This window comes from Tamandua tetradactyla, chromosome 16, assembly GCF_023851605.1.
Source record: "Tamandua tetradactyla isolate mTamTet1 chromosome 16, mTamTet1.pri, whole genome shotgun sequence".
NCBI classification, from domain to species: Eukaryota; Metazoa; Chordata; class Mammalia; order Pilosa; family Myrmecophagidae; genus Tamandua; species Tamandua tetradactyla.
Genome location: NC_135342.1, coordinates 72,021,479 through 72,136,657, shown reverse-complemented (window position 1 = coordinate 72,136,657; position 115,179 = coordinate 72,021,479). Strand labels below are relative to the sequence as shown.

The 115,179-nt window shown below is 40.6% G+C and overlaps 2 protein-coding genes, 1 long non-coding RNA gene and 1 pseudogene across 16 annotated transcripts; 1 reads left to right on the top strand and 3 right to left on the bottom strand.

The window, feature by feature from the left end:
- Positions 1-11,088: 11,088 nt before the first annotated feature.
- Positions 11,089-25,797, bottom strand: SYCE1L (synaptonemal complex central element protein 1 like). Its single transcript, XM_077133095.1, has 12 exons — positions 25,686-25,797; positions 19,309-19,371; positions 17,722-17,781; positions 17,452-17,532; positions 16,917-16,964; positions 16,605-16,659; positions 15,405-15,482; positions 15,087-15,150; positions 14,140-14,209; positions 13,982-14,057; positions 13,577-13,661; positions 11,089-13,355 (listed from the first exon to the last, which is right to left on the bottom strand). Exons 1-12 carry the CDS (start codon positions 25,741-25,743, stop codon positions 13,293-13,295), a joined length of 801 nt encoding a protein of 266 aa, XP_076989210.1. The 5' UTR covers positions 25,744-25,797; the 3' UTR covers positions 11,089-13,292.
- MON1B (MON1 vesicular trafficking associated B) lies at positions 21,139-34,502 on the bottom strand. 4 transcript variants are annotated; one of them, XM_077133094.1, is made up of 6 exons: positions 34,128-34,502; positions 33,515-33,651; positions 31,402-31,731; positions 30,048-30,852; positions 29,558-29,705; positions 21,139-27,105 (listed from the first exon to the last, which is right to left on the bottom strand). In XM_077133094.1, the coding sequence occupies exons 2-6, from the start codon at positions 33,639-33,641 to the stop codon at positions 26,905-26,907; spliced, it is 1,611 nt and encodes a 536-aa protein (XP_076989209.1). In that variant the 5' UTR covers positions 33,642-33,651; positions 34,128-34,502; the 3' UTR covers positions 21,139-26,904. The 4 variants fall into 4 exon arrangements, with proteins under 4 accessions (XP_076989209.1, XP_076989208.1, XP_076989207.1 ...); XM_077133093.1 differs by having other exon boundaries at positions 33,515-33,675; positions 34,128-34,501; XM_077133092.1 differs by having other exon boundaries at positions 33,515-33,675; positions 33,877-34,500.
- Positions 33,882-86,204, top strand: LOC143659782 (uncharacterized). Of its 11 annotated transcripts, none has more exons than XR_013163728.1 (10): positions 33,882-34,412; positions 38,106-38,167; positions 60,637-60,766; positions 62,188-62,304; positions 63,762-63,838; positions 64,402-64,479; positions 68,951-69,088; positions 71,654-71,713; positions 79,245-79,353; positions 84,720-86,204. It is a non-coding gene; the product is annotated as an uncharacterized LOC143659782 (long non-coding RNA). The 11 variants fall into 11 exon arrangements; XR_013163729.1 differs by lacking the exon at positions 68,951-69,088 and adding an exon at positions 35,700-35,782 and having other exon boundaries at positions 33,882-34,941; XR_013163730.1 differs by lacking the exons at positions 33,882-34,412; positions 68,951-69,088 and adding exons at positions 34,953-35,069; positions 35,700-35,782.
- Positions 74,774-75,247, bottom strand: LOC143660377 (dynein regulatory complex protein 8 pseudogene; annotated as a pseudogene).
- Positions 86,205-115,179: the final 28,975 nt, after the last annotated feature.

Here is a 115,179-nt window from a genome sequence, read left to right as displayed (position 1 = left end):
CCAGCACTGACCAGATATGGGTATTGATATTTGGAACTTTGGAACACATAAATAGGAAAGCTAGTCTTAAGAGACTTAGTGCATGTTGGAGGCCCTCCTGGAAGAGAGTGAGTCCTCAGGCCTGACAGGATTCAGCTCTAGTTTGAAAGGTGTGTCCAATATTCATTGTGGTTAGCTATATTGCCAGCTGTAAAATGGTTAGAGGGCTGGCAGGAATGACAGTTGAGTGCAAGCAGTTCTTTCCTGAGCAGGGCAGGTAGGTAGGAATATTTGCAGGAAGTGCTCAGCATTAGGGCCTTGCTCCTGGCTATTCTTAACAATCTTCCAGCAGGGTGTGTGAAGCAGCCTGGGCAGTTTCTACTCTAGGAACGGCCATGGTTGGAATTTCACAGGGCCTCCAAGAAGTGTGCTTTAGCACCTATTTGCCCTTCAGACAGACTATATCTCTCAGTGTACGTGGAAGATGTGAGTTCCTTTAGCACTTACGCAGTCTAACTTCTGGGTTCTCATGGAAAAGATGGACTGGCAGGTGGTGAGAGGTAATATACATCTCTTCTTGAGTGTGCCCATATAACTTTAGGCTGACAAATGTAGAGCCCACAAATGAAGGGTTTAAGGTAAGCACAAATTTCTTAAGGGTCTTCAGATAATACAGTTTGAGAGACACAATCTCTAACAGTCAATCTCAGCAGAGTAGCTCCCTATAGGAGGCTGGCTTTGGCTGAATAAGCAAGGTGTCCCGGGGCTGCATGTAGTAAGTAGATTGTCAAAGGATTCACAGACTTATTTTTTTGTTTGTTAGTTGATTGGTGGTTAAGATGCTGACTTTGCCCATTCTCTGCTAGAAAGGTAGATTTCTTTTCATTGTGGGTTTCTTTCTCATTCCTTGCTTATTCCTTTATAAAAATGCCCACCAAGTGGACTGGAGCTGAATTCCATTGAATTGTTCCCTGTGCAAGGCCCCAGGTTTTTGCTGCATCCCTCCTACCATTTCTAGGTGGTTGGACAGAATCCCTTCCTCAAACCCAGCATTAGTTGATTTGTTGACTCATTTGTCAGGATTGAAAAGAGACAGTTTCTCAGAATGTGTTTATTTAGTCCAAAGCCAGAATCTGTCCCTATCTCTACTGCGCTGTGGTTTGTATAGTCAGCAGTTCTTCAGCCAATACCAACCCCTACCCCCGCCTCACATCTATATAGGCTTATAGGCAAATGTTATCTCCAATTAAGGGATCTTTAACCAGCAGCAGCTCTAGCAGCAACAGCAACAACTTTCTGATCACAGCTGCAGGAGTGATGAAACAGTAGGACAAGCGAGAAAATCCTCCAAATCCTAGTATTGGAGGATGAAGAGAATGACTTCAAGGGTATTTTCCTCTCCTACCCTAGGAGAGCCTGCAAGCTCTAGAGAAGAAAAGAAAGTAGACAAAATAAAGCCCAGCCATGCCCAGAGGGTAAACCCTGTGGAAACAGACCTAATATACTTAATGAAGTAAAAATTTCAGCCTTTGTAGTTATCAAGAGTGCAAATTTTGGGCAAAACTTTTGGGCAAAAATTTCTTTTGGCCAGAAGCCAAACTTCATTGAGCTTGCATTTAGGTGAGAGGACTTATATATGTAAAGAGTGTGGTTGAGGCTTTAGCATGGAGGCAAATCTCATCAGACATCAGAGGACACACTTGCATGCAAGGAGTGTAGGTGAGTCTTCAGCAGGCACCAGAAGGCCACACAACTAGATACTTTATCTATGTCTCTACTTCTAAAGATAAAGAGATACTATATCTCTGCTTCTAAATTACTAGACATCTTTCATTTCTCAGCACAAGCCAAACTTCTTTTGAGAGACTTTTTCTCAAATTACCCCCTCTTTCACCTGTCTCCATTATATTCCCAAGAGAATTTGGAGATCTCTTTGTCTTCACTCTATCACACAAAATAATAATACAATTTATTGAGCTTTTCTAATCCCTGGGAAAATGAGAGCTCAAGGTAAGGGACTGAATCACATAGCATAGATGCTAACCAGGATTTATTTAATGAATATATTTCCACTTTCTCTTACTCAGGCTTTAGAACCCAGTTTAAATATCACCAAGTGTAGGAATCTTTCTAGATAGCCCAGATTAAAGGTCCTTGTTTTCCCTATGTAGTTCTTAAAATAACTTTGAAAATTTTAGTTAAATATTTCTATAGATAACTATTTAATGCCTATTCCCAAAAAGGGTAGTTCACATGAGGCTGTGGATTGGATTGTCTGAGCTGTTTAAATAATAAATCACTAAGGTTGAGACTAGATCATAGAAGGTGCTTAATTAATGTTAATTAGATAAGTTAAAGTATGAATTCAGTGAAACTGAGCTCTTTGAGGTTTCTCTTGTGCCCCAATTTTGTCTAGCATAGAAGTTTATGTATATAAAGGCATATACTATATTTTTGTCTCCTTATTTCTAAGTGCCTCAAGATATGAAACAGTGTCTAATGGAGAAAAGGAGGTATAGAAGGATATAAAAACTATTGACGGATATATGATGGGAAAGAAAGGGCTCTCTCTGGGCTTTTGAGATCCTAATTTTCTCTCTGGAACCCGACCACTAGTTGTCCTTATCTCTACTGGAACAAGATTAAAACTTCTTTTTCTTTTTGCTCTTTCCATCCACATACTCATAGTAATTTTTCCCCTTGGAGATCTGAGTTTTGAAACACACACACATTAAAGACATGTTTTCCTCTGTAATGCTTAGAAGATTGTTTGACTCTACTATGCCTATTGTTCTCAAAGTTTGTGTGGATTCAACTGAAGTCTGCATGGACTTAAGAATGAGTCCATTTCTCATCACATCACATGCTCCTTATTAATTTTCTACAAGCCTGTGTTCATTTGTCAAATCAGACCAGAGTGCCCCCTACAAGATTAAAACTTCTTTTTCTTTCCTTCCATTTCTCCCTTGTCCATTTGATTATTAGAGAATTCTTAGTACATAGAGCTAAGAATGTTAGCCCTATCCATATCCAAGAATATATAAGGTAACATTTATCAAAGGCAGAAAAGGGACGTGGAAAGCCAGAAGACATGGAAATAGGTAAGTGCTTCTCACCACACAGGAGTGTCTGCCTCTGACTAATACTGCCTCTTTAACTCTGCCTCTTTATCTTCTGTTATCTGGCTTTCATAGCGGTCAAAAGGCAGGCCCAGTGGCAGTTCAGAGGTTTCATTTCATACTCCAAGCAGAGCTTCATGGATGCTTAATAGTCCAATTCTCAACCAAGGAGGCAGAATGAGGACTGAATGTTTGGGATGCCCCCGGTCCACTGCACTATCCTTGAACATCGCTGGAGGTCCGTGAACAGCACAGTTCTCAAAAAAGCAGCTCTGACTCTTCACTATCTGGAGGAGGAAAGCAGTAGGAATTGGGTTAATGAGCAGCCTACACATTAGGAGCCAAACTGTACAGTAGGTATTGAAGATCCCTGGACCCAGCAGGGAGTAGAAGTTGCACAGACAAGTCCATTATTTAGCTGCAAATCTGTACTCCAAGTCACTAGGGGAAGGAAATGGTTTAGGGACCCACATGACAAAATGAGATTGTTGTACCATAGTATATAATAGCACTTTCTTCATGAGTAGGGAGAGACAAGAGAGTAACTTATAGATGTAATCATCACCGTGGAGTTCACTGACCTCTTCATAAACTAGATCATTTCTTTCTCACAGGCTGTACTTTACTTCAATTTTCTTTCCTGTGTGTTCTAAGGTGGAGAAGAGTGGATAAGTAGGGATTTGTGGGGTATGGAGTATTAGTCCCTGTTTTGTCAAAAAGGAAACCACCTTCCATCAAATTACTAATAGTCCTTCTACATACTCTGTTTTTGTCCATAAAACTCCTGGTTATAACTCCTGGTTCAGAAAAGCTAAGACAACTTACCTACACCAGCTATAAAAGCTTAATTAAATTTTCATTTCTGGCTCCTCCCATTATCAGATTTAACGTCCCAACGTTTTTCACTTACGAAAGGATTTATTCACTTTTTCATTCATTCATTCAATCATTCATTCATACAGAACACATTTTTTTGAAGACATATTGGGAATCAGGAATTGCGTTAAGGGCTGGACATACCACACTGAAAAAGTAATGCTTCCTAATAACGTAAATTGAGTTGACTGAAAAACCATTCCTATGTCAGCAGCCCTTTCATATCTAATTTTTTTCAAACAATATATGAACTATGTATCTCTAGGCTCATTTTACATATTAGAAATCTGGTGCTCAGATACTTCTATAATTTAGAAATATTCCTAATTATAAGATTATCCCAAGGTCCCAGTGCATTTATATGAATTAGAACCCAGAACTGTGATTCCAAAGTTCATGTTCTTCATTATTGCATAAACCTGTGGTTTTACATGACCTGGGGTTTTGTCAACTTGAATCCAGCCCTTTCCAGCATCTATCCCACACACCTGGGCTACACAGGTGAAATCTTCCAGGGCAGCTAAAGGGATTAGTTCTCAAATTATTTTCTCTTACCCAGTTTTGGTCTAGAGTGTTGACCAGAGGTATTTGCTTTTTTGGGAGGACAAAACACTTCTGGGCCTTCTCTGAACCAGTTGTTTTCAAGAAGTTAGCTGTTCCTGTCAATCCCTTCAAACTCTACTCATTATTTGATGGTATCCTGGGCATTTCCTCTAACAGGAGACTCATCTATAAAAAGAAATCAATGGCATTCATCTAATGATTTAGGGCTTACAAAGTGGTTTTACATGCATGACCTTGGTTAATGTTTCAACAACCCTTGGAAGTAACTGAGAAACAACAATTAAAGAGAAAAGGAAGGGCCAGGACTAGAATCCATGTGTTTGGGCTGTTTCCATTCAACATTCTCTGAAATGTGTGGAAATGCAAGTGAGGAGGAAGAGGGTTTGGAAAGAATAAAGCTAGTAGATACTAAATGGGAGAGTAAATATAGAACAGTAAAGAGGGAACAAAACACCTGGAAAATGAAGGCAAAGGGGGAATGCGATTGAGGAGAAAAATTGTTGGCAGAAATATAGCTAGACAACAATGCAAGTGATGCTAAATATTTCAAATTGCCATCTCCAGGAGAGAGCATTTGATTGTTGGATTAGATTGACAGGTTCCTATAAAATTCTACTTGAATAAAGGTGCCCCATTATCTAACTCTTTTTTTTTCTTTTATTAGAGAAGTTATATGTTTTCAGAACAAACATGCGTAAAATACAGGATTCCCATGCCTTGCCTTGGTGTGGTACATTTGATGCAATTGATGAAAACACATTTTTATAATTGTGCTTGAGTCCATAGCCTTACTTAGGGTTCACTGTTGATGTTGTGCCATTCCATGGATTTAAAAAATTTATTCTAGTAACATATATACAACTTAAAATTTTCTCTTTTAACTACATTAACTCTCTTAATTTTTCTTCCCTTCATATTTCTCATCCATAAAATGAGTTCACATTCTAATTCCATAGCCATGAATGTTAACCATGAACATCAGTGTTTTGTCAGCTATTAGATACTGTATAAATGGAATCATTTCTCTCACAGACCTGCTACAAATTCACCTCTTCAACCATCTCTACGCTCGAAATCCAATTTACTGACAGTGTCTTCAGCCGTCTTCACTACCTTTCCTTTCACTTAATTTGCATGTATGGCATCGTTCATTCAGAAAATTCTCAGGATCGAAGTAGGAACTGGAGCTTGCAAGGTGAATCCGACGGGGACGAGGCCCTCCCGGAGCTCACGGTGCAGAGAGGCAGGCCGAGACCATCTCAAACAGCAGAGCTGCCATGGTGAGGTCAAAGGAGCGAGCCGTCACTTCCTCTCACAGGAATGAGCACTTGAAATCAGTCACAGAAGGATGATTTACTACTGAGAATGTACGGCCAGTAGGAAGTTCTTAGAATATTTTCTTACGGATCTGTTCTTAATGATCAAACCTGAGGAAATCAAGCGGCTTCCTCTGATTGGAAGGGGAGAGCTCAGGCCGGGGACCAGGCCTTCTGTCTCATCTGGGCCGCGGGGAGGCCCATCACGTGCATCTTCGGCCGTGATGGGACGGCTGAGGAAGCCAGGTGAGTGTCCTTCGCTGGACCGGTGGTCTCTCAGGCAGCGGGGCTGGGGATCTCTGAGACGGAGAGGATTTGGGGGATGTCAGGCTGAGAGGCTATTTGAGGGGATTAGGGAGTCGGGCTGAAATCAGGGATTCTCTTGGGCGGGGCGACGTTGGTCTCAGGCAAAGGCCATTAGGGAAAGAGCCTCTCGGCCAGGAGATATTTGGTATCATCTCTGGCTGAGGAGATGGGGCTGGGGTGGTGTCTCTCATCCAGAGTGTGGCAGTCTTCAGGGTGAAGAGGACTTGGAGTCTCCCAAGCTGAAATGTGGGAGTCTCTAGCTGAAGTGACCCAATGATGTGGCGAGGCAGAGCAAACGTGCGCCGTCTGGGTTGCTGGTCGTCTCTCTCGCACGTCCGCGCTCCTTACGCGAGCTTGGAGCCGGTCCCTAAGCAGCCCTGAGCCCTCGCTCTCTCGCGAGGCCTAGACGCGCTGAAAGGCTCCCGGGCGAGGGGCGGGGACACAATGCCCTTTTTAGGGAAAAGTCACCAATCATCGCGGGGCCAAAAGCCATTTGGCCAATCGGCGCCCTGCAAAGGTCAGAGGGGCGGGGAAAACTGGGCACCAGTTGGCTAGGGGCTAGGTGCGGCGCTTCGGCGAAGGGGCGGGACTCCTAGGTTCCCGCCTGTGCAGCAGATCCCGCCCCCGGCGGGGATTGGCTGGTTGTGAGTTCCGAGGGCCTTTTAAATCAAGATGCTTCCTAGCTTGCAGGCCAAATTTTGTCCCCTTCCCACCTTTTGTAAGTGCTTTTGTAAATTTGTTGCTTAAACGGCAGAGCGGCACTTTCTATCCTCCTCTGAGTTTCTGAAAGTCACCTTTTCAAGGTACCATTTTGCTAATCAAAGGGGTTTTATCTGGGATGATGCAATTTTTTTTAAAATTGTCAGAATCAAACATTGGGGGCGGAGGGTAGGAAATTAGGTTTTCATTGACAATTGCTTTTCTCTGAGGCTTGTGAAATTTAAATTTTTCTCACTTCAGCCTTCTCCGTGAGTTAGGGGCTGTTATAAATCCCATGTAATAGTTGAGGAAACCGAGGCAAGGGGGCGTTTCAGGGACTGGCCCGAGGTCACCCAGTGTGAAGGCCAGAGACAGGATTGGACCCCGAAGGTTGGGGTGGGGGGAAGGGAACTGACCCCAGTGTTGATGCCTTGAATAATAACAAATTGATAGTCCTGAAAATGACAAAATAGCCCACACGGTCTGTACAGTCATTCAATCCAAAGCTTGAGTAATTGAGGTCTTGCTTAATAAATGATTCTTGGTGCATGGGTTGCTGTTTTCAACTAACTGGAATAGAAGGGAATTTCATAGCTTACATCAGACTGAATGGTGAAACACAGGAAACTTTCCCCTTAAGATCAGAAACAAGACAAGGATGACCACTGTTCTAGTTTGCTAGCTGTCAGAATGCAACACACCAGAGATGAACTGGCTTTCAGTTAAAGGGGATTTATTTAGTAAGTGTATAGTTCATCAGAGGAAAGGCAGCTAACTTTCAACTGAGGTTCTTTCTTGCATGTGAAGGCACAGGGTGATCTCTGCTGGCCTTCTCTCCAAGCCTCTGGGTTCCAACAACTTTCCCCAGGGTGATTTCTTTCTGTATCTCCAAAGGTCTAGGCCAAGCTGTGAGTGCTGAGATGAGGTATGCTGAGCTGCTTGGGCTGTGCTACGTCGAGCTCTCCCATTTAAGCTTCCTGCCAATTAAATCAAACGTCGTTCATTGTAGCAGGCACACCTCCTAGCTGACTGCAGATGTAATCAGCAACAGATGAAGTTCACATGCCATTGGCTCATGTCCACAGCAATAGAACAAGGCACCTTCACCTGGCCAAGTTGACACGTTAATCTAACTACCACATCCACCCTTTCTTCTTATATTCAACATTGTACTGGAATTTTGGGCCAGGAAAGTGAGAGGTAAAAAAGAAATAAGAGGAATTCAGTTTGGGAAAGGAGAAGTAAAACAATTTCTATTTTCAGATGGCATGATCTTGTATATAAAAAATCCTAAATAATCCAAACAAATTACAACTAATATTTCAGCAATATTATTGTATTTCAGGATACAAGATTAATATACAAGTTCAAATATATTTCCATACAATAGCAATGAACAATCAATGAATTTAAGAAAACAATTTCATTTGTAAGAGCATTGAAAGGAACAAAGTACGTAGTAAACAATTAACAAAGTACAAGATTTATATGCTTAAAACTACAAAAAAAATAAAGAATATTTAAATAAATATAAATATATCCCGTGTTCATGGAACAAGATTCTTAATATTGTCAAGGTGACAAATTCCCTAACTAATTTACAGACTCAACACAATTCATATCAAAATCCTGTCTGGCTATTTTTGCAGAAATGGATAAGCTGATCCTAAATTTTATATGGAAATACAAGTGACCCAGAAAAGCCATAAGTAATCTTGACAAAGAACAAAGTTGGAGGACTCACACTTACCAATACCAAAACTTAATACAAACCTACAGTAGTCAAAGCAGTGTGGGGGTACTGGCATAAATATAGATAAATAGAATAGAATTGAGAGTCAAGAAATAACTTTTATGTTTGTAATCAACTGATTTTCAGCAAGAGTACGAACAGAATTCAAAAAAGAGAGAATAGTCTTTTCTGTAAATGGTGCTGGGACAACTGGACATCCACAAGCAAAACAGTGATGTTTGACCCCCAATCTCAACACTGTACACACACACAAACACAAAATGGGTTAATTCTCACCTAAAAGTGAGAATGAAATTCTAAAACCCTTAGAATAAAATATAAGAGTAAAAGTTTGTGAGCTTGTCTTAGGCATTGGATTCTTGGATAGGACATTTAAATCACAAGCATAAAAAAAAAAAGAATAACAATAAACCACAAGCAATAAAAAAACACAAAAAACAACAGGGTGGGCCACGGTGGCATAGCAGGTAGAGTTCTCGCCTACCATGCCAGAGACCCAGGTTTGATTCCTGGTGCCAGAGAGAGAGAGAAAATATTTGCAAATTATGTATGTTATGAGAGACTTGTATCCAAAATAAAATACTCTAATACCTCACTAATAAAAAGACAACCTAATTTAAAAATGGACAAAGGTTTGAACAGACACTTTTTTCAAAGAAGATATACCAATCACCAATAATGAAAAGATGCCCAATGTTACTAGACATGTAAAATTAAAATACAATTTTTGCCTTGATCCTGGGTATTAGTAATAATATGTAAAAACAAACAGATACATTGAGCTACTCCATGTCCATTCATATTTGAATCTTAGACAAAAGCAAAGTTCTAAGGACAAATTATGGGAACCGAATGCAAGCCCTATGGACACAGGAGGTGAGGTAGGGAGAGGGAGACACCAATGGAAGAAATAAGGGAAGCCATCCAAGGCATCCATGAGTTATTTCAGTGAAAGAAAGGTAGCCCAGCGATGGTCAATTGAGCCAGGATTACAAACTTTCCTTACTCATTTATTAGCTGTCATTCTTCTGTAAAGAAGAGCTTTCCCCTTTTCCTCTCTTTCTTTTTGTTTTTTGGAGAATAATTATGACCTCATTTTTCTGTTCAATGTAGTATTTTGCTGTTATATCTACTTAGTCTCCCCCAAACTAAAACAGTCCCCTGCTGCTCCCATTACTATCACTTTATTAATGACAATTAAGTATTCATGATTTATTAAAGCCTGTCCATTTTTAATATATTCACTGCAGCATGAGATATGATTGATTGCAGTAAGGTAGACACTTGCCTCTACCAGGGACTGGCTACAGCATCATGGATAAGTTATATCAGTTACATTCTTCTTAATATAATGAAGCTTAATAAATGGGTACCCTTCAGTAATACAAGCGAAGTGACATATTATAGATTTCACAACATGAAAATGTATATTGGAGTTCTTTGTCTGTAGGTCTTATCCACTAGCTCTGGATGGCACAAAAGTAATATTTACTCAGATGAGGCGAACTGGGAAGGGTATGCCAGATAGAGGGAATGACATGAGCCAAGGTAAGGTCATGAGAAAGAGATGCTGGGTGTCACCAGCCCTCTAGTGGGAGAGGTCAGAAGCAAAGACAAGGCAGGAAAGGGAGATAAGGGCCAGCTCATGAATGGCCTTGCATCCAGGCTGGGGCATTTAATAAGCTCTGTGACATTTTGAGCCCTAAGAAACCATGCTAGACTTTGGCCTGCAATCCTGCTCCAAAGCGCAATGTTGCATAATTGGTGGGTTTCTATCAGACAATAACTACAGCCTCCATAATGAAGAACATTAAAGAAGGAAGTAGGTAAGTAGAATTAGCAGTTTTGATGTGTGACATTTGTGTAAAATGCATTCTTAAAAGGCTGATGATTTTGTAGTTTTGCAAATTTTGAACCTCTTTCTAATGGCATTAAAAGAAACTTTATACTAATTTAGGTGTTCAGAGGATAAAACAAAGTGGTTTGGGCTGAGCTGCCAAGGGAATCTGATTACACTGAGATCATCCAAATAGTGCCCTTCAAACCCACTAAAATGTCTTCTGAAATTCAAGACTATGCAACTTGTTCATCCAAAGTTGAGAAATGTACAGAAAGAAGTGATCATGTCACTTCTTATGTAGGTGCCCTGAACATGTCCACCCATCCCGGAGTCACCACCCATTTTAAAACTTGTGCTCCATTGTTTCAGTTTTGAGCTTGTGGCATCAAAGATACCATGCTGGATCAGGACAGTGGGTGGACCAGGAACTATGTGGCTGGCAGATAATGACAACAAAGGAGCCAGAGAGCAGGTGGCTGAAGTTCCCACCACACCCTCTAAATCAGAGCTGTCTAGTAGATATATAATATGAGCCACATATAAAATTTAAAATTTTCTGCTAGTCACATTAAAAAATTCAAAGAGAAATGGGTAAAATTAACTCTAATATATCTTATTTTAGCCAATATGGTCATTAAATATTATAATTATCTGTAAAATGTTATTTAAACATGAAATAATATAAAATTATTGAGGTATTTTATATACTTTTTTCTCGTACCAACTCTTTGAAATATGGTGTGTATTTTTCACTCAAAATACAACTTAATCTGGACCAGCCCCCTTTCAAGTTCTCAGTAGCCACAGGTGGCTGGTGGCCGCCATATTAGACAGCCTGGGTCTAACCTACCAGAATCCAGGGAGCCAAAGTGGGCCAGGATAGTCTCTACTTGGAGAATTCAGTCTGAGAGAGACAATCTTGTGCACCCATTGCTCCGATGAACTGAACTACATTCACAGGAGGGGCAATTCAGCCTGCCCAGGGGGCTGCTGGAAGCTTTCCGGGGGGAATAAGGAGTTGGTCAAGTTTATAATGAATTCTATAAATTTGATAATTGAAGTTTAGAGACTTTGCCTGCGTTACCCAGTCAGTGAGTAAGGAAGGCAGGATTTGAATCCCTAGAAGTAAAGAGATGTCAGCAGAATATCCAGGCTGTCCCCATTTGTGTAACACAGGGGGGATGACAAAAAATACACTAAAATTCCTTAAAGATCCCTGGAGGCTGGCCTAAGGCAGGCAGGAGGCGTCAAGGGGGCACAGGATAGGAGCTCAAGCCTGGAGTCAGTTAGACCAGCTGCAACTGGTGGCAGAAGGGATTCAAGCTCTGGGCATCATCTGTGGTCTGGGGATTATAAGCGCAACAGTGGCAGACACCCCATTTATTGAGGACTTGCTGTATACAGGGCCTGGTTCTAAGAGATTCACTGCCTCAGTTTTCATCATCTCTAAATTGGGGATAACAAGAATAATAAGGAGAATAATCAACAATAGGAACCATTTTCTGAGCATTTACTGTATAAGAAACTCTGTTCTAAGAGATACCCTTGGTTTTCCTCATTTGTAGTCTGAGAATCATAATAATAATTTTTGGTATGGACCATTTGTTGAGCAGTTAATGGATAAAAACTCCTGTTCTAAGTGATTAGCACACCTTGGTTTCTCTCATTCATGGATTTCAAGTAATAATCATAATAATAATACAAAATAGCTACAATTTACCGGGCTCTGTTTCCAGATTTGTTATGTGGACTGGACAAGGTTCGACTTGACTGGGTCCCCAATAACTCTCTGGTATTATCTCCCTTCCCTCTACTCCCCACTTCCCTGGCCTACTGATCCTCAAATACACTGTTCCTCAAATACTACCAACCTCAACCTTTGCATGAGCCCTTCCCTCTGCCAGGTGTGCCTTCTCCTCAAATCTCAGTTCCTCACTCCCCTCTCCCTTGACCCCTGCTCATACACCACTTCCTCAGTGACACCTTCCCTGACCACAATCTTTAAAACCGGGACCTACAATAGTGACTGGTACACAGTGGTCAGCTAATCCTAGTTTAATCAATAAATACTTAGCCAGTGGCAACACCAGGTGCAAGTTGCCCTTTTCCTTCGGGGTCCTCCCAGCCAGCCTCCCTGAGCAGCTGACAGATTTAACAGGCGCGCAGTAGGTGAGAGCAGAAGCACAGAGATGACCCTGGGGGAGAGCACCCCAGATGAAAACACAGCAGGCAAAGGCCCTGAGATGGAAACGTGGTTGGAATATTTGAGAAGGGTGGAAAGTCAGTGCAGGGGTTTTGGGAGACTGGGAGAAGGATTTTTCTCTGGACCAGAGGAGATGAACAGGACCTGGCCTCAGGTTTTTTTTTTTTTGTTGCTGTTGTTTTTTCTCATGGGCAGGCACCGAGAAACAAACCCGGGTCTCCGGCATGGCAGGCGAGAACTCTGCCACTGAGCCACTGTGGCCCACCCTGGTCACAGGTTTTAAACAGTTTCCCCCCAGCTCATGCTGGGTGAATAGATGGTTCAGGAGCCTGGGATGAGGCCGCAGAGATGGAGAGGCCCAGCCGTGCTGTTAGAGGAGTCTTAGCCATTTGTTCTCAAGGCTGTTCTCAGAGTTGGGTATTGAGCACCTGTAATGTGCCTGCAGCGGGGCCAGTGGGAAGAGCCCCCCGACTCCCTCCACCTTCCCCGCGTCTTGGGCTGAACCGCGCATCCCCACTGACTCCTGAAACACACTCAGCCAAGGAGATGGAGGGCAATCCAAACTCATCGCCTTTATTACTTGGCTGGCCTTGAAGGAAAGTCGAGAAGAGCAGATCATATTAGCCTAGATGAGGAGTCAGGGCAGCTCTACCGGTGCTCCAGGTCCTTCTTGCTGGCGCCCGGGGGGCTCCGAACCAGTCTGTGGGGAAGCAGGGGTCTCCGAGTGTGCCTGCGCCGGCCCGTAGTACCCTGCAACCCCCTGCCACCTCAGGTCACGCCTCAGTGCCTTTGCCTGGCAGTGTCCGCACCAGGAATGCCATTCTCCCCACAGACCTTCCCCAGAGGGACCTCCAGGGACATCCCCACCACTGTCTTTCGACTCACTCCACTCGCCTTGCCCCGATGCCCCAGGCTCCCTACCTCTCCTTCGCCAGCCCCTTCCTCTGGGACACTCTGGGTCTCAGTGACGACCTGCTCTCCAAATTTCTCCAGCTCCGACTTCAGTCTGAGGACAGGGGCAGAGGAGGGAGGACAAAAGAGAGAGAGAGTTCGGGTGGAGGGGCCAAGAAATGAAATCCCTCTGCCTAGACAGCCCTTGGGCCACAAAGATGTGGAGAAGCAGAGAGACCCAGGCAGAGAAGGTGGGGGAGTGGGTGGGGGTTGGGGGGGTGGTAGGAGACAGGAGAATAGCCCTGCTCCTGGGGACCCAGAGCCAGCCCTTCTGAGGAGCAGTTGAGGGCTACACTGGGGTGAGGGTGGGGGCGGGGCACACCAGTCCCTTCTTGCCCCTTTGTCTTGTACCCAGGCCTCCCTGTCCCCTCTCACCTGTCACTCACTACCTGGGGACCCTTGAAGCGCAGCCGCCTCTCTACCTCCTGCAGCTTGGTCCGCACCAGCCTCTCTACAGGTAGGCACACTGTCAGGGGCTGAGCCCGGGGATCTGCCAGATCTGCAAGAGCTGTGCCCCTGCCCCGAATTCTCACCCTCAGCAAGCAGCTGTTCCTTGCTGCTCTCCAGGGTGCGGATCTCCCGAGTTAGTCGCTGCTCCAGCATCTGAGAGGAGAAAGAGGAAGCCCAGCCTGTCCCTTCATTCTTTTGTCTGCCTAGCCACACCACTCACCCCTGTCCCCTCTGCACCTCTGGGAAAGTCCTTATCAGAATTAGGTAGTTAATTCACTCATTCCACATTTATTACTCAATGTGCATTTTCTTCTGTGGTCGTCCCCTGATGGAGATATGTTTCCCCCAGCCACTCCCGGTGTCCTGTGTACCTCTCTTAACTTCATCTGTCCCCACATGTTGCACCTCCCTGTTTGTTATTCCTCACACAGATAAGTCACAGTTCAACTAAAGGCCTTTGCATTGGCCTTTCCCTTTGCCAGGAACACTTGCACCAAGATACCTGCATGTCTCATTCCCTTACTTCTGTCATGTCTATGCACATAAATCACCTGCTCTGTAAGGTATTCTTCCCTTACATTACATGGTTCTTGTTCTCAAGCCTGTTCTCAGAGTCTCCCCCTGCCCCAACCAGCCTGGGCAGAGCAAAGTCTTGGTGCTGCCTGGCATAGTGCAGGGATGTATCCACTGCCATTAGCTGAATCAAGGAATGAACTGACCATGGCTTTTTCAGGGTTTACATTTGCCACTGAAAAATAAAAAGATTCCAGGTGAGCAAGAGGGACACTGGGTCAGCAATGGCTACTACAATAGTGTGGGCAAGTGATGTAGTGGGCAGTGGGGGACTATGAGAAGTGACGAGGTTTGAGATAACAGTTTGGGCTTGAGCAGGTGTACGAAAGGAAGAAAGGAATCAAGGACTATCCCATGGAGTTGGGCCTGAGCGGTATGTGGACACTAGTGCAGTTAATGGAGACAATGAAGTCAGAGGAGGGAATGTTTTTGGGTGGAAGCGATGAAGATGGCTCACGTGGAACTTCCAGAGGTCTTTGTGCTGGCCCATCAGATTCTTCAGCAGTTCTTCGAGATCCAACCTGGGGGCCGACCACCCAGGAATGAGAGGCCACATACTGGACTGCCACCAGCTTGGCCTGGCCTGGGGGCTCCTCATGCACTGGACTTCAGGGATTTGCCCAGTTTGTGCTTTTTGCTGGGAGAACCTTCACAGGCTTTACTCTCTAAGCCTTGGTTCCAATTGTACCTCTTTCAAAGGAACAACTCCCTGATACACCCCTATCCATACCTAGCCAGTGGCTCACCAAGTTACAGACCTAGGGGTTACCCCAACTTCCTCTGTTTGCTCCTCTCTGCTATCTGAGAGTTATGGGCAGAAATACGCTCCACACATTCCTGCAACATGTGCTTCCTGGAAAGGGAAAAGCAATCCTCAGTCATAGTCTCAAAATGATCCCCACTTTCCCCACGTTTCCCCAACATTCACCCTTTGGCTTTCTTCTGTTGATTGAATGTGAACATTTATGGGGCCCTACTGAAATCATCCCCCTATCCTGTCTCCCATCCAACTGTGCCTTCTCAAGAAAGCATTGTGAGGGATGCAGTGATTTAGTGTCATGGATTCTAAGGTGCTGGCTTGCAGCCTGGATACTCCTCTGCTCTGACCCTGGATGAGTTACCTAATCTCTCTGGGTCTCAGTTTCCATATCTGTAAAATGGTGGTGATGGTGGGAGAATGACATTGTGAGGATAATTGAGCATGAATTACTCAGCAGAGCCATGTGTGGTATGGTTAGCATACACACAAACTATCATCGGTTTTCCCCACATAGTTAAAATCATGGTGAAGCAGAATGTGAAGCCTCAAATCATAGGCATGGACTAAGTTAAGGTTCAAAGGAAGGAGAGATGGATGGATAGATGATTGGATGGATGGTTAACTGGGTGGATGAGTGGCCGGATGGAGAGATGCTGGATGAATGGAGAATGAAAGGAAGGGCTGTTGGAAGGAGATGCCTGGATGGATGTTTTGGTAAAGAAATGAATGGCTATATGAATGAATGATGGGCAGGATGAAGAAAGGATGAATGAATTGTTGGATGGATAGAAAATAGTTGGATGGTTGTAGATCTGACAGCTTTCTGTGAAGCTGCTTCAATAGATGTATGTATAGATGCATTGGTAGGTGGGTGCATGAATGAGTGGGTGGATGAATGGGGTGGATGATGGGCAAATGAATGACTGGAGGCCACCATGAGCAGAGATAGACAAATAAATGGATGGTGTAGAAGCTGGAAAGATTTAGAATAACGTTAATGGAAGGAATTTATTTGATGAATTAGCCATGAATAATTAACTCTGTGAGTTAACCTTAACACCACCACCTAATATTGGAGCTTAAAGTTTCCTGTCTAGCCTCTACAGAAAGGGAAAATGAGGAGTCCATGCTCAAGGTGTATGTATTTCCCTAGCTCTGTCTCCCTCCTTCAGGCTAGAAAATGAGGTGGGAAAAAGCTGGGGCAGGACCACTTACCTCTGAGCCTCACTTTCCTTCTCTTGGCAGTGCAGCTGGAGGATCCTCAGTGTCTCTGTGGGGAGAGGAACCAACAAGTCCTATGAGAGCTCTTGGGGAGTAGACAATGGGGTGCAGTTCAGGTGAGGCATTGTAGGGCACTCAGGGGACTATGATGTTTACTCCAAGTGGGGTGGCAGCCAAAGGAGAGATCTGAGCAGAGAGGAAAGCATCCTGACTCAGGCTTCACTGGGATCCCTCTGGCTGCTCTGGAGAGTGTGGGCTTTTGGAGGTGGAGGGTAGAATTAGGAAGATGGAGCAGCTGGTAAATACCTTGCTTTTTGCTTAGGACCTCCTCTAGGTGAATTTTCTCTCCATTCACTGAAAAACACAGTGATATTTTCAACCCTCCAAAAGGTTGCATTCTGTGCCCCAACTTTTGCAACTTCATGCCAGGGGTCTGCCCAACTGCCCAAGGTCACACAGAAGGTATGGTGCAGCCCCTGGGGTGGTAGATGCCTTCTTGCCACCCCTACACCCAACTCCCACTAATGAGCATCCTAATTCAATTTCTCTCCTCTGTGCTGAAAAGCCTGCCAGGGTGAAAGAAGACATGTGATATAGCAAGAGATCATCTAGATTATGTGGATTACAAACACTGCAGGTGGAGGGAACAGCATGTGCAAAGACCCTGATGTGCATGTGTGCACGGTTAGCGGTGGAGGGGGAGGCAGAGTGGGGTAGGAGTTGAATCAGAGGAGGTAGCAGGGGACCCATTGGGCCTTGTGTTCTGGAGCACAGGGGTATGGTGAGGGCATGGAGGATGGGACATCATGAGATCTGTGTCTTCTTTTTTGGCCGCACTTACATGAGTCTAATTCCCTATGCAAGGCCTCACAGAGAGCCTGAGCCTCTCCCAGCTCCTCGGTGGCTTTTTTTTTTGCTGGGCCTAAGAAGGGAAGAAGAAAACTTGTCAGTATTGCCTCTAACCTTGCTGTTTTCTCAGACTATGGCATTTCACATTTATTTTCAACAACTCTGGAGGGGGCCTAGATTTTACAGATGAGGTAATAAAAAACTTTCACTGTCCAGGCCTTTCCTGTTGGCTTCAGCTGGCCAGCTGAAGTCCTCAGTTTACCTTGCTGAATCTCACTAATCCGGTTAATCAGGTCCTTTATCTGTGGCTCGAGGCTTCCCTCTGCAAAAAGAAAGAAAGATGGAGGCAGAGATGACAGATGCCTGGCTGTCCAAGGCAGATGGAGGAGGGGTGGATGCTATCAATCAACATGTATTTATTGAGCATCTGCTATACTGGTATCTGTGATAGGCCCTAGTAGAGCTTGCATTCTGCATGGGGGGAGATGGACATTGAATAAAGATATATGATATCAAGTCAGGTGGTGGTAATTCCTGATAAAGTGAGGCAAAGGGTTGAAGAGTGAAAGGGTAAAGATGCATCTTGAGTTATAGAAAGGGGTCCTGAAACAACTAAAGGGAACAAGTCCTGAGGTTCTTTGGGGAAAGGATTGCACTGAGTGGGAACCATATTCAGTCTAGGGAGCAAGTGGAGAGTGGCAGGTAGGGAGGTCAGGTGAAGTGGGGGCAACGCCACTCCTGAGCCACCATTGAGGCTTCTAGATTTAGTTCTGAGGATAGTGGGGGCCATTAGAGACCTCCCACCTGCCCCACTATTAAAAGCCCAATGGGGTTGGTTGTCACTTTTTGTTTATCTGGACTCTGGCATTGGTCTCATTAGAAAAATGGGTAAAAAGCTGCTTTCATGTTGTGAGTGGCAGCATGGAAGTTACCCAATGATAGGGAGATCACTGTCTCTTTAGGGAATCATCTCTAACTCCTCAAGATTCCAGTTTCAGTTCTCTGTATGGAGAACCCTTCCTTTGGTCCATTTCCTGCTTCAAGATTGGCAGTGCAGAGCTGGGTCTCACAGCCAACTCTTAAAATACTCTGGCCTTAAGCTCAGGTCCTGGGTTATCTGAGGCCACCTACTCCAGCTCTTCTGACTTCTAGAAGGGTAAACATTCTCCAAGATGCTAATTATGACTGACAGAAATCCCTGGGAATCATTTAGAGGAGATGATCAGGGGCTCTCTGCCTTTCCAGTCCTGCAATTTCTCTACTTAATTTTAGCCTAGGCAGCAGCCCCAGTGCACTTCTTCTACATGTGGCTTCACAGTGGGGAAGGGTTTAAACCTTTGGAACAGATGAAAGGAATATAGCATTTTAAGCTGAAGATGATCTGGGGGTCCAGCCTCAAACTTGGCTAGCAGTATGCCCCAGTCCTGACAAGAGTTCTGGGTGCAGGGTGGCTTCCTGTTCCCATTCAGCAGGCAAAGCATGCTGCAAAGCTGTCTGCTTTATCTTTTGTCATTAGTATAAAAAAAGGGTGGGCAAAGAGAACGCAGGCACAAAAGTTTTAAAACACCCTCTGGAAAGATACCTAAAAATTTAAAAGCAATTGCTGCTGGCCACACATGGGTTGCTGGCATGTGTGTGTGTTGGGGGGATGGGTTTTCTATCCCTTATGCTTCTTGACTTTTTTTTAACTGTGGGCCATCTTTTGGGTTTAAATAATTAAATTGTACAAGAGGGAGAAAGTGCAATGGGATAATTCCCCAAGGTTGTGAGTTGTGGGATCTTAAGGTTTGAGTCATGTCTGCCTGACTCCAAACCCCAGGCTGAGCCTCAGACACAGGCAACACATAACCTTTCTGCAGCTTTTTCACCATTGCCAACAAGTCTTCAGTCTTCTTCAAGGACTTGGTCTGCCCTGTAGGGATGAAAACCAGAATTACCGGATCTAGTGAAAGTGGGAGGGGAATGAGGAAAGGACCTGGGATATCTGGGAGGGAAGGGAAGAAAGTCCCAGTGGGTTTCAAAAACACTGCTGGACTGCAGCCAAGGATGGGCAGATCTCCAGCTAGCACAGGGCCCCTGTGGGACACCTGTGCCTTATCCCTGAAGTTGTTGGAATATGCTGAATGAATCAGGGCCCCTAATGGTCAATTTCTCTCTGAAGGGTCAAAGGACACCACAGATGTCCCCTTAATAAAACTCCCCTCACAAGGGGATATATTCTTGCTGCTGCTGCTGTTCAAGGTCATTCTGAAGTACTAGCTAATGTAACAGGGCAGAAAGAGTTTTTGTGATGTCTTTAAGATCTTCTTAGGCCACAACTATAAACTCTTAATGAATTGATGGATCTAGTGCAGTGGATATTAATGGTTGCTTCATAAAATAAAAGACAACCAACTATTAAGAGCCCCCTGATGGAGGAGACACCATCTAAGAAGAATTCTTGCCAAAATAAAAAATAAGTAATAATAAGCTGAATCTCATCAGCCTTCCATAACTAAATACTAATACGGAGGAAATACAGGGGACAGAGGAATATTTAAATGACACCACGAGAAACTGCACAGGACAAAAATTTAGTTTCTTCAACAAATAAGTTGCAAGAAAGAAAAGGAAGGAGAAAGGAAGCCCTATAGATTGAGACTGCAATCAATTGCAATGTATGGACCTTATTTGGATCCTAACACAAACAAATACATTGAAAACAAACAAAACATTGTACATTCAGGGAAATATGAATATTATTTGCTAATTATTATTATCAGTATATCTTTGGTGTAATGATGGTAGCATTGTTTCTTTTGGGTCCTTATTTTTACAGAAATACTGGTGGACAAAATGATACAATGTCTGCAGTTTGCATCAGCGAGGTGGGTGATAGGAAGTGACTGGGAATAGAGAGGAAACAAGGCTGGCCAAGAATTGAAAACTACTGAAGTTAGAAAACAGATTCACAAGAGTGATTAAAGTATTTATCTACTTTGTGGATGTGCGACATCTTAACTTTTTAAAGTCTAGTAATCAATTTAGAGAAGGGAAAAGATCTTTTCTACAGAAGGGTGTGAAAGGATAAGAAAAAGACACACAAGTGGCCAATAAACATTTAAGAAGATAACCTCTGGGATAATTAAAGGGACAAATTAAATCAGGAAAATACTTTGCACCTAGTAAATTGGAAAATGTCAAAAGCCTAATGATGTCCAGTGTTGGTAAGGACCTGGAAAAACAAGCACTCAAAAACATTTGATAATGACCATGGAAACGGACACTACCAATATTTGGAAGACAATCTGGTATCACGGTCAACATTTTAAAGAAAGAATTCTACTTCAAGGAATTTATCCTTCAGGTGTACTTGCTTAAGGGTACACAGAGTTATGTTCAATGATATTCTTGAACCAATGTTTATCATAACAAAGAGGGAGAAATAACTTCGAAGTCTATCAGTGGGAGAAATAAATTATGACTCCACCATTCCACGGGATTCTATACTGCCAATAAAAAGGAGATATATTCATTTCTACTGATATGGAAAGACATTCTAGCTATTGCTAAAGAGAAAGAAGAACTAAATACAGAACTGTGTATATCATATGATCTCATTTGACTAAAATAAGAGGAATAAAGTATATAATTGGTGATCAAATATATATATATTATGAATACAAAGAATTCTGGCAAAATATATATTTTTAATGTCAACATGTTAACAGCAGTTATCCTTGTAGTCTAAGATTGGATGGTTGGGGAATAAGAAGGATATTTATTTTTCACTGTGTATATTATGATTTTTTTAAAAACATGAGTCCATTATTTTTAAGTTTAAAACAAAAAATATCACAAGAAAAAATATTTGCAACATCTTAAATTCTTGAAATCAGTGATGAAAGGTCAAACACCAGTGCCTCACTCCTCTCTAAAGAAAAACAGGCAGAGATGAAAGGGAGCTCACAAAAAACATACGAAGGCCAAAAAGTACATTCTTATCCACAGTTATATACAGTGAAAAGCCCCTTCCCCTTAGAATTTAAGTTCTCCAATTGTTCTTCCCAGAGGTCACCAGTTTTATGGGCTAGTTGTGCATCCTTCTGGAAGAAATTCAATTCTCATACAACTATATGCCCACTTTTTCTAAATAAATGGTAGTATGTCATACATGGTGTTCTTAGTTTGCCAGCTGCCAGAATGCAATATACCAGAAATGGAACAGCTTTTTAAAAAGGGAATTTAATAAGTTGCTAGTTTACAGTTCTAAGGTCGAGAAAGTGTCCCAATTAAAACAAGTCTATAGAAATATCCAATCGAAGGCATCCAGGGAAAGATACCTTGATTCAAGAAGGTTGATGAAGTTCAGGGTTTCTCTCTCAAGTGGAAAGGAACATGGTGAACACAGTCAGGGTTCTTTCTCAACTGAAAAAGCATGTGGCGAACTCGGCGTCATCTGTTAGCTTTCTCTCCTGGCTTGCTGTTTCATGAAGCTCCCCCAGAAGTGTATTCCTTCTTCATCTCTAAAGGTCGCTGGCTGGTGGACTCTACTTCTCATGGCTATGTCATTCTCTGTTCTCACTGAATTTCCCATTTTCTCTGAAATGTTTCCTCTTCTATAGGATTCCAGTGAACTAATCAAAACCCATCCAATCTAATTTCTATCTAATCAAGTTTAATACCTGCATTGAGTCACATTTCCATGGAGATAACCCAATCAAGTTTCCAACCTATAGTGATGAATAGGGATTAAGATTAACGGGTGCTCCCATAAAATTGTTTAGGATTAAATCATTGCTTTTCTAGGGTAAATTAATTCTTTCAAACCGGTACACATGGTATTTCATTTGACAATGCTACTAGTGATCTTTTTATTCTGTTCTATGGCTACGTAATGGTCCACTGAACGGAGCAGTCCCCTACAAATGTATATTTGGGTTGTTTCCCTTCTTTGTCTGTTACAGACAATGCCACAGTGACCATCCTGTCCAATCATATTTGTGCATACATGGAATTGTATCTACTGGATAAACTACCAGAAGGCTACCTGCTGGATCAAAGGGTATACATGTTAAATTTGATTGATATTATGAAATTACCTTTCACCTGTTTGGAGCCTACAAAGGACCCATTACTTATATCCTTCTCAGCCAAGTATGTTTTCAGCTTTTTTCATCTTTGCCAATCTGATAGGCAAAAACAATATCTCATTTCAAACTTTCTGGTAGTAAATATAAAAAGACAAATTTTTGTATCTCCTTTAGATTAGAAATTACACTTCTAGGAATGTACCTAATGGAAATAACTAAAGATGGTGCACAAGATGTTTACTGGTTTATTGTTCATAACATTGAAAAATGGAAGCCACCTAGATACCTTAGGGGATTAGTTAATTATAGCGTGTCCATAGGATTAAATTATTTGCAGCTATTAAAAATCATGTTGTAATTCAGGGATGTTTGGTGGTATGTTCCCTTTCTTGACATCTTTTTGTCCTGCCTAAAGTTGTTGACATAGTATTATTCATTTAATGTTTTCATTTTTTTAGTTTCTCAAGTAATAAACAAATGTACAATATGGAGTAAAAAGTGAATCTCTTATCCAAGGTACTCCACTTCCTAGAAATAATTGTTGCCAACAGTTTGGTGATGAGTTTTAGATATTTTAGTAAAATGTTTCATGTATTATTTTGATTTTAATTTTCTTACCCATTCCAAGGACATTCAAACTCTACAGAAATATTTGAGGTTAAAATGGAAATTCTCCTTCTCTCCTTGGCCCTAAATTTCACTGCCTTCCCCAATATTCACCTCTAAGACTTTTAAATGTTTTAAATACTTTTAATATTTTGCAATAAAACAAAAAAAGTAAAGCTACTTTAACAACAAGGGAAGGTGGTTGCGATTTTAAATATTTTATTAGGGAAGTTTTCAAGTACATGGGAAAGTGAGAAGATACTATGATGAATTCTCATTTACTCATCTCCTAGGCTTAACAATTAATGACATTTGCCCATATTTGCTTCAGTTATGTTTTTTCTGTGCTGAAGTATTTCAAACAAGTCCCAGGCTTCATGACATTTCATCCCAGATACTTCTTTAAGAGTCTCAACTACTTAAGGACATTTTCTTAGATGACCTCAATCCTATTCATAACCCAAAAGATAATTCCTTAATATCCAATACCCAGACCATACATAGATTTCCCCACTGCACCCTAAATGTCTTTTACAGAAGGCTTTTGCAATTATTTCTCCAAAATGCTCCACGTGGCATTTCTAGTGCCTTATCATGACTTAAGGCAGAGAGCAGGAAGGTGACAATATTTAGAATAATCCAACTAACATCTTGATAACTTTTTTAAATTCCAGGTTACAAAACAGCATTTCTGAAACATAAGTTGCAGACATGATGCTCTACTGCCCCTTAATACTCAGATGTATCTTTCCTATACATAAGATACCCTTCTAGGTAACTGCAGTTTATAACCTTTAAAACCAGGAGAACATGGATCTAATACTAACATTTGATCCTCAAGTGCCATTTCAAATTTTTCCCTATTTCTTTATATTTTGAAATATTTATAGTTCCACTTATCTTCCTAAAAGAAAAATCTGACAATAAATCGCCTCTGCATCATCCCCAAAATCCAAGTTCTAGGCCTAAAGTCATTAGTTAGGCCTTCAGCCTTCAGTTATTTTATTTATCCACCCCTACCCCAAACACACTTTTTTAAAAATAAAAACTTGCTTTTTGCTCATGAAAATATGATCTTTTTGGTGATCACTGTGTTAATAATAATCTTGCTCTTTTTTTACATGAATTTTTAATTAATTTTTCTTATGCCTTTTAAGGAGAAGTCCGCTGCACAACCATTCTACAGTACAGAATATACCTAGCCATTTCCTTGATTATTCCACATTTTGCCTCCACCAACACTGATGACCACCCTAGCTAATGCATCTGTGTATTCACCTTTGATCTTCTTCCAATGTGACGGATGGGGAATAGTGTTTAGATGCTCAAGACATCCTGCCAAATTGTCTCTAGCACAGAACTCAGTTTTTCTCCCAGTGCTGCAAGAGAAGGCATTTCCCCACAGGGCCTTCAATACTAGTAATTTACCCTCTCTTTACAAAGTCAATTTGATGGTAAACCCATATGCTTTTGTTTTCTCCATTGCTGAAGTTAACTATACCCTCAATTTTGAGGAATTTGAAAGAATGATATTAAAATAGTTATTTAGCACAGTGGCAGCCACAGTTAAGTGCGTCATAAACGGGATCTATTTACATCCATCTTGATAGTTTCTCTGTCCTTTGCTGAAGGCTTGCACTCAATATGTGGTCCTATGCTATGACAGCAATTTGTTAGTTATTTCATTATTTATATATTTATTTTTAAAAAGTACTGAGTAGCTTCCATGTGCCAAGCAAGCATTGTTTTAGGTGCTGGGGAAACACCAGTAAACAATCTCTGTTCTCATGAAGCTCACATCGTAGCACAGAAATTAAACAAGTACATATTCTTGAGGTCTGCACGGGTGGGTCTTGCAGGACATACTCTATTTAATAGTGGTTAAAAGATGTGCAGAAGAGAGGAGCGATAGGTGAAAGGAGGGTTGAAATTTGAGAACCATTGAAGCAGACCGATGGGTACATGGGCATTCATCATGCTATCTTCTCTACTTAAATACGTTCTGAAATTTTCTGTAACTAAAAAAAATATGCAAGTTGCACTACTAGTGGATTGGTGCCTATGAAGATTTTCTTCTCTTTGCCTGACTGTATCTTCAAATTGTCCCTGGGATGAAAAGTTTTTTTCTCCCACTAGTGGGTGGAGGGGCCATTTCTCAACAAGTCAAGGCCCTAGGAAAAGAAGTCTGTGGGGGAAGCTATTTTATTCAGACTTTGAAGAATGCATGGGTGTGAGACTGTGATAAAGGGAATTAGGTGTGGCTGCAGCAAGGTGATTTTCTTTAGAACACTCCCCTCCCCCTTATTTTAAAGAGATGCGTAAAGTATTTAGTCTTTCGTACCCTTTCTAATACTTAAGGAATATCTCCAATAGCACGAAACTGACAAAGTCTAGGCTACGAGAATGTGCCGTTTCCACTTGAACTTTTTTTTTAAATGCTAAAAATATTACCTTTTTCTCTTAAAGCACCGTTATCATCATTGTAATGGAAAGAAGTCTCACACCCTTCTGCCCCACCTGAGGAAGAGAGGCAGACTGTCCTCCATACCTTCAGATTCCGCAGCCTCGTCCCTGGCTCCCACTGGATCCACTTCCAAAGGCTCCATGCTCCCCGCCGTTTACCGACCTGAGGCTTGCGCATGCGCTTTGGCCAATGATTGGTCGAAACTCATGCCAAGGCAGAAATGCTCCGTGGGACGCACGCGTACGGCTCACATGTACGCGGCCCCCATCAGTTGACCCTGGTGGAGGAGGTGTTGGCAGCAAGGGCATAACATTGGCACCCCTGAGTGGCGGGTACGCATGCGTGGGACTCAGGTTAGAGAGGACAAGAAAAGAACCAGCGTACTAGGTGGGTGAGAAATCGGTGGTAAACACGTGTTCAACCTCCGGGGAGGCCTCTCATCCTTTAGGTCGTTTATATTGTTAAAGTCTGGCAAGTGTGCACGGATGGGGTACATAAGACTTCCAGGCCCTTTTTGTTCACAAATCCTCATCTAACAGTCTATGACAGTTATTTAGCAGTTTCACGAGTAAAATGAAGCTTAGAAGTTAAGCATACCTCTTATGTAAAAATTCTGGATCTCAGCACCAGGTCCAAGTCAGGAGGTAAAAGCTACATAAACAAGTAAATGCTGGAGACCCCTTCTCATTAATATTAGCAGCAGCCAACATTGATGGGGGTCATTTTTGGAAGGGGAATGATGAAGAAAAGACCAGAAGGTAAAAGGAGTTGTGGTGCTTAGTTTTAGGCTGTACATAAAATGTAGAGTTTTTTTCCACAGAATATCCTTAAGCTGGCTCCAGGCATAGGCTGGCCCTGCATTCCCAATTCTAGAACCCTTGTGGTCTGCTTCAGGGACGTGGGTCAGCTTTAGACTTTCAGAGCTGAAATATCCAGGAAGCAGATCCCTGATGCAGATACAGAAGGTGTGGTACCCAGGTCTGGAGGAGACAGCCCCAGACAGATGCTGGAACACCATCCAGGTGCAGGTGAGGCAAAGGAAGGGAAGGGGGAAGCCTAAGCATTCCACAAAGGTGGAGGTGCATGCTGGGGGCAGGGACAGTCTGCTCACCTGGTACACAGCTATTCTGCCACTCATCCTGCTGTGTGTAGGCAGGCCCTCAGATCTTGCCCCATTCCCCAGGGAGAAGGGAGAAAGGAACCAGGCACAGACAGCCCCCTACCCCCAATCCGAGGGTTGAGAAAGGAGGTATAAGCCAAAGTTGGTTGCTCCCAGAACTGCCCCGTCTGGGAGCTCCCTCTCTCAGAGTCCAGTGAAAGAGCCATTATGGGGAGCTTGGTCCATTGAGGCAGCTGGGGGTGTTGAGTACTTGGGTGGATAACGAATGAAGAGCCGGTCTTCTTCTTTCCTCACCCAGCGGAGGAGTTTGGTTACTACCAAGATGGCACCAGCCTTGGTCACCAAAGGACTGAGGCAGGTATAGAGCTCGAATTTTGAGGTCACCTGGGAGCAAGGGGAAAAGAGAGTCAGATGGGTTGGGACTGGCCAATCTTGTCCACTCCAACCTTGTGCCAAACCTGCCTCTGGCAGCTTGGAAAATATACATGGCAGCAGCTCCCATGTATATGGAAGCATGTGTTGCCTGGACAATGGACTAAGGCAGGTAAGCGTCATGGCCAAGGCAGGGGGTCTCAGTTGGGCCTACGGGTCCGCTGGACTTAACAGCTTCAACGGGGTGATGCAGGGTATGCGTGAGGTGTGTAATCTCTAGGCTTCATTTGCTTATGTGTGAACTGGGGATAGGAACAACAGCAACAGTGCTTAACATTTAGCAGGCAATTCTTGTATACAAAGTCACACTGTAAGTTTCACAAATCAAAGTTGTCATCATTGGTAGTACTGGCATAATATAAGGATAAACATAAGACACAGGTAATCTGACTAGGTTATCAGCACCTTTCCCATGCCACCTCCCACTGTTCTTTCCCTTGCCCTCGCTGTTCCAGCCACACTAGGTTCTCCTTGCTGCTACTCAAACATACCTGGTTTCAGTCCTACAACACAGCCTTTATATAGTCCTTTTCCTCTGTCAGGTATACTCTTCCTCTGGATATCCAAATGGCCCACTAACTCCCCTCCTCATTCACATGCCATTTCCTCAGTGAGGCCTCCTCTGACCATCTGATTTAAAAACTGGAGCCTACCAATCTTGTTTTTTGTTTTTTTTTTCGCTGCCTGGTCTGGGAATCGAACCCGAGTCTCCTGCATGAAAGGTGAGCATTCTACCAATATCTTAGTTTTTAAATACCCTTCTCCACTAGGAAGTACAAGGGTTCCTTGGAAAAATGGCTGATTTCAGGACTGACTGCAAAGAGTAAGTATAAGATGAGCCTGGAACATCTTGTACCAGAAAGTAGAAAGTGCTCAAAGAACGATGGGGATATGTTAAAAGGATGCAAAAGCTAGCCCGGCTAAAACATAGCTATTGCCAAGTAAGTCAGCGACTTAAGCATCAAATAAATATCGGAAAAGGAATTTAGAGTGCTAAGACAAAAAAAATCTGAGTCCATACTGATGTAAATTTAAAAGCTGAATAAATAAATTGGTGAATAAAAAGTTCTTTTTTAATAAAATTCCAACCACTAAATATAGAAGGAATGATGAAGTTAGAAAAATTACTGTTTGTCAAACTCCAGAGAAATAATATTGCAGGCAAGATTAATGAATGCTAGAATCAGTGGGTGAAAATATGATGAAATACAGGGCTTCTACATAATCACCATGAGATACTTGCTAATTGCAAAGGAAAAAACACTAACTTTACAGTGGAGAAACTAGGTGGACACCACCTTGACCCAGTAATCACAGTTAACAACATCAGCACTGGGACCCGATATGATGAAGGGCACATTATTTCTGTGGTATTCTTGAGAAAAATGGAAGATTGCAATCATGAGAAAACAGACAAAGTAGAGGGGCATTCTACAATGTAACTGGCTGATACTCTTTGAAAGGGTCAATGTCATGAGAGACAAAAAGGATGAAACAATGGAGATTGGGGAGAGACAATAAATAAATCTAAGGTGTTCCTCTATTGGACCATGGACCAGTAAAAGGCAATCAGTGGTAACTGGTGAGCTCTGTGAAGTCTGTGGACTACATGTTATTGTTGCAATGAAAATTTCCTGACTTTGATAAATCACAGTGGTTATTTATTAACAACTAGGGAAACTAGGTGAAGATTTTACAGGAATTCTTCGTACTATTTTTGCAATTTATTTGTAAATCTAAAATCCCTTGAAAATAGACAGTTATACGTAATTAAAAATAAAATTATATATGTAATAGGTGCAGAATAAATGCTTTAGTATATAAACGTACACAGAGTGGCAGAGCCAGAGGGAAGGCACCATCTCTGGTGGAGTTGCCTTAACTGGCCTCCCCGAATGACCTTTAACAGGCCCACAGAAAGTAAGAGGGGCAACCCTGGGAAGATGCCAGGGAAGGATACTCTAGGCAGGGGGTGCAGCAGAGAACCAAACCTGCTATTCAAGGAGGCTAGGGCACTCATGGAGACAAAACTGAACTGGTGGCTAATGGGATCCTGCAGACACATGTGGGGCTAATGGGAAACAGCAGACACAGCATAGTTGTTAGTGGGACCTCTTGAAAGTCAAAGACACTGTACTGATTGCTAATGGAGCAGTGAAAGAATGATGGGGCTAATATAGGGCTAGTAGACACTATATTATATGATGGGGCGAATATAGGGCTAGTAGACACTGTGATTGTCCTTATGATTTCAAAGGTGTGTGCGCAATGGTGGGACAGTGTTGCAGGCAAGGGCACAGACCAGGCAAAGGTTCCATGTGCTTGGTGGAAGCTGTTATGGCCGGAGACAATGTAATAGAGGGAGAAGTGGTAAATTAACTCACTGAAAGCCCTATCAACTCACCCAGGCCAGCAGTGTCTCCTTCTCAGCCACGTGGTAAATGAGGCGTAGGGGCCGGGAGTTGCTGTGGAGGCGTGCATGCAGGCGGTGGTACAGGTCTGACAGTCGCTGCCGTTCCTCCTCTCTGCTGTATGGGGCCTCTAGCTCAGGGCTGCCATGGTGAAGGGAGGCAGGGGACCAGTCAGTCCAGGCTTTTTTGGTTAGCCCATCTTCCCTCTCAGTCTAGGGATTTCAATTAAATTAGGGATCTTAGCCTCCCCCATTAGACTTGAGGAGTCTCAGTGGTTGGAGGCCTTAGACTACGGGAGTCCCTGAGGACGGGGCCCACTTCCTTAAGAACGGGGAATTCCTTGAGGGTGGAAGATGAGCCTCCATCTTCAGAGACCAATTCTATTCCATCTTTCCAGAGAGTCTGTTCTATGAGATGCTGAGCCTTCCCTGTCAAACAAGCCTTCCTCCCACCCAGCCATTTGCCTATGGGGTTAGGGCCCACCTGGTAAACTGGGGCAGCTGGCGGTGGTGGTCAGGGATGTCCAGAGGTTTATAGAGGAAGTGCCGGAGGCCAGGTGCCCCCACAGCCTGCACACTGTAGGGTGGGGCATTAGAGAAGCCGACAGCCTCCCCGAGGGCACGCATTGCACCAAGGGTACGCATTCCATCTTCAACCTGGCGCCGACAGGTGGCCATGGCATGGAAGGCCTCACGGTCAGTGCCAAGCAGCAGCAGGCAGATGGGCATGACATCCAGGCGGGCCACATAAGCGTAGAAGAAACAATCGGGGTTGAAGCGGGGTAGGCATACAGGTGCCCATGCCTCACCCGCTGCAAATGCCGGTGCACCCATCCACTCGAGCAGCAACTGCAGGTCAGCTGGGTCCAGCCGACACTCAGCCAGCACCGTCCGCTCCTGGGCTGCAGTTACCAATCGACTACTGACTGCCAGCACTGACAGTGCCAGGCCGGGTACTGTGCAGCGTCGCAGCAGTGCGCCCAGTGCATCTCGCAGTGGGCGTGCGAGGGGCACACAGCGCACAGCACCCAAGAGCAGTGAACCTGGGTCCCGCTCCACACTGTCTAGAAGTCGGTCCAGTGTGCGCTCTGAGCCAGCTAGCAGGCGGCGTAGGTCATAGTTCTGCTTGTGTGCGAAGATGCGGGCCACACTTGCACGTGTCAGTGTGCTCACAATCTGTGCATGTACAGCTAAGAGCTCCTCCCGCAGCTGGGCTGCCGACTGAGGAGTGCGTGACACAGCCACCAGCAGCAGTGGGCCCTGCTGTAGGAACACCAGCTTGTGGTCCTCTGGGGGGAGGGAAGGGGCAGGGCAGGGGATGAAGAGGTGTCAGGGGTTGGTTGGGGGGTATCAGGCAGGGTTCTTCTACCCCCTTTCCCTAATACAAACATACCAGCCTGAGCCCACATGGTCACTCTAGGGGCACCCTGACTGGGGTAAGGGCAAGCTGGGGTAGTCTAGATGTTTGGAGAGACATAATGGGATGGTCCAAGGATCAGGTATGTTAGACATAGCACGGAGTTGGGGGAGATGGAACAAGGACTGAGACAGAACCACAAAGACATCCAAGTCAGCTAAACACATGGTCAGCCCAACCCAGCCCCTGCCGTCACACTCTCAGGCAACAAGGAAGCATCCAGCCAGTCCTTTAGATCCAAGGAGTCAGTTAGTCACTCAGAATCCAGCTGGCCAAACAAATGGACTCCCAGAGAGAAAGCTATACCCTTGGCTTCCTGGCTCCACACAGTGACTACCCCTGGCTGGGTGGACAGACCTCCATTCACTCAGCCATATCCCCAATCACTGCCCCCAAACAGCCTCCCTTCCCGTTTGCTCACCAGCATAGATGGCACGGATGGCATTGCCTGCACTCTGCACGAAGGATACCAGAGCTGTCATCACACCCATGGTAGCTGACAGCGCCTCCACACTCCCATATCGTGAGTAGATGGGCTTGCCGGCCTCACTCAGCACAAACACGTGCTTCCGCTGGCTGCGCCAGTCCTCATCACTGGGGTCCCCGCCCTGACCTCCAGGGCCACTCTCAGGGCCACCCATGGGACTACTCTCAGGGGCTGCAGGATGCCAGAGCTCACAGGTGCCTGATGGGGCCTCTGACTGAGTCGGTGATGACAGCAAGCTGGATGACTGGTCTTTGTCCCCGGATCCTAAAAGGAAGTCCCTGGTGGGTAATCTGCCTGTGGAACCCTACTCCCCAAATCCCATGTTCCAAAGGACCCCCCAAATCCCTGCAAGCCCCCAAATCTTTACATGTTGACACAGACCTCCAGATATCTCCCCTCTCCACCAATAACCACTGATTGCCCTAGGAACCCCAGTGATATCCACTAACACACTCAGGTTTCAGTGATTCCCCCAATACCTCAATAATCCTGTATTCTCTCATTGTCATTCACTACATACTCCATGTTCTCCCAAACCAATTTGATTGCCTTCAACCACCACTAATTCTCGAGTCCTCAAACCACATTGCCTCTGAATGAACATCATTAATATCCTTGTTTTCAACAATCTTCCATGAACTCCTCTGACCCCTTATTTATTCTCACTATATCTAATCATCCCTTAATAAGCATTAATATCCAATAATATCTGGATTTTTAGTGCTCCCTGAATGACCCCAACCCCTCATTTATTCTTACTGATACCTATTGATTCTTGATGACCTCCACTGACTTCCTTGATCTTCCATTTGTAGTCTCAGTCATGTCCACTAATTCTCCCAATGACTGCCGTTAATATTCACTAATACAGGGATCTTCAGTAATTCTTTAATCACTCCTCTAATCCACCATTTACTCCCTCTGATGTCCACTAACACCCAATGACCCTACATTAACATCACTAACACCTGGGTCTTCAAAAACTTTCAGTGACCTCCCTGACAGTTTATTCTACTTCATGTCCACTGACCCTTCCCCAACAGTGACCACCATGAACCTCCACCACTCCAAGGATTTCAGTGATCTCCATGGACTCCTCTGATCCCACTTTAATTCTCACTGACATCTCCCACCCCATGACCATTATTAATCTCCCTCACACCCAGGAGTTCAGTGACCTCCACTGACTTCCCTAATTTATTCCCATTGATGGCCATCTGATTCCCCCAATGACAACCATTGTTATCCATCCACTTGCATCTGTGTCAACAGTTTTCCCCTAAAATCACAATCACCTTTTTTCTCACTGACATTCACTGACCCACCCACCCCCAGTTGTCCCCACCTAATGAGTGCCATTAACTGAAAATAATTCCCAAGTCCTCAAAGAACTATCCTCCCCATTTATTCTAAGGATGTTCACTGATTCCTCCCAATTATCCCATTAGCATCCATTAATTCTAAAGTGATCAATGACTCCCCAGTGAACACCTTTATACATCCACTAACACCTGGGTCACTGATTCCAGCGTTCCACATAATCTCATAGATGTCCACTGTCTCCTCTCCCACTGATCATCATTTACATCCACTAAATCTGGTTCCTTAAAATACCCCACAAGCTCCATCTATCCCCCAAATCCACCACTGACTGTTCAATAATGTAAGTACTTTAAGTGCCCGGTGACCCTCTTTCCCATCTTACCACTGAATAGTTTTCCTTTGGCCTTCTTGATTCTTGATCCCTCACTGAAGTAAACATCCTAAATCACCAATGACCCTCTCTGACACCACCTGATCCCTTTTTGATTCCTCAGTGATCTAAACTCACATGAAGTCCCCAATGAACATCCACTGACATACACTGAATCACCTTCCATTAGTGATAAGCTATACCATGAGTTCTCAATAACCTCCTACTAAACCTACCAGCTATGGTTTAAGCTACTGCGCTGGATCCCAAGAGATTCCTCACTGCTCTAAGACCGCTCCAACAAAGACAACCCCTCGGGATTTATTCCAAGATGCCCGTGAGGGGAGGTCTTACCTGTTTCCTCCACGTGCCTGTCGCTGGGATCCAGGTGGTCCCTCTGAATCTCACTGGGGAACCGCGGGGCTTCCAAGTCCTCGGTACCCCCGGGGGCTGGGGCAGCAGCATCTCCTCCGACCTCCATCTGCACATCCCTGAGTTGTAGGACGGGAAGGGGACTGGGAGTGACTGGCAGCAAAAGAAACTTCTTAAATGCCTTTAACGAGCCCCGCCCCCGTAGACACCATCCTAGCGCCCGTTTCACCATGGGTTTCAACAGAATGAGACATTCAAAAGCATGACCAAATACTAGCACCTCCCCACACTCTCCGGATAAAAGAGGTTCTACTTGGCCTCTAGAAATAAAGATACATAAACACCTGTTTTAACCGGACACCATTACTTCCCGTAGGGGCAGCAGCATCACATTTCCGGATGGGGCAGCTGTCTCGCCACACTTCCGGGTGCGACGCCGCTCTAGCACATTTCCGGTTCCGGCGCTTCATTCAGTTCCCGCGGTATCCCCATTCTCTCTCTCCGCCCCTACAGGTGCTCCCTCACGTGGAGATGGCGCGCGCCACTCCAGAGCCTACATCAGATCTGGTCGGGAATCCAGTGAGCCCTGCCTGACCTCCTCTCCTCGGGTTTGGCTGGAGCTCCTACCGAGGAGCCCGCACGCCTCTGATGACGGTCGGCAGGAGGTGGACGCGACTCTCACTTAGCCAATCCCGGAGTAGAGAGGGCGGAACCGCCTCCGTCCTGGCCCAATCGAAAGAACCCGGCTACCCGCCTGCCGCTCCGCCCCCGCAACGCCTGACCAGTCCGGAGCGCTGGATTGCATCTGCTGCCGCCAATCACTTGACTGACACCTCCCCCGACGGACCAAGAGAAGCTCAAGCCGCTTCTCTTCACTCCAGTGCGTACGCTGCCCGAGTCCTGACAGATACCCAAGTCCTAGCAATAGTCCTGCTTCCCCATAACCGAGGCTAGGTCACTCTCCCTTATCCGCCGTGTAAAGCGGAGGTGTCGGGTGAGGAGGAGTGAGATCTGGGCAGAGGGAATGCTTGAGAGACAGTCGACGCTTCCAATCGGAGTGCTGTGCTTTACCTGGCCAACCTATAGGAAACGCAACCTAAAGTAGAAGGCGGTCCTCTCAGAAGTAGGAAGTATTCTAGATCTCTCTGGATCCAGCCAAAGGGCTCGGCGGCCTTTGGAAAAAGGGCAGCGCGACGCGTGGATAACCTTGTGGTACCGGAACGTGGGGTTGTGAAGGAACAGACCAGGCTAACCAGTGCCCAGACCGGCCACTGGCCCGGGCGCGTGCATTGCTCTGTGGGTGGAGCTATGAAGATTAGGGCCTCCCACCAAACCCCGGTTGGCTGAGGAAAGCGTGTGGCCTGCGTGCGCCGCCATTGGCTGGACGAGGGTCAGGCGCGGCGATTCGGGTGCGTGGACTGTCCCGCTGGAGGGTGTCGGCGCTGGCTTAGCGGGAGGAACCCTGCGCCCGGGCTCGGCCTTCCTATCCCGGGGGTCGCCCCTGGATGCCGCAGCCGTCCTGGCGGGCACTTCTAGTGTGAGGGCGCGCGGGTGCGAACGCGCTGGGTGTGGACTCGCCACCGCCTCTGCCCTGGATGACTCTGAATATGTCTCTTCCCGCGACTCCCCCTCAGTCCTCGAGTCTCTCTTTGGGTGTCTCTGTTTTCCGGTGTCTCTGCCGTCTCCTTCCTTACCGCTTCATTTGTTATCTCGGTCACTTTCTCTGGTAGGTCTCTGCCTGTCTTGGTGTCTCTCCGTCTGTCTTTATTTTCTTTCTTCCGTGTGTCGCTTTCTTCCTCGGCCTCTTTTTTCTGACTGCACTCCTGCGCGCCTGCCGCCCGCCCGGAGCCCCAGCGGCAAAGCCCCTGAGGAGGGGCCTAGTGGAGCCCGCCGTTCCATCTCTGGCCGGAGTTCTGTGCCCTCCGGGGGTGGCGGGGTAGGGGGCACGGGGGGACGTGGAGAGAAGCTTGCAGCCCTGGGCGGGGCTGGAGGGGCCGGAGGGGCGGCCGCGCGCCCCTCGCTGGACTCTCCGCCGCGGGCGACCTCGAGCGCCTTGGGTGCGGGGAGGTGGGAGGATGCCGCGTGGGAGCGAGGGCACGAGGACCTGCCGCGGGGGCGCGGGGGAGGCCAGCGGGACTGAAGGCCTCCTGGGTGCGTTTCCCCACAGGTGAAAGAACCAGTTGAAGTTGTAGACCCCTTCCCCTCTGAGAATGACAGGAGAGTGCTTAGCGTACTCTGAGCGATTGCTAGGTATGATAATTAATTACACTATAATTAGGGTAATAAATACCGAATGCTAATATAGTATCACATGCCTAATATTAATAAATAGATAAATGATGAAATATACAAAATATAGTTTATATACAATAGTAACAATATGTTTATGTGCATACAAAATATATTTACCTTATAAGCTTAGAAACACGATATATGATAAACGTAAAAATAAGTGCAATAAATATAATTAAAACATATGCATATGAAACAAATATAACACGTAAAAGAAAACAATCTATGTAATTCTGTTAAGTGTGTATGTGGGATAATATTTAATATTTTCTATACAATATGGATACTACATAATAAATGTGAAGTATAGCAAACAATATATATTTTAATTATGATTATATAATAAAATGGACATAAATATAACATAAAACATAATGGTAAGCATAGCATGGTTATTATGACAGCAAAGTTGAATTAGTGTGCTGAGGGCTGTGGCCTCCGGAGCTGGGTAAGGCACCCTCCCCCTTTCCCAACACTCTACTTGTTCTCTTTGGTGGACTGAATTGTGCACTCCAGCTTAGAGCCATTCTTGGTCTTGATCCCTGTTCCTGCCAGTGTGAAAACACTGTAAAAGCTCTTTGAAGGTGTCTTCTTGGGTGAAGATGTGGCCCAAGTGAAACATTCAGAAACAGACACAGCAAGCCAAGAGGAGCCAGAAGTCACAAACTGAAAGAGAACAGAGGATCTTGTCACATGACAGAGGGGGCCACGTGAGCCAAGGAACCCCAACGATCTTGGCAGCCAACGCTGAAATGTTACACACTTTAGGGAGAAAGCATCAATTACTGACACCTCGATTTTCAACTTCTAGCTTTTAGCATCACAACTGTGAGCCAATAAATTCTTATTGTTCAATCCAGTGCATTGTAGCTGCCTGGCAGACCGAGAAACCTCGTCTGAGTTTCTTTCCTCACCTGTGCTGTGGGGATGTTGGTAGGGGTACTACATCACTGAAATGAGCCTGAGAGATTAAATGACTCAATGTGCATAAAAAAGTACTACAACAGTGCGTGACAAATGGTAGCTTTCAGTAAGTGTTAGATGTTATTTTTGTTAGATATTATTATGGCTATTATAATTACTTGTTAATTATGCTATGTAGGGTAGGCACTAATTAGAACATTATGAAATTAATATACCATGAACAGAATCTTGTACATTATAGTACACATTCATTATAAATTATTGTATCTTATATTTACTATAAGGTATTTATAGTATTTAATTTACATTAAACAATACCTAATATTATATACCTTAAAACTGTCATTTCAGAACATTGAGTGCTCGATATGTGGAAGACATAATGTGGTATAAATTTCTACTCAGCCATATGTACCCTTAGGAAGCCAGCCAGACAACTCTCCAGGCAAATAGACAGACCTCCAGCTGAACATATAAAGACTTAGACAGATAAATGGAGATAGATTGCCCCTTTGCCAGCCAGTCAGGTGTCATGTCTCTGTGACTTGATTGGTATTATTATATGTTAAAAGTTTTAGATTATATATAGATATTTATAGATGTTGTCTTTTCATATAATTTATTGAATGTCTGTCCTGTGTTTCAACAAAACCATACTGGACACACACAAGCAAGCACACACACACACAAAAAAAAACCATATCAAAATTAGACTCTTAGAATTCTTGCTGACTTGGTCTGTGAACTTTGATGTTTGTTTTTCATGGAAAACGGTAGGGCTACGAAACAGTTATGCAGTTTCTTATCTGAAATCATTGCTGTCAAATATGTTCTAACTTCACACTTTTTCTGTCTTTAAAAATGGAATTAGGTGTATATGCCATATGTTATATAACACTCCAGCACGGTCCAGGCAATACCCTGCAATTAAACTCATAATTTCTGAGCGAAATATTTGGTTATTTCCACTAAGGGAGATGAACACTAAGCCACCTTGTGTTCATTCAGTTCAGGTTTTGTTGCCAAGTGGGTTCTTAAAAAAAATTTTTAGAGCTTTTTTGGATTTTAGAACTATAGTTATAAAATTATGGCCGATATTAGTGTTTAATATTTGATAGTTCTCTGTTTTAGACATAATTTCTGCACTGAAATAAGAGAAATGGGAGAAGATATAAGGGGCATAGAAACATCCCTGGCATGTCTGCATGTCTGCCTTTTTTTTTGGTCAGAAAAGCAAAAATATCTCTAGAAACCTCCCCAACAGATTCCTGGTTATGGCCCGAATGTATGTATTATGTACAAAGGACCTACAACGTCTGGAGAAACAGAAAATATTTTTTTATTTCGTTTTTTGCAGATTGAAGATATCATTGACATGTATATTCACCTGTATTTCTCAACTTTGTGGATACCATAAAGGTAGGTCCCAAGCAGACCCCAGCTGCAAGTGAGTCTGGGAATCGGGAGTAGTATTCCTGATTATATTGGACCTATCTGAATCTGTCACCTAGGGCTGGTATGTTGCCAACCCAACCAAATCATTGTTCCACCGTCAAGGACAGTGATGATGTAGATGTTGGATGGGTGACAGTTTCTGAGCCAGATACCTACCATGGACCAGTGGTAGATGCTGTGAGGGTTACAAAATAGCATAGTGGTGGGACTTACAATGTAGCAGACGTTTTATTAAAGTTATCAGAAATTATGCAGTCCAGAATTCTCTTTAAAGGGCTGACTGTGGGATATTGTACAATTATTTCAAACATAGTTTGGTTTCTAAAAAACTTTTGAGAGTGCCTTATCCACAAAACAACATCATCTTTATGGTATTTTTTCCTTGTTGAGTGAAAAAAATATCTATTGAGAAGTAATTATTGTTGCATGGCAAATCACCCCCAAAATTTATTGGATTAAAGCAATAATATTCATTTTATTATCTCTTACAGAGTCAGGAGTTTGAGACAGGCTCCTAGTTTATGTTAAATAGTTTGTTTAAGGTATACTTATAAATGAAATATCTGGGTCAAAGTGTATATACATCTATTACTGTACTAAGTGTATATACATTTATTTCTGTACTAAATAGTGGTAAACTATTTTACCAAAGAATTTGTATTAATTTACACTCCCATCAGTAGTATCTAAAGGTTCACATTACTTCAAAATCTAGCCTAATTTGGTAATAGACTTTTTTATTTTTAACAGATTGGGCTGTTGTATATTGTATTGTGATTTTGTGTTTCCTTTTTATTATTGAAGGTCGACACATTTTCATATGTTATCAGTTATTTGTATTTCCTGTTTTGTGAATTGCTTGACTCTTTTACTCATTATTAGTTTCGGATCATTGTCTTTATCATGTTAATCATAGGATTTGTCTAATATATTATAGATACTAGGCCTTAATTATTTTTCTGCTCTGTGGATTGGTTTTTATCTTTTCCTTATTATATTGTGAAATATAAAATGCATATTGAAAAGGTCATAAAATACAGATGTACAGTAAAACACAGTTATATGGGGGACACACATGTAAGGAGACAACTAAATTGTGAAAAACATTGCAGCTCCACAAGGAGCCCTCTTTGAGTTATTCCAATTATCTATCTCCCTTCTCCCTAGATTTATATTTAGGTTAGATTTAGGGAGGAGGTAAGGATATGGGTAAGGACTAATTTTAGTGTGAAGTTTAGGATTGTACTAAAGATTAGTAATATATTTAGAATGAATGTATGGGTTAGAATAAAGATAATTCTAGTGAGATTATGTTTCTGGTCAAAAGTAAGTGAAAATGGTAGAAAAAATTTCTGTCATTCTAAAAGAGTACATGTATCACCATGAACTGAATGTTTGTACAAATGTTGACATTAAAGATTTTTCTGGTGAGGTCATAGACGGAAATGATGAACGTGTTATAAAGTGGCAGAGAACTTGGTGAAATTGTGTTCCAGTGTCAGATGAAAAGCAGAATGTTAGATTTCCCAGCTAAGTGTAGAAGGTGAAGTTTGGTTTCTCCTTGCTGCATATAGTAAAGATGAAGTAGGAAAGGGGTAACTGAGGACTGAAATCTTAAGCACAGAGAAATCAGCAATTGATGATTTAGAAAATTATCCACCTCCCCAGATAGCAGGCTCTGAGACTAGGGCCAGAAATAGCTCTCGCAGGGCCCTCCCTGAGCTTCCAGAAAATGAGGCCCCAGAGAGCAAGACCCCATGCCAGGTTATAGCTGAACTACCCTTTGCTATGGAGATTAGGCATTTAACTCATCAATCCAGTCAGCCATCTCGGAGGAAGTCAGGATTGGAAAAACATGTATCCAGGAAGAATCTGTGGAAGATCCATTTGTCTGATGATTCAGATCCCCTTGTACTGCACTCAAAATCAACAAGATTTTTGACAATTTTGTTTGAACACAAGTTCTGTAGCCTTGATTGAAAAGGATGGAGATGGAAAAAAAATTAAAGAAATGCAATGTCAAGGGCAGAACCATGGAAGCAGAGGTCTAGATTGAAGAAGTCTCCTCAGCCAAGAGAAAGGGAAAGTCTATTGACTGAATGTCTGTTGGCAGTTATTTTAGAGCAGTTCTGCTTGTAACTTATTCCCTTAGCTTGTCCTTCTAAGATGCCTTTTTTTTCACATTCATTTCTGAAGAATACTCTTGCTTCATAAAGAATTTGGCACTGATAGTTCTTATACGTGCCTTCTGCCCTGGTGCTTGGAGTAACTGGCCCTTCTGCTCTGATGTTTGAAGAGAGTTTGCTGCCACATCAGTGCTCAGATTGGGTGGGGTACATGCCCCAGCATTCAGGGAGAATGTGGCTGCCAACCTGGTGCTTGAAGAGGGCGGGATCTACAGCCCAATGTTTGAAGAGAGCATGATGCTGCCCCAGTGGTTGGAAAGGATGGGGCTGCCACTCCCACAGGTCTGGAGGATAAAGCATTGATCCGTAGATGACTGTCAGTCCTTGGAGTCTAGTGGAGTTTGCCTTGTTGGGTTTTGGACTTGCTTGGATCCTGTGGAATGGGAAAGTCTGTTCTATGCCTATCCCACAGTTTTATTTTGGGGGATGGAGAGGAATTTTGCCCCAGGATGGAATACCCTATAATGGTTTTGAATGGGGCTTTTGACATAGAGTTGATACTGATATGTTTTAAGACTTTTAGAATGTTGTAATGAGGTGACTATATTTTACAAATAGGAAGAGCTTGTCCTTTTGGGATCCAGATGTATTGAATTATGTTCCTGTGCTGGTTTGAAATGATGTCTGTACCCTAGAAAAGCCATGTTTTAATCCTAATCCCATGTTGTAAAGGCAGCTGTTTCTTCTAATCCCTGTTCAGTATTGTATGCTTGAAACTGTAATTAGATTATCTCCCCGGAGATGTAATTTAATCAAGAGTGGTTGTTAAACTGGATTAGGTAGAGGCATGTCTCCACCCATTTGGGTGGGTCTTGATTAGTTTCTGAAGTCCTGTAAAAGAGGAAACATTCTGGAGAATGAGCGATTCAGAGAGAGCAGAGCAGAACAATATGGCCATGAAAAGCAGAGTTCACCAGCCAGTGACCTTTGGAGATGAAGAAGTAAAATGCCTCTCGGGGTGCTTCATGAAACAGGGAGCCAGGAGAAGAAGCATGACGCGTGCTCGTCATGTGCCCTTCCAGATGAGAGAGGAACCCTGACTGTGTTCATCATGTGCTTTTCCAGATGAAAGAGAAACTGTGACTGTGTTCGTCATGTGCCCTTCCACTTGAGAGAGAAACCCTGAACTTCATCAGCCTTCTTGAACCAAGGTGTCTTTCCCTGGATGCCTTAGATTGGACATTTCTGAAGACTTGTTTAATTGGGACATTTTCTCGGCCTTAGAACTGTAAACTAGCAATTTATTAAATCCCCCTTTTAAAAGCCATTCCGTTTCTGGTATATTGCATTCTGGCAGTTAGCAAACTAGAACAGTTCCCCATAGAGACATGTTCTTTTCTTAATCTTTGTTCCTGTGGATGTGAACCTATTTGTACATAAGACCTTTGAAGATGTATTATTAGTTAAGATATGGTCAAATTGAATCAGGGTGAGTCTTAATCTAAGTAACTGGGGACCATTTAAAGAGGAAATTCAGATCCAATTAGAGAAAGCCACAGGAAAAAGCCAGAGTCAGAAGAAGCCAAAGAGTAGAGTGATATTGTCATGTCTGCCATACGAGGACTGCCATACAAGAATGTTGGTACCCCTGAGAGAAAACACAACCTTGCCAACATCTTAATTTTGGACTTCTGGTCTTCAAAACCTTGAGACAAATTCCTGTTGTGAAGCCAGCCAGTATGTGGTACTTATTGTAACAGCAATGGCAAAGTGAGGCAAATCTCTTGCCTCGCCTATTCAACCCTCCTTATTATGCCAGAATCTCTGGCAACCATTGATCTAGTTTTGCCTTTCCATAATGTCTTATGGTTGGAGTCATAGAGTATGTAACCCTTTTGCTGACTTCTTTCACTTAGCAGTGTTCACTTTTGGTTCATTCAGACCTTTTCTTGGCTTGATAACTCATTATATTTTATTGCTGAATAATATTCCATTGTATTGATGTATCACAGTTTGTTTCCAGTTCTTGGCAATAATGAATAATGCTACTATAAACACTCAGCAGTAGGTTTTTGTGAGAATATAATTTTTCAGATCAGGTAAACTAGGAATAAGATTGCTGGGTAATGTAAGACAGTGTTTCATTTTGTAAAAAAGAGACAAACTGCCTTCCAAAGTAGCAGTACCATTTTGCATTTCTACCAGTAATGAATGAGAAATCTAGTTGCTCTGTATGCTAACCAACATTTGGTATTGTCTGTGTTTGGATTTTCACCATTCTTTTTTTTTTTTTTTTTCATGGGCAGGCACCAAGAATTGAACCCAGGTCTCCGTGATGGCAGGCAACAACTCTACCTGCTGAGCCACCTTGGCCCGCCCTCTTCTTTTTTTTTTTAACACGGGCAGGCACGGGAATCTAACCCGGGTCCTCAGGCATGGCAGGCAAGCACTCTTACCTGCTGAGTCACCGTGGCCTGCCCTTCTTTTTTTTTTTAATGCAATTTTATTCAGAGATAAATAACATATAATCATCCAAAATATACAATCAGTGGTTCAAAGCGTGATCACACAGCTGTGTATTCATCACCACACCACAATCAATTTTCATTACTTCAAGAAAAAAAAGAAAATCCAAATCTCCATTTTTTTCTTAACTTTTTTTTATTGTATAATATAACACATACACAAGCAAAGAAAGAAAAAAGCAATGGTTTTCAAAGCACTTTTCAACAAGGAATTATAGGATAGATTCCAGAGTTTGTCATTGGCTACCATACCATCCTCTCAGATTTTTCCTTCTAGCTGCTCGGGAATATAGGAGGCTAGAAGAAATAAATATTTTTTTTATCATCACAATTGGCTTTTTTTTTGTGAAAAATAACATATATACAAAAAAGCAACAAATTTCAAAGCATAGTACAACAATTAGTTGTCAAACAGATAGATTACAATTCTGCAATTTTAGGTTTTTACTTCTAGCTGCCCTAAGATATGGGAGACTAAAAGAAATATCAAATTTAATGACTCAGCAATCATATTCATTTGTTAAATCCTACCTTCTCTGTATAACTCCACCATTTCCTTTGAACTTTCTATCTCTATCTTTAGGTGTATTTGGGCTATGGCCATTCTAACTTTTACATGTTCGAAGGGGCTGTCAATAACACAGGGTAGGGAGATGGAACTAGCTGATGTTCTGGAGAAGCCAGGTCCTTATTTTGTCCAGAGGCCTATCTGGAGGTTGTAAGTTTCTGGAAAGTTACCCTAGTGCATGGAAACTTTGTAGAATCTTATGTATTGCCCTAGGTGTTCTTCAGGATTGGCAGGAATGGTTTTGGTTGGAGTTTGGTAAGTTATGATAGGTAGCAATGTCTTAACTAAAGCTTGCATAAGCATGACTCCCAGAGTAACCTCTTGACTCTGTTTTAACTCTCCCAGTCACTGTTACTTCATTAGTTATACTTCTTTCCCCTCTTTTAGTCAGTATGGAATTGTTGATCCCACAGTGCCAGGGCCAGATTCATCCATGGGAGTCATCTCCCATGCTGCCAGGGAGACTTTCACCCCTGGATGTCATGTCCCATGTAGGGGAGAGGGCAGTTATTTCCCTTGCAGAGTTGGGCTTACAAAGAGTGAGGCCACATCTGGACAACAAAAGAGGTCTTCCAGAAATAACCCTTAGGCATACCTAAAGGTAGATTAAGCTTCTCCGTTACCTACATAAGCTTTCCCAAGAGTAAGTCTCAAGATCAAGGGCTGAGCCTATTGATTTGGTGTCCCTAATGTTTAACACAGTATCAGGGGATTCCCTGATTTAAAGTTTAGTAGTTCCATATTTTTTTCCCTATTCCTCAAGGGACTTTGCCAATACTTTTTGAATATCTGCTTAGTATACTCTAGAATGTATCCAGGCATTACATTAAGCTATACAGGATTAAAGGCCCTCATTCTTATTCTGGGCTCCCTGTATTTCGGTTGTTCAAATGAGCTATACAGACAGGTTGAGTTAGATTATGTGCTACAGAAAATGTAGATTCCAGAAAAAATAAACCTTTCTTCCTTTGGTCTCAGAGTAGGTGCAGTTCTAAAATGTAGATGTATCCCTTACCCCTGGGTTCTGAATTACTTTTTTCCCGACCTGATTGGCTTTGTTCTTATCTCCAAATGCCGTGTTACAGATCTATGAAACAGCCTCTCAAAATCCAGAACTAATAATTACCACTCCAGACTTAATGTGTCTGCTATAAGGGTTAACAATCTAGGCCCCTATTTTCTTATAGGCATTTTCTAAAAGAGAACATAGAATAATTGTTCTTTTATTTCTGGCTTTTTATTTTGCATCACCAAATGTCCCACAGATTCATTCACATCGTTGCATGCCTCATGACTTTGTTCCTTTTTGTAGTAGCACGATATTAGATCATATGGATCCACCATTGTTCACCAGTCTACTTCTCAGTTAGTGCATCCTTCAGCCACCTGCATTCATTAGGCATTAAATATAATGCCCAATGTCCACAGTCCATCCACAGTCTCAATTTTGGGTAATTTCATTATTCCCAAGAGAAAGAACCAGTAAACACACACTCACCAAATAGGAAATCTAAGCCTCTCCTTAACTTTTGTCCCTCCCCTCATTATTTACCTCTGTGGTTGCTGAGGTACTGCTGATGTTTTCCTGTTAAACATAGCCCATAACATGTAATAGCAGTTCCATAACATGCAATAGCAGTTTCCTCCTTGTACCCTAGACATAAACATTCTTTGTACATGAATCATACCTTTGAAGTAATTCTTGCAATAACTAATTTATATTTCTAGTGTTAATCAGTGGGACACATAGATGTATAAAACCCTTTCAATTTTGTTCATCTTCAATATGGTAATATTATGTGTAGACCCATTAGAGAACCACCTTCACTTCTATCCCCTTACGTTGGAGTTGAACTGCATTAGCTAATCATTCACCCATCTCTAACCTCTATGTATCTCTAAATCCCATATATTCTGTATTATAAGCCTCTGATTTTACCTTTACCATGGTCATAAAAATGGATTCATACAGTATCTATCCTTTTGTGTCTGGCTTATTTCGCTCAGCATTATGTCCTCAAGGCTTATCCATCTTATCATGTGCTTCAGGATATCGTTTTGTTTTACTGCTGCATAATATGCCATTGTATGTATATACCGCATTTGTTGATCCACTCATCTGTTGATGGGCGTTTGGATTGTTTCCATCTTTAGGTGATTGTGAATAATGCTGCTATGAACATGGGTGTGGCAAATGTCTGTTTATGTCACCGCTTTCAGCTCTCCTGGGTATATATCAAGTAGTGTTATTGCTGGGTCAGAGGGCAACTCGATGTTTAATTTCCTCAGGAATTGCCAAACTGTCCTCTATTACGGCTGTACCATTATACATTCCCATCAGCAGTGCGTAAGTGTCCCGATTTCTCCACATCATCTTCAACATTTATAGTTTCCTGTTTTATAGCAGCTATTCTTATAGGTGTGAGGTGGTACCTCATTGTAATCTTGATCTGTATTTCCCTTATAGCTAATGAAAATGGGCATCTCTTCATGTGCTTTTGAGCCATCTTCAGAAAAAATTCCTATTCATACCTTTAGCCCATTTTATAATTGGGTTGTTTGTCCTTTTGTTGTTGAGTTGTATGATTTCTTTATTTTAAAGGATATCAAACCTTTGTCCGATATGTGATTTCCAAATATTTTCTCCCATTGAGTTGACTCCTCTTCATATCTTTTACAAAGTCTTCTGAGGTGCAGAAGCGTTTGATTTTGAGGAGTTCCCATTTATCTATTTTTTCTTTTGTTGCTTGTGCTTTGGGTGTAAAGTTTAGGAAGCTACCTCCTCTTACTAGGTCTTGAAGATGTTTCCCTACATCTTCTTGTAGCAACTTTATGGTGCTACTTCTTATATTTAGGTGTTAATCCACTTTGAGTTAATTTTGTATAGGGTGTAAGATAGGGGTGCTCTTTTATTCTTTTGGTTGTTGATATCCAGTTCTCCCAAGCCCATTTATTGAAAAGACTGTTTTTTCCTAGTTCAGTGTATTTGGGGGCCTTGTCAAAAATCAGTTGACCATAGAATTATTGGTCTACTTATACACTCTTGATTCAATTCCATTGGTCCATATTTCTTTTGTTGTGCCAGTACCATGCTGTTTTGATCACTATGGCTTCATAAAGTTTTAAAGCCAGGATGTGTTAATCCTCTCACTTTGTCCATTCTTTTTTGGATGCTTTTAGCTATTCGGGGTCTCTTTCCCTTCCAGATGAGTTTTGTAACTAGTTGTTGGAATTTTAATTGGTACTGCATTGAATCTGTAGATCAATTTTGGTAGAATTGACATCTTAGCTATATTTAACCTTCCTATCCATGAACAGGGAATGTCCTTCCACCTGTTTAGATCTTTGATTTCTTTTTGCAATGTTATGTAGTTTTCTGTGTACAAGTCCTTTACATCCCTAGTTAAGGTCATTTCTAAGTACTTGACTCTTTTAGTTGCTATTTTGAATAGAATTTTTTCCTTAACTGACTCCTCAGTTAGGTCATTGCTTGTGTATAGAAATGTTACTGATTTTTGCACATTAATTTTATGCGTGCTGCCTTGCTGAATTTGTTTTATTCGCTCAAGTAACTTTGCTGTAGATTTTTCAGGATTTTCTAAGTAAAGCATCATATATATCATCTGCAAATAGCAAAAGTTTTATTATTTCCTTTCCAATTTGGATGCTTTTTATTTCTTTGTCCTGCCTGATTGCTGTAGCTGGAACTTCTAGCACAATGTTGAATAATAGTGGTGACAGTGGGCATCCTCGTCTCATTCCTGATCTTAGGGGGAAAGCTTTCAGTTTCTCTTCATTCAGTACAATGCTGGCTATCACTTTTTCATTTATGCCCTTTATCATATTGAGAAAATTACCTTTGATTCCTGTCTTTTGGAGTGTTTTTATCAGAAAAGAATGTTGAATTTTGTCAAATGCTTTTTTCAGCATCAACTGAGATAATCATGTGATTTTTCCCTTTCGATTTGTTAATGTGCTATATTACATTGATTTTCTTGTGTTGAACCTTCCTTGCATTCCTGGTATAAACTCTACTTGGTTGTGGTGTATAATTCTTTTAATGTGTTGTTGGATTTGATTTGCTAGTATTTTGTTGAGAATTTTTTCATCTGTGTTCATTAGGGAGATTGGCCTTTAGTTTTCCTTTCCTCTAGCATCATTACCCAGCTTTAGTATTAAAACGATATTAGCTTCATAAAATGAGTTAGGTAGTATTCCTTTTTCCTCAGTTTTTTTGGAAAAGTTTGAGCAGGATTGGTGTTAGTTCTTTTTGCAATTTTTGATAATAAAATTCCCCTGTGAAGCCATCTGGCCCTGGGCTTTTCTTTGTAGGAAAATTTTTGATGACTGACTGAATCTGTACTTGTGATTGGTTTGTGGAGATTTCCTATTTCTTCCTGAATCAGTGTAGCTTATTTGTGTGTTTCTAGGCATTAGTCCATTTCATCTAAGTTGTCTAGCTTTTGGCATATAGTTGTTCATAGTATATGTTTATGATTTCTTTTATTTCTTCATGGTCTGTGGTAATGCACCAATTCTCATTTCTTATTTTGTTTATTTGCATCCTCTCTCTGTTTTTCTTTGTCAGTCTTGCTAGTGGCCCATCAATTTTATTGATTTTCTCAAAGAACCAACTTTTATTTTATTGATTCTTTCTATTACTCTTTTCTTCTCCTATTTGTTTAGCTCTGGTTTAATCTTTGTTATTTCTCTTCTTTTATTTACTTTCATGTTAGATTGCTGTTATTTTTCAAGTTCCTCCAGATGAGCAGTTAAGTCCTTGATTTTTGTTCTTTCTTGTTTTTTAATGTAGGCATTTAAGGCAATAAATTTCCTTTTCAGCACAGCCTTTGCTGCATCCCATAAGTTCTGATATGTTAATCTCCAGATAGCTACTGATTTCTCTAGCAATTTCTTCTTTAACCCATTGGTTGTTTAAGTGTGTTATTCAAACTCCATATATTTGTGAATGTTCTTATTCTTTGGTGATTATTGAGATCCAGCTTCATTCCATTGTGATCAGAAAAAGTGCTGTGAATAATTTCAGTGTTTTAAAATTTATGAAGGCCAGTTTTGTGCCCCAGCTCATGGAGAATGTTCCATGAGCACTAGAGAAGAATGTGTATCCTGGTGTTTTTGGGTGTAATGACCTAATATGTCTGTTAGGTCTAATTCATTTATCAAGTTGTTTAACTTCTCTATTTCCTTGTTGATCTTCTGTCTGGTTGTTGTATCTATAGAAGAGAATGGTATATTGAAGTCTCCTACTATTATTGTTGAAACATCTATAGCTCCCTTCAGTTTGCCAATGTCTATCTCATGTACTTTGGAGCTTCTTGATTGGGATCATAAACATTTATGATTGTTATTTCTGCTTGGTGAATTGTCTCTTTAACTAATATATAGTGTCCTTCTTTGTCTCTTATGATGTCTTTACATTTAAAGTCTATTTTGTCTTATATTAATATAGCTATTCCTGTTTTCTTTTGGCTACAACTTGCATGACAAATTTTTTTCCATCCTTTCACTTTCAGTCTATTTGCATCCTTGTGTCTAAGATGAGTCTCTTGTAAGCAGCATATAGCTGGATTATATTTCTTAATCTATTCTGCTGATCTGTATCTTTTAATTAGTAAGTTTAGTCTGTTAACATTCGAAGTTATTACTGAAAAGGCATTTTTTGAATCTACCATCTTATGTTTGGGATTTTATTTGTCAGATCTATATATTCTTTTCTTTCTTTCTCTTTTTATTCTTTAAATTACCCTAACAGGTATTCTTCATTTCTCTGTCCTCCTCCAGACCTCCCTCTCCTGTCTTTTTTTTCAGCTGGCAGAACTCCCTTTAGTATTTCTTTTAGGGTGGTCTCTTGTTGACACATTCTTTCAGGATTTGTTTTTGGTGAAAATTTTAATCTCTCCCTCAGTTTTGAAGGACAGTTTGGTTGGGTACAGCGTTCTTGACTGGAAGTCTTTCTCATTCACGATCTTGAATATATCATACCACTGCCTACCCACCTCCATGGTGCTAGTTGAGTAGTCTGAACTCAATCTTATTTGGTTTCCCTTGTATGTAGTAGATTGTTTTTCTTCTGCCTCTATCAGGATTTTCTGCTTCTCTTCAGCATTTGCAGACCTATTAGTATGTGTCTTGGGGAAGGCCTGTTTGGATTTATTCTGTTTGGAGTTTGTTGGGCTTCTTTGATTTGTATATTTATGTCCTTTATGAGGCTTGGGAAATTTTCCTCCATTATATCCTCGACTGATCTTCCTAGCCCTTTACACTTCTCTTCTCCTTCTGGGACACCAGTGATTCTTATATTTGTGTACTTTGTTTTGTCTGTCATTTCCCTGAGTTCCAGTTGAATTTTTTCCATCTTTTTTTTTGCCATTTGTTCTTTTGAGTCTTTAAAGTCAGTTGTCCCATTCTCTATATCACTTACTCTTTCTTCTGTCTCTTCAGATCTGGTGTTGTGTGCCTCTAGTATGTTTTTTATGTGGTCAACAGAATCTTTTATCTCTGTGGTATCTCCTATTTTTCTATTTATTCTTTCAAATTCCTCTTTATGCTTTTCTGCTTTCTTCTTGATCTCTTTATGTCATTTGCTGTCCCACTTATTTTATTAAGTAGAGTTGTATGAACATCTTTGATTAATTGTTCCAACATTTGTGTCTCCTCTGGTGTTTTAATTTGGTCATTAGGCAGGGCTATATATGTCTGCATTGTAATATGCTTAGTGATCTTCTGCTGTCTTTGTGGCATGTAAATATGTTGATTGATTTACTTTGGGAGTTGATTTCCTTCAGTAGCCTAAGGCCTTGTGTTTGTGGAATGGTTATATAGCAAGGAGCAAGGCATGGGGTGGCGCACTCAGTTTGTTTCAGGGCACGTATAGGCACAGGTTGGGGATATTATGCTGATGCTTGTGAATATGGGTGCCCAGCGGCCAGGGATGATGTAGCTGTATGGATGCATCGGTCTGGGGGGCAGAACCCATTGTGTGTGCTGTTCTGAGGGATGGGGCCCTTTGTGCACATGCATAGAGCTGTGACAACAGATTGGCATTATGCCTTCATGGACTCGGGGCAGATGTGACCCGACTGTGCAGGTCAGCACTTCTTCAGAGCTGGGAAGTGAGGCTGAGGGCTGTGCACATGCACAGTTCTAAGATTGCTATAAAGTGTGGTTCCCAGGGCTGAATGACATGATTGGGGCCTGTGTGCATGCATAGGCCTGGGAGTGCCGTAAATGGATGCAGATGTGCAGAGCTTAGGGAGGGGCGGAGTGAGGCTATGTGACAGTATGGGCAGGGGGCAAGGGGTAGCCAAGGTATGGATGTTAGTGCCCATTGCCTTAATGCACTGGCAACAGCCTGCAGGGAACAGAGAAGAGGTGGTAGTGCTCAGGAGGGGTGCAGGAGAGGTGGGTTGGGCTGCACTTGGGGTGAGGGTGGGGGGCTGTGTTGATGAGGGTAGTGTGCCCAAGGAATGCAGCCTGGCTTACTTCTTAGTCCCTGGCTCCTGTCTGTGTACTCCTGCTGGCTCTGTGCCTCTGCACCAGGCTCCGGATTTCTACCTCTCAGTTCTTCGGCCTCTGCAACCAGAGTTGCCCCATGTGGTGCAGAAGGCTCTTCCAGGTCAGCCATACTCCCAAATCGCTGCCTCAGTTGCCTTCCTCTCCCTTCTCTAACTTTTGCATGGAACAGAGCTAATCTCGAGCTACTCTATTCGGCCGCCTTCCAGGAAGTCCCTCCTTCCTTTAGTTTTTTTTGTCCATGTTTTCCTTTAACTCTTTGAGCATATTTAGGACAATTTTTAAAGAAGTCTTGGTCTAGTGTGTCCCAGGTCTGGTCCTTCTCATTGACGGTTGCTAATGCTTCAGTTTTCTACTTTGCCTTGGCTATCACCCCTGGTTGTTTTTTTTTGTTTTGTTTTGTTTTTAATATTTGTACTTTTCATTGAAACCTGGACATTTTGATATTTGGTATGGTTTTTTAACTGGAATTTAGAGTCTGAGGCATCTGTTCCTTAAGTTTGTATACAACTATTGTTACAATAGAGCTTTCCTAGAATACCAGAAGCTAAGAAAACAAACAAAACACTTCTCCCACTCTTTGCAGATTGATCTGTGCCAGATTGCCATTCTTGATGTATTATCTCATGTTGTTTGAGATGCCGTTTCTTAATAATAAATGATGAGCATATTTTCAGAGGCTTATTGATATCTATTTATCTTCTCTGTTGGGAAATATATTTAGATCTTTTTCTCATATTGCAATATTCATACGTATCTTGCAATTCCACGTGAAATGTGGAAGTGTTACCACCATTTATGTCCTTTTGCCCTTTGTTTGTATATATATATATAATAAATATGTTATATATATATTATATTTATATTTAACAAATACATTTTCTTAAAATATATTTATTAAATATTTCCCCAAAAATAATTAATATGCACATCAATGTTATACATTTTTAATTTCAACTGTGTAACATAATTTTTAAAGTTAAGAGAAGAATCAACTATTATGTATTTACTTTTCCCATTGCTCCGTCTTTATTCCTGTGTTCCAACTTTCCTTCTGGTTTTATGGTAAAGAATGTCTATTGGTAGTTATTTTAGAGCAGGTCTAGTAGGAACTTATTCCTTTAGCTGTCCTTTTTCTGAAATGTCTTTTTTCATGTTCATTTCTGAAGATTATTTTTGCTTCGTACAGAATTTGGGTTGATAGTTCTTTCATGTGTACACCTGAAATATTTTGTGTGAAGTCCTACTGGCTTTCATCATTTCTTTTTTTTTTTTAACTTTTTTTTTTATTAATTAAAAATTAACAAACAAAACATTAAGATATCTTTCCATTCTACATATACAATCAGTAATTCTTAATATCATCACATAGTTGCATATTCATCATTTCTTAGAACATTTGCATCGATTTAGAAAAAGAAATAAAAAGACAACAGAAAAAGAAATAAAACGATAATAGAGAAAAAAAGATTATACATACCATACCCCTTACCCCTCGCTTTCATTTACCACTAGTATTTCAAACTAAATTTATTTTAACATTTGTTCCCCCTATTATTTATTTTTATTCCATATGTTCTACTCTTCTGTTGATATGGTAGCTAAAAGGAACATCAGACACAAGGTTTTCACATTCACAGAGTCTCATTGTGAAAGCTATATCATTGTTCAATCATCATCAAGAAACATGGCTACTGGAACACAGCTCTACACTTTCAGGTGGTTCCCTCCAGTCTCTATACTACATCTTGAACAACAAGGTGATATCTACTTAATGCATAAGAATAACCTCCAGGATAACCTCTTGACTCTGTTTGGAATCTCTCAGCCATTGACACTTCGTCTCATTTCACTCTTCCCCCTTTTGGTCGAGAAGGTTTTCTCAATCCCTTGATGCTGGGTCTCAGCTCATTCTAGAGTTTTTCTCAATCCTTTGATGCTGAATCTTAGCTCATTCTGGGATTTCTGTCCCACATTGCCAGGAAGGTCCACACCCCTGGGAGTCACGTCCCACGTAGATGGGGAGGGTGGTGAGTTTGCTTGCTGTGTTGGCTAGAGAGAGAGGCCACATCTGAGCAACAAAAGAGGCTCTCTTGGGGGTGACTCTTAGGCCTAAATTTTAAGTAGACTTGACCTATCCTTTGTGGGGTTAAGTTTCATATGAACAAACCCCAAGACTGGGGCCTTAGCCTATAGCTTTGGTTGTCCACGCTGCTTGTGAGAATATCAAGAATTCAACTTGGGGAAGTTGAGTTTTCCCCCATTCTCACCATTCCCCGAAGGGGGCTTGCAAATACTTTTCCACTGACTGATCAAATCACTGTGGGATTCATCAGGGCATCACTCTGGACAAACTAACAAAATTTCATGTCCTACCTGAGACTCCAAGTACTTATGACATTCAATCAAACTATCTACATGAGTTATACTAGGAAATGCTCTAGTCAAAATATAAATTTTGTAACAAATAAACATTTTTTTTGCTTTAGTCTCACATATAAGGTGACATTTTAAAGTATTATCATCTATTTTCAGCACCCTGCAATAATGACATTCTTTGTTCTTCCTCATGCAAAAACATTTTTAAAGTTTGTACATTATACATTTCACTATTATTATACATTCTAGGCATTCCTAGATTATACCATCTCGATCTTTAACATCTATCTTTCTTTCTGATTTCATTTATCATTCTCCCATGCAGCTTCATTCAGTGTTTTAACATAATTATATTACAGTTAGGTAGTATTGTGCTGTCCATTTCTGAGTTTTTGTATCCAGTCCTGTTGCACAGTCTGTATCCCTTCAGCTCCAGTTACCCAAGATCTCACCCTATTTCTATCTCCTGATGGTCTCTGTTACCAAGGAAATACTCCAAGTTTATTCACTAATGTCAGTTCATATCAGTGAGACCATACAGTATTTGTCCTTTAGTTTTGGCTAATCACACTCAGCATAATGTCCTTAAGGTCCATCCATGTTGTTACATACTTCATAAGTTTATTCTCTCTTAGAGCTGCATAATATTCCATCATATGTATATACCACAGTTTGTTTAGCCACTCGTCTGTGATGGACATTTTGGCTGTTTCCATCTCCTTGCAATTGTAAATAATGCTGCTATAAACATTGGTGTGCGTATGTCCGTTTGTGTCTTTGCCCTTAAGTCCTCTGAGTGGCTTTCATCATTTCTGATAAGACATTCAGTGTTGTTGAAATCATTATTTCTATAGAAATAATATTCCATTTCTCGTCAGCTGACTTTACATTTTCCTCTTTGTTTTTCTCAAGAATTTGGCTGTGATATATTTGGACATGAATATTTTTGGGTCTGTCCTACCTGGGGTTCACTATCTTCTTAAATATTTAGGTGATGTCTTTTTCCGAATTTGGAAAGTTTTCAGCAATTATTTCTTCAAATATATTTTAGCTCGCATTACTTGTTCTCTCTCTCTAGGACTCCAGTGATGCAAATAGTAGGTTTTTGATAATTATCCCACAGCTCCATGGGACTCATTTAATATTTTTTCAGTCTATTATCTCTTTGTTCAGATTTGTTAATTTATATTGATTAATCTTCAATTTTACTGATTTATACCTGTGTCCTCTTTCTGGTGCTGTTGAACTCACCCATTGAGATATTTGTTTAATTTTGTTCAATTTCTGTATTTTTCACTTCTAAAATTTGTATTTGATTTTTCTTTCTATTTCTGTTCCTTTGCTGAAATTTCTTTTCATTTGTTTCAAGAGTATTCATAATTGCTTTTTGGGATAAATTTATGACTGCTGCCTTACAGTCCTTGTTCAGTATTTCCAACATCATTTACATATCAGTCTTGGATCAGTTGATTATCTTTCTGTTGGTTTGATATTTTCTTGGTTTTTGGTATAATGACTAACTTTGGACTGTATCCTGGAACATTTGAGTATTTAAGACATGGTTCCCTTTAAATTTTTCTCTTTTAGTAAGTGTTTTATTTAGAAGTAAGCTGTTTTGGTTTGGAACGATTGTCCTGGACCACTTTTGTTTAGCTATGGCTCAACTGTGAATTTAGTTTTCAAAGCCTTTGTAGTGCTCTTCTGTTTTGCATCATTTGTGTAAAACCCAGAGGCCAATCAGAAACCTGGTTGGGACTCTATTTCCACATTGATTTTGGTCAGTTTCAGACATGCATCCCTCTCAGTTTGCCAGGACATCATATAAAAATTTAATGAATTCCTTTCTCTCATTACTGTCCTCACTGTTCTCTCTCGTTGGAATTGAGAAAAGTTTTATCTTGTTACTGCAGGATGGAGATGGAATTCCTAGCTCCAGGTCACAGTGTAGCAGAGCAATTGGGACTGCTACACTGTGTAGGGGAAATAGACTCCATAGACTTAGTTCAAGCTCATTTCTATGGGGGTCTGTGCTTTAGGACCCCTAGCTGGCAGAACCTGGAAAGTGTAAGTATATATACTTATGCTAGTATATATACTAGTACTTGTATATGCATGTACTTATATTTGTTTCTGTATCTGTCTACCTGAAGATATATTAAAATAAATATGAGATCACTCTGATTTCTCTAACTCTAGCCAGCATGCAGAGTCCAAACTAGCCTTTTCCCCCTTTGTTTATGGGGGCCTTCGGATGAGTTCATTTGTGGCACTGAGAGGAAATTAAATACGGCAGAGGACAAGAAACTGGTCCTTGATTTTTTTTTTTTTTGGCATGGGCAGGCACCGGGACTCGAACCCAGGTCTCTAGTACAGAAGGCAAGAACTCTGGTGCTTGATTTTTAATGATCATCTTCCCTTTGAGGAGAAAGTGTGAGAGTATGGTTAAAGCTAGGGCATATGGCTTAGAAAAGTTGCATGTTAGGAGTATGGCTCTATTTTCTGACCTGCAAGTGAGTCCTGCTACATGTCTGTCTGGACCTGGGCATTCTCAGATGAAGTGCACAGGGAGAGACCAGGGTCATGGTTTCTCCCTAGTGAGTGGTCAACCTTGGAGTGAAAGTTGGGGAAAGAGTAGGTCCAAGGAACCAGACCAAATTTGGGAGGTAGGATGAGTGATGATTGTAGTGACTAGTTTCTGAAATATTTCTGACGTACTACTGAGTTCTTTCCTATCTCAGAGCTCACCCAGGGCCAATTGAGTAGCTCTAATTATACTGGAATACTTTGTGAAATAGGGATACATCCTTAATTTGCATTAACATAACAATATAAGCACAGTTAATAACACTCTGGAGAATCTTCTTGTTACCTCTAATCAGCGGTGTTATTGAGATCATTGTGCTGCATCTTTACTATAACCCTTATTTGCATTTATATTAATATTATAATTTAAATTAATGCTACAATTCAGAATTAAGATGTACTTGTAAAACAGAGGGAGAAAATCTGTGTTTTTTATGTATACTGTGAAGCTTAGAAGAGGTACATTCTCATTTGTTAAAGCGGTATTAATTATTGCCCAAGTGTTAGTACTAATAAATATTAACAAAGGAATAATAATAGTAAATATAACAATATGAACAGCAAAATTTATTGAGTGCTTGCTGTATTTCAGGTACTACCTTAAGTGTGTTATATGTATTAAGTATTTAATCTTGGCAATAATCCTGTAGGAGAGGTTCTGTAATTATTCACATTTCACAGTTGAGAAATCTGAGGCACAGCTCTCAAATGACCTGCCCTGAAGAAGTACAGCCAGGAATTAATTTAGCTTTGATTTTAACCCACACAATTTGAGTTCAGGCTTCATTTAGTTAACCTCTATGTTTCTCATGATGATTAACAGAATAGGTATCATGAGTCAATAATAGTTATCTGTCCATGTACTGTCATTATTATAATGTTATATCAGTGTAGGTAGAGGAACTTCAGGAAAGTCTTTCCTTAGCCAACCCCCACCCCTCCCCCGCCAACTTTGTCCCCCACTCTCCTACTGGCTCACCTTCCTGCTGGTCTCTGCATCCTCCTGTGTCTCTGTTACCATGCCTGGGCTGGCCCAATCTTGTGACAGTAGAATTTGAATGCCTAAATGTGGGAGATCCTGTGAGTCACATTTTCATCCCCTCAGTCATTATTGCTTTATTCAGTGCCTGGCTTCCTCAGTTGGGAAATGAAGCTCTATAAGATCAAACTGAGATCACATTACCAGGGTGATTACCACCAACACTCCCCACCCCATACATTTCTCCTCTCCAAAACTGAAGATCTCAATCCTGCTGTGGCTGAGAGAATTTTGGGGTGTGTGGAGTCCAACAGGATATTGTTAAATGCCGAGACTGCAGCCACCTACCCCACAAATACTCCTGAATACCAGATCATTTTTACTCTTTGCTTCCTAGATGGTCAAGGGCCCTGATGACAAATTTGAATTTATCAACACAATTTACAAAATTATTGTGGTTACTTTTATGAGTGACTATTTCCCAGGAAAAAATACCTTATCTATAATGAGCTCTTCCACCCTAATCACTTTGCCTTCTCTGACCCCACCGCACAGAACCCTAATTTTCACCAATAGACCAGAAACACAGGCATTCTCTCAACTGCCTACCTGAGAATACTGTGCTCCCAGGACTGCTCAACCATGGCTGATTATATGCTCTGCTCAGAGCGTCCTGAGGCCCTGGGGCTGGATACACATGAACCGTAGAAGAGACAAAGTATGCTTACCCTCAGGATATCATTCTTGAAGCAGTTCTGAATAATACAAATTTAAAATTCAATAGGTATGACCCTAAATAATAAAGAATACAACTGGGAGAATAAAAAGGGCAACTTGGGATCTACAGACCTAAGATATTCTATCATGAGGGACCCACCAGGGGTCCTTGCAGCCCCGGGTCTGTTGCTTATTCTCTTCTCCTGATATCTGTTCCCTTTCCCTGTTCCCTGCTTGTCCCCCAGCCCCCTTCTCCTGTTTCCTCCCCATTTTCCCTTTTTTCTCACTGTCCCTTGTAGGACTAGGCACTAGTAACTGATTATGTAGAATTATTGTTGAAGTCTGCATCCAGACTCAGTTGCGGGTTCACGACAGAGTCATTCCCAGAGGTGAAATGGGACGGGGACCCTGCAAGACAAAGTATGGGGTTAAGATAAGGTAAAAATCATATGTAAGAGCCACTATGTGTCAATCTAAAGGCAAAATAGAAACAAAGCACAAAAGGGAAAGAAAATTAAATGGTACCACAAGTGAGAGAGAAGGGGTAGTTTGGGGTATTGTGAGGTGATTCCAACTTCTTTACGATTTTCCTGTCATTTACTTAAATAAATCTTTGCAGATCCTAAACTCAGGCCAGCATGAATGAAAGCTGGGCCTCAGCCTCAGTCCCACTGTGAACCTGGATGAGGCGTTTTAACCTCATGGGTCTTTAGTCCACTACGTTGGAATTCTTGACACCTGGAAGGGGACATCTTGGTTGATGTCCGCAGAAGTCTTAAGTCCACAGTATCCTATTTACTTTATGAGCAACAGAATTGGACCACTCCTTATTATGGATATACATTATCTCCTTTCTTGAAGATGATTTAGGAGCCTCACATCTGCCTCCCAAAGGAACTTCCCTTACTTTCCCTTCTGACCAGTAAGCCAGTAACTGGGACAGAGTCATAGCCCAACCAGGGGCGTGCTGAGTTTGCTAAGGACACAAAAATGCAATAGCAGTATCTAGATGTCATTTACTGGCAAGTCAGGAAGTGGACATGGGACTAGAATCTGAAGGTACAGGCAAATTGTATGGAAGACTAAATTTGGATGGAAGGTCCAAGGATACAGGCATTAACACCATTGCAGGAACTGTACGAGATGGTATGAACCTGTTACTAGGATGGCTCCTAGAAACATGGGATGATTAAAGAATATGAGATAGAAATGCCAGAATTGCTATGCCAGACAGTAAAAGAAGAAAGCATGGACCCATAAAAATGGGCATATAAAAATGAATATACTGTATAAGACTGGAAAATCTACCAAACACTTATTTTCTTAGGAGGATCCATGAGATAACCATTTACAACATGAGTCAAAGTAATGCATTGAGGAGAGGCATTAGAGTCATAACATGTTCCTAGGTGGCTGCTCTCTGTAGGCCAGGGTTGAGAATAGGAAATTCCATTTCAGAAGTGGGATTCCTGATGGTACTGGGAATCGTAGGTCCCCAAGAAAATAGATACTTGGTGGCAGGACTTAACTTCAAAAGTCTGGAGGCACAATTATTTTCATGTGCCGTAAAGTGTGACTGGCAATCAAGGGGGTCTGAGTGGCTGAAAGTAATAGATGGGTAACAAAATTGCACTCTTTAAACACTGCAGGTGGGTAGTCAACATAGTACTCAATTTATACAATCACTGGTAATCATGGATACATAATAAGGAGACTAGGGGAAGTTGGCACAACTCCCTCTCTAGTCCTGAACAAGTGTCTATACCTGGCATCTGTTGAATAAAGGAGGGGATTAGAGCACAGCAGGGAGGACCCTACAACACCACAGTAAATTTATATGGTAACAATTCCAACAGTCTTTCCCCACTCGGACTTACGACCTTTGTGGTAACTACACGGGCAAAGAGAATAACAAGGCATTTTAAAGAGTATAGGATATGGGTCAGAATTAGCATTGATATAGTGGTGATGTCAGCAGGCTCACTTAAGGTTGATGAGGACCAAAGAACTGAGCATTGCAGGGCACTACAGGGTGCACATTAAAAGTTCCTCAAAGATTGATTAATCCCGCAAGCTGCACTTGAGTCTCCTATGCTCAGAGTAAGAGTGAACAAAATTAAATGAGAAAAAAGTTAGAAAAACACCAATCCTGGGGCTGAATATGTGCCTGATGACTGCCTCTATTCTTTCGGAACCTGATTCTCTGATCCCCACCTGCCTTAAGTTCTCTGTCTTTACTAAGACCTGTAAGATCTAAACATGTTGTACATTGATCCATGTGGTGGCCAGGATTTGGAGTTTATCACCAGCCATACTAGTTTGAAGGTTTATAGATTGTCAAGCATTTGCATGTGGCCAACATGGGATGTGACATTTTTCACTTACCAAATGGGCTTAATATGTGACTCCAAGTCAGGAATGGTGCGCACTATCCATAGAATGAAGGGAAAAATGATCACATGTATCTAGGAAATGAGAAATTGGGAGAAGCAGCATTGGATATGTAGCAATATGTTGTGAATTTGTTTTCCTCTAAAGAAAGGAATTCAAGGCATGAGTTCTCTTGGAAGTAAAGGTAAATTTGATACTAAGAAAGAAGATAGTTTGAAAGTCTACTTAAGAAATTATTAGATCCCTAGTTACTATCACCCATTGCCATATTTTGCTCTGGTGATGATCAGAGGCTAGATGTCTAGAAGGGCTGAGAGTGTTTATGTGGCTTACAGTTGTTTGACTGCCCAGGCCACACTTTTTGGTGATAGCGATCCTCTCTAGATCACTGGTTTCCTGAGAATCCTCAGAGTGTCATATCCCAGGCTGGAAGGAAAAGGCTGTTTGTAAAAGGGATTCAATGACTTTCCTCCTTGAGTTAGTCCTTGGAGAAAAAAAATCCACCTTCCCCAGTGCCACAGAAGTCAAGGAAGGGGAATGCTTTCACAGAATCAGGTCTTTCTTAGATACTAGTAGTTGGAATAAGCTTTGTGGTAGAGAGTGTAATCCCTCTCTGCCCCTGTGTTCTCCAGGTCTTCACCGTGGAACCATCTCTCCTGCAGACTTTTGCTATGTTCCTGTCTATGTTTGTCACCCCTGATATATATGATTCCTGTTGTGTCATGCATCATCCACAGACGATTTACTGTGAATCTGATGTTGGTAAGTCTGGATGGACTTAAAGAGGGGTCCTTCCACTGGTATTCTTAACCTAGGTGAAATACCATCCTTCTCACCCTCAAAGGTGGCTGGACAGAGAAACTAAGAGGTTTCCATTAACTATGTCATTTGAGGTATGAATATAGGTTAATAAGTAGAATATTAAATCCATAATCATGTGGAGGGGCAATCCTTCTCCAGAATTTTTCCATTTGTTAGCAAATATATGAATTTCAGTGATGGTATTAGAGACATGATCATCCCCCCTGCCCCCAATAAAACCCAGTTAGACTCTTCTGTGTTTGAGAAGGATATCCAAAGTGCAGTAGTTCCTGATAAAATAGTGAGACCCTGGTCCCCCAACTCGTAGAAGCTTTGCAATCCCATATCACTCTTCTTCCTTCTCATACATGTTCAGAAGCACCGCACCCTCTGAAATCTATGAAAATAAAGCAGTGCATAATTGTCACGACATCCATAAAGTTAGGATCCCTGGTGAAGAATACTTCTTATGGGGTGAATTGACCTAACTCAAAACCCTTATCTTCCTCTCAATGGATCCCTCCTACTTGGGCCTCATTCATGAACCTGTTAACAGAGGATCTCCAACCCCAGACCTTCTCCCCATTGAGTTTCACCAGTACACTGTATTCTTAGACCTGACAGTCCTGGCTGGTTCTGTACCTGCCTCAAGATGTCCTCAGCATGGTCTGACCTGGAGTGAGGCTACTGTATGATCATCTCTGGGGGTGTGATGGAATGGTGTATATAGTGACAAGTCACTGAGCTTTGCATCATCTCCTCTATCTAGACCTAATATATACACTGGCAATAGTAATGACCTGAGTGCCTGCCCAGCTGTGGGCATGAGGAGCTGGTTCAGAAAACAGGCTTTTTCCTGTGTGTAAGTGCCACAGAGAACTTGTCCATTCATGGGCTTGTGCCTAGTCATGTGCATCTCTTACAGCACACCACCTTTCCTTGTTCCCATGTGAAAGGGGGGTACTCTCTTTTCATTGCATTATATTACTTTTATAGCAATCATTAGTATAGTACCACTTTTGTAAATAAATCCTTCTATGCAGTGCTTTCACCTTGAAATAGGCATATATATTATGCTTTATTGAAATTATAATTGTGTTTAACACTATGTTAAATTAAACATGCATGTATTTATAGAATGTTGGTTTGTACCTTACATATATTACAGGATTTATTTGTTGAGACTTCAATTTTTAATTTCATTTATAAAGCAGTGTTAATGACTGCTGTAAATCATTCCTAATAAATAATAATGGTGGTTATGCTTATAAAAGAACTAATAAAAAATAATGACAACATTATGTATTGAGTGATTACTGTGTGCTAACCCATAGACCATGTCCTTTATTTGTTTTAATTATTTGACACCATATTCTTTACAGTGTTGAAAGGCAAAATGTTTCTATTTTATATCAAAGAACCTAAGGGATACAGGAGAAGAATGTCCTGCTCTGAAGTACCATAGCTTGGAAGGAACCGATTTTGAGTTCATCCCTCAGGTAGTTTGTGACTAGCTTTATAACTTCACTGCTGTTCCTTTCACGGTGATTAAAGGAAAACTTTATGAAGTTGCTACAGTGTATATCCATATTCTATCAATATTATACTGATTCCTTGGTGGTGATGGTGTCTGCAGCCTCATATAAGGTGGGATCCAAAAACAGCATGTTGGATGTACCCATTAAATGCTCACAGATGATCCACTAATACTGCAACCTTTATCTGATTTTTCTGCACTTCAAGTGAAATGTGTAAACAAGATTAAACAGAGTAAATTTAGTAAACCACAATTCCTGGGGCTGAAGAGGTGAACAATGGCTGCATCTGTTCTTCCTAGGCCTGATGGCCTGGTGCTCCACTCCCCACCTGGCCACCTCCTTCCAATTCTCTGTCTTTACTAAGCCACAAAGCATCTACCCTTGCTGCATATTCATCCATAACAATGCCAGGGTATCCTAATCACTCAGAGGTTGAAGGTTTTGAACCTGTTCCACAATTTTCATGTGGCTACATGGAATTTGACATTTTTCCACTTACTAAAAGGTCCTGGATGATTGCTTAGTGCATGCTCAGGCATATGTGCCTCCTGTCCCAGGAGTGCTACCAACCACCAAATGAATGAGGCAGGACTATGATGTAAGTCTGGAGAATGAGAAATTGGTAGAAGAACCACCGGATATCTAATAGTGAGTTGTGGGTGTTGTCCCCCCAAATAAATAACTGAGGTATGAATTTCTCTTTTGAAGTAAGGGTTCATGCAAAGCTAAGAAAAGATGGTTTGAACATTTGGTTAAGAAACAGAGCACCATCTCCTGTTACCCTTTGCCTGTTTTCCACTCTGATGGATGCAGAGAAGCTTGACCTCTAGAGGGCTTGACCAGAGAGATGTGGTTTACAATCCCTTGACTGCCTAGGCCACACCTCCTATTATGAATATTCATCTACCCTGAAACCTGGGTTCCTATAGACCCAGGCCGGCAGAGGAAGGCCGTTTGTAAAAGATACCTGGTGTCTTTTCTGCCAGGAGAAAAGCTCCATCCTTCTGAGTGCCACAGAGGTCAAGGAAGGTAGTATATGTTTTCTCAAAATCGGAGCATCTCAGACACTACTATGTGGAATATGTTTTGCTGTCAGGAGGTGTGAATCTGTCCTTCACCATGGAACCAACCTTCCCACTGAACTGTTTGTCACCCCTGGCTTGCATGCTTGTTGTAGTTGTGTGGATTATCTCCCCATATGTTACTGTGAAGCAGATGGTACTAAGTCTGGATAGACCAGAGGTATTGCCTTAGGAGAAAATCATACAATCCCCCCAGAGGTGGCTGGACAGGGAAGCTCAAGGTTTTCAAAAAACTAAGTTATTTTGAGACTTGGATATAGGTTAATATATAGAATCTTGAATCGATATTACATGGAAAGGCAGTGTTTCTCCTGACTATTTTATTCTTACCCACAGTATTTCTTGAGGAGTACTTGAAAATCAGCAAGAACACTGATGAAATGAAAAGGTTTTATGACTTCAATATCATCAAGGTAAATTCATCCACTCCTTTCTATTCTCATTTCCACTACAAAAAACACTGTCTTGACCCTGTTGTGGCTGAGGGAGTGAGGAGAGCCAGCCATTCAAGTGGTCATGGTGAAATAAAAAGACCGTTTCCTAATCTACAGCAGTGCTACAGCACCATATTCCTCCTCTGCTTTCTTCTCATAGATGTTCAGAGGCAATGCATGCTATCTAATCAAGGTTTATAGAACAAAATATCTGTGTGATGACATCCATAAGATTATGACCCCCGGTGAAAAATACCTCTTATGGCATGAATTGACGTAACTCAGTACCCTTATCCTCTTACCCTTTCATATACCCCTCCAACTTGGGCCTTATTAGGACCCAGTTAACAGGAATTACCAACCCCAGACCCTCTCTCCATTGCGTTTCACCAGGACACTATATTTTTAGACCTGGCAGTCCTGGCTAATTCTGTACATGCCTAAGGGTTTCTTGAACCTAAACACCCATGGATTAAGATGTGTCATTGTGGACAGAGGACAAACTGTCCTGACCCTTTTGCTTTTGTATCTCCCTTCTGAAGGTGCTGTGTTCAATCAAAATGATCAAATATGTGTGTCAAAGTGCAAAATGACGTCCTCGAAAAACTACCAGAGAAAAGGTAAAGAATACTACAGACAAGGATGTCTCCTGTTCCTAAGCTCAGGATTTCTTGATTCTTTTTCTTTCTTTTCCAGATCTTTGCTCCCTCAATTTGGAACTTCTCTATTTCTATGCCCTTTGAATCCACCTTCTGTAAACTATCTTCTATTGCCCTTCTCTCTCCTAACTAGGGTAGAACCCAGGGCCGGGAGGCATCAGCACCTGAATGCTGGTGTGGCCAGGTTCAGTATGGTAGTCATTTGCCTTTGACAGTGAACTAACCCAAGCTTTACCAGTGGTACCCATTGTATCCTCATGTGCTTTACTTCCCATACTTGTATTACACCAACACCTGTATCCCCACCATCACAGGTGTCTATGAATGGAAACATATAAATGAGTCCATTAAACATACCTCTCCATTGTTCTAATGTGAAGAATCAGAAGTCAAATTCTGAACAACCAGCCTAAGACTATGAGATATTCGTAATGAGCACTGCCCTCATAAAGCCTCATAAGAACCATTCCAAGCAATTTAATTTTCATCTTTATTTTGCCAGTCTCATTGTGGACTAAATCTTAATTTGGCTGCTGTAATCAGAGTTGTGTGATCATTGACTAAATATATACATGGTGACCTTATGATGTGCGCCCATTTTTTAAAAATGAAATTTTATTGAGATATATTTCCACATCCTGCAGTCCATCCAAACTATACAATCAGTGACCCACAGTATCATCATATAGTTGTGCATTCATCACTACAGTTAGTTTTAGAACATTTCATTACTCAAAACCAAAACCAGAAACAGCCCATAGCACTTATCCCTCCCCATCATTGACCCTTAGGATTGGTGTGCTACAATTTTGCTGTTGATGAAATAATATTACTATCTATTTTTCATAGTTTGCTGTAGGTGTGCACATGTTTTGTTATGTAGTTTATGTATCAGTAAACTTCAAAATATTTCAAATATCAATAAACTTCAAAAAATGGCTAAAATCTCACTCTGTTTACAGTTAATTTCCATACCTTTTTTTCCATTCTTTAGTCCCCCTGCAGGCACTCCTTCTTCCAGGAATCCCCTCCCTAGCCCTACTGAGGACAGAAAATCTGGGCCTAAAAGAGGTGCTAGCCCAGAGGTTTCTGGCATCAGACCAGACAGATCATGCCATGAACCTTCCTTAAAAATCTTAGAAATGTAATATCCCTGTATGTTGGGAGTTCAGAAAACAGAATTTGAAATTATGGAGAGCTGAGTCCTTGGTTGAACCTTACCACTCAACCAAGCATATTCCCAGATCTGAACAGCTGGTCCTGGGAAGTAATTGCAGCCTGAAGACCAGTGTATACACATGATCTATGGTGATATTCCCCCAGTATAGTTGTCACATCTGCCATGTGCCTGGCTCTGGGTGGGGAGTGGTATGGATTGACCTTCTGTATGCTTATCAGGAATAAGAAGGTATTAGTGCAGATCAGGCAGGTGAAAGGCGAGGAGAACTCTGTTTTATGGGCAAGTTTAAGGTTCTCTCTCACCTGAGGGTATGGCCAGACCCCTGTGAGGCTACTGTTAGTCCATGCCTGCATTGTGATGGGGTGAGGTGTGTAGCTGCAATCACCAACCTCTGTATCATCTCCCTTGTCAGCCCCTAGTTATGCACCTGGGAGGGGAGGCTCTGGAACATGACGATCCTCTCACTGTCCAGCTCAATGGGACAGCAAGTTTCTTCCTGTGTGTGACATCCAGAGAATGCTGTCACTTCTTTGTGCACCTTGAATGAGATAAAATCTCATTTAAGGTTTGTTATTTATTGCTACAATTTTACTTCTTATAAATATTAATGGTAATAATGTTTGGTGGTAAAAATAATGATCCTCTAAAAATGCTTACCTCTCAGTCCTCCAAAACTGTGAATATGTTATCTTATATGGTAAATGGCTCTTTGTAGTAGCAATTGAGGTTGAAAGCCTTGAGCTATAAGATTGCACTGGATTATCCAGGATTGTCTGCTCTTATGATATAAGACCTTAAAAAGGGAGGACATTCCTTGGATTAAGTAAAAAAATAGGTGCAAAATGCAAGAATGGTCTGAGAGAATTTACATTGTTGGCTTTGGATATGTACAAAGGCGGCCAAGAGCCAAAGAATGCATTTGGCCTCTGGATCTTTAATACTCAAGGGCCAGATACTCCCCTAGAATTTCCATAAGGGAATGCATCTATGTTGTGACCTTGATTCCTGCCCAGAGCATTATTATGTTTTAGACTTCTGACATATAGAAATGTAAGATAATCAATTTGGGTCATTAAGTGGTTAAAATTATGGCATTGTTACAGTAGCAAGAGAAAACTAACACATGGTAATTAGGAGAAAATTAATTTAAATAATAATGATGGAAACTTGTATTGAGTGACTACCTGTACTAGGTACTATTCCATGTCTTGTACATGCTTTGAATTATTTAATGTGGATTCCTAACAAATTTGAAAGGCAAAATCATTTTCTTTTTACACTGAAGAAACAACAAGGTTGGAGGAGATAAATGTCCTTCCCTGAGGTTCAAATGCAGGAATAAACTTGTACTGGATTAGATCCTAAGGCACTTTGAGGCTGGCCCTATTCTCTTCACTATGCTTTCTCCTAGCATGGTGACACAAAAGCTTATTATAAGCTTCTAGTGTTTATATTTTGTACCAATTATGATACAGTTTTAGTAGAGGTGTCAGCAGGGTCAGGAGAAATATGCAGCTTCCTGAGTTTACCGACAGAAAGGCAGTGCTATTGGAGCTTTCCCATACTCATCACCCACAATACATTACCCCCTTGGCACTGCTGCATTTGAGAGAGTGAGGAGGGATTTAGGCATTCAACAGTCCCCTGTGGATTATCAAGACCATTTTTAGTATACCAGTGAAACTCCTTTGTACGCATTCCATTTTTCCTTATAGATGATCAAAATCCCTAGGAGAACATTTGATATTCTAAAGTTAATTACATATGTGATTCTGTATGATAATCCCAGTGAGGCCATATTTCACAGCAAAAGTTTCCCCACATGGGATATGCTGACCCATGCCAAGCTTCTTGGCCTTTTATCTCTCTGCATGGGTCCTTACAACTCGGGTCCCATGCATGCACCAGGTTCTACAGAGTCCCACATATCAGGCAGTATGCCTACTGAGTTATCTCCCAGGTTGCTGTGTTTATAGAATTGACAGTATTTGCCTGATTTGTTCCCTGTGTCAGAGGATCTGCGCTTCTGGGTCTGACCACCTTTGAGCCTCAGTGGATATCTGGACACATTGTGCTAACTCTCTTGGTATAGCATCTATACTTACATGGTGATCTGGATAATGATAAACTGCATTTGGCAAAGACTTCTGAAGGGGAAGTTAAACAAAGACCAGAAACAAGTGTTTGAGAGAAATTGAAAGAAGAAAGTAGCTGTAATGAAAGTAGCTTTCTCTACTCTTATAGTACCCCAGAGGCAGTTACTTGTCTGTTTATTGCTCACTCCCTCTCTCAATTCCTTGATCCCTTGACTGGAACATGCCTCTTTCTCTGTTCTCGGTCCACTTCCTGTTCTCTCTAGCATCTGCTACATTATACTTTCCCAAATGCATTAGGTCCTTGAGATGGGAAGAATGGGATACTCAACTTCATTATGGTTTCTCCACTCCCCAGGTACAGTACTATATTTATATGATTTGTGTCAGTGCCCTGTCCAAAGGTGTTGATGGCAACCCCCCCAAGTCCTGACCTCTTACAGTGCTCACTCTTGTATAAGACCATCTCCTGTACCCTGCCTCTCTCCTGGTGTCTGCAAGTGGAGATATAAATGAGGACATCTAAGATTTCCTCCAGGTCTTCCATGTTATGCCATCCTTCCCACATTACAAATAACTCCACAAAGACATGATGCCCACAAAGAACACTAACTCATGCAGGCTATGAACCACTCTAAGCATTTCAAACATGACCTTTTCTGGAGTGTTCCTCATGAATTTTTTTCTAGAAATGGGTGCTATAATGAGAATTGTGTAATCTTTGTGAATATGGACAGACATGTAGACCTATGATGAACACATTTTTTTTTATTTGGATTATGGTACATTAGACTTCATAAAATTTAAACTACAGTAAGCTCTGTAAGAATGGCTGAAACCTCATACTGTTGACAGAGCCTATTGCACCTTGATTCAATTACTCTTTTTGCCTCACGTTCTCTTTCATCCAGGAATTCTATCTGAATTAGTGATGGTTTTCCAGAAATATAGAACTAATACAGAAACAGGATATATGTATGTGTGCATATGTATAGCTATGTATTTAGACATATAGATATATTTGCTATCTGTACATACACACGTGTATATTTAAGTAATTTCTTATAAGGAATTTGCTCACGCAATTGTGGGGTCTGGCTAGTCCACATTCCATAGGATGGGCCAGAGTGATGTTGAAGTCTTGAAATCTCATCTCTAGGGAAGTCCAGCAGGCTGGAGCATTAGGAAAGAGTGGAGGGTGTCGTCTTGAGGCAGAAATCTTCTGATCACTGGAACCATCATAGCTGGCTCTTTAGACCTCCAACTGATTGGATGAGGCTCACCCATATTATCAAGGGTAATTTCCTTTAATTAAAGTCAACTGATAGAAGATGCTAATCCTGTCTATGAAGTAACTCCACAGCAAGAACTAGACCAGTGTTTGACCAAACAATTGGAAACCATAAACTAGCCAAGTTAACACGTGATGTTAACCATCACACCATCTCTAAAACTGTTCCTTCTCACCATGAAATGCAGTGTCTAAATCTTACCCCAAATGAAGAAATAAATCCTGGGTCTACAGAAGGTGCTGGTTGAAGAGCTCTCTGAGATATAACCATAAAGACATATCGTAGACATTATCTGTTTTGAGTTGAACTGTGTTCCCCCAAAGGACATTTTCAAGTCCTAACCCCTGATCTGGTGAATGTGATCTTACTTGGAAATAGTCTTTTAAAACATGATTAGTTAGGATGAGGCCAAAATGGATTAGGATGGATTCTAATCCAATGCAACTAATATCTTTATAAAAAGAAGGGAAATTTGAATACGCATAACAGCGGAAAGATGGCTGTGTCAAGATAGAGGCAGAGATTGGAGTTATACTGCCACAAACCAAAGAATGCCAAGGATTGTTGGTCACTGCCAAAAGTGAGGAGAGAGGCAAGGAACAGATTCTTCCTTACAGATTCCTAGGAAACATGGTTCTTCTGACAGTTTGATATCAGACTTCCAGTTTTTAGAACTGGGAGACAATAAATTTCCATTTTAAGCCACCAAGTTAGTTGTATTTTGTATGGAAACTTAGGAATCTAATACACTATTGCTAAAAATATTTTTAATTTGTAAAGCCAGATGAATAGGCTCCAGAATGGGAACTTTGGATATGTGGGGGCAGAGTGCTAAGGCAGACCCTCTATCTCCTTAAGGAAACACACAGGCTTGGGTAATTGGCCTGAGAATTTACTGTCGTCCAATGGACATCCCCCTCAATATACCTTTCATTTTGCTCCATCTGTCTGACCCTGGGAAGGTTATTGATTAACCTTCTGTGGTAGTGACCTTGGGATGAGGAAGCCTATGTTGGAGGATTAGATGGACCAATGAAAGCAGACAAGGCCTTTGACATAGAGATCACTTGAACACTGAGCTTAGGGGTATGTGATCTGGATCAAGGATGAGGCTAGGAAACCAGTTTTTTTGCTAGAACCTCTGGAAGGAAAAGCAGCCTTGCTGATACCTTGATTTTAGCCTGGTGAGGCCCTTTTTTGGACTTCTGACCCGCAGAATTGTAAGATAATATATTTGTGATCTTTAGGCTATAAATGTTATAGTCCTTTGTTACAGCAGTGAAGCAGAGGAATACAAAATGATTTTGAATAAATTAATAGAAGTAATAAGAACAGCTACCTGTATTAAGTTAATTGTGTTTGCCTTGTACTTCTCTATGTGCTTTATTTGTTTTAACTATTTAAAACTGTATTTTGAGGATGGAGATGAAAAATTTCCTACTTTGAGTTTCCACTATCCTGAATTTGGTCTTAGGGCAGTTCGAGGTTGGCCTCATTCATTTCAACTTTTCCTTTCAGGGTAATTAAAGGAAAACTCTATTAGCGTCTGTAGTATGTGTTTCCACGTTCTGTCAATACTGTATTGATGCCTTGGGGGTGATCATGTGATCAGGCTCAGGTAAAGTAGATCAAGACTCAGGAACTGAGACTGGCATGTGTGCAACTTAAATGCTCAAAGAAAATTCCTTAGTCTTACAGCCTGCATTTGATTTTCCTACAAGTCAGGCTGAAAGAGAAAATAGATTCAAACAAGAAAGAGTTTAGAAAAAAAAATTCCTGGCTTTGCATAAGTGAAAGAGGACTGCTTCCCACCAGCCTCACCTACCTCAGGTTCTCTGTTCTTCTCAAGACTCATAACATGTACACCTGTGGTGTATCGATCTATGCTGTAGCCAGGATTTAGAGTTTGCTGTAATAATTCAAAGCTTGAAGGTTTTGAATTTCTCTTACCTGTAGCTGAGATGGGGTTTGACTCTTTCCTGCTTACTGAAAGGGACTGACAATCTCTAAGTATATGGTGAGTGCCTACCATGCCAGGAATGGTGTCCATCATCCACAGAAGAAAGGAGCAATGGTTATGTCGGCCTCAGGAATGAGAAATTAGGAGAAGAACCAGAGGAAATCCACCATGGGTTGTGGATTTGCAATACCCTAATCAGGGACTTGAGTTCCCTTGGAATTAAGGGTTCATGTGAAATTAAGCATAGGGGATGGTTTGAAAGTTTGATTAAGAAACTGTTAGAGCACCAGCTGTTGTCATCCATTGCGTGTTTTCCACTCTGGTAGGTGGTGTGAGGCTTGATCTCTAGAAGGGTAGAAGAGAGGGTTATGGCTCCCATTCCCGGGCTGCCCAGGTCACACCTCTCATGGCTTTCTGGCAAAGGAAGGCCATTTGTAAAAGGGACTCAGTACCTTTCCTCCAGGATAGGGGAAAATTTCTCCTCTTCCAGGACCACAGAAGTCAAGGATGGTAGATGCTTTCACAAAGTCATGTCTATCTCAGACATTTGTGGGTGAAATATGTTTTGCCATGAGAATATATGATTCTCCTCTCCCTTTGTATTTTTCAGGACTCCACTGTGGAACCAACCTTCCTGATGATCCCTACTTTTCTGTTTGTCACCCTCAATGTAAATACTTTTATATGTTCTCCAAGAAAACTCCAAGCGGTTTACTGTGACTTAGATATCAGTAAGCGTAGATGGACCTGAGGAGGTACTATCATAGAAATTCTTCTGAGATTATTGGAAGATTAAAAAATACCCCACCCCACAGAAGGCTGGACAGGAAGCTCAGGGGTTTTCATAAACTGTGTCATTTTGTGACTTGATATAGATGAATGAGTAGAATCTTGAATCTCCAAGAAGAGGAGGGACAGGGTTCTTGATATTTTCTTATTCACAGTATTTGTTGCTCAATTACTGAGGCCTAGCAATGCTTACCAAGGTAAATTCTCCCCATACTCATCTTCCCACAAATATGCAATCCTCTTGACCCTACTGTGGCTTAGGGAGTGAGGGGCATCTCAGGAGTCCTGGTGAAATAACAAGAGCCTGATCCTCCACCCCATCTTCAGTCCATATCATTCTTCCCCTTTCTTCCCACAGATGATCAACAACACTGCCACCTTTAATATCTATGAGAGTAAATCAGACTTTGATAATACTAAAATTGACAGGTGGATTCCCCAGTAAAGATGGGGTGAGTGGACCTATCCTAAGTCCCTTGTCCTCTTATATCCATCCCTTCAGGCACCCTTCCAATGTGTGCTGCATTCATGAAGATGGTAGCAAGTATCCCCAATCCCAGATCTTCTCCCAGTGTAGTTTTCCCCCAGACACTGCATTCCTAGATATGCCAATTCTTGACTGATTCTGTATCTGTCTCCATGTGTCCTGAACTTTTGAGTTTAAACACCTATGGACTACAGTGTGTCCTTCTTGGTAGATATTAGATGTTGAATCTTTTGCTATGTATTTTTTAAGGTTATCTGTTTGACCATAGATTACTTTTGACAGTGTACAATATGATTTTCTGGGAGAATGTTACCAAAGAGGAGAAACGAGTCTTTGATGGAAACTATACAGAATGATGTAATTGACCTGGAAGTTGTCTGCTCAGCTGTTTGTGCAATGCAGGGCCTCTTGCTTATATATTCTTCCCATTGTCTGATCCTCTTCATGTTCCTTACTCCCTTAACCTGAACTGCTCCTTCTCTAAACTCCTTGGATCTACTTTCTGACCTCTAACACCTGTCACACTTCTGTGTTTTAAATGGAGTGCCATCCAGGACTGGTAAGAATAGAGATGAACTTTGCATGGTTTCTCCACCCCTAGGTACAGTATAACAATTACATGACTTGTAATTGGGATCTAATCTACTTGTGCCCACCCTGAGGCTAACAGTGCTTACACATATCAAGGGCAGTGCCTGCATCCCCGTGTCTTCTGGTGTCTGCAAATGGTTATATAGAAAGGAAACTATCTAACAAACCCCTCAATTTCATGTAGGACATACTTTCCCATACAGCTTCAAAAGATCTTCCCAAAGATCATGAAACTCCAAGAGAACTTGTCCCCCATGAAGCCCATGAGCCATTCCAGACATTTCAAATATCTTTTTCTGGGGTGCTGTTTATGAATTTTATCTTGGCTGGATGCTGGTTGGGGGGCGTATAGCCTTCATTAATATGTGTAGACATGAACACTTCAGATGCAAACACATTTCTTAATGTAGATTATGCATCAGTAAACTTAGAAGAAAACTTCAGATAACAATAAACTTTTTAAAAAAATGACTGAAAATTCACCTGTTGTCGTATCCTACCTGCACCTTCATTCAAAGCCTCTTTCATCCCTCAGTACTCTCCTTTATCCTAGAGACTTATCCCTAACTATGTTCCTTCTTACTCTGAGTTTAGAGAATATGCTGGGCCCAGAGCATATTAGCCCAGACAGTGAATGCATTAATCCAGACAGTGAATGCCATGAAACTTTCTTAACAATCTTTGAAATGTAAGAATTCCAGTGGGTCCGGATCCAGGAAGGGGACTTTGGATGTTTTTTTTTTTTTTTTTTTATTGTGGGAATAATTTATTTTCTGGGATTATTGATAAATAGAAGTATTGAGAACATCAGGAAATTATAATTACAGAGGGTTTAAGCTAAGATGTTCTATAAAAGATGGAAAAGTAAAGTCTCAAGTTAAGTAGAAGTCATGAAAAATTCAGTACAAAGAGGTCTAACCCTTTGAGTGATGTCATCCTCAATGTGAATCTTTCACCTGTACTTCAAAATTGGCCGGCTATACCTTTATCATTTCCCCAACAATAGAAAGGGGGGGGGGGAGTTGAGTTAGATGAAGAAAAGCACTTATTCCTTTTCAGTTGTACAAATTGGAAGTATCATGCTCCATCATCTAAATTTACTCACAAACCACACAAAATTGGAGAAGGGTCTAGAAAATAACTCTAGTCATGTGACCAGCTAAGACTTTTTATATCATTAAATAAGAGTATAATGAATATCAGTGAAAACTAATGTTTTTAACTAATGGCAATTTAACTATGAATTTGTACAATTCTTTTCCTGCACAGAACGTGCCTGAGTTCAAAACCTCAACTCCAAGTAGTCATTGCATCCAGCTTAGAGTCAAGTATCTACATCAGATTGTGTTTCCTGTTGTTCTAGTGATTATAAAAAAAATAGTTTTTCATTATATGCTACCTTCAACATATATGTGGACATGCAATCACAAATTTCATTAGATAAGACTTTGAATCCATAGGAAATAGAAATAAATTCATACATGTATAAGGGTGAATGCATAGATAGATGGACAAATGTATTAGAAATATTGAGTCACACAATGATCATGCAATCAAAGTTATCACCATGTGGTGATTTTCTTATTATTCACCAATTTAGATACCTATTTTTTTTATTTTTAAAAACTTTAGCCATTAAAACACTTATATAGCATGATCTCATTTTGTTGTTAATAGTCATTTTTTTAATCAAATAAATTTGTTTTTAATTGTTACAATCACCATTAAAAAACAAAATATCTTGCAACATTTATATCATGAGATATCAGATATTAGATCAAGGAAATACAAGATAAAATGTAAAATTAATAAGGACAGCCAATTTTTAAAATTGTCCTTTGAGTTAGAAATTAAGACGAGCATTTAATTTTCATCTATCACCATCATTGATAGTCCTTGTAATGAATTACATTTGATTCTGGATCAATTGCAGCTGACAACATTTTTTCCATTTCTTCCTGAGAAAAGGGCTCACCTTCTTCAGTCATAGACTTGATTAGCTCTTCCTTAATAAGAAACCCACGTTTAGCTGGATCTAACACCTCAAAAGCACAAAGAAGGATATCTTCTGGAATTGGTCTGTACCTTCTTTCCAGTAGTATTTCGGTCATCACTGGAAGAAATTTTTCTAATCGAAATGTATCCAGTGGGTTCTTCTTCTACCAAATTGAATGCAAGACATGAATCTACACATCCAAGAAGCTCACTGACCTCCACTCAGGTTAAACTTGCATCCACTGTATTATTCGATTCATGGTCAAACACTTCAACAGCTTCTCTGATTTTTCTGTGAAATTCTACTACTGCTATCTCTGTGCGTTCCCTCTCCTCTGCCATCTTGTCGCAGAGTCTGTCACCTGGGAGATGCCTCGTTAATAGTCATTTTAATAATAGCTGCTGATGAACACATTGTCTAACTACAGTTCACAAAGATTTCTCCTATGTTTTCTTCTAAATGTACATAGTTTTACCTCATATATTTAGATCTATGATCCATTTGAGTTAATTTATGTATAAAGCATGAGTTGTAAATTTAGGTTAAATTTTTGCAATTGGATGTTTAGTTGTTCAGCACTATTTGTTAAAAATACAATCCTTTCAGTCTTACTGTTCTGGCTTCTATGATAAATACCACACAATGGATTGGCTTAAACAGTGGGAATTGGGTCATGGTTTTGAAGCTATAAGAAGTCCAAAATCAAGGCCTCAGCAAGGCAATGTTTTCTCCCCAGGATCTGTAGAAGTGTGGGTCTAGATTCTTGGCAATCCCTGGGCTTCCTTGACTTGTGTCTGTGTCTTGCATTCCATGGAGATGTCCTCTCTTTTCTGGGTTCCATTGACATGTGGCCTCTGGTTCACCCCAAAGTTTTTTCCCTATAAGGCCAGAATTTCTTCACTGAGAAGCATTTCCAACTTTGTCAAAAGTCAGTTGCTCAGGCTTCTGGAATGGCAGGATGAGCATTTCAGCAAATGATGAATTTTTAGGAGTAGAACCAGTCGACAAATTTAGGCTGGGGCCTCAGACCCCAGTCAAATGTCCTGCCTGGAACTGGAAACAGTTTGAAGCTTTCTTAAGGCACCAAAAGTTGCTGGAGTGCTGGCAGAACAGAGAAACCCTGGTGGCTGAGCCTCTAGACTAAATTGAGTCCACTGGCCAGAGAAAGTCTCCATTACATGGCTCACCTGCTCTGCTGGGGCTCCAGAGATTTGGACATTCATCTCTTCATGGTCACCAAATTGTTACCAGACAAAGGCCATGGATTCTTCCACCCGACACGCTCAATAGCCTTTTCCGGAGACATTGGGGTTTCAAAGGAGAAAGAATTTATTACTACATGTGTAACAGGAGAGCAAACAGCTTAATGGCCCAAAATCTGTTTCCCCGAGTTTAGGGAGTTCAGGGTTTTTAAGGCGGACTTTGGATGTTTTGAGGGAAGTGTGCTATGGAGGGCCCTCTGAACCTCCAGAGGATACACACAAGTGTACTGGACAGGCCTGTACACTATATTAGCTGTGTAGTATACAGCTAATACACCATGGAATTAGCTGTAGTCCAATGGGTAGAGCCAGGCTGATTTTTTCTTGACTTGCCTGTGATATCCCTCCTTGTGTCTGGCTAGTAGAAGGCTTGGGAGATTGACCTGTGTAGTGAGTGATCAGGGAATCAGGGAATACTGTTAGTGCAGATCAGATGGTCCAGAGGAAAGTAGAAAGGCTCCCTTCTCCTTGATAATTTTAAGGCTGAGTCTGGGCAGCTTTTACACAGAGGGCATGCCCTGACCAAGGATGAAGCTACTACATGGCTTTCTTGGGGAATGGGGGATATATTGGGGTGCAGAGCTATAGTCGCCGGCTTTTGGGTAAGCTGTATCTAGTCCTGAATATACATTGGGTTGGCCCCAGGGCATAACCATCCACTGTGTATCTGCGCAACACTAAGGGGAGGGCATGGTTGAGACTAAGGCTATGCCTTGTGTCTGAGCCTCATGAAGCACCTGCCAGGTCATGGGCTTTGCCTGATGAAATATGTCTCCATCAGCACAGCACCTTCTCTTGTTCCCCACATGAAATGGGGGTACTCTGTTTTCATTGTTCATTTACAATGTTATTTTTATGGCAATAATTAGTACCACTTTTGAGAATTCTGTTATGATCTACTGTCTTGTGTGAAATAGGAACAAATATGCTTCATTGACATTATAGCTATTTCTAGTTATGTAATTGCAATGAATACTACTATTTACAGGCATGTGTTCTTAAGTGTGTTTAGAGGTTTAGAAAGTGCATACTTTTCTAGCATTTTTGAGAACCTTAATTGAGGTAGAATCTCATTTACAGGGTAATATTAATTACTGCTGCAATTTTATTCCTAATATATTAATAATATAATATTTTATGAATAAATTAATAAATTATTCATTAGCACTACATGTATTGTGTCAGTGTTCCAAGGCTTCTATATATTTTGATTTAATTAATTAATAATTATGTAACTGTTGCTAATCTTGGAAGTCAAAACTATTCCCATTTGGTATTGAGGACTTTGAGGGACAAAGTAGACAAATGGCCTTTTCTGAAGCCCCACAGCCAGAATTAAACATGTCCTGGATTTGGTTCTAGGGCAATTTGAGGCCTGAATCCATTCTTTTCAGCACTGTTCCCTGTACAGAAACTTGTTCAAGTTATGGTATCTATACTTTGTCCATATTATATTGATAGAGTATGGTGGTGATATCAGTAAAGTCAAGTGAAAATAGGTGCCTTCCTTAGTTCAACATCAGCAAGGTAAATCCATCAATACTTCCCTGTATTCACTTCACAAACACACAACTGCCTTGAGTCTGCTGTGGCTGAGGGAGTAAGAGAGGAGGTTCTCAGGAGTGTAACAGGTCCTGGTAAAATACCGACACTGTGGCCTCTCAACCCACAGAAGCTCCTTGGTACTATTTCATATATGAAAGTGATCCAACTGGTGAGTTGCCTTGCTCTCCAGGCTGCTCAACCTCCTCAAACACCTCAAGTTTCCCACATACACCAATTGAGACCAGATGTTTTTGTCTATCCCATCAGCCTTCCCCAACCTTCAAAGTTCACCAACCACATGAATTCTTGTCTGGGTATTTGTTTTGTTCTGTCTCTTGATTTGTTGGTGAGATGGGTATGTAGACTTTGTTACAGCTCATTGAGTTGTACCCCTTTGATGTGCACATGCACAATTGATGCATGTACCCCTTTGATGACATGCATCAATAGTATAAAATTTAAAAAAGATCCAAGTTGACAAAACTCCACCCAGTTGACAGATGTCAACCTAATGTGCCTGTGACCTCTAGCCAAATGTGTGCCTGATCCTGGGCTTTCCAAAGATTGGGAAGAAGCTGGGGTTATGGCTACAGCCTGGTGTAGATCCAGGCCACAGGTGGGATGGATTTTATGAAGGCATGGAGACTGCTCCTTGACCTGTCATCGCCCTCCCATTAAGTCTTTGACTCAATCTGGACATGTCCTTACTTGACTAGTACTCTCCTGGGATGTCTACATACAGGGTCTCCAATGGTCAAGGGGACTTGATACATTATAAGAGTCAGCAAGGTAGCACTTCAGGCCAGATGAGCTAGTTGAGACCTTAAAAACCTAGGAATAAACTTGCTTCTCTCCTCCATCCCATGAAGTGCCATAGATTGACTTTGTTAATGGTTTAATGTGGCCAATTCTGTAAATTGGGGTAGGAGCTATGGACATGGACCACTGACCTGAGTGTGATCTTCCAGTAAGGCCTGCCTGGTCTTCTGAGGATTGGGGTGAGGCCATTAATGGGGCACATAATTGTTCTAAGCAGGGACCTGAGATTCTACTGACTGGACTTTCATCTCTGTGTCTCCTCCTTATAGAGAGGCCTAACCAGAACCTTCCCAGGACTTGTAGTTTATGTAAATAGTTGAGGTCTTAGTTCTGTTTTGTGAAATAGGAATATTTCAGTAGTTTGCATTAAGGAACTACACCAGAAGAGCCCCATCTGTACCTGTATCTGCCTAATCATGAGATTCAGGATTTTTGTGTTTATATTTTAATGAGATAAAACTTTGGGGGACCTTGGAGAGAATAAGTTTGGTTTGAATAGGGAAGGATTGTGAATCTTGGGGACTAGAGGGGGAAGTATAATAAGAAACTTCTAAAATTTCCAATTATCTAGGCCTATATTCTTGCTCTTGTGTAGTCTCATCCCGTTAAATATGTGCTAGACTTAATGACTCAGTTCTAAAGCATAAAATAAGCAGAAGTGATGGGATGTTTCTTTGTGATTAAGTTATAAAGATTGCATCTTCCTTCTTAGGAAAATGGTCGTGCTCTTCTTTGATTTTCTTATTCTGGGGGAATTGAGCTGCCCTATCATGAGATGGCAAAGACCTTCAAGGTAGAGAACCGAGGCCCATCAGCATCTGGTAAGTGAGTTTGTGAAGATCCTCCTGCAGGTAGGCCTTCAGATGACTATCATCCCAACTGACATGTGATTGCAGTGTCATGAGAGATTCTGAGCCAGACTAACCAGGCTAAGAAGGAAAATTTGATACAGTCGACTACAGTAAATTAAGTCCACATTCTTTTGCATGTGCTATATATTTTTTTTAACATAGGCAGGCACCGGGAATCGAACCCAGGTCTCCAACATGGCAGGCGAGATCTCTGCCTGCTGAGCCACCGTGGCCTGCCCTAAGTCCATATTCTTAGAAAGGCAACATTATAATAATGAAAGACAAGCCATAGATGAGAGAAAATCTTTTCAAACCACATTTGTATAAAAACTGCGATCCTGACTATGTAAAGAACTCTCAAATTTCAAATAAGAAATTGAATAATCAAATACAAAACTGGCAAAAAAAAAAAAAAGAACCAATTACTATACCAAAAAAGGTATACATCTGATAAATAAGTATACACAAGATGGTTAAGACCATTAGTGATATGGGAAATGCAAATAGAAACCACAATGAGACACCACTGCACACTTTTAGAATGCCAAAAGTTAAAAAGTAATGAAATATAAAAAATAAATAGTGTATACAATATCAACAAAAACACAAAATATTTCGTGGTAATTTTAACAATATAGGTTCAAGATTTGTGTCCAGATACCTGTAAAAATTTTTTTAAATAATCCAAGAAGATTGAAATAAATTGGGATATATACTATGTTCATTGAATGGAAGACTCTATATTGTTGTTGTTTTTCTATATTGTTTTAATATAATCCTAATGAAAGCCTGATGAAGAATTTTTTAAATGTTATCATTACTATTGAATTTGTCAATAATAGTTCCCCACTTCTTTTTAAAAATTTTATTTCGAAATTTTCAAAGTTGTACCCAAAACTGTACCCAACAAGCAACAATTCCCCTTCCCCACCCCCATTCCTTGATAACTTCTAATCTACTTTCTGATTCTAAAAATTTGCCATTTCTAGATACCATGTAAGTGAAATCATACAATATTTGTACTTTGTGCCTTGCTTATTTCATTCAGCAAAATGTTTTCAGGGTTTATACATGTTGTTGCAAGTGTTCGAAAGTCATTATATTTTTATGGCTGAATAATATTCCATTATGTGCATATACCACATTTTGTTTATTCATTCATCTGTTGAGGAACACTTGGGTTGTTTCCACCTTTTGGCTATTGTGAATAATGCTGCTTTGTACATTGGTGTACAAGTATCTGTTTGTGTCCTTGCTTTCAGATTCTTTGGGTATATGCCTAGGAGTGGAATTGCCCAGTCATATGGTAATTTTATGTTTAACTTTTTGAGGAACTGCCATGCTGCTTTCCATAATGGCTGAACCATTTTACATTCCCACCAACAGTACACAAGGATTCCAATTTCTCTGGATCCTCTCAACACTTGTTTTTATCTATTTTGAATTGAGACTATTTTAGCAGTTATATGATAACACAAATACCTTATAGCTGCTAAAACTTTTTTATAAAATATTTTTATTAAGAAATATCTACATATGTACAGTCCAACCATGTTACACAATCAATTACTCAAAATATCATCACCTATTTATGTATTCTTCACATCATTTTTAGGATATTCGTATCACTCTAAAAAAATAAATAAAAAGGAAAAAACCTCATATATCCCATATACCTTTCTCCTCCCTCTCATTGACCCACAGTATTTCAATCTACCCAATTTTTGCCCTTTATCTCCCCCTATTATTTATTTGCTTTTATCTTGTCATTTATTTATTTTGTTACTTATCTATCTGTACCTTGAGTAAAAAGAGCATCAGACTCAAGGTTTTCACAATCACACAGTCAGTCACATTGTAAAAGCTATATAATTATATGACCATCTTCAAGACTACTGGAACACAATTCAGCAGTTTCAGATACTCTCTCTAGCCACTCCAATATACCATAAACTAAAAAGGGTTATTTATAATGCATAAGAATAACCTCCAGGAGAACCTCTTGACTCTGTTTGAAATCTCTCAGTTACTGAGACTTTATTTTGTCTCATTTCTCTCTTCCCCCTTTGATCAAGTAGGCTTTTTTAATCCCTTGATGCTGGGTCCCAGCTCATCCCAGGATTTCTGTCCCATGTTGCCAGGGAGGTTTATACCCCTGGGAGTCATGTCCCACATAGTGGGGAGAGCAGCGAGTTCACCTGCCAAGTTGACTTAGAGAGGCCACATCTGAGCAACAAGAGAAGATTCCCATGAGTAACTCTCAGGCACAATTATCAGTAGGTTTACCCTCTCCTTTGTAGGATTAAGCTTCATAGTGGGGAGCCCCAAGATTGAGGGCTCAGCCTATTGAATTGGTTGTCACCACTGCCTACAAGAATATCAGGAATTCCCCACATAGGGAAGTTTAATATTTCCTCCTTTTTCCCCAGTCCCCCAAGGGGACTTTTCAAAAATTTTTTTATTCTCTGCCCAAATTACTCTGGGACATATTGAGGTATCACACTAACCTGTACAAACCAACAAGATCTCAAGCCCTATTCAAGATTCCATGTACTTATGGTGTTCAAATAAACTGACCATACAAGTTAAATTAGATAGCGTGCTACCTAAAATATAAATTTTGCACGAAATAAACATCTCTCCCTTTGTTCTCATATGGAGGTTGAAGTTTGAAAATATGGGGCATATCGTACTTTACACAGTATTCTGATTTACTTTAGCCCTATCCAGAGCAACTTCATTCATTTCTCCAGATGAAATCTGATCACTTTTTCAGCTTTTTGACAGTTGCTGAATTGAGTAATACTGATTTTCATAGTTTCAGTGCTCTAACTCTGAGTCTCAGGTGTCACATTAATACCTGAAGTTTCAGGAAATGATCAGGTTATATACAAATAGCTCAGTATCTCAGAATTTAGAAATATCAGTTACAATTTCTGAATATATGTGAATGCTGTAAGAGCTTACAATCTAGGATCCTTTACAGTAGGCCCCAACCTGATAACTGCTGCTCTTGACTTCAATTCTTGGAGTTTGTATATTCTAGTTAGGCCATATGAGTGAGGTATGATAATATTTGTCTTTTTGTTTCTGACATTTCATTCTACATATTGTCCTTAAGTTTCATACACCTAGTTGCATGCCTTACAACCTCATTCCTTCTTGCAGCCACTCAGTAGTCCATTGTGTGTCAACACAACAGTACCCCCTTCCAATCCTTAGTTGATGTTCCCTTAGGCCACTTCCATCCATTGGGAATCCATTGACACCATAAACACCAGTGTGCAAACGTGCATTTGTTTCTCTCCTCTTAGTTCTTCCAGGTAAATACCTACCAAGGGATTGCAAAATCCTATGGCAGCCCCACCTGTAGCCTTCTGTGCAACTACCACACTGCCCTCCAGAGGGCTGTACCCCTAAGCTTCCCTACCAACAGTGAATAGGTACACTTCTTTCTCCACATTTTCTCTAGCACTTTTTTCTCTCTGCTCATTTTAAAACAATTTTATTCGCACATCATACAGTCCAATCGAATTAAATAGACATGCCTTCACCACCATAATCTATGTGAAGGCATTACCATTTTTTTCCACATAGAATCCATACTTCTGCTAAAACTATTTTGAAATAATAAAGAACAATGATGGAAGACTTACACTAGCAGATTTAAATATAACTATACCCTAAAGCTATAGTAAAGAAGAGTATGTGATATTGAGGAAGTTTACACATATGATCAGTGGAACAGGAAAATAAAGAGTATATATTTTCTTATCCCTCTATGATGTAGCAAAGGTGGCAAAATAATGCAGTGGGGGAAATAATAGTCTTGGCAACCAGTTGAATTGGAATGAATATCCATATGGAAAGAATAATGGAAAAAATAACGTGTAAGTTAACACAACATCCATCAATAACCTAAACATAAAAGCTAAAACTATAAAATTTCTAGAAGAAAACATAGAAGAAAAGTTTGACAATCTTGAGTTAGGCAGAGTTTTCTCAGATCACCAAAACTGTCACCCATAAACAAAATAAATGATGAAACAAACTTCCACAAACTTACAATGTTGATTTCAAAAGGCATCATTGCAATGAAAATAAAAAACACGGACTGGAAGAAATTGAGGGATAAGTAGATAGTAGATAATCAGCAAATAACTTCCACCTAGTATATATAAAAAGAACTTTCAAACTCAATAATAAGACAAATAAATGTGTAAAAACTGGACAAAGAATTTGAATAGGCACTTCTTAAAAGAAGGTATACAAATGTCTAATAAACACATGAAAAGATGCTGATCACCATAAAGCATCCTGGAAATTCAAATTTAATCCAGAATTACCTGGTGGGTCTGGCAAGTCCTGTTCCCTCCTCCCTTCCGCCCCCAGACACAGTATCACTGCAACCCTGGAACCAAATAGATTTTCTTTCACTTTCAATCCCCTTTGACAAATCTCCCATCACAAAAGTCTGGTCATTTGTGTTGAGGGACCTTAGAAGAAGGAGGGTCTGCATACTCAAGGAATTAGGGTACAGGTATAAGGGTAAACACCTCAGTCGTTTCTCAGCAGGGGTTTCCTTGCATTATGACTTCTTTCTCCCCTTAGCCTGCTGCTCTAAATTCTAGGGTCCTGGCCATGTCAGCAGGAATATGCTGTTTCATGAAATAACATAACTAGGTAAATGAAGGAACTCTTCCTGTTTCTGTGTCACCGCCAGAATGCAAGGCCTTATAAAGCAGCTGTGGCTGAAGCAGTGGGGTGAGTTTCTGAAGTCCATTGAATCCTGGAGAAATACTAAGACTCTGGACCCCTGTAAGGTCCTAGTATTAATTTTCTTTTATCACCATAACAAGTTACTGAAAATTTATGGCCTTAAACTTCTGTTCTTTTAGTTTTGCAGCTGAGAAGTGCAACATGGGTCTCACTAGGCTACAATGATGCCAACAGGGCTGCATTCTTTTCTGAACATTATAGGGAGGAGACTATTTCCTTGCCTTTTCCAACTTTTAGAATCTGTCCAAATTCTTTGGTTCGTGGCTCCCTTTCTTCATTCTCAAAGTCAGAAATGTTGCATCTCTCTAAACATTTTTCTGTAGTCTTATCTATTTTTCTGTGTAAGTACTGCCAGAAAAGGTTCTCTACTTTTCAGGGTTCACATGATTATGCAGGATAATCTATCCAGCTCAAAGGGCCTTAAACTTAATCACACTGCAAAGTCCCTTTTGCCATGTAAGATAACATATTGACAGGTTCTGTGGACATCTTTGGAGACTATTATTCTGTCTTTCACACTCCTCAATCCCATTTCACATTCCTGCTTTTTATTACAGATGATCAAGACAACTGAAAAGGTATTTGAATTCATTTATATGACTGCTAAGGAAGATACCTGTTTAGATCCCCAAATGGACATCACCAGTAAGAAATTCCTCTTGTGGACTGAACTGATCACTTTACAGACGCTTGTCCCCTACCCTTGGCAAGTATATCTCAAAAGTGGGCCCTGCCCATCTGCCTGGCACAAAAGGTTCTCGCCTCTGTGCATTTTTCCTCATGAACTGCTGAGCACACCGTACTCCCTGGACTGGACAACTATGCCTAATTCTACACCTGCCCCAGGCTGTCCTGAGCCTCTGGAATGGGTCACTTGTAAATCACAATGTGTTCTTTTCTGTGGATAACTGCACATACCATTGTGACCCCTAGGATATAACTTTTGTTCCCACAAAGCTTTCTGAATTTCAGGAAATTAAAACTGAATACATGTAGCAAGAATTACTGGGGAGAGGTTTTCTAGCTGGGAACAGTAACGAGAAAACCTATGGGTCTACAGGAGAGAATATAATTATGCTGTGGTGACTCCCTTAATTGTTCTGGCAGCCAAGGAACCCTTGCTTCTCTCTCTCTATTTCTTAACCCATGCTTACTGTTCTCTGTTTCCTCTTGCTTTTCTGTGCACCCTCTTCTTCATCCATGCTCTCTCTCTCTCTCCCTCTCTTGATTTCTATTACTGTTCTCTATTCCAGCTTGCTGTTCCCTGTTCCATCATGTTGTTACCTGCTCTGTTCCTTCTCTCTCCTGTTTGCCACTCTTGTCAAGTATTAAAAAATGAAAAAGGATTAGTACTTGCCTACCCTATCAGGCTCATGAATGAAAATGAAATCAAAAGACTTCTGCATGCCATTCCATCTCATACAACTGGCTACTCATCCTATTGCAAAGCCCATAAAATTCCCAAGCCTATCAGATCCTAAAAGTCTCAAAATATCCAAATCCACAATTTTCTCAAACCTTTAAAAATTCCAAAGTCCATCAACCTCTTCAGATACTCCCCAAGATTACCAACCCCAAAATTTCCAGAAGCACCTTGCTTCCTCTAACCCCACAGTATCTCTTTCGTTCCATTCTTACCAAACCTAAAAGTGTCCACACAATGTCAAACTATCTAAACCCAACAAAATCTTTAAACTTTAACCATCCAGAATTGCACAACTTCCTAAAACACCTCCAGATTCTTAAAATCAAGAATTTATACAAACCCCCAAGCTCTCTAAAACTACCATCCTTTTTCAAAGTCACAAAACTCCCCAAACCCCTAACTACCCAAATACATCCAAACCCTGGCCTCCACAAACTCACAATTTTCCCATTTGTATCAGCTCCAAAAACAAAACAAACAAAAAACCCTCAGACATCTTGAGCACATCAAAATACCCCCTACCCTGTGCTAACCAACTTCTCTGAACCAAAGAAACTTCACAAACTCACCAATATTTCCAACCTTCCCAAATGCACAACCTCCATTAACCCTCCGAATTACCTAGCTCGTTTCCTTTTTCAAATGTTCCTAAATGTTCTTAAATCTACCAAGTTTCCCCAACCCAGGAATCTTTCAAACCCTAAACCTTCCAACCCCTCCAACTTTCCCCACCCCTACCAACCCTATAGATCATAACACACCCAAGACCTCTGGCACCAACTCACCAATTTCCTTCCAAAAACTAATATCTTCCTGTATATCAATCACCCCTGCCCAACCTCTTCAGATAAAAGAAATCACTGTCATTTCCAAACACATGTACAGCCGCAACTATCCAATTTCTCAAATCCTGCTAATCTTCCCAAGCATAAGAACTCCCCAAACCCAACAACCTGCCAAACACAAGTTCCTGGAGATACTATAGCTAGGAACTGATAGAATCTAGATTTTCATCTTAGGGTACTTTGAGGTTTAGCTCCATTCTAGCTCCCATGGTGATTAAATAATTAAATAATTAAATCCTAATTCAATCAGACTCTTCAATCCCAGAAGTATCCCCAAATCCTCCAACTTTCCCAAGGCCTAGACTTTGTTGTGCTATTTTGGGGTGCTCTTCATGGAAGATTCTTTATTGGTTGCTCATAAGCAGTATGTGAAAATGTCATTAAAATTCACTTTGATACCCAATAGACTTAAAACATTGTCCAAACTAAAGAAAATCCATGCTTTAAACATATCCCCAGTACACCTTTACACAATTTCTCTTTCTCACTTTCAGACACTATTTCACTGAGGACCTGAATCCCTCCCTGTTCCTTCTAACCAGTACCATCCTGTCTCTCTCCTCATTCTGCTGAGGGCTTTAAGTTCCAAGCCTAAAGAAGGGTGTGTATTCAAAGATCAGACCACACCTAGCATATCCTGAACCTTCCTTAAAGATTTGTGGAATGCTTAAGTTACCGGGGGTAGGAAGGCCAGAATAAGTTTGGAGGGTTGAGTCTAGGGCTGAACCTCTATCCATCGAGACAACATAGCCAGGTCTCAGAGGATGGACCAAGGATGTGGCTATTGAATATGGATCATTCTGGACATGTGTTATTTCTCCCCAGACATGCCTGCCAGCTATGGAGTAGGGTATGGAACGGGGCCACGTCTCATGTAGTAGTTGGGAGGTTAGAAGATTGGCATTGATGGACAGATGAAGGTAGATGAGATCCCTATGTCACTTAAATAAGTTGAAGGCCTGTGTCTGAATCTGTCCACCCAGAAGAGAGTGGGTTCTCATCTGAAGGTGATGATAAGGCAACCCTAGCCCTGGTGGTAGGGTGCATAGCCTTTGGTCACTGACCTGTATGTGACCACCCAGTGATTGCCGCTGAACATTCAAATGGTTGGGGGGAAAAGCATAGAAGCATGGTCCACTGTATGTCTACCCATACTAGGGAGGTGAGGACAGGGACATGACATCAAGGCTTGTATCCTGTGTATCCTGTATACCCACAGAGTCTCTCAGCCTTGGCAGGGTCAAAGGCATCACAATAAGATTAACAGCCTTCTCTTTTACCCTCTGTGAAATGAGGATGCTCTCATTACATGCTAATTTGTCTTATGCTAGTATTGAGCAATCATTTATACCACTCCTGATAATTATTTTCTGTGATCTCTTGTGAAGTAGGCATAATTATGTTGCCTAATGGATATTACAATTATTTGTATTTATATTAATATTATTAAATGTCCTGCTGAGAGATAATGTAGCCAGAAACTGATATAATCTGGATTTCATTTTAGGGCACTTTGAGGTTTAGCTCCATTCCCTCAACCATGCATCTCCCATGGTGATTAAATAAAAGTTATATTTTTGCATGTTCTGTCAATACTATAGTGTTTTTGGTGGTGTTATCAGTCTCAGTTAAAGCAGCTCTGGCCCAAATTGTGTAGCATAGCATGGATGCGCAATAAATTCTTATTGTATCTCATCAATCTTATAATCTCATCAGAGCTATCTATAAGTCAGGGGACACTGAGTTACCAAAATTAAAAGGAGAATAAGCAAAACGAACAAACAACCTTCCCCCACCCCCTCCACAATACCCTAAAACCACAATTCCTGTGTCTAAGTTAGAAAATAATGCCTTCTACTTTCCCTTTCCATGTCTTATGTCATATTCCTCACCTCCTACGTCTTCCTCAGGTTCCCTGCCTGCAGGAGGACATGACATCTACACTTTGCTGTTGATGTACTAATGATAGGAAAGTTTACCACCATCACCTATTCAAGGGTTCTAGCTTTTCCTGTGTGGTCAACATGTGATTTAACTTGGTCTAATTGATCTCTTGGTAGCGTGTGTAGGGCCTGGTATGAGACTTCTACCCCAGGAATGGTGTTGGGGGAAGAAGGGAGGAATGATGAGATTTGGGTGCATGCATGTGGGATTTAGAGGATAGTATATTGGAGATCAGTCAGTCCCCCTAAAGGAAGGAAGCTGAGCCTCTGGAAGTTGGGGTGATAGTGAAGTTAGGTAAAGAGGATAATTTGAAATTCTGTTTAAGAAAGTTCAAGGCAAGTGAGTCCGAGGCAGCAGAGTGGATAGTTAAGAGCCTGGTCTTGGAGGTAGACCTGCTTGGGTTAAAAAAACAAAGTAGCTGTTTCCATGATCAGCTCTGTGGCCTCAGGCAAGGTCTTCATCCCTCTCCCAGCCTAGTAGGCCCATAAATAATAATAAAATAAAATAAGATAAAATAAATATAAAATTCATCCCTATCTTATAGAGTTGGAATGAAATAAGGTACGTGAAGACACTTAGCCCAGTGCCTGGCTCCTGCTAACTCACAATAGATGAAAGCTGCTGTTGCTGCTATTGATATCATCATTATCATCATCCTTATCAGTGAGAGGCAGCATAGGGTAGTGGCTAAACATCCAGACTCTGGAGCCACTAATCTCACTTTTAGAAAAATGAGAGAGGGTTAGAGGCTTAGCTATAGTGTCTCATTGCCAATTTCCCGTTTGGTTAGTCAGCTGGAAGTATGATCTCTAGGCATGGTTAAACATAGGGTGTGGATCATATGGTGAGGGATTATGGTTTACTTTCTAATTCTGTGCTTTCTCTCCGTATATCTTGCCACCTTTTGCCTTTCCTATGCTATCTCGTGATGTTTCCTGCTATCATTTTCCGTCCCCTGAACCATCGCCACCATCTCCTGCTATTCTATGATTATTCAACATGTTCTCCAATTTCTATCAATGCTTGATGTTTTCTCTTTTGTTCTGCACAATAATGCCACGTCCATTTCTGTCTCCCAATTCCTTGTTCTCTCACTTTTTGTATTTTTTCTCCCTTGTGGCACTGCCTGTCTTCTACAAACTAACATAACTTCTTTAAATGGGGGGTGGGGTGGGGTGGAAATCAGGAAATAGGAGGAGAGGAGAATTGAACTTTGTTATGCCTTCACACTTATTTTATAGACTTCCAAAATGATATGGATTCCCACTTTCACCATATGCAAATAAATGCTATACACAGCCACTATAAATGAAATTATATAAATAAGATCCTCCTGGTTTTCACTTAGTCCTACCCAAAGGATGCTCATCAGGTCTCCAAGCCATCACAATCTCAAAGTCTATCAGATTTCCCAAACACATGACTCTTCTGAAGTCCATCAAAATTCATAAGCTCATGAATCAGTCATTAAGAAGCACCCAAAGAAAATAAATAAATAAATAAATAAAATGAAATAAAAAAAGAAGCTCCCAAAGAAGAAAAGTCCAGAATCAGATGACTTCACATGTGCATTCTACCAAGCATTTAAGAAAGAATTAGTACCAATCCTGTTCAAACTCTTCAAAAAAATTGAAAAGGAGGGAAAGCTACCTAACTCATTCTATGAAGGCAGCATCACCCTAATACCAAAGCCCAACAAAGATACTACAAGAAAAGAAAATTACAGGCCAATCTCTTTAATGAGTATAGATGCAAAAATCCTCAACAAAATACTTGCAAATTGAATCCTGCAGCACATTAAAAGAATTATACACTAAGTGAAATTTATTCCAGGCATGTGAGGCTGGTTCAATATAAGAAAATCAACTAATGTAATACACCATATCAATAAATCAAAGTGAAAAAAATCACATGATCATCTTGTTTGATGCAGAAAAGGCATTTGACAAAATTCAGCATTCTTTCTTGATGAAAATTTCAAAGGATAAGAATGGAGGGGAACTTCCTCAACATGATAATGGGAATATATGAAACACTCACTGCTGAAAGCTTTCCTCTAAGATCAGGAACAAAACAAGGATGCCCACTGTCACCATTGTTATTCAACATTGTGCTGGAAGTTCTAGCCAGAACAATTAGACAAGAAAAAAGAAAGAAAAGACATCCGAATTTGAAAGGAAGAAGTAAAACTCTCACTGTCTGCAGACAACATATTACTGTATGTCTAAAATCCTGAAAATTTTACAGCAAAGCTACTAGAGTTAATAAATGAATACAGTAAAGTGGTGGGGTACAAGATCAACACCCCTAAATCAGTAGTGTTTCTATACACTAGTCATGAGCAATCTGAGGAGGAAATCAAGAAAAAATTCCATTTACGATAACAACCAAAAGAATAAAATATTTAGGAATAAACTTAACTAAGGATACAAAAGACCTCTACTCGGAAAACTGCAAGAAATTGCTAAAAGAAATCACTGACGACCTAAATAAATGGAAGGCCATGCTGTGTTCATGAATTGGAAGGCTGAATACAGTTAAGATGTCAATTCTACCCAAATTGATTTATAGATTCAATGCAGTACTGATTAAAAGCGTAACAGCTTACTTTGCAAAAAACCAATAACCAAATTTATTTGGGAGGGCAAGCTGCCCCAAATAGATAAAAATATCTTGAGAAAGAAAAATGAAGTAGGGGGTCTCATACCACCTGACTTAAGGCATATTATGAAGCTACAGTGGTCAAAACAGCATGGTACTGGCATAAAGATAGATATACTGACCAATGGAATTGAACTGAGTGTTCAGAAATAAACCCTCTCATCTATGGATTATTGATCTTTTTTTTTTTAACTTTTTAAAAATTATTGGTATGGGTTACAGTTCCACAGTTTTTCATTTTTTCTTCTAGCTGCTCCAATACATTGGAGACCAAAAGAAATATCAATATAATGATTCAGCTGTCATACTCATTTGTTAAATCCTACCTTCTCTGATATGCTCCTTCTCTTTAAATAAGATATAAACATAAAAGCAATAAATTTCAAATTACAGCATAACAGTTAGTTGTAGAATAGATTTCAGAGTTTGATATGGGTTACAATTCCACGATTTTAGGTTTTTATTTCTAGCTACTCTGAGGTACTGGAGACCAAAAGAAATATCAGTATAATGATTCAGCATTCATACTCATTTTTTAAACCTGACCTTCTTTGCATAACCCCATAATCATGTTTGATCTTTCTCCCACTCTTTAGGGGTATTTGGACTATGCCCGTTCTAAATTTTTCATTTTGGAAGGGGCTGTCAGTAATATGGGGGATGGAACTCGTTGATGTTCTAGAAGGGCTGGCCCCTCAGCATTTCAGGACTTATATGGTCCAGGGTCCCATCTGGAGGTTGTAGGTTTTGGAAAGTTACTAATAGTGCATAGAACCTTTGTAAAATCTTATATAATGCCGTAGGTATTATTCAGGATTGGCAGGAATGGTTTTGGTTGGGGCTTCATTCATATATATATATATATTTTTTTTTTTCTTTTTTGCATGGGCAGGCACCGGTAAATGAACACTTTGTTCTTATTTTGGGGGTGCATGGTCCAGGAATCGAACCAAGATCTCCCACATGAAAGGCAGGCATTCTAACTACTGAACTACCCGTGCACCCTCATTCATTTTTAAAAGTGTTTTCTTTGATATAAACTTCTTGGATGCTAGTTTGTTTGTTTTTTTTCCTTCAGGACTTTGAATATGACTCCTGTCCCCTCCTTGCTTGTGTTGTTTCTGTTAAGAAGTCAGCTGTTAACCTTGCTGTTTTACCCTGTCTATGACATGCTCTATTTTTTCCTAGGCTTTCCAAATTTTTTCTTGTCTTTGCTTTCAATAATTTGATCTTTATGTGTCTAGGTTTGGTGCTCTTTGTGTTTATTATATGGGGAGTTTGTTGAGTTGCTTAGCTGTGTGTGTTAATGTTTTTTTTTTTTTAGTCATAAATGGGAAGTTTTTGTTATTATTTCTTCAAATAAATTTTTGCCCCTTTCTCTCTCCCCTCTTTTGGAACTTCCATTTTGTATATATTGGTGTGATTTATGATGTCCTATAAATTCTTGAAGGTGCTATTTATTTTGCATCATTCTTTTTCCCTTCTGTAATTCAAATTAATAGTATCTATTCATTTCTCTTCAAGTTTGAGGATTCTTTTAACTCTGGAGTATCTTTTCATTCTTCTATTTGTATTCTCATTTTGATGAATAATTCTTTGGTACTTTCCTTTAATTCAGTAACCAAAAACTCCCTTTAATTATTTTTAAAAATTACAATTTCTGCTTTAAAGTCTAGTCTTTGTCTACTGATTCCAACATTTGAGCCCCATCAGAAGCAGTTTCTATTAGCTGCTTATTTTTCTATGTGTGAGTCACACTTTCCTATTTCATTGATGAATCATAATTTTTTACTGAAAAGTGGACATTTTATATAGCATTTTGAAACAACTCTGGATTTTGATCCCCTCAAGGTTTGTTGTTGACTTTTTTCATTTATTTGCTTGTTTTCTAGGGACTTACTGGTACAAATTCTGTAGAATTTGTCTCCCTTGCAGTGTGTAGTCATAGTCACTGATAACAACAACTTACTGTTGTTGTTTGTTGTTTATAATTCAACCCTTGATTACTAGTGGTTCCCCTTGAACAATATGTCTTAGCTGTCATTCAATGATTGTTTAAAGGTTTTGTTCAAACTTATTGAGCTGATAGGCCTGATGATGGATCTTTGTGTCTTTGTGTGGTTTGGGGAAGGCCTTAAAAATTCAGGTGGGCTACAACTCTGCTCATTTTTACTTTCTGGCTGGCTCAAAGTTTTCCATACAGTCAAGGATAAGTAGATATCTAGTATCACTGATCTCTCTTAAGCAAGAGCTCAGCCTTGAATAAGCACAACACTTTCCACACCACCAGAGGTATAAAGGACAACTGCATTTGTCTTGTTTCCTGAAACTGTCTTTTAAGTATCTGGATTGTCTACCAGTATGTTGCTTGCCACAACTAGTATCATATGGTTCTTACCAAAATTCAATAGTTGTTTTCTTGAATAAGCACTTATTAAATTTTCTTTGTATGCTGTATGTCAGGGGTCACATTTCATTCTTTTTCCACGTGAGTATCCCCTTATTGCAGCACTATTTGCTGAATTTTTGTTTGGTTGGTTTTTCGTTTGTTTTTTTGCTTGTTTGTTTGTTTGGGAAGTGCATGGGCCAGGAATTGAACCTGGATCTCCCACGAGTACTTATTAAGTTTTGTATGTTGTTGATAAATTTCCAGAGTCATGGCATTGTTTAATATTATACCATTTAAAGCTCTTTCTTGATTTTTTAAAAAATCTGTGTTTGTGTTATTTCCTTAGTGGTTATACTGGAGAGTACAATATGGATCTTAACTTAAAATGATATGAAAATTCAATTCCAGTGGAGAAGTTTTGCTCCAGTATAGTACCTGAAACATTGTTATTTGCCAGGAATGGGTGACTTGAGGCCAGTGATGGAGTCTGCAGATGCAGTGTGGGAACCATGGGCCCAGTGAAGAGGGTCTGTGGGCTTAATAATGGAAACTGTGGGCTCAGTGATGTAGTGTGTCAACTCAGGATTGGGGACCCTGGATACTGTGGTTGTGACTATGATCTCAGGAATGGAGCTATAGATTTAATGATGTAATATGTGGACTCAGGGATCAAAACCCAGATTCAGTGGATTCACTAATGAGGATTTGTATGCTCAGTTATAGGAACTATGGAGTCTGTGAGAAAATCTGTAGGAGAAATGAAGAGAACCAAGTTCAGTAATGGGTTCAGTAATGGGAAGTATATATTCAATTATTAAGTCTTTGTACTCACTGTTGGTATATGTGGATTCAGGGATGGAGTCTGTGGGCTAAATGTTGGGAGCTTTGCATTCAGTGATGAAGGGCTATGAGTTCAGAGGTGCAACTGTGAATTCAGTGATGAGAATGAGTGGGCTCAGAAATGAGAACTGCTGATTCATGTATGTAGTATGTGAACGCAGAGATGGGAACTGTAGATTCAGTGATGGAGCCTGTGAGCTCAGTGATGAGAATTGTTGATTCACTGCTGTGAGTCTGTGGACTCAGTGATAGTGATGGTATTTTAGTGATTGAGGGCAAAGGGATTAATGATAGAGGGATCTTAGGATAATGATGGTGGTGGGTGAGGTCAGTGATATAGGGTTTGTAGGCTTCATAATGTGCAGTTCATTGATTTAGAGATGTGGGCTTTGTGGTATTATAAAGTAGGATCTGTGGATGGGTCAATAAGTTGGGGTCTGGGCATCAATGATGCAGAGGATGTAGACTCATTTATGTTGGGTCAGTGATGTGGAAGATGTGGTCAGTAATGTGGTCTATGTGTGAAGTGAATGATGTGTATTCTGTGGGAAAAATGATATAGGGATCCAGGCTCACTGTTAACAGATTTATTGGGTCAGCAGTGCAAACTGTGTAGTGGTAGTGGGGCATGAACATGAGGGATGGGATTGCCAAGTGTCAGTATTCGGGATGCTGCTGTATCAGTCATGGTGAGACTAGAGTCCCCATGTTGAAATATGTGGTATGTCAGTAATGGAGGATGGACTCTGCGATGGAGGCCATGGCATTTTCAGCATTAAGTCCAGAATAAGGCCCTAGGAACTCCTCTGTGCTCAGTTTCCTCTGTGTCTTCCAGGAATGCCACTTTTCCTATAGGTTTTCCCCTCTCAGAAGTCTCTTTTGATTGTAAGTTAGATGGTTGCGCTGTAGAGCTGGGAAGTTCAATGATTGATCAGCCTCCTCTGTGTCAACACAGTTATACCCACTCAGAATCTATGTTGTGCCATGAGCTTCACCTTACTGTAATATTTTGTTTTTTATTAGAGAAGTTGTGGGTTTATAGAACCACCAGGCATAAAATACAGGGTTCCCATATACCACCTTGTTGTTAACACCTTGCATTGGTGTGATAATTTGTTATAATTGATGAAAGCACATTTTTATAATTTTACTGTTATCTGGTTTAATTTAGGATTCACTGTGTTGTACACAAACAGTTCTATGGATTAAAATAATTTTTTTCTAGTACCATATGTACAACCTACTACTGCCTCTTTTAACCACATTCAAATATATAATTCAGTGCTGCTAATTACATTTACAGTGTTGTCCTACCATCACCATCATCTTTTGCCACAACTTTTCTATCATTTCACACAGAAACTTTGCACCAATTAAGAATTAAATTTCCATTTATTACCCCGACCTCATCCCTTGATAACCTTTACTCTAGATTCTGACTCTCTGAATCAGAGATAGTCTGATTCTAATTATTTTAGATATTCTCAATATTTTGATTCTAAAATTCTAATGCTTTCATAGCAGTAAGTTCATACAATGTTTGTCTTTTTGTATCTGACTTATTTCAGTCAACATGATGTCTTCAAGGTTCATCCATGTTGTCACATGTATCAGAACTTCATACATTTTTACAGCTGGATAGTATTCCATTGTATGTCTTTTTCACATTTTGTCTATACATTCATCAGCTGATGGACCCTTGGGTTGCTTCGATTACTCTGAAAATTTTTAATGAGAATGTATGCTTATTGGAGGTATGAAATTGTGATTCTGGCTGACTGGGAAAACGGTAGAAAATATTCCCTTACTCCTTATCTTGCAGCTAAACCCACTCAAGTTTCTGAGTTTATTCCAGAAGCATCCTGCATGGTTTTCCCTCATAAAGCAAAAACCACAGGAGCTTTGGCGAACATTTGAAGTCTGACGGCAGGGGCCTTGTGTAGCTGAGTTTGAGTGTGTTGAGTTGAGTTTGTATTTAAAATCTGGACATAAACCTGGTACTCTAGTTGATTAAGTTGTTTCTCACAGAGCTATGGTTTGCCATTGTGAAACAACTTTATATATATATTAGGGTTGAACAAATACGTAAATAAATTATATGAAATGGGAGCCAGATTTCCCACTGTCAGGGAAAAAAAGCTACAAATAAACAAGTTGGGGGGGGCGGCTAGAAGAACCACTGTGGTGTTGAATTAGAGGTAAAGATATAAGTACAAATGCATGTTTATTTAAATATATGTACAGATCAAGAGATACAGAAGTTATTGTAAATATCTCTGTAAAATGGGCTAGTATACATACGCATATTTCCTAACTAGGTCTGTCAGAGGGCCTAGAACTGGTGACAGTTCTGTTGCAAAGAGCACACACGGTCTCCAGATACTGGTTTTTAGATGTTTTTCTTCAATTCAAAAACATAAAGATGGGTGTTTTACAAATGGCATAGAAGCCAATCTGAAGTTGCTCCCAGTAGGTGAAGCTAGAACAATTTGAGAAACTATATAGGTTTTAATAGTACTGGATTATAACCCTAGACATAAAATAAATATCCATTGGTCCATAATAACATAAATGAATAATTAACAAAGGATAAGGAGCAGATGTCCTTACAGAGCAATTCAAATTAATTCCAATTACTTTCCCTACGCTTGAGTGTTCATTGGACTTAGTGACTCACTTCCAAATAATGCAAATAAAAAACAAAAACAAAAACAGTGGCTTTTCAGTGGAAAACCTGGCAGATATAACCTTAACCAAGGAATCAAGGATAACATTACCTGTGATATCAGCTGGATGTCGTATACTTCTGATATGAAGTGATGAGAAGGGCACCTGCTTTTTGTGGTATTTTTCCATAAAATCCATAACCACTGTCTAATCATGAGAATAGAGCAGACAAAGCTAAATTGAGGGGTATTATACAAAATACCTGACCAATACTCTTCAAATTTTCTAAGTAACGGAAAACAAAGAAGGACTGAAAAATCATCACAGAAAAGAGGGGACTAAAGTGACATGGTAACTGATGGAATGGTGTTATATTTTGGATCAGATTCTGGCACAGTAAAAGGACAGTAGTGAAAAACTGGTGAAATCTGAGGAGAGGCTATCTTTTAGTTAATTGTATTTTACTCATGTTAATTTCTTAGTTTTGATGAATGTACCACGGTTGTGTAAGATGTTATCATGAGGGAAAACTAGGGAAAGGGTCCAAAGCAAATCTATGTACCACCTTGAAACATTTTCTGTAAATCTAGAATTATTCCATAATCAAAAGGTTTATAAAATAAAGATACAATACACTAGTTTTGGAAGGACTCTGGAGCAATTTTAAGTGAACACATTATGAATTATTGTTTCAATCAATTCCCCCTGGACATTCACTGAACAACCTCATTTTTACCATAAATATATGTCTTCTACATTTCCAATGCATGTCTTCATATTATCTTCCCATTGTGTTATGGTAGTTTATGTTTGGGAACAAATGTTTTCTTTTAAAGTATTCAAATTTATCATTATTTTCCTTCCTGTGGTGTGTCTTTTGTGTCTTCAAATCCTAAGTATACTCGCCAGCTTAAATGTTTTGCTTTTTACTTTCAGGCATTTAATCTTCCTAGGAATGATTTTTATACTTGCAGAAGAGTCTTGATGTTGTGTGATAGAGGAATATCTTTCTTGTCCTTAGCCAAGTAGGTTTTGGTTTTGCAAATAATTTAGGGAAGGTCAGGGCATGTCAAGTGGAGTCTGATCTCTGGGTCCAGGGCTTTTACTTTAGATAGAGTGAGGAGATAAAAGGAACTTTGGAAGGAGAAGGATCAGGGCCAGGCATGCAGTTACTGGATGAATGAGAGATTAAAGGTGATTGAAGATTGAGAGGAGAAAGGGATTGGTTATCGCAGTGAGGTTTGCCAGCTTGAAATTTATTTTTGTTTTATTGATACATGAATTACTGACAGAAAGTGAACACATCCTAATTGTACAACCCTTTGAACTTTCATGTAACTAAACCAGCACTGTCACCATTTCTGAGATCACAGAACTGATGTTACAATCCTATGTTAAAAGGGCAGACTACAGGAATCCTCCGATTTAATGCTGAATGGGCTAGAGAAATTCTTTGCACTGAAGTTGGAATTGTTGGATTCAGGGTGTTATTGGTAGAATTTCAGGAGTTGTTGCTGTTGGGGTCGTAAGTGGGCTGAGGTCCATAGTATTAGAATTCGGGGTGTTTTTTTCAAGCTGTTTATGGATTTGGGTCCATTCACATTGACCAGATTCTGAGGGCATACACATGGCTGACGTCATGGATCGATATCCTTCCCATGCACTATAGTCGCAGTCTTTTTGCTTCCACACACACTCTGTAAAGTCAGGTTCAGGGCAGCTTTGTGAGCAGAGGAAGCAGGTTCGAACCTAGAGATAGAGTGGAAATGCCAAGCCTGAAGGCATGCCATTGTTACCTCCTATCAACACATCCGGTTCCAAGAAGACAAAGGAAATGGGGGCAGGCAAAGAATAAAGGAAAAGTGTGAGTGGACAGGGGACAGGAAGGAAACAGGAGGACAGGTCCAGGGAATAGGAAGAAAGCAGGAGAGCAGGGGTAAGTAGGAAGAAGAAAACAGGGAGAAGGAGGTGGTAACAGGGAAAGGGAGCAATTGCCAGTGCTCAGGCTGCAGAAAAAAAATATTTAGTTGCCCACTCACTTGGCAGCCACATCCTTTCCTGTATTCTGACTCAAAACCCATTTTTTGCTCTTTCACGAGCTGGTTCCAGGAATATACCAGATGGCATCTTGTAAATTGCAGTCTTTTCCCCCTCACATAGCCTGCAGAGATAGGAGAGCAGGACATGAGGGGCACCACAGCATGCTGGATGTCCCCTGACAAGGGCATGCAATGGTGCATAAGTATCAGCATTAGAGGGTCTGGAAATCCTGGAGCAGCACAGAATCACCCATGATTGGCTCATCCAGCATTTCTGAGGATCAATGTGTCAGACCCTGGTGCTGGGTTTACAGAAGTAGAATGGTCCTTTAAGGGGGAAGTAGTTGAGCATGAGGAGCTATATGTAGATAGGGGTGCTCACCTGCAATAAGTAATTGTGATTGTTGAGTAGTCCTCATCTCATAGCCACAGTCAAACAGATCCCGCGGTGTGTAGGCATACTGGATGCTTGCTGTTCTCTCGGGAGGCTTGAGACTATGTATTGGGGAAGAAAAGAGGGTCTGCGTTCTTATGTGTTCACCAGAAAGTTGTTGGGCACCAGAGACCATCCAACTCCGCCAAGAAAAGTACAGGTTGTTGGACATCTTTTTTTTTGGAGGGAGTTGGGAACGGAGAGGGAGAAGATGTTGGATTTACCTTAATAACATTGATTTTGAAACTTCTTTTAAAAATGGTGGTGTTTGCTGGCTCCAGTATATCAGCTACTATGACTGGGAGGAAGAAGAAACAAGCAAGGAGGCCTCTGGGGTTCATGAATTTAAGATTCCCCTATCCCAAGCCTCCCAGTGACAGTATTCACATCCCAGAGCTCCCCATTTCTTCAAATCCATTAGTTTTATCTTCTGGATGTCATGATGAAACCTCCCCAGGTATAGGGTTCTCTGGTGTCTCCCCATACTCACCAAAGTCTGACATGCAGTAAATCATCTGGGGATGCAATAATTTACATTCACATGCATGGCATGTTGTTGATAGAGCCAGGAGCAAAGGAAAGACCAGCAGAAATGAGGAGTCAGTGGCTGGCTCTGGGGAACATACAGCATTAATTGGGGCATGACCTTCTCTAGCCTAGCTCTCCTAACCACCCCTAGACCAATCTAGATGGGTCTTAATGTCTAGGGATATGGAGGAGGAAGGAGGGGGTGGTGTAGCTCCCATGATCTTGTTGGCAAGATGCATCAAGACTGTGCCCCGCCACATACCTTACCTCTCGGTCTAAGCCTAGACATGCCAGAGCTTCTGTACAACACCCAGCAGAATAGAGGATAAATATCCATCTGCATTTCCTCATCAACATGGGTGTGTATTCATCAGGGAGATACAATCTAATTACTGGATGTTCTAGTAACCTGTCCTCATTCTTTCATCTGCATTTCCTTACCTTCCTTTGGGCATATCCATCCAAGAGATATAATCTGATTACTGGGTGTTCTGGTCACTGGCCATCGTTCTCTTTCATCTGCATTTTTTTTTCTTCTTTTGGGTATATTTACAGGGAGTTAAATTTTGATTATTTGGCACACTAGTCCCTTGGAATCCTTCTTGTCTCTGTGATAATTAGTGTCTTTTACAATTTAGTTTTACATTAGCACTTTGAAAAAAAAATCACTTCGAAAGCCAAATCTTCAAAACAAGTTGTCTTCAGAAGCCCAACCTCTATGCTTGCCCACATCTTTGTCTCCCCCTAGCCCCACAGGCATGCATTTGTCATATTATGGTTTATCCTTCCACCATTCTTTTAATTTTAAACATCTGTAAACATTGACAAAAGCACTTGCCTTCCATTTCTTAGGTAAAATTGTAGCTCACTGTGAAGAGCTTTTGTAAACTTGCCTTTCAGTTTTACAGTATATCTTAAGTTGAGACCTTATTAGTATATATTCTTTCTTCTTTATACGGTTCAACACTATATGTAGTCACTGTGCCTAAACTCTCCATCTAGACCCCAATTTTTGGTCCTTTGAATAGTTTTTGACTTTTGATCTTACAGATAATGTACTTAATAAGCTTGTGAATATATTTATTCTTACTTTGGAAGTAGACCTTTAAAAATATTTCCTAGAGAAGGATTGGGTTAAGGTCATGTGCAATTTGTTCTGTCTTTTAAAATCATATCTTGTGTCATCGTCTGTTTTTCTTTGGTTGTTATTGCACGTTGGTTATTTCAAATGTGCTTCCTAGTCCACCTATCATTTTTTAGCTTTAAAAAAGTTGATATTTTGGGTGGAAGAAGTTTTAGTTTTATATTGTTGCTGTAACAAATTACCCCAAACTCAATGGCTTTAAATAATGTAAATTTGTTGTCTTATAGTTCTGGAGGTCAGAATTCCAAATGGGTCTTACCAAGTTAAAAATGAAGGTGTCACTTTTCTGGAATCTGTAATTCTCAGAGGGTTCCTAAGTCAGATAAATCCTGAAACCCAGAGGGGCCAGCCTTCCCAAGATTGTTGATTGATTATATCCCCCTATACTTTAGTGTCAACACCCCTTTTCAACATGAAAAAGTCTGAATGGGTATTGCCTAAAGTTCCCTATGGATTAGGAGAGGGATAAGAGAAGAAGGAGAAGGTATAACAGAGAAAACAGAATTTAACAAATGAGTATGACTGCTAAATCACTATATTAATATTCTTTCTAGCCTCTGATGTTTTGGAACAGAAAGCAGGAAAAATATGAGATGGTAGAATGGTAGCAAATGACAAACTCTGGGATCTGTCTGTAACTACTTGTTGAAGAGTGCTTTGAAAATCAATGCTTATTCTTTCTTTCCTTTGTATATATGTTATATTTCACAATAAAATATGTTTTAAAAAATGAAGGTGTCAGTGGGTAGAATTTATGGTAGCACAGTACTGTAAGTTTAATTAATGCTGAGTTTCAACCATGGTTGAAAGGGGAAGTCTAGGGTCATGTATGTCAATAGAAAGAAAGCTAGAGGGAAACATGGGACTGTATACTATAGCAGAACCTATTGTGGATGGATGACTGTGGTTAATTATCAAATATAAAAAGTTCTTAAATGAACTACAACAAATGTACTATCACTAACACAAGGTGTTAACAATAGGGTGGTATATGAGAAAAGTACAATAATGCAAACTAAGGACTATAGTCAACAGTAATATTGTAATATTCTTTTATCATTTGTGACAAACAAAAATTGATACTCCAAAGCTAAATATCAATAACAGGGGTGGTATAAGAGGTATGGGCTTTTTTTTCTTTTCAGAGCAGTGAGAATATTCTCAAATTGATTGTGGTGATGAATGCATGACTATGTGATTATAACAAGAGCCATTGATTGTAAAAAAAAAAAAAATGAAGGTGTCAGCAGGGCTACATTCCTTCTGGAGGGTCAAGGGAGATTTCATTTTCATGCCTTTTTAATTTCTAGAGGCCACCATCATTCCATACCTCAAGGCTTCCCTATACCTTCAAAGTCAGTAATGGCCAAGCAAGTCTTTCTCACACTGCGCCACGGTGACAACAACTCTTTCTGCTTCATTTTTCCACATTTAAAAGATTTACAATAACATTAGGCATACACAGATAATTCAGAATAATCTTATTTTTTTCCTTTTTTAAAATTTTTTTATTAATTAAAAAAAAATTACAAGAAAGAAACACAAACATTCCCAACAATAATCTCCTTATTTTAAATTCAGTTGATTAGCCATCTTAATTCCATCTGAGACCTTAATTTCACCTTGTCCGCAAGATTACACATCATAGATCCAGGGATTAGGATGTGAATATCTTTCCTGTGGAACATGATTCAACTGACCACAGTGCAGAGACTACATTAAATGCATAGATTTACCTTAAAGGCACTGACATATTTGAATTTTTCCTATTCAAGAAAACACAAAGTCAGAGCTCCACTGTACAGCCTCTCTCTCCTTTGACCGTCTGTGTTGCTCTCACTGGAAAACTATCCCTTGGTAAATGGAGCTGCCTCTCTTTGTAGGGTAAGGCCCATGTAGACAGAAGTTCAGGGGGCATCTCATCCTACCTTTGGGTGCTTATTGAACAATGAATGTCAGTTTGGGGAGCAGGAAAGCCAGGTACTTGGGTTGAGAATGAAATGACAAAACTTATACTCCAGTGGCCCTGTGGGATAAGCCTGAAGCCTGCCACCGATATTACTTTGGCCAGAGGTTACCCCCGACTTGGTTTTCTTCCCTATCCTGCTTATTCAACTGTCTTGTTCGTTTATTCTGGAGCATATTCTCCTCAAACAATGAGAACCTACGTCTTCATCACAGAGTCTTATTTTGGAAAACCTCGTGCACGTTACATCTTTTCATTCATTCAAGTTTATTTTTGTGTTTTTTTTGAGAATATTTTTAGTTTTATTCATACATGATTTGGACCTTCCTAATTGAATGACATCATGCTTATTTCTTTTAAAAATTGCATGCACATTTTATTGCAGAACCACTTTGAAGGTAAATTGCAGATATAAAGATATTTCATCCCTCAGTATCTCCTAAGAACCAGGATATTTTCTTACACAGCCAAGAAATTTCACATGGACTCAAAGCTTAATATACAATTTTCTCCTATCTCATTAATGGCTTTATAGTGGGATTTAAAAAAATGTAGGATCCACTCAAGAATCATGCATTGCATTTGGTTGTCCTACCTCTTTAGATATATTTTCTATGAAACAGTTACTCAATAATTCCTTTTATTTCATGATTTCCATACCTTCGAAGAGTTCTGTCTGGTTATTTATACAATCTCCCTCAATTTTGGTTTGTCTATTTCCCATGATTCAATTCAGATGATAAAATTTTTCCAAGAATATCAATTAGGTAATATTGTATTCTTGGGTTGGTCCTTTTCTGTTATGTTTATGTTAGACATTATGTATGTATTTACCCATTCATTCATTTAATCATTTATTTACTTATTTAGCGATTGGACATGCAGAATTCTCTTCCATTATATCTTTTCCTGGCTTATACTTATGTATATCAACTTTATTGTTTTTTTAGTTATACCCACTAATTTTTATTTTGTAGATAGTATGTCTGACTGCAGTGATTTTTTTAATATTTCTTCTGAGTTTGCCACATTGATAATATTACCTATTTTAGTTGATGGTGTAGAGCAAAACCTCTCTGCCTCCTACTCATTCCCACCCTTTTAGGGTTGAAGCGTGCTGATCATTATGGCTGTTGATAACATACAGCTGAGTCACTTTCAGGTTATTTCCCGTATTAGAAGGGACTGCAATCACTAAGTTTGGGACTGCTCCCTGCATGAAGCCTTCTTAATGATTGGTCTGGTGGGGATACAGAAGTTCACAGACAACATCATTGCTGATACTAAAGGCTCCATCCTTAAAGTCAAACCCATAATCACTGACCCAAAGATCCACCATCACTGATCCCACAAACCCCATTTCAGACAGTACAGTCCTTCTGTCACCAGACCCACAGTACTCCCCCTTGTTGACCCTGCAGCCTCACATTACTTACTTTCCCTAGAGAACCCCTCCCTGTCTTCAGAGACTACATATCAGGAGGTTCACAGACTCTCTTTACTGCTACATAGACCCCGAATTACCAATACCAAGACTGTGCATTCTTAAGTCTATAGATTCCACATCACAGTCACCCTGAATTGACATCAAACTGTGTACCACTTACCCCACCAGCTATGTACCACAGACAAAATGGATCCCACCTCACAGATAATCCTAATCCCACATCTAGTCATCACATCTATAGATCCCATCACTAACTCAAGAGAAACCCCATTTCTGATACCTTAGCCTTCCATCACCTAGCTTCAGACCACTCACTGCTCCACAGATTGCCATCCCTGAATGTGTAGATTCTCATCACTGGCTCCACACATGCCCAGCAGTGTCTCCATATACCCCACCAGGAACCCCCAAAATCCCTATCAGTACTCCATAGACCCCCATCACAACCTCGCAGTTCCCCCAGTTACTGATGACAGACAATCTCCAAGTTCTGAACCAGAAGATCATATGTCACTCTCCACCCGTATACCCTTTTCTGAGTATGTTAATCTCCAGGACTAGCACCCTAATTTTACATCACTCAGCTCCCTGGTCCACTACAAATCAGATCCCCAAACAACCCATTACTGACTCACAGAAAACCTATCATTGACCCCTCATAACTTCCATCACTGATGGTACCAAGCCAATAAGTGAATTCTTACATTTATTTTTATTATTTTAAATATTTATACAATATATAAATATATTATGTATATTTATTATTATTATTAATTTCTGCTTAAATATAAAATAAGCAGAAATTAACAAGTAACCAAAATGTATCAATTTAAGTGTTTCTCTGAGATTTCTAGAAGACATGTTGCATTAACTATAGCCTGTCTGTTAAAGGTGAAGGGCTTCAGACTTTCCACTGTATTATCCAGGCTTTTAAATGATAAGCAGGTGCCTTAAAGAAAGTAAATTGAGGCAAAAGTATTGTGAAAATCAGTAAAATCATTGTAAGATTGGCATATTCTGGAAAGCTAGGGGGGTTAGAATTTGGAATTTTTTTAAAAAGTACAAGTTCCAGGCTGCATGTGAATGCACTTTTTTGCATAGGATTACAGTTGGACAATTTAATTGTAGCATGCATAATGTGCACAAATCTCTGCTTCTGACAAAGTTAGAGTAGCAAGGATTAGACATATTATGTACAGAAGAAAAAAATAAGTATGACATTGTATTTTTCATCAGAAACAATGCAGGTGAAAACAGGATGGAGTGATATCTTTAAAGTATTAAAACAAAAACAAAAACAAATATAGGGTGCATGGGTGATTCAGTGGTAGAATGCTCGCCTTCCACGTGGAAGACCTGGGTTCCACTCCCAGACCATGCAACTCCCCAAAACAAACAAACACACAAAAAACAAATATGGTTAACCTATAATTCTCTATCCAGTGAAATTATAGTTTACAAATGACTGTGCAATAAAAGGCTTCTATGAGGTATTTTAGCTAATATCACACCGTATTAGTTAAGGTTCTCTAGAGAAACAGAATCAACAGGGAACACTCTCAAATATAAAATTTATAAAAGTGTCTCACATGACCACAGGAACGCAGAGTCCAAAATCCACAGGGCAGGCTGTGAAGCCGACGATTCCAATGGAGGATCTGGATGAACTCTACAGGAGAGGCTCACCAGCCGAAGCAGGAAGAGAGCCTGTCTTTTCTGAATCCTACTTAAAAGGCTTCCAGTGATTAGATTGAGCATCACTCATTGCAGAAGACACTCCCCTTGGCTGATTACAAATGGGATCAGCTGTGGATGCAGCTGATGTGATCATGATCTAATTCTATGAAATGTCCTCATTGCAACAGACAGGCCAGCACTTGCCCACTGACAAACAGGTCCCACCATTTGGCCAAGTTGACACATGAACCTGACCATGACAGTCCACCCATTGTCAATTTGGTAGCTATATATATCATCTTAAACCATACCTAATTTCTAAACAAAAAACATTAAAACACACATTTTTTTTCCTTTCACCTAACAATACTCAACTGTCCTGTATATAACTGGAAACACATTAACTCTCTCCAGAATAGGGTGCAAGTTCTTGGGTAATATTCATTCCTAAACTTGATATCTTACAACTTAAATAGTATAACAGGAACAAAACAACATCACTGTCCTCATTTCTGTAACTGATCACGTGGTCGTAGTTCATATTTATCACTACCTTCTTCCACTACCCATTCCATGTTCCCTTTACCCTCAGCAAGCACTTCAGCTGGCTGTGGTTCTTTGCCTGTTGGGGTGAACCAAACCTTCATTCCTAAAGTTTCAGACCCATTGGTAGTCCTGCCTGGATTGGGCTGTTGCAGTTTTCCATTGATTTTAATCAGAGGGCATGGTGGTACTAAAAGATACCCTAGGGGATCTCCTGTACTCCAAGAAAACTTTTCTTTACCTCCATTGTGTAGTTGCAGTCCTTTTTCCCCCTGATAGGGTCAATCACCCCAGACACTAATGCAATCCCCTTCTTGGTTTGTTGATCCAGGGGCGTGAGTAGCCCAAAGTGACCAGGTGGCAGTCTTAGATTCCAGTTCAATGGAATCATTGTTGTTTCTCCTGGTGGAAACACTCCCCATTTTGAAACTAAAACCTGTAAATCAGCACAGCTCAGGGTTGCAGTGACAGGAAGCAAAAATTTTCCTAGTGGATAACTAGGGGTAATAGTGAGTGGTGCCATTCCCATTTCCATCCCTTGGTTCCTGGACCCATGGATCCTGGCTATGGGAGAAACAGCACCATACAGCAAATGCTGATACAGAACATATACAGCTTCCTGGAGAACATTACCCCAGCCTTTCAAGGTATTGCCACCTAGTTGGCACCATAATTGAGTTTTCAAAAGGCCATTCCACCATTGTATCAATCCAGCTGATTCTGGATAATGGGGAACATGGTAAGACCAGAGAATTCCATGACCGTGTGCCCATTCCTGCACTTCATTTGCTGTGAAGTGTGTTCCTTGATCCGAAGCAATGCTATGTGGAATACCATGATGATGGATAAGGCATTTTATAAGCCCACAGATGGTAGTTTTGGCAGAAGCATTGCATGCAGGGAAAGCAAACCCATATCCAGAGTATGTGTCTATTCCAGTTAGAACAAATCGCTGCCCCTTCCGTGAAGGGAGTGGTCCGATGTAATCAACCTGCCACCAAGTAGCTGGCTGGTCACCATGGGGAATGGTGCCATATCAGGGGCTGAGTGTGCATCTCTGCTGCTGGCAGACTGGGCACTCAGCAGTGGCTGTAGCCAAGTCAGCCTTGGTGAGTGGAAGTCCATGTTGTTGAGCCCATGCATAACCTCCATCCCTACCACCATGACCACTTTGTTCATGAGCCCATTGGGCAATGACAGGAGTTGCTGGGGAAAGAGGCTGACTGGTATCCACAGAACAGGTCATCTTATCCATTTGATTATTAAAACCTTCCTCTGCTGAAGTCACCCTCTGGTACGCATTCACATGAGACACAAGTATGTTCAAGTGTTTAGCCCACTCAGAAAGGTCTATCCACATACTTCTTCCACAGACCTCTTTGTCACCAATTTTCCAATTATGGTCTTTCCTGACTATCCAGCCAAACTGAACAACTGGCAGAATCCCCACTTTGGCTCTCTAACTTGTGCAGTGAGGGCTATTATGGTGGGAAAGGCCAAGTGGAAGCCACTAGAACTGCCCCTACCAAGCAAAATAGTAAATTAGAAGCAATACTGTATTCCTGGAGGGATTGCAGAGATTACTGCCACTCTTAAGAACTTGGGGGTGGTGATTCCCACCACATCCTATTCAACTCTCCTGTTTGGCCTGTGCAGAAAACAGATGGGTCTTGGAGGATGACAGTGGATTATCGTAAGCTCAACCAGGTGGTAACTCCAATTGCAGCTGCTTTTCCAGATGTGGCATCATTGCTTGAGCAAATCAATACATCCCTGGTACCTGGTATGCAACTATTGATCTGGCAAATGCTTTTTTCTCAATAGCTATTAGTAAGGACCACCAGAAACAGTTTGCTTTCAGCTGGCAAGGTCAGCAATATACTTTCACTGTCCTACCTCAGGGGTATATCAACTCTCCAGCCCTATGTCATAATCTTGTCCACAGGGACCTTGATCGTTTCTCCCTCCCACAAGACATCACACTGGTCCATTATATTGATGATATCATGTTGATTGGACCTAGTGAGCAAGAAGTAGCAACTACTCTAGACTTACTGGTAAGGCATTTGCGTGTCAGAAGATGGGAGATAAATCCAACAAAAATATAGGGGCCTTCCACCTCAGTGAAATTTCTAGGTGTCCAGTGGTGTGGGGCATGTTGAGATATCCTTTCTAAGGTGAAGGATAAGTTGCTGCATCTGGCCCCTCCCACGACCAAATAAGAGGCACAACACCTAGTTGACCTCGTTGGATTTTGGGGACAACATATTCCTCATTTGGGTGTGCTACTACAGCCCATTTATTGAGTGACCAGAAAAGCTGCTAATTTTGAGTGGGGACCTGAACAAGAAGAGGCTCTGCGACAGGTCCAGGCTGCTGTACAAGCTGCTCTGCCATTTGGGTCACATGATCCAGCTAATCCAATGGTGTTGAAAGTATCAGTGGCAAATAGAGATGCTGTCTGGAGCCTTTGGCAGGCCCCTATAGGAGAATCAACGCAGACCCTTAGGATTTTGGAGCAAAGCCTTACCATCTGCTGCAGATAACTACTCTCCTTTTGAGAAACAGCTTTTGGCCTGTTACTGGGCCTTAGTAGAGACTGAACGTTTAACCATGGGCCACCAAGTTATCATGAGACCTGAGTTGCCTATCATGAGCTGGGTGTTGTCTGACCCACCAAGCCATAAAGTTGGGCGTGTGCAGCAGCACTCTATTGTAAAATGGAAATGGTATATACGAGATAGGGCCAGAGCAGGTCCTGAAGGCACAAGTAAGTTACATGAGGAAGTGGCCAGAATGCTCATGGTCCCCACTCCTGCCACATTACCTTCTCTTTCCTAGACCAGAGCTATGTCCTCTTGGGGAGTTCCTTACAGTGAATTGACTGAGAAAGAGAAAACTTGGGACTGGTTTACAGATGGTTCATCACGATATCCAGGTACCACCCAAAAGTGGACAGTTGCAGCATTACAACCCCTTTCTGGGGTGTCCTTGAAGGACAGTGGTAAGGGGAAATCCTCCCAGTGGGCAGAACTTCGAGCAGTGAATCTGGTTGTTATTTTGCTTGGAAGGAGAACTGACCAAAGGTGCGTTTGTATAATGACTCACACACCTAATGTTAAAAGACTGAATGTTTCCTCTTAAAATTGGGAAAAAGACAAGAATATCTGTTTTTGCTTCTTCCATTCAAAATTGTAGTTAAGTTCTAAACAATTTAACAGGCAACAAAAAGAATAGAAGCATTGAACTGTTTTTGTTTACAGATGACATAATCCTGTATGTAGAAAATCTGAAAACCAAAAAACCACTAGACATAAAAAATCAACAACATCATAGAATGAGGATCTTCATACAAATATCAATTTTCTTTCTATGTACTAGCAATAAAAATACAAAAATGAGATAAAAATACAATAGTGATAAAACCAGTGCACTACTTGATCATTAAAAACTACCAATAATTACTGAAAGAAATAAAAGAATATCTAATAAGTGGAGATATTTTTCATGTTGCATTGGAAAACTCAACTTCTTGATTCTTTTTATATGATATATACAGAACTGGAAAGTTCATAGATACAAAAAATAGATTAGTGGTCCCTGGGAATGGAGACTGGGAATTCACTGCTAATGATTCCTGGATTTTTTGGAAGGGTGCTGAAAATGTTCTGGAATTTACATTAGTGGTGATAATTGCAAAGTTTTGTGGATCTACTAAACAGCAATGAATTATGCATTTTACAGGTGTGAATTTTATGTCATATTAGTTATATTCCAATTCTTTTTTTGGGGGAGGACAGTACATGATCTGGGAATTGATCCCAGGTCTCCCACATGGAAGGTGAGCATTCTACCACTGAACTACCCATGCACCTAATTATATTTCAATTTTTAAAAGGAGTCTGGAAAGTCTTAGGCTAGTGCTGTGACATGTATTGGATTAATTTCAGTTTAAATCCACTGAAACAATTGAATAAATGACAGTGTGTTATCGGTGTAATTAAAGCCTTTCTAGACTCATTAAGGAATACTCAAATCTTAGACACAAGCAACTAGTTCACTGCTAATTCCAATTTTACTTTGGGGCTTTAGAGTAAGTGAATCAGTGATTCATACACTTTTTGCAAGGCAATTAAACAGAAAGAACTTCCCTCAAAGAACGATGATGTCAGAAATATTATACTAAATCATTGTGATTGTTACTGTGCTGTTCTAGAGAATGGTAAATTAATGTCTAAATGTTATAGTTTCTCCTTGATTGAGTTTTGTTAAAGAAGGAAGTATAGATATGTTTGTTCCAACAAAGATGAAATCTAAGGGTCCTTAGAAGTTCCGAATGTAAGACTAGCAAGCACCAGCCAAAATGATTCACCTAATAGATGAGAAAACAGGTTGGGAAACAGTGGGGTTCTTATGCAGGACCCAGGGTGGGATAAGAAAGAAAAGAGGCATCAAAGACCCCACTCTGGTCACCGCCACCTTTTCTCACACGGAGACTGCCGTCCTTCTCAAATATGACCACAAGAGGGCAGAAAAACCCCATCTCCCTGATAGGGAGGGGCCAGTTCCAAGATCATACAGTTTTGAGCATTGTTTCAGAAGAGACCAGCTCATCTGCCTGGTGAACATGGAGAACTAGAGGTAATTGCGATATCAGCAATTTCTCTATCAAGACTTTCTCCTCTCAGGTCGTGTCCCACTCAGCCCACCACTTAGGACTCAGCCCACGTGCCCCCACGTCACTCATCCATATCTATGTTTTCTCAAGGGCCCTGTGGTTCGTCTCCCCCTTCTCTTCATTAATACCCATCAGGAGGACATAATCTACGTTGAAAAACTGTTTTGTAAAAGATCTAAATGACCAAAAGAAAGTTTTTCATGTTTCCTGGTAGAGGTTTTGGCATGACATTAGAGTCTGTGAAAAGTCCATATGCATATTCTTAAGCAGCTTGAAGTGAAGGGTAAATGAAGTATTTCTGGACAAGGAATTGTTCATCCTTGGTGGAGGCAGTCAGGTGCTACTGCTACTACTACTGGCAGCTGATATTAATTCAGCAGTTCTTATGTTCCAGGCACTGTGCTAAGCACTTTAAATGGATAAATTTAATCTTCACAATAACTTTATATAATAAAACACATTTAACTCTTACTGAGAAATACACAGAGGCCCAGAGAGTTTAAGTAACTTGCTCAAGCTTAAATAGTTAGAAAAATACATTACCTAGTTTTATTACAATATGACAGTTGATATTAGCATTGCTGGAGCTTTATGAATTCAAATGAGTAATTCCTCCTTTAACCCTGTGACAAGTATTAAAATCTTCCATCACTGGAGCATTAGGTAGAGTGGGTCAGGAAACATTTTTAGCTATGTCCCCTGAGTCGGAGTAACTGTAAATTCTTTTTTTTAAAAATTTATTTATTAATTAAAAAAATAAAGAAACAAAATAAAACAACATACATAATCAGTAATTCACAATATCATCACTTAGTTGCATATTCATCATTTCTTAGAACATTTGCATTAATTCAGAAAAAGAAATAAAAAGACAATAGAAAAAGAAATAAAACACAGGAAAGAAAAAAAAAATGAAAAGGTTATACCTACTATACCCATTATCCCTTGCTTTCATTGATCACTAGCATTTAAACTAAATTTATTTTAGCATTTGTTCCCCCTATTATTTATTTTTATTCCATATGTTCTACTCCTTTGTTGACAAGGTAGATAAAAGGAGCATCAGACACAAGGTTTTCACAATCACACAGTCACATTGTGACAGCTGTGTCATTATTCAATCATTCTCAAGAAACATGGGTACTGGAACACAGCTCTACATTTTCAGGCAGTTTCCTTCAGCCTCTCCATTACATCTTGAATAACAAGATGATATCTACTTGATGCATAAGAATAACCTCCAGGATAACCTCTCGACTCTGTTTGGAATCTCAGCCATTGACACTTTGTCTCATTTCCCTCTTCCCCCTTTTGGTCGAGAAGGTTTTCTCAATCCTTGATGCTAAGTCTCAGCTCATTCTAGGGTTTTTCTCAATCCCTTGATGCTGAGTCTCCATTCATTCCAAGATCTCTGTCCCATGTTGCCAGGAAGGTCCACACCCCTGGGAGTCATGTCCCACGTAGAGAGGGGTAGGGTGGTGAGACTGCTCATTGTGTTGGCTGGAGAGAGGGGCCACATCTGAGTAAGAAAAGAGCCTCTCTTGGGGGTGACTCTTAGGCCTAAATTTTAAGTAGACTTGAACTATCCTTTGCGGGGTTAAGTTTCATATGAACAAACCCCAAGACTGGGGGCTCTGCCTATAGCTTTGGTTGTCCACACTGCTTGTGAGAATATCAAGAATTCAACTTGGAGAAATTGAATTTCTCCCCATTCTCACCACTCCTCGAAGGGGTCTTTGCAGATACTTTTCCACTCACTGATCGAATCACTCTGGGATTCATCGGGGCATCACTCTGGACAAACCGGCAAAATCTCATGTCCTACCTGAGATTCCAAGTACTTATGGCGTTCAATCAAACTATCTACATAAGTTATATTAGGAAATGCACTACTCAAAATATAAATATTGTAACAAATAAACATTTTTTTGCTTTAGTCTCACACAGAAGGTGACATTTTAAAATATTAATTACCATCTATTTTCAGTACCCTGCAATAATGACATTCCTTTGTTCTTCCTCATGCAAAAACATTTTTAAAATTGTACCTTGTACATTTCACTATTATTATACACTCTAGGCATTCCTAGATCATACCATCTCAATCTTTAACATCTATCTTTCTTTCTGATTTCATTTATGTCCCCAGCCCTCCTCCCTCTATCATTCTTACATGCAGCTTCATTCAGTATTTTAATATAATTATATTACAGTTAGGTAGTACTATGCTGTCCATTTCTGAGTTTTTGTATCCAGTCCTGTTGCACAGTCTGTATCCCGTCAGCTCCAATTACCCAATATCTTACCCTATTTCTATCTCCTGATGGTCTCTGTTACGAACAAAATATTCCAAGTTTATTCACTAATGTCAGTTCATATCAATGAGACCATACAGTGTTTGTCCTTTAGTTTTTGGCTGGTCTCACTCAGCATAATGTTCTCAAAGCCCGTCCTTGTTGTTACATACTTCATAAGTTTATTCTGTCTTAAAGCTGCATAATATTCCATCGTATGTATATACCACAGTTTGTTTAGCCACTCGTCTACTGATGGACATTTTGGCTGTTTCCATCTCCTTGCAATTGTAAATAATGCTGCTATAAACATTGGTGTGCAAATGTCCGTTTGTGTCTTTGCCCTTAAGTCCTCTGAGTAGATACCTAGCAATGGTATTGCTGGGTCATATGGCAATTCTATATTCAGCTTTTTGAGGAACCGCCAAACTGCCTTCCACAGTGGTTGCACCATTTGACATTCCCACCAACAGTGGATAACTGTGCCTGTTTCTCCACATCCTCTCCAGCACTTGTCATTTTCTGTTTTGTTGATAATGGCCATTCTGGTGGATGTGAGATGATATCTCATTGTGGTTTTGATTTGCATTTCTCTAATGGCCAGGGACGTTGAGCATCTCTTCATGTGCCTTTTGGCCATTTGTATTTCCTCTTCTGAGAAGTGTCTGTTCAAGTCTTTTTCCCATTTTGTAATTGGGTTGGCTGTCTTTTTGTTGTTGAGTTGAACAATCTCTTTATAAATTCTGGATACTAGACCTTTATCTGATATGTCGTTTCCAAATATTGTCTCCCAATGTGTAGGCTGTCTTTTTACTTTCTTGATGAAGTTCTTTGATGCACAAAAGTGTTTAATTTCGAGGAGCTCCCATTTCTTTCTTTCTTTCTTTGGTGCTCTTGCTTTAGGTGTAAGGTCTATAAAACTGCCCCCAATTGTAAGATTTATAAGATATTTCCCTACATTTTCCTCTAACTGTTTCATGGTCTTAGACCTGATGTTTAGATCTTTGATCCATTTTGAGTTAACTTTTGTATACGGTGTGCGATACGAGTCCTCTTTCATTCTTTTGCATATGGATATCCAGTTCTCTAGGCACCATTTATTGAAGAGACTGTTCTGTCCCAGGTGAGTAGGCTTGACTGCCTTATCAAAGATCAAATGTCCATAGATGAGAGGGTCTATATCTGAACAATCTATTCGATTCCATTGGTCAATATATCTATCTTTATGCCAGTACCATGCTGTTTTGACCACTGTGGCTTCATAATATGCCTTAAAGTCCGGCAGCGCGAGACCTCCAGCTTTGTTTTTTTTCCTCAAGATACTTTTAGGAATTCGGGGCACCCTGCCCTTCCAGATAAATTTGCTTATTGGTTTTTCTATTTCTGAAAAGTAAGTTGTTGGGATTTTGATTGGTATTGTGTTGAATCTGTAAATCAATTTAGGTAGAATTGACATCTTAACTATATTTAGTCTTCCAATCCATGAACATGGTATG

What these genes read in the sequence shown, in the direction of transcription:
- SYCE1L (XM_077133095.1), bottom strand. Translation starts at nt 25,743, where the DNA reads ATGGAGCCTTTGGAAGTGGATCCAGTGGGAGCCAGGGACGAGGCTGCG. An exon ending in GCATAGGGAATTAGACTCAT is followed by an intron (nt 16,965 to 17,451) that starts GTAAGTGCGGCC and finishes TGTGTTTTTCAG; the next exon opens with TGAATGGAGAGAAAATTCAC. An exon ending in GGAACAGCTGCTTGCTGAGG is followed by an intron (nt 14,058 to 14,139) that starts GTGAGAATTCGG and finishes GCCTACCTGTAG; the next exon opens with AGAGGCTGGTGCGGACCAAG.
- MON1B (XM_077133094.1), bottom strand. Translation starts at nt 33,641, where the DNA reads ATGGAGGTCGGAGGAGATGCTGCTGCCCCAGCCCCCGGGGGTACCGAG. An exon ending in CAGGCACGTGGAGGAAACAG is followed by an intron (nt 31,732 to 33,514) that starts GTAAGACCTCCC and finishes ACTTCCTTTTAG; the next exon opens with GATCCGGGGACAAAGACCAG. An exon ending in CAGCTGCCCCAGTTTACCAG is followed by an intron (nt 29,706 to 30,047) that starts GTGGGCCCTAAC and finishes TCACCATGGCAG; the next exon opens with CCCTGAGCTAGAGGCCCCAT.